The following is a 144,179-nucleotide window of genomic DNA, read 5'->3' as shown; positions in this document are numbered from 1 at the left end:
AAAGAACCTGCTAAATTGCGGATTACTGAATGGGAAACGTCAGGCTTCTGGAAGGTACAGGCTGAATTACTTTAAGGGTAGACTGGCACTGAAACCCATTATTTGGTCAGCTAATAAGTATGTGTCAAGGGCCTACTGTGTTCCCCGGCTCCGCTGGGGTCTGGGGGACTGGAACCCTAGGGCTGCCTCTTTGGCTCACTGGGAGCTGTGCTGATTGGAGGGACAGTGGCTCATTTGTTTTCTTAATCCTCTGGGACCTGGCAGTTAGTCGACCAGGCAGTCCACACTGAATCAATCCGCTTCCCCTTCTAACCATTCCAACGGTATCAGTGGAGACGACAGAAGTCACTCTCCGGTTGCAGCGCTGCGGTGCCTCCACGGCCTACAGCCACGTGGAGCTTTGAGTGCGATGTGAGCCCGGGAATGAGTTTCAGAAGTATCGTCACTCCCTCGGGTTTGAAGCTAACAATGCAAAGCATTAAATAAATATATTTCCAAGACAGGGTACATGCTGACGGCATGAGTTCCACCAGAACTCAGTGTTTTTTTGGGGGGGAGTGTGGGGTGGGGGGCAGACTGTTCTCACAAGACACAGTGAGAAACGTAGAGGACAAGCAACCCACTCTCAAGCCTGGTGGTAGAGGATAAAAAACAGCCCCTTTCTAATAAGGAATAGCTCCGGGGAACAGCCAGGTTTCAGTTCAAGAACAAAAGTGAGGGGATGTTCACCAAAGAGGTCGCCAATACAGAGCATTTTGGGGCTGACCAGTGTTTCCCAGGTTGCAGTGGGAGGGTCTGGAGCCATAAAGTAACATGCGAGATTGAGTTAGATTAGGGGATGTTCTGATGTGTACATCAGGGGTGAGAGTCAGGATGCCATGGGAGGACCTGGGGTCATAAACAAGTATGTAAGGGCACTACGGCTGGCTTAGCCTTAGGGCCTCAGAGGCACCCATCTGAGGTGGGTGGGAAGGCCGAGAGTGAGTAGGTCCTTGCAGGGAACGTGTCATCAGCCTGCCAAGGGTAGGCATTTTCTCGGAGCATTTGTGGCTTTGTGGGAGCCCCTGACCCCCCGGTTCAGGCTGCATAGGAACGATGACATCGTGGCAGCAGTGAAGAGACCACTAAAAAGTTTAAAACAGCGAGGTATTATGGTTTTACTTAAATCAAATGTCTTTTCTTGTGGGTGGCTGTTCAGCCTGGCCACCTGCTCAGTGTACCTCTTATATAAAGTATTCTTAAGATAATATTCTTTTTCGCTCCCCCTTTATACATGCATATGTGTTTGTTTTATAAAACTGGATGTGCATAAAAAATAAAAGAAGAAAATTAAAACCACTGGCAATTCTATTACTAAAAAAAAAAAATAGATCAAACTCATCAGTGTGGTTATGATCACACACGTTCGGTCCACTTTTTTTCAGGCTAGAAGATACCACCTCACACATCCAATTTCATTTTCCTAAACTGAAATTAGACTGTAGGCAATTTACGTTTTAAAAACCTGACATCAGGGCAGCCTGGGTGGCTCAGCGGTTTAGCTTCGCCTTCAGCCCAGGGTGTGATCCTGGGGACCCGGGATCGAGTCCCAAATCGGGCCTCCTACATGGAGCCTGCTTCTCCATCTGCCTGTGTCTCTGCCTCTCCCTCTCTCTCTCTTTCTCTCTGTCTCTCATGAATAAAGAAAATCTTTAAAAATAATAAAAAATAATAAATAAATAAAAACCTGACATCGCAGTGGATTTGATACATGACTGCACATCCTTTGAAACTGCAGAATATTCTACTGGGGCAGGTATCACATAATTTACGGTTGGATCTTTTGGTAAAAGACCTGCAACAGTAAACAGTAAACATAAAGAGTTATGTGCATATCTCTGATTATTCCCCTAGGGATACATCCCTAAAAGTAGAATTATTAGATCAAACGGTACAAATAATTTTAAATTTCTTCACTAAGATTATAAACATTTTTATTTATTTATTTATTTATTTATTTATTTATTTATTTATTTATTTATTTAAAACAAGAAATAACTAGTAACCATATCCAGGGACAGCACATGGCATACTTTGACAGACTTCTCATGTATGACTTTTAAAAAGTCACTCATGAGAGGGGAAAGTCCTGGCACCAAAGTCAAGAAATCTAAGTGTTAGTTCTCACTCTGGCACCAACCAGCTAGCTTCTCTTGGGCTCCATGCTATTTTTACAAACTGATTTGTGTAAACTCTTGCAAAATACCCGTGTCTTCTCTGAAAAGAGTATGTTGAACTGGTAACGCCATCTTCCATCTGTCAAATTCTATGATCTTATTGTTTGTAATTCTGTGAAAAGTTTGCTTCAGGAGAAATAGACTATTCACATGTCTCTAGCATACAGTAGGGAACCAATAAATACTTGTTGATTGGGGGGGAAAACTGAAAATGGCAGAATTCAGTATATAAAGTAGAGTTAAATCTTTTTTAAAAAATAATTAAACAACTTTATTTTCACTCAAAGACTGACTTCCTGTGCGTCTCCTCCGGGCAATAATCTCTGTGACATTTTACAAAAGACAGAAATAGAGACAGAAAAGCTTTGCAAAACTCTTACATAAAGAATCATATATGAATTTTGATGGGGAAATAATTTACAAGTAGATAGGAATCACGACAATTACTCTTAGGGTAATATATTGTCATAAACAGAGATGGAGTTTGTGGGTCCTAGTGAAGCACATCAAATAAAATGGTAATAAAATGCTGAAGACGTAAATGGTACGACTAAGAAATTTTGTAGGAAATGTTATGTTTATCCTGAGTGTGACACTGTCAAATTTCTTGAAGGAAAATAACAAAATATTATTCTATTTTTAGGAAAGCCATCCTCATTTGATTAAGGCGAGAATTCAGGGGACTACTAAGAGAACCAGCTGAGTTTGGCACCATTGCCGAGTTGCTGAGACTGAAGATACGCCTGCAAATCCACCACCATATTAAGGTGGCAAAATGCCTATACTTCTTGGAAATGGTTTCTGAGAAAGCCATGCAAAAACAGATACACATTTGCATGGTGTCCTGATTGTGACTTTCATATCTTGGCCAGGCTCCAAAGACCTCTTGGCCCACATTTAGTGAGGCCCACATGATATTCATCAAATTATTTTCCTGGTTATTTGGGGTAGGGGAGCTCTTGTGGTTTATTATTATTATTATTAATTTTTAATTTGCTGGGCCACCTTGTACTCTCTGCCACCGGTTAACATAACTTAATTTTCTCAAGGAACAGCTGAATAAAAAATCATTTGCTTAAGACAACCTTAATGCCCATGACTTAGGAGGTTCACTCAGAAGCCAAAAAAGCAGAACTAATACACAAAGCTCAGTGTATCTGGTTGCCTGGGCAAGTCGACTCGCCTTGCATATGTGAAGATATTAAATTCCTATCCAGTTAATTAAAAGAACTTCTTCATGTGTCAATGCAAGACCTGCTCCATAAATGGGGCATTAGGGGTTTACTCATGTTTCAGGACACTGCACACTCTCCAAGTTTCTCACACTTTTAAAATTTGTTTTTGGTTTTTTTTTTTTTTTTTTTTTTTTTTTTTTTTTTTGAAGTGTTTGCTGGTCACCTGTGCATTTCTTGGCAGTAGACTACACATTTTTATTAAAAAAATACATTTCATGTAGTTCTATAATGATTGTTTTTGGGAGAGATAACTGACTGTTCAATTTTTATTCAGATGATATGGTTTTTCCTTTGTTTTGATTTTCCAGGTGCAAATGTACCAGTTCAGTTTCAAACAGGGCAATGATAATGTTTGGTGGAGAGACTGTGGAGTATTAAGTAAGAGACAAGGTGCTGCGTTCAACAGACACAAATATAAGTTCTAGCTCCATTGCTTAGCATCTGTTGATCTTGACCTTGGGAGAGTTACCTAATTTCTCCTAACCTCAATGTGCCAACCATAAACTGAGAATGATAATTGCACCTTCCTCTCAAGTTTGTGTTCCAGATTAACTCCTAGGATTCATACAAAGTGTCCAATACCGTCAGTGTCTGGATCATGAAAAAGGCTCCAACAGCTATTATTCTTACTGCTTTGGGCCATGAGACAGGAGAATACCTGATAATGTTTTAAGCACTTTTGTGAATACTACTGCATTTATCCTCAAATGAGAAAAATGTGGAGTCACTCACAATGAAACTTTGACAAAAAGACTACGTTGCAATCAAATTCCCTGCCCTTCCATGCCAAAGACAAATTCTACTCTACCTTCGAGGATAGTTAAAAACAAAACAAAATAAAAAACAACAACCTTTATGAAAACCAAACACCTGAAATATAAAGTTGTCTTATATATAACAAACTAGGACAACAAATTGTGAGAGAGTAGATCTTGCTATAATCCAATTCCAGTTCAGTGTCTTTGTATTAGTTGTGAGATCTGAGACGTGACAAAATACTGGATGACAGACTCTAAAACAGAATCAACAAATACAGTTACGCTGCAGGGTTCAAATTCTCATTTATGTCTTTCTGTTTCTGGAGCCTTTAACCTATTCAGCTGGCTTATGATTTATCTTAATCATTATGACTTTTTAATAAATCTTGATGTCTGTAAGATGAGGACACCATCTTGTTGCACTTTTAAAAACTTTTATTTAAATTCTAGTATAGTTAACGTTCAGTATAATAATACTTTCAGGTGTATGATATCATGATTTGACACTTCCACACAACCATCTTGTCTCTTGAAATCGTTTGGCCATTTGATCTCTCATGTAAATTTTAGGACAGCTCATAGGGTTCGTATTGAAGTTATGTCAAATTGACAGGTTAATTTGAGGATACTTGATATGTTTGTAATGTTGAATCTTCCCATCCATGAATATAGTATAACTTTCCTTTTATTTTAACCACATTTTGTGCCTCTGAAAAAAGTTTTATAGTGTTTTTTCTCCATTAAAATCTTGCATATCTTTACTTATGCTTGTTCCGTATCATGCAGGTTTTGAAGCTATTATCAAAGGTAACTTTCTGATCTTTCAGGATGGGGCAGGATTCAGAAAAGCTTTTCTAATGTCACAAAACTCCTTGATTGTTTTTGTTGATTTTTGGAAATGTAAAATTTTTGTACATGGATCTTATATTCAGAACATTTAAAATCCTTATTAGTTCTAATAGTTTGTATCATCTCTTGGACCATAATGTCTAAACAATAACTTCTTAAAATAATTTTTATTTAGTATATTTTTTGCCTTTAAACTTTTGTACTTGTTTGAGTCCTGGTATAATGTTGAACAGAAATGGATAATGGGACGTCTCTGACTTGTTCATGACTTCAAATTGAATGCTTTATCATGAAACATACATTTTCTGTAGGTTTTTAATATGTGACATATTTCTTGTCATTCTGATCACATTTTAATCTACATTATGGTTATCTACATTATCAGAGCACCCATCTATTACATAATATAATATCTCCCTCAAACTCTTATTTAGTCTTAGAGCTCTATTCCTTTAGGTTGTTTGAAACTTATTCTGTAGTAAATTTCTCAGGAAAGGTTCTTTGGGATAGTATTCCATTACTTCTTGTATGTTGGCAACAGTTCATCTGTGTCTGGTATTCTTTAAAGTCAGTTTTAATAAATATGAAAATCGTTGCTCATACCTTAAATATCTTAGTGATGTTATCTATTTTCTTTAGGAATAAGATATTGCTGTTAAAAGTCTGGTATAAATCTAATATATTTCCTTTATAAGTTACATGATCTCTTTTTATTCGATGCCTAAAGGATTTCTTTCCCCTTCTTGTTTAAAGTTTATTGACTTTGCTAGGATTTTTCTTGGTATTGGTCATTTTAAGTCAATAATGTCAGACAATATGATTTTCAATGTGTGGTTTCAATTTTTTTAATTTCAGGGGAGATTTTTTAAAAATTAAAAAAGTTTGTACTTGTTCTATTCTTTAGCTCTGGTTTTATTCTTCAGGGATTTCTAGTATCTGTATGTTATATCTTCTATGTCCATCTTTGTATTTGTCACTTTCTCTTGAACCCTTTTTAATATCTTTATTTCCTCTGATTTAAGAAAAATCCTTTTAATCTCCTATTTCCTTTAATTCATTTGCTGTGTGTTTTTTTCCACACAGTATTCTTCTATTTTAGTCTTAATTTCTTAAACCATATTTTATTTTATTTTTTATTTTTTCCTGAGTTCTATCATTTAGGTCTCAGCTTGAAAAATTCTGATTTATGTTATTTTTTTCATATCCTGTATACTTTTCTTAATGTCTTTGAACCAATTTTGAAATGGTAAGTTCCACGTTGATCTGTTTGTGGACCATACTTTTCTGGCATGCTTTCATCATCTCTAGAAATGTTACATTCCTCATTACCTCATTTCTTATAATTTTGTATGGGATTTAACCTTGATGCTTCTCTGTTGCTCATACTTATGTGAAATTACTTATCCTGACCTTTTAGAATGAGGCAGGATTCAGGAAAAGTTTTTTAATGTCACAAAGCTCCCTCTTCTGTTATTTTTATGTAATGTTAAAAAATATGGCTGCCTGCTCCCTAAGACTTTCTAATTGTCTTCCTCACTCCACTTGGGTCTAATTTTCTCTTTTTTAATCTTAATTTTCTTTAAGTTACTCAGTTTCATTCTACTTCTAGGAGTTTCTCCACAGTGTGGTTTCTTTATTGAAAAAAAGCCCATTTCAGGGTTGAGGGTTCATAAAGATTAAACTACTCCAACCCTTTCAGTCACTTGGCATTAGAGACAGATAAACCCATTCTTAGTTGCATCTGGGGGTCTCAAATTGGCCCACTGTGCTTCTTAGTACATAACAGTTATTTCAGGGTTCTGGTCAACATTAGACACAATCCTAATTGCTTCCCTGTACTTTGTCCTATGCAGATATTAATACATGTGTTCCATGTGTATCTAGTGGCTGTTGGTGGTTTATCTCCATTTGTTTGCATCAGAGGATACATTGCTGCCTGATTTTGCTATAATTTTGTACATGGATCTTTGGTTTTGCTATTTAATTGCTGTGTCTGCTTTAATGTGGGGATTCAAACAAGATAAAAAAAACTACATTGGCACTGTCACTACCATCTTCCCAGAATCTCTAGACTGGACTTCAAAAGAAAAAAAACTACAAATATAATAACCCATTCAGTTATTTTTTTTTAATAAGAAATGTATCTAAGACCTTGAGATGCAGAAAATTTTAATATAAAGGGATAGAAAAAGATATACCATACATTTATAAATCAAAATATAACTGTTATAACAACATTAATTTAAATTAAATAGACTTTCAGACAAAAAAAAAAAACTAGGTATCATTACATGGAAAACAATTCACGGGGAATATATAAATCATGAATCTGTATTTCCCCAAGAAAATAACCCTTAAAACCATATAGAGCAATAATTGAATGAATTGCAAAGAGAAATTGACAAATCAGTAACTTACATGGGCAATTTTAATATATCAATTCCATGTATAATACAATGATCAAAGTTGATCTAATGAATACATAGAGAAAATCCTGCATAAAACAGTTATAGAATATATTTTTTAAGATATATGGAAATTTACAAGAGTCTGTAGAAGGTCACAAATGCAAATTTAATAAATATCAAAATTAATATTACACAGGCCACGTTCTTCAACCACAAAACAAAAGAATTGGACAGAAAGATTATCCACATACTTGGAACTTAAAAAAACCCACAATATATTATGAAACAAAGAAGGAATATAATGAAAATGTAAAATATTTAAAATTTGAGAAGGAAAACACTTATTGTGAAACTTAAGGGATTCAGCTAAAGTTGTAGCCTTAAATGTAAACTCCCCAAAGGATGATAAAAAACCAATGAGACATGTGTTACATTAAAGAAGTTAAAAAAAAAAAAAAAAAGAACAACCACAGAATGAACTTAAGGAGGGAAAATAAAGCAACATTTGGGGAAGGGGACAACTAATAAAACAGAAAAAAAGAAATTTTTAAAAAGATAAAAGATGATCCTAGAGAATTATCAAGTAGCCAAAATCCTAGTAAGACTCATTCTTGTAGCATTCACACAACCTTGTTGTATCTTTTAAAGATTTTTTTTTTTAAACCTAGTTTGTTCACAGCAATGTGGAAAAATTCGTGACACTTCTTTAAGACTGTTTGATACTTAACTTCCCTCAAGGCTGCATTTTCTTGCATGTAAGAAAACACAAGAAACTCCTTACATGATTTTACTTCTTCTGCTATCAGGGAAACAAATATCACATGCATAATACATGGCAATTTTTAAAAGGAAAGCGTAACCAAAAATGACAAAGGAAAATTCAGTTGCTGGCAAATAATAAGTTACTTTCCAATGGATTCTTGGTTCTACAAGTGCACTCATCAGTTAATTCCTTTAACTAGCAAGTTCCCTTACTGTATTTAAGCTATTTTTTCCTTTAACAACTTTTGAGGAATGCAACTTACCTAAACAATGAATAACTCCCATGTGAGCTGTATACCCACCAATAATTCAAATATTGAAATCCTGGTTGTCCAGCTCTTCTCTCTAAAGCGGTGACAGGCACTTGCATGATCCTGAGCATGAACTCTTCCTTCAGTTTTGAGCTCTATGCATCTCATCTCTTGTGCCCAGTCCTGATTCTGGATGCACCTTTTTTTTTTTTTTTAAAGCTGCTCTTAAACTGTGATAGAGCAAGCCAGGGAACAGAGAGGACAGTCACATTAAGCCCAGTCTCAGAGGTGGTAACTTTCGATCATTTTTCATCTGTGAGTCTGATGAATGTCAGGCCTGTGTTGTGGGGATAGGCAGGGCAAAGCATGAAAGCCGCATCGGACTGTAGGAGATGATGGGATATCGGTGTCAGGCTGCCAGGGTTGGAATGATACTTGCTAAGACAAATTAAATGTATTTAATCTTTATAAGATTGCTGACATGATGCTATTATGATCCCATCTCATGACTTACTGAAGGTCACAAAAGCTACTAAGTGGCAGAGCCAGCATTGGCATGTAGGCAATCTGGGCTCTCAATCCCACTGGCCAAAAATGAGTCTTTTCAATGCCCCGGTAATGGAAGATGCAGGTCCCACACCCAAGCTAGCTACCTGGATGTTCAAACCTGGCTACACTGCAACCCTTAATGAGAAACATAATCTCCACCTCATAGCTCCACAGTCTAGACCTCTTCTCCATGTTTCTTACCATCCATTGCCATCATATTTCTCAGTGGGAAGTTGTGCTTTACTCATTCATCTGTGTATGTCCCCACTCTATCAGGTCGATCCAGGGGCATCATTGTTCTGTTTTCTCAGTGATGGGAGAAGTCAACTCATGCCAGTGCACTTTGCCATGCTCTGTATCACCAGAGGTCTTTGATACATGGCCTGTAAGTTATTTTCTACTCCCTTCATTCTCTATGTATTCATTTGTAGAATCGGTATCATAACGTGACCTACCTCATAGCTGTGTCATGAGAATTACATGAGAGAAGGCTTGGTAGTCCTTAGGACAGTGCCTAGTATGTAGTAAGCACCCAACCTGGGTAACTTCTGTTGTCCATTATAGGTGTTTTATTTCCTCAAGGATCTAGGTTTATATAATCGGGGATGGTGGACATATAAGACACTTGCTGAGCTGTCTCCACAAGCCAAAGAGAATTCCCATGGGTCTCCTATGGATTTCTCAGCAATGAATACAGCCAGAAGCAGCTCCCCTTGGGAACACAGCACTTCATGTATCCCTATAAGCTGAAGTTTCTCTGTGTCTCCCCTCCAGGCATTCCTATGACCTATTTCTTTCCAAGGGTCTCTCCTCTGGAAATATTTCTAAGATACTCAGATACCTTCCTTTCCTGTCTCCTGACATCAGTGAAACTTACACCACTCTGTAGCTTGCGAGCAGGGAGGAGAAGGTCAATGATTGTTGTCAATCCCCTAGACTACTTTAGAGGAAGCTCATCTGAGGAATGCACAAGACTATCCTATCCTTGTTCTTGGCTCTGCTTTGACACTGGGTTCAGGTTTGCTAACTCTTCCTTGGCTCAGGCGAGTTCTCCCCATCCTAAGGGGTCACCGGTGGTCTAACCAAAAGAGGGTATGTGGAGTCAAGTATGTCTGGGATGGAGTATAAGCCTATGACCTCAGGTCTATTGTAGAAGCTTAAGTCAGACAAACTTGTATCCAACTCTAGGAACTTTCGTTGCTCCTCTTTTTATCCTCAATTTACCTGTCTGTGTGTAAATAATAAAGCAGCTAAGAAGTCCCTGTTCCTTGTGATACAAATAAAATAAACTCAAACATAAAAATTCCAGGACTCTTCCCTGGCTTTCTGAGAATTCCTTAAAGTGCTTATCTCTCATGGTCACATCAATGAGGTTTTCCTGGACACCCTTTCTGCATGTAAGCTCCACCCCACTGTGCTCCTTTTTTCCCATTTCCTTGACCATCTTTATTTTCCTGGGGTTCCTGCTAACACCCACACATTCAGTATTCCAACTTCTATTCCAAACTGTTTATCAAGATATGTGTTCCCCCCACAGAGTTTTTGCTCTAAAATGCATTTTGGTGGCCAGTATTAAGAAAATGTATATTTATTTTTATTTCGTTACATGTGAAAACTTGGTTTCATTACATTGTGAAGATCAAACAGACTAACAGAGGTACAAAGGTCTGGCACTGTGCTATGTACACAGTAAGGAGTGATACGCACACGTTAGTGGCAGTTGTGAAGATTAATCGATATAAGGTAAAACATTCAAAAAACTACAACACGCTGTGAATGTAAAGGATGCTCATTATCAGTGTTAGTACTTAAGTCCTAGCAGATGTTATACTATGTGGGCCATGTTCAAAATTAGTTGAGATAATGACAGTATATGGTCAAGTTCCTATTTCTTTGCTTGAGAAACCTTCTTTAATGGAGGAGATATGTAAAGCAAACTAGGAAAATCCTTGTGTACAGGCTAACACAAGGACTACATAGAATAGGGAAGAAAATGCAGGTTTCATGCAAGACATCACTATGAAAATTTTAAAGGAAAAAAATGTAGACATGAATTCACCGAATCCCTTCCTCAAATGACAGCTGATGGCAGAGGAGAGTATATGACTGAACCCTCAACACCAGGATTCCAGGTCGGAATGAAAAGGCGTGATGAGCACCTAAATGGATTCTTGGTAAGATCTCCTATGAGATCAGTGACAGAACAAGGTTTCTACAGATGATCAGGGATGTAACTATGCACAATGAAAGAATTTCTTGATATACTGAATAATGTTTTCAAGAAGTATCAACGCCAGAACTGCAGGGCAGTTGAAGACCAAAAGAAGGAATTTGTAAAGTAGTCCACAAGTTTCACGGACACTCTGAAAACCTCTTTAAAAGAGGGCAAGGCAATAAATGTGTTTCTAAGTGTCAACCGACCAATCCATCAAACCAGCTTGCTACTTCATATCTTCCCAACTGTGACCTTCAAGTTGAATATTTTAAGAGATGCACATCTCAGTGGCAATACTGAATGGCCCTACCTGTAAATTTTCAAGTTTGACTCTATAAATGACCAGTCTCTCCTGAAGGGATCAAATCCAGAATGGGATTATTGCCATCTTACACCATGTTTTTGTAAAATGTAGCTTACTCATAATCTAACTCTGAGGATCTTGCATCACTTTTGCTAGTATCATTGTTTAAGAATTATAAGCCAAAATAATTTATGCTTTGAGGTATCACTATGTAGCATTCCTTAAGAGTTGTAAATATTAGTGCCTGTGTCAAAGTTTTAACTTGAGAGCAATTTATTGCCAGATAATATATTTAACAGTATTTGGTGGCAAATGTTCAATAAATAGTTTACATCCGTTAAAAAAAAAAACAGAACAGTCTACGAATTATAAGGGTTAAGGAATGTGTTGTAGGCATGAAGTTAATACGACACGGAAAGAGCTGGGCCTTAAAGGTCAGTAAAGGGGAATTAGAAGACATTCCAATGGGTCAGAGAAGAGGTCACCATCACCCATCATGAGGCACAGGTACCAATGGGCCAAATGGAGCTTGCAGAAAGCCCCAGAAGCTTAGTCCTCTCAGCTCCTGGAGTAAGGGTGTGAAGGGGTCTGATGTAGACATGTAGAAGTCTGTTGCTCTTTGTGGATGCTGTTTGGTGAGTTTGAGGCCAAGGTCCATGGTGATGGGCTTAGGTTTGCTTTTGGTCTGCAAATCAAGCAGTGGCAACAAAACCAATTTGATGATACCTGTGCAACTGAATTTTGCCACCTCTAGCCACAATAACCTTCAAGAGTATAGTGGCTACTGCCTCACTTCTGCCTTCTAAGCCTCCCACAAGTTTCTTTTTGACTAACTCTAAACTGAGACCATATAGAAAGGGGATTCTGAGAAGTGTAATTCCAGCTTAGCTAATTTGAGGCAATATAAAACCCCCATAGCACATAGTGGAGATATGGTCTTATCTAATGTGAAGTTCTTCAATAATGCTATTTTAGTTCAGTGGAGGAAATGGTAGGAAGACATCTTTCATTTACTCATTCATTTATTCATTTTGCATTTAATGATAATCTGCCATATTCTAAGGGCCCCTTTTATGGCCAGGAAATAGTAAAAATCTATGACCCATGATCTTGTATATCATGTCCTATTATCATGTCCCTTGTATTTAATGTCCTATTTCTAGTAAAGTGAGTTGGGTTCATGCAAGGGGTCTTAGAGGTCAAAAGCAAGAAGGGAAGAATGAATTGTGAAGATGACTTCAGGGGTTAGGAGGAACATATGAGAGAGCAGATCAAATTCAAGGAGTCTGAAGTTCAGTGAAGCTAGAGCTAACATGCAGAGAGAAATAAAGATCAATAATTTAGCGAACTGTGAGGGAAGAGAAGAGGCAAGAGTTGAGGCTCCCAGTTTGAGAGATTATATGATTGCTGGTTTCATTAGTTGTGACACTGTGGGATGCCTGGGTGGCTCAGGGGGTTAAGTGTCTGCCATCTGCTCAGGTCATGATCCCGGGGTCCTGGGATCGAACCCCACCTTAGGCTCCCTGCTCAGTGGGAACCCTGCTTCTCCCTCTCCTTCTGCCCCTGCCCCACTGCTCATGCATGCTTTCTCTCTCAACAAATAAATAAGATCTTAAGAAAAATAAATATGATACTGAATATAGAACATGATTTTGGGGAGAGGATGGTGAAATCACATTTGCAGTTTTGAAGACTGCAGAATGCTGAATGGAGGCATCCAGCAAGCAGTTCACGGTGTGGGTCCTCAGATCACCAGTCCATCTTGTTCTTCTCTTTTCACTGAATTAATTACATTTTTGAGGACTCAGTGCCTACCTTCCATGCCAGAATGAGTACTCTCTGAGGTCAGGAACCACCTCCTGCTTTTGCTTTGTTGTTACCCTAGCATATCAAATAATGAATGGTACATCGCAGGTTCTTAATAAACACTAGTTGAGTTGAATTTAAGAGCCCAAGAAAGGAGTGTTCTTTGGGAACACCAAAGAGGGAATATGAATTTGAGATATGGATATGAGCAGTGCTTGAAGCTAAGGAAGTGGATGGATTTATGCAGGGATGTCTGCATAATGATAAAAGGATATCCAGGGCAGGTCTTGAAAGTACACTCACACTCAAGGGAATACCAGAGAAGAAAAATCTGGTGAAGGATTCTGAGAAGAAGTGATTAGAGAAAGTGACATTTGTGAAAACAAGAAAAATATCATTTTAAAATAAAGCTTGCTATTGAAGTAGTGTGACTGTCAGCTACAATTTAGCCTCTACAGGGATAGGGACACTCATTCTCACCTAACATCCCCTTGAAGACCAGCTTGATTTTCTTTTATTCTCTTTCTTTTCCCCTTTGAAGAGTCCTTGAACCATGTTTCACCAACACTCCATATTCATTTTTTCCTCCTCCCTCCCTAGGTTATCAACATACTGCATTCCTGCAATGGGCCATTCACTGTGGCCATAATGATTGTCTTCTTTCAGGGTGAGCACAGTGCAGAGCTATACCAATATATACCTTTCCTACTGAATGTGAGGGTGAGAGGTATGAGGTTTGGGGCTGCCTAAGCCATCTTACAGCAATGATAGGAGAAGGGAGCCAATATGGAAGAGAGAAGATCTAAGGGACAGTAAAACTGGGACCTGGTGACATCACTGGAACCTCCAGTCAAGCCATGCCTACAACAAGCCCTATCTCTATTGTAGGAACTGATAAACCTCTTTGCATTTTTTTTAAGATTTCATTTATTTATTCATGAGAGAAAGAGAGAGAGAGAGACAGAGAGAGAGGCAGAGACACAGGCAGCGGGAGAAGCAGGCCCCATGCAGGGAGCCTGATGTGGGACTCGATCCCAGGACTCTAGGATCATGCCCTGGCTTGAAGGCAGGTGCTTAACTGATAAGCCACCTAGGCATCCCACCTCTTTGCATTTTTATCTCAGAGTCTCAACTGACATTTAAGAAATAAAATATATTAGAGTCCTTTATGAAATTAAACACACAGAGAGATTTAATTTTTGTAAAAATGGGAAATTTCTTTTTGTTTACCTCAACCCAGATAGTGACTTTAATTATGCAGAGACTGATGTTCTATAGGAAATATTGTCATAAATTGAACAAAAACCTTAGTGAGTGGAACTAGGCTTTCTTTCTCAATAGCAACCAGCCCTGCTGAGTCAATGTTGATATATATAATTCTTTCCTGGAAGGCAAGAAAATCTAAGGGTTGACTGGTTTGTTCACTCACCCTGGCTTTTGTTTCCTAACAAATGGGTAATATTAGTCTTTCAGTATGATAACATAAAGCTGACTGATTTGCATCACTTGGTATTGTCCGCCCTGTGTGTTTGAGTTTGTTCTCTTATTTAATATGAGCTATACTGAAACTAGGTAGTCTCTGTTTATTCAGTGGCCTCTTGTGAGTGCCTGCTTTCTCTCCTGGTTGAGTTGGACCAGGGAAAAGAGATGTGGGATGACGTGAGGAGGTTTTCTTAGCTGATAACTTTTCACTACTCCAAGCACTTCTAATAAGGCCTTTGGTGTCTCTCCACTCACTCCAGCCTGGAAGAGGGTTGATGTCTGTCTCTTGCTTCACTTACGTTGAGATTCTGGCCCAGCTACTTGGTTTTAGTCAATGACCTTCTTTTGACATGTCTTTGAATCATGGTATCCTATTATTGCCACCCCAACTTAGTCTCTGATAGTCATACTTGTGAACACAGGGAAGCACTCTCCAGGCCCTGCTATTTCATCATCTGGAGAGTGGGAAGGGTTAGATGTAGCTTACAGGTTTGTTGTGAGGTTTACAGGTCAAATGAACTGAAGAAAGTCCCTTTAAGTCTGGGTGTGTTCCGAAGCTTAGACCACCCTCCACAGACCCATCCTCTCCAAGACCCCCAACTCTGATCTGGGTCATCACCCCAGTCAGTTCTCACCTCTGTGCAGCATGGGTTTTGTTGTGTTTTGTTCGCTGGTCTTCTGATCATTCTTATTAAACTGCAGACTATTTTGGAGGTTCAATTCTGTCTTCAATGTCTGTATTCAATGTCATGGTTCATGGGAATGAACCATGAGTAGAACACTAGTAGGGATTCAATAAATGTATGTAAAATGTTAAAAGAAAGAGGAAAGAAACTAAGTTTATAAAAAAGTAGATCAAGTACCAAAAATTGTTAAAGGCACTTTCACGAACGTCATTACACTTAATTCTTTCAATAAACCAGTTTTTACAGGTGGAGAAATTAAGAGACAAAGGACTTAAGTGGTTTGTGCAAGGTCCCACAGCTAGAGGGCGCCAGACCAGAATCTCACTTCATTTCTTTTTCTTCTTTTAAAATTTTTTCTTATTTAATTTTTTTTTAAATTTATTTATGATAGTTACACACAGAGAGAGAGAGAGAGAGAGAGAGGCGCAGAGACACAGGCAGAGGGAGAAGCAGGCTCCATGCACCGGGAGCCCGACGTGGGATTCGATCCCGGGTCTCCAGGATCGCGCCCTGGGCCAAAGGCAGGCGCCAAACCGCTGCGCCACCCAGGGATCCCAAAATTTTTTCTTATTTAAATTCAATTAGCCAACGTATAATACATCATTAGTTTCAGAGGTAGTTTTCAATAATTCATCAGTTGCATATAACATCCAGTGCTCATCACATGATGTGCCCTTTTCAATGCCATTTCTATTTGGCTCCAAAGAGATTGCCTCAAGACAATAGAAAATCCATGTCCATGATTTCCTTAATCTTTGGTATTTTCAAGGTCGTTTGTACATCCTTATGTTTCTCAAAAAATGAGAAAATCCTTTTTATATATTATATAATATATATGAGCATATAATTACATATACATATGTTTACCTATGTGTGTGCATGTATATATATGTGTGTGTGTGTGTGTGTGTGTGTGTGTGTATATATATATACTTTAAAAATATCTGGTAGAAGGACAACTGAATTTTCAATTAAAACTGCTTTGTTTACATGGAACCCTTAAATGAATAACTGCCTTGTTCTTGACTTGAATTATCATTTAGCTATGAAGACTGTGCCAGAGATAGTTTAAATCAAATTATTTCTAGTACTTTATTGTTGGCTTACTGTAATGTCAGGTCATGATGTTTAATGAATGAGTGTTAAACATCATCATCATGTTGATTTCCATAGTCAAAAGTGAATAAAGGTAGTATATGCTCTAAAAATTCATTGTATGATGGCTAAACATTTGATAAGAAAAACCAATTTATTGTTTTAAAAGAGACAATGAAGTTGTTTTCTTTTTAAATGCTTCTTATAAATTTTGAATTTACATTTCAAAGGAGTTTTAGGTCGGTCTTGAACATTGAATAAAATCCTAAGGAAAGGTGGTTAAGAGAAAAGATTCTGAAGTCAGGAAGACTTGGGTTGAAGTGCTCTTTCACTGCAAATGACTTTTAGCATGACTTTAGGCAGATTTCTTTTCTCAAGCCCTCACCTGTAGGATGGGAACAATAATGTTGCATACCAGTTAGGAGGTTGGAATGATAATACATACAACAGGACCGAGCAAAGCCTGGCACCCAATGAACACTCAAGAGCTATTAGCTATTTTTCCTTTTATGGCTAGGTCTTCAGTAGCTCATTATGGCTAAACGGTCATTTTAATACAAGCTTTGCATTCCCAATCGGTATAGCCAAGTCCAACCACTAGAGATAAATACAGAGTAGTGAAGAAGCTTGCCCACCCAGACTAGGGCAATCAGGCAGGGTCCCAGAGAGAAGGTGTTGGGTTATGTTAATCTTAAAAGGGGAAGAACTCATGAGAAAAGAGGAAATAATTGGGATGTGTGTAGGGAAGGCAAACTGGTCTAGGGGTGCTCATGGGAAATGGAGGTTCAGAACTTCACTTCTGCTTTTTCATTGCAACTTCACAGCATTTCAACACTTTATCACTGAATGGAATAATAAATAGCTACTTTTTGGAATCGTGTAAGAAATATTGATTTCATAAATGATATGCTCATAACATAAAAATTTCTTTGAGGGGCACCTGGGTGGCTCAGTCGGTTAAGTGTCCAATTCTTGGTTTCAGCTCAGGTCATGATCTCAGGGTCGCAAGACTGAGCCCTGAGTAGGGCTCCTCGCTCAGGGGGGGAGTCTGCTCAAGATTCTCTCTTTCTGTCCTTCCTCCCTGCTTTCTCTCTTTCTCTTAAAAAAAATAAATCTTAAAAAAACTCTTTGACATAAAATGAATAGCATGTTAGATAGATTTCTTCACCAGGACTCCAAATTCTATTTTATGACGTCAAGGAACAAATGAAATCTTTGTTTTTGTTCTGTTTTTCAAGCAAAACTGCAGAAACTGCAAGGCACTTAAGCTGTCTTACATTGCATTATGTGTACATTGCTGATACATTTTCTCCATATCATTTGATTAGATTTTAACTCAAAATACTAACACGTTGAGACCTACTGATAATAATTTTTCTATTTTTGAGAAAATGGCACATGTTCCAGTGAGAAAGAGGCCTTAATTTGACCAAGTTAGGAATTCCCAGGCTTGAAACTTCTTCTCAAATACTGCTTTTTATAATTGGTTCTTTTTTTAAACATCAGAAAACCTTTTTGTTTCTTGCAAAGCATAAGATTATCAAAATAAGTATTAAAAGAATAGAAATAAATTATTGAAAGCAGAGAAAACAGAAGATGATAATTTTACTTAATTTAGTTTTCATAGAATTAACTGTGCATATTTAAACCAAGCATTCCTACTTATGAATAAATAATACAGACTTAGAAATTTCAGATCCAAAGGACTTTCATGTTTCCTTATACCTGTAATGATAAGCCTGCAGGCTCACACTGAGTAGGGAAGAAGGTTTTGTAAAACATAGTTTGAATGGTCATTTTAAGCTCTGCATTTTTATTCTTCTCTGCTTTCTTCTTCCCGGATTCAAAGCCTCCATCTGTTGGGCCCAAAAGTGGGTTGTTTACTTTGACCATATGAACAGATGATCCCTTTCTCTCAGGTCTATGTCTTTAAAAAGATATTAAATCTTTGCACGGTTGAACTACTTTTATGACTTCATTTCCAATATTTGGAATGTTTAGGTTCTAAGGGTTATATCCACACTGTAGGCAAACAATGATATCTTTTAAAAAAAATCAGTTTAATTAAGTTTGATCACATATGGTGCAGAGTCATATGGCATAAGATCATTTGAATATATTCTGGTATTCTTCCAAATCCTCTAAACCCTGCCTTCTTAAAATAGAATTAATTGCTAAAGAGGTAGATTAATGTATGGCAAATGTTCATCCAATGAAATTTCCTAATAAAAGTCACTTTGCTTTCCAGTTATATTCTCTTAAAAGACACTGACAAACCACTTTCATTTAGCACACAGGGAGTTAATATCCTCAGTCGCATGGCATCTTTCTGCCTCAATGTTCTCAAAAGGTCTTTCTTACACTTCGAGAGAATGCTTCTATGTCTTCGCTTTTAAAATATTAGTTTATTTTGCATTTGCTTTGACTGAGTCTGTAACCTGGAATCAAATCAACAATTTTAGAATGACATACAAAAGTTGGTTAGCAATTGAATTTCTGCTGATCACTTCTGTTCTGTCAAAAATATGATCAAATTAAGTAAGCTCTACCCATTATTTTAGCTGCTTTATTGATTAGTTCACATTTGTCCTACCTGGATGTCCTTTTGGCCCAACCAACTCCTTTAAGGATCAACTGAAAGGCCAGTTCTTCCTTCTAGAATCTAAATTGCTCTAGCTAGAAACTTCTCTTTTTCTATTGTCCTAAAGCACTTGATCTGAGCAGGCACTGGCACTTAGTTGCCAACATACTGCTTAATCCAATAGTTATTTGTATAAGTGTCATATGTCTGCTCTAAATTATTACTAATTGAGGGCAAAGTAATGTATTCATTTTTTTTTCTCCATGGTGACTTCTATGCATCAAGGCTCAATATATATTTATGGAACAAATTAAGAATTTTTGGCCGTTTTTGGCTCTTAAAATTGCTAATCTTTCCAGTAGCTTCCAACTTTAGGAGACATAATATTATTAATTATAAAGTGCTTAGACTACTCACAGCATTTAAATAGGCACTTTATATATGCTATCTTATTAATCTGTTGAATAATTGTCTACATTAAGGGGTTATTTCACTTTTTTTTCACTTGAAAAATGTGAAGCTCAGAAAGGTTAATTAACATGCCTGTAATTCCTCATCCAGTATTTAACAGAAGTGGAATTCAATGACCTATCTTTCTGACTCCACAGCCATGCTCTTCTGTGAAGCAGTTGTGTCCCTCAAGAACTACAGCATTGTACAGGTAAAAAACCCTGGAGCGAAGAAGGCTTAATAATTTTGCTTAAGGTTTTATAGCAAATAACCACTAGTAATTTCTTCACTAGGTGAGTTTTCTAATGTCTATTTCCAATGAATTTTTTTTTATCTCAAGATAATAGTGTTAGATGCTTTTTATACTTTTGGGGTGAGGCTCAAATTTTGAAAAACACACTTTTTTTGTTGTTCCTTATATTTTATTTTATTTTTTTAAATAATAAATTTATTTTTTATTGGTGTTCAATTTGCCAACATAGAGAATAACACCCAGTGCTCATCCCATCAAGTGCCCCCCTCAGTGCCCGTCACCCATTCACCCCCACCCCCCGCCCTCCTCTCCTTCCACCACCCCTAGTTCATTTCCCAGAGTTAGGAGTCTTCATGTTCTGTCTCCTTTTCTGATATTTCCTACCCATTTCTTCTCCCTTCCCTTCTATTCCCTTTCACTATTATTTATATTCCCCAAATGAATGAGACCATATAATGTTTGTCCTTCTCCGATTGACTTATTTCACTCAGCATAATACCCTCCAGTTCCATCCATGTTGAAGCAAATGGTGGGTATTTGTCATTTCTAATGGCTGAGTAATATTCCATTGTATACATAGACCACAGCTTCTTTGTCCCTTCATCTTTCGATGGACACCAAGGCTCCTTCCACAGTTTGGTTATTGTGGACATTGCTGCTATGAACATCGGGGTGCAGGTGTCCCGGCATTTCATTGCATCTGTATCTTTGGAGTAAATCCCCAACAGTGCAGTTGCTGGGGCGTAGTGCAGGTCTATTTTTAACTCAAAAAACACACTCTTCATAGAAATCCTCTGAGATTACTTAAATTCTATTCATTTCAGACAGTTATTGATTACATTTGCCTCTGATACTTGATGGAAATAGGATAATACAAATAATAGTCTTTTTTTTCTTTGCTTCTGTTTACTGCTTACCATGAAATATGTTCTTTGAAGAGATGAAATAACACTTGCTTTTGAAATCAGCTCAGATAAAGACCTACAAAGATGTTTATGTATTTGGGAATGATCATTGGTTATTTAGCAGGAATATTAGTTTGAAGATGGTGTATCCTGACACATGGGTAAATCTCTAGAAGTAAATGGAGAACATTAATGGTGTTAAAGGGTGTTGGGAGTGAAGTGGGAAAAGAAAGTGAAAAGTACATATGTCCAAGTAAAAACTAAGCTATATACGTGACCTTGGAGCCAAGACAAGAAAGGACATTTTGGTACAGTTATTTATTTATAGTATGGTATTATATATCTACAGTAGCATTTTTTATCCGAATTCTATCTTGATATTAACTCAGGTATTTTTCACCTATGTTTTCTTCTTCACGAATACCAGCATTGCTTAGGAAAAGAGATAAACTTGGAAATGATAGGCCCTTGTCAGAACAGGTCTTCCAGAGCTAAGAGTGAACACATGGGAAGACTCCTGTAGTACATGGAGTGATACTATCACTGTTCTTGTCTAAGCATCCGTACACGAGCCAAGCTACGTGTACACAAGCCAAGCATCCATGCACGAGCCAAGCTACACCAGGCCACATGAAGCAGATGACCTCAAAAGGGAGGCTGTTCTGCTGGTGGAGGGACTTGGAACAAATAGCCTCCATCTTCTTGAGGGCACAGCTCCTCCCTGGAAGAACTCTTCTCAGCCTTACATCAGCCCAAGATCCCAGAAGGCCACGGATTGGGACCCTTGCCTGTTATGGGACTAAGACTTTTAAGAGCAAAAAGGTCCAGGTGACTGAATGTTTTCTTTGGTCACCTCAGAAATGTGGTCTACCAGGAATGAGAGATATGAAGGCAGTCAGAGGTCAGATCCTTTCTTGCTCTTGCGTGCCCTATAGCCCCAAGTTCTCAACTGGGTTGCACATTAGAATCCACTCAGAACTTTATTGAGTACTGGTGCCTGGGCCACACCTCCCAGAGATTCTGATTTAATTGGAATAAGTGTAACCTCTGGAATGAGACTTTTTAAAGTTTCTCAGGTAATGTAACTAATGTAACTAACGTATAACTAATATTGAAAGCCACTTCCCTCTAGAACAACTTTCCTGCTGATATAACACATTTAACTTCTGGTCTTTCTCTGCTGGCATTGCCATAAAAAACAACCATTTTTCTAACAAAACATAAATGACTTTACTTTGTTTTCTACAGGTGGGAAAAGGGGACAAACCTAAGAATTTTCATAGAATTAAATCTAGTAACTAAGAATAATTGTCAGTATATTGTTAAGCTTATTGTGGATAAAGTTTTGGTAACAAAAAGAAACATTTTCTACTTGTAAGGGCATGATAGATCACCAAGTGTATAATTATAATGTTAATATGACTTTCAGGCAGATTTTTAAATGAAAATGGTAGGACACTGAATAAAGCTAGGCATTATTTCTGAATATCTAATTGAAATTATTTTAATGATTATAAAAATGTTATTGTGAACAGTTTTGCAGAGATTGCAGCATGTACAGCATGGGGACATTTGCCAACTACTTGTCTTTTTCAAAATTTTGTTTTCCCATCTTAATTTCAAAATCATTATATAGTATAGTTTTCTATAACATTCAGATATTCAGTGGTTTCCCACAGAAATCCAGAGAGATAATAATGATTAAATGACAGTAAATTACAAGTAGTAAAATAAGAGTATTATAATATAATAATACTGGAGATCATAATTACCACAATAGATAAGTGCCACTAAAATTGGATTTAAGTAAAATCTATATTAATAAACTTCCTTTCAATGTATTAGGAAAATTTAATATTCAGTATAATTTTATTGTGAATCTTTTTGGAGAGTGAATCATCACAAATATAGTTTTTGTATACATGTGGATTTCCATATATTTTTTTCCCTAAGTAGCTACTAAAATATTGTTTTTTATTTCATAAAAAAGATGTTTAACCACCTAACCCAAATTGATTGCCATATATTTCTATTCCAAAAGTTAGGGTGGAAATATCTTGTGAGTACACATCTGATACTTATTTTACTATAGATGGTTAGTGGGCTAAAATGACTTCTCGGAAATTAGAATTTTGGTGTTGAGTGATATTTTAAGAATTTTTAGCAGTAAAAAAGAAATAATTTTGAAACTGTCATAAACAACATTTATTAGACAGACTGAAATACGGCAGTATATTAAGAATATATCACAGAATGAACTTTTCTATGCAAACTATTACTATAAAAAAAGATATTGCCATGGTTATATCAGTGTAGAAAACACAACTTAGCTATTAATCCCAGAGTTTCTGTTTTAAAAATTAAAACTGAAAGGAAGTCTGGGGAAATGCTTCTGGAAGCATCTGGAAGAAAATAAATTTAGGTGAAGCACAAATGCAATCTCCAGTGTTCTCACATTTTTCCATGTCAGAACAGGTAGGTCTCAGAGCCGGGTTCCAGTGCTGACTTTGGAAAGTTCACGAGGAAGTTAACAATTAGTTCCTTTGTTGGTTTATTGGAGGCAAGAGGTTAGAGAATCCTGTAATTCATGTTCCAAGACTCAAAATAGTGGTTAAATTCCAAGAGCCAAATGAAGGAGAAGAAAGAGAAAAAGATGTATCCATCGTGGGAAATGTTTCTCTCACTTATGGCTTATTGTCCTTAGAGGAGCTTTCTAGATAACTTAGGCTCAGCAAGTGTTTAATTAAATGGGTGGATAGGTATAAATTCATAGGATTAATAATGAAGACCATTCTTTGAAAATTTATAATGTAGACTAAATAGATAGCCTTAAATGAGTTTAATACACATTCAAGCTTGTTTTTGATCCTATGTCTGTGCTCCTGTTAGTCTCAACCCTGAGAGGGCAGAAGCCATGTTGACTGCAATTCCATACGCCCAGCAAGTCCTTGCAGAGTGCTTTACTCAGGGTGGGTCTTGAGTGAATACTTATTGAATGAATGAATATATGAATTTTAAGACTGGAAAGACTTTTTAGAGGGAATTTGGTCCAATCTTCCATTTAAAGACCAAGAAGACAAGACCCAGAGAGGAAAATGACCAGTCAACAGTCACACCACTCTTAAGATCAAAGCTCTGGCTGTGACCCAGATTTCCTAATTCCTGTTCCAGTGCTCTTTCTACTCCACCTTCAGAAGGTAAATACAGAAATTTGCCAGGTATTTTTCAAATTGCCCATGGAAAGTGGTCTGAATGGCAGGTGCAGCCACCAGACGTCATTACTTGATCTGTTCAGTTGTATTTACTTTTCAATATGTTTGCTTTCCGTATGAGAGAGACCAGCTCCATTAGGTAAATGACTAATCCACTAAAATGGAATCTAAATAAATGAAGTGGCATCTTAGTGCTGCGTGATGTTATGGGGTGGGGAAAGGGAATGTCAGGGACAGAGGAAGGAGGAAGCAACATCTCATAAAAAATATTTTAAAACAAAACAGCTATGTTTTCCACAGAAGGTTTCAAAACAATGTCATGGTATATTTTGAGATCAATGATTTTTATCATCATCTTTGTCAATAACTTTGATCATTTTTTCCTAAAGGTGTAATAGAATTTAATAACAATCCATAAATCATAAATAAATGTAATGGAAATTTTACTAGACATTTGCGTTTCTTCTAGTGACATTATCTTTCACAATGATTGAATGATATAAAAAACAGAGCTTCCTCCATGAGAAATGTGTTATGTCAGCCATTTATTCATTCTTTTATCCAATTCAGCAACATGTGTAGGGAATCTACTATGTCCTAAATGTTATATTAATACTTGGAACACAGAGTTAAAAGAGCCACAGCCCTTGACATCTAGGAGCTCACTTATTGGGGAACTCATGTATATATAAGTTCAGTGCAATGCAAGAAAAGCTTTGATAGAGTTATGGACAAAGTATTGCTTATATTAATGAAGATTAATATTAATTAATATTAATATTAATACCTCTAATTCTGTATATGGATCAGAGGACACTCAGGAAAGGCTGCAAGGATTGGACTAAAGTACAGTGTTTGGACTGATCTTGAAGTAGGAATTGGTTAGCATTCCTGTTATCCTGGGACATGAAAACAGTGGTCCTTGCATTAAATAAAAACTCCAGCTATAGGCCTATGCATAATCCAACTAATATTGTGGCTGGAGGGTACCCTTGCTTTAATTCTGGGTAATTCAGGAATAAGTGTGACTCTTCAGAGCTCCAAGTTTTGGAGGTAAGGATGCGTAACTCTGAAATTACATGCCTAAGCTTCAAACAGCACTATGAATGGCCAGCATGTGTCTTTCCTTCTGTGTCTTCGTTTGTCACGCAAGAGCAAGAAAGGATCTGACCTCTGACTGCCTTCTAGAGTTGATGTTAAATCCTTGTCTCCTGTAGGGTCTTATCAATTGTGGCTAGCTGGCATCTGCTCAGACTTCTTGATGTCTGGGCCCTATAGGCTATGTGGCATTTTTAGGGTCTCCCTGTCTGACCCAGATTTGTTGTGAGGTCTAAATAAGAAATGTATGTTAAGGTCTTATCTTACTACTTGGCATATGCTAACAACAAGTTAATGTTTATTTTTATAATAATAATACTAGTATTATGCTATACTAATATACTAATATAATTATTTTATAATTTTATAATAATAATACTATAATAATACTTATCTATTATTATAAGTAATATGCTACATCGTACATGCTCAACGGTATTTGATAACTCTGAATATGATGTTCTCAGTAAGGGTCTGTGTACATGATGGAAGATCCCTAACTGTGGGTTGAATGCTAGTTTTCAGAGTTGTATTTATGGGTAATATTGCCTCTTCCTTATTTATCCTGATTTCTTTCCACAGTTCTTCCAAGCTAGACCCTTACTTAACCAGCCTCCAGCTGGAAGTTCAGGCACACTTTCTCTCTAGCTTCTACCTTCATCTTGACACTAAAGCATTAGCTTCTGCCATTTCCTTCCCCATCCCCTAGACCAGCATAGTTTGGAAGCCTCAGTTTCTCTTTCCTGACACCCTTTCCAAAGGAAACCACCTACCCTCACCCAAACATAGCTGATGGCACCAAGGGTGGACCTCTGACCCAAGGGGAGTCAATCACAGGCTGACCAACCACTCAGCGTTAGTGTAGAACAAGCTGGACCAATCCAACTCTCTCATGACAGGAAACTTAAAGAGGTTTTTCTAGTGGGCAGGGAAGCTACAGGTGAGTTTAGCATGGCAAGCCAAGGATATTTGTAATTCAAATTTGTGAGAGTCTGGAAAACACAAGGGGCAGCAGGGGAGGAAGCTGACGTGTAGAGAGAGAAAGGCAACCTGCCAGTGGTCTGCAGAGAGGACACGGGTGAGAGATGGGAGGAAGGTGAGATGCAATCAAGGGCTGAAGCTGGAGCAGCTGCCTGAAACCCTGATGACTTTTAGGTTCTTGTCTTGTTGAGGAGGAGGAAGAGGGGGAAGAGGAGGAGGAGAGAAGGAGGAGGATTATTATAGCAATAGACAGCATTTCTTGAGTATATTTTGTATACATGCTTGAGTATGTTTTGTATATTTTAGGCAATACTTTAAGATTTAATGTGAATTAGTCCAATACTGCCAAGAAATCCACAAGGAAGCTTGTTTTATGCCGGTTTTATGGAGTGCCTATTTATAGCCTCATAGAAATCCCTCATGTGCACTTATTGTCATTCCTATATTTTTGAGAATTAAAAAACTAAAATCTCAAGGAGACAACCGAAGCAGGGACTCCCCACCACTGGCAAGTGCAAGCACAGTGGCCCAGCCTCAGTTGCTTCTTGGGTCTCAGCTGACACCCTCAGTTTGGGGGAAGTAAATCCCTGGAGTGGACTTCTTCCATAACAAACCAGAGAGCCAGTATCATGGACTTTGCAGCTACGGCATCTGCGTTGCTACTACTTATCTGTGCTATGGTGTGAAAGAAGCCATAGACGGTATGTCAACAAATGGGTGTGGCTGTGTTCCCATAGAATTTTATTTACAAAAACAAGTAGTGCCTTACTCTACTCCAGGGAGCAGGTTTGTCTCTCTAGCCATACTATACTATAGTATATGTTTTACATTGACCTCAATAAATAGCGTCCCTGTATCTGTGCCCTCTGCAATATGGTTTCACAGATCGTTTCCTTAAGAAACATAATTTATTTCCTTTTTCCTTGAATTTAGGCCTTCCTTATGACTTGCTTTGGCCAATAGAACCTGACAGAAGTAACACTGGCCAATTAAAGCTCAGTTCTCAAAAGGCTCTCTGCACTTCTGGTCTCTTTGATCTCGGCCTCCACCAAAGGAGCAAGTGTGCACTAACTAACGCAGGGTAAGAAAGCACAGGGAGGCAGCCTGAATGTGGCAGCTGAGCTGTTGACAGTGCATGCAGGTAGCCAGCCAGCACCAGAGCAGCCCGGATGAGCCCTGTCTAAATTGCCATGTTTCAGAACAACAAGCTAAATAAATAATTTTTAATTTATGTCACAGTGTTTGGGTTGGTTTGTTATGCAGCAAAAACTGATACACCTACTATGGGATAAACTATGTACATGATCGAGAGTCCTTCCAACTACCACCTGGTTAAGTATGATACCCACTTTACACATAAGGAACAAAGTTTCAGCTAGTGACCTTGCCCAAGGTAGCACTGCAAGTAAGTGACAAAGCTGGGATTTGAACTAACCCCAGGGCTAGGCCCTTGGTAGTGTGTCAGCATTGTTTCTCATCTCAGTTTGGTTTGCTGTCCCCCTCTCATCTCCACCACAACCATAACATGTCTCTACACACACAGACAGACCATTGCAGAGGGCTGGACACTGGACGTTCAAGCCCACCAGGAAACAACAGCTCACTCAGCTGCTAAGGGGCCCCTTTATAACAACTCTACAGCCTGCGTGCATGCTCCCGACACAGGTTGCATGTGTTACATTTCGGAGAAGACAAGCTTTAACTTCAAATATATCCAAACCCACGAGTCAATGACGATTTAGGTAATATGGACGTCAGTGTACCTGTGTAAAACGTAAAATAAAAAATTGAACAGTATTTCCTTAAAAGCAATGTTAATGTACATTATGCAGAGTGTGGGCATTGGTTGAGGAGTGGTGCTCCCCCAGACACTCCATATTTGACACAATGCTGGGTTGGCCAGGTCTATAGTCCTTTTGGTAAGAAGCACAATTTCTGGTCTCACAGATTTAATGAAAGATTGATTTTCCTCCTTCCCAGACAAAGATAAACCTCATGAAATGGTGATTTAATTCACAACACAAAAGCATGAAAGCCTTCCTTAAAACTAAAGGAAGTCTTCACACACACACAAAAAGCAGGTTCATTCACAGTAATAGACCACTTTATTATTTTTTAGGGCAATAGAACTTTGCTAATTCTCACTAATGACAGAGGATCCCCATTGTAGAAGAACCAATTTTACTGATTACTGAATTGTATAAAATAATCTGAGAAAGAAATGAAATCTTGGTCATTCAAGATCCTGTTGTGGGTCCATGTGTCTTGCTGAGAAACAGGCAACTACTGCTGTTTTAATCGAGAGAATAATCAGGCTTACAGTTTAGTGAACTGAGATAATCATAAATACCATCCAAATGCAAACCTATGTTTCAGCCATTATTAAAGAAGACATTTTCAGGTGATAAAAAACAGTAAATCTCATGGGGCAAATGAACAACTCACTGAGTTCAAGGTAAGTGTTTTTAGAAGTGTGCTTAATTTTTCAAGCCCTTTGGTGAATAAGGTTTCAAGTTACAATTGAAAGAGTTTAATCATCTGGCCAAAACTGACCGTGTAACCGTATAACGTATTATCTCGATGTATACTTAGAATACCAGTATTAACAAAGCATTTGACACAAAAGGTCAAAACCAGATATGGAGTTGGAATACACACCCAACTCACAATAGATGACTAAGATGTTGAAAAATGTGGTTAATTAAAATGTTTAAATCAAACGAATTTGTTCATAAAATTAAAAAGAAGCAATAAAACACTTGGAAAATCCAGGATTTCCTAAAATCTCAGAGCATTTCAACAATAGCAACTGGGAGGTGGATACTACAAGATAAATTGTCTCTCACTTGACTGAGAATAAATAATTTCTTAACTCTATTTCTAGGGCCATCAGGAACATTTCCAAACTACTTTGTCAACATCAGACACCACCAGAATTTGCAAGAATCTTAAACAAGTTACTTCAAAGTTATTGCATGTATATACCCTAAGTTTGAACTTTCATTGTTTGAGAAAGACATGATTTTTTTTTTATTTGAGAAAGACATGGATTCATCATTTAAATGAAGATGTAGTTGGATCTCCAAGTACAATACTAACATGATAGGAAATTAACACCTACCATCTGAGAAAGGCATTCTTCTATAAGGTTTACATATATGAACTCTCTTAATGCTCATGTCAACACTATTAGATAAGTGCTGTAATTAAATCCACATACAGATGAGGAAATTGAGGTACAGAGAAGTTTTATAACTTGCTATGATCTCTTGCTAGCCAAAAAAAAAAAAAAAAATTCTCATGCTAGCTAAGTGCTGGAGTTAGAATTTGAATTCAGACCCAGGCAGTGTGGCTTACTCTGTACTCAGACCTCCACTGCCTTGAAACCATTACAAGACACATCTGTCCATCTAGACTTCTAAAGAAAAGAGAAACCTCTTTTGAAAATCATTTCAGGGATGCCTGAGTGGCTCAGCAGTTGAGCATCTGTCTTTGGCTCAGGGCATGATGCCAGGGTCCTGGGACCTAGTCCCACATCGGGCCCCCACAAGGAGACTGCTTCTTCCTCTCTTTATGTCTCTGCCTCTCTTTCTCTGTGTGTCTCTCAGGAACAAATAAATAAAAATGAAATCTTTAAAAAAATAAAATCATCACAAACATAATTTTGTCTAAAATAAGGTCATCTTTATTAATAATTCCATGAAAAGTTAAAATTTAAATGAAACTTAGATAATGATCGGTATAAAATTATCTTCTTGACCTTCACATTGAGCCAGTCGTTTTGTTTTGTTTTGTTTTGTTTGTTTGTTTTGTTTTTATTTATTTATTTTTTTGAGCCTGTCTTGATAGCTCTACTTTTAGCCAGTTCATGTCGGAGAAAATAAGGACAAATCCAGCCAGAGACAAAATGTGATTTGACTTGTCACAAAACCTGCCATAGGTGTGAACTGAGCCAAATTGATTCAGGTTGTTTTAGTACAACAAATCTGGAACATCTGGGTCTTGAATTACACAATTAATGTAAAAATGTCAGTAGTATTTATGGAAGTTTATTCATATGCTATAATTAGTTTGCTCTAACTCAGAACATTTATGATGTTCAGGCAGACAGATTCTTTCAAAGTGATTTTCAATTAGTGAAGTTACACCATGAATGTTTCTGCATTTAAACATGGAAATGTGCATATTCTTTTAGCATTTATATATTGGGTCCAAAATGAACAAGATTAAGTTCCAGACTTCAAGGTCCTTAATATTACAGTAGGAAAAATAGTATGTGTTCACAAAAAAATATCATGCAAGGCAAAATAGGACAATTCATACCTGAGAAATAGAGTAAGTATTGAGAGGGTTCATAAGGCACACACAAGGTTTTTATATGTGTATGTGGGTTGGAGAAGTTCATCCTAAGAGGAGGGAACAACAGGAGAAAAGGCAACTCATGACAGGGAAATAAACCAAGGTAAGTGGCCCAATGTGTTAGCAATAGAGAATGTGCAAGGGATTTGGGGGAAAAGTTTAAGAAAGTAAATTAAATGTGAAGTTGTATAAAGACCTGTGATCTTCCAGCACACCAATCAGTAGGTGGAATGTGCTGAGCACCAACTATGCATGGGCAGGTGAGAGTACATCCAGTGTTGCTCTTATCCAGGCAGATTTTTTTTTAGAAGACATAGCACCATCATAGCCTCAAGTACTCTTTAGCCCTAAGCCCCACTTCCTCAGCAGCTACCATCCACAAAACATTACCATGACAAACTGACCTAGAACAAGAATCAAACAAAAGTTTATGAGATTCAAAACTTGAAGAATAAAATTAATGATTATTCTAATAGACAAACATGTAATAGTGCCTAAGCACAGGAGAAACAGTTACAGAGATCAACAACATTATACATTGTAAAAGATACACCAACAAATAAAAAAAAATAAGTATAAAGACCACAATTAATGGTTGATATAAAAAAGGAATCATTGTTTAAAACCCCATGTACTTGGAAATGTAAAATATACTTCTAAATAATCTGTGGGTTATAGAAGAACCGTACTGGAACTACGAAAAAAGGTATTATGAAATGTGTAGGATGCAGCTATAAGAGGAACCTTTATACCCTTGAATGCTTATATCTAGAAAAAGAAAGGGCAAAAGTTAATAAACCAACTCTCTACCATTAGTTGTAAAAAGAACAGCATAATAAGTCCAAAAAATTAAAAAGAAAATATATTTAAAATGAGAACAAAAATAAATGAAAAATCAAATAAAATAGAACTGAGAAAATCAACAAAGCTGAAAGTTGATCCTTCTAAAAGACCAATATTCTTGCCTCTGGTAGGGTCAGTGGAGAAAGAGAAGGAAAAACTTAAAATATTAGGAATGAAAAAAAGGAACATAATTATAAATGCAACAGCAATTAATAAGATAACAAGAGTAAGCTACAAATATCTTTGCACCAAAAAGTTTGAAAACAAATTCCTAGAAAATTACTGCAAATACCTGAAGCAGACTAAAAATTAAATAGAAAATATGTGTGGTCTAATGACCATTAGAGAAATTGGGTTTGTAGTTTAAGACCTTCCCATAAAGAAAATATAAGGCCCAGGTTATTTTTATGGGCTCTAGATAACATTCAACAAATAGCTAACTCCAACTTTGAACTTAAAAAAAAAAGTTTTACTTTCCAGCTTATTTTATAACCTAATGTAAGATTGATACCAGCAGACAAGAAAATTAAAACAGAGGGAAATTAAGTTAATTAAATTAATAACTCAACTCATAAATGTAGATGAAATATTAAAAAAGCATTAGCAAGGCAAATTCAGAAATGAATTATATAATTTGAACTCATTCAAGAAATGATATTTGGATTAACATTAGAAAATCTATTAATACAATTTATCATGTAAACAGATATAGAAAAATCAATAAAATTAAAACATAATTATAAAAAAACGCTTCTTAGTAAGCTAAAACTAGAATATGCTTCACCTGGTAAAAGGTATCTAATAAAGGTTTACTGACAGCACTGAAAGTATTCTCTTTAAACTGTGCAATAAGACAAAGGTACTCACTGTAAATTCTTCTAATCAATCCTATATTAGACTCTAGACAGAGCAATAGGACAAGAAAAAGAATGAAGAATTATAAAAATAAAAAAGGAAGAAACATGTCACTCCTAGATATTATTCAAATAAAATATAAAAGAATTTATAATTTACAAATGAATGAATGAATTGAGCATATTTATAGACTGAATAGAAGCTGATGGAGAGGGGAGCCTGGAGGTATAGAAAATGAGGGAAATGTTGGAGAAGATTCCTAAGAGAGAATCAGAAAAGATAACACTTCTGGGCTTGATGGAACCCCCTTCTTGTACCCTACACAGGGTAAGTTCACTGTTGTGTAGATGAGACATCCAAGTAGGGACAAGAAGTAGATCCACAGAGATGGTAAAAGTTGTCCTCTTAGGCAAAATATACTCATTATGAGGGAAATGTGTAATTTATATTTCCATAGCTAATTAAAAATTCCATAGCCAATATTTCAAGATCTACCAAGGCAGCATCTTTCTCTTCACCCCCAGTCCCATCTCCTATACATTCTTACCTGGAAGTTCCTCATGAGATTTTCTGCATCTATCCGCAAGCCTTATGGACACTGGTGACTATTGGTTGTCCTAAAAATAACCATATATAATCTTGGGTCTGATCAAGACTTAAGCCTATCCCCATTGCTTTCTTCTCTGCTTCATAGACTCTCAACATAAATTTCAGGTGTGTAGATCTTTACCACAGACACTGTATCCCTGGGAATTCAATGAGAGAAATAAGCTCTGCCTTAAAGGTTTTTAAAATTGAATAAAGATCCCTAACCCTGCTATTTAGTATGCTTGTCTGAGGTCAAGGAATTATAGACATTGGCACTGGAAGGGATAATGGAAGGTGGCTTTCCTCATATTATAAATGCAGAAAGTCAAGGAGCCACTGATTAAGGGGTTTGTCCATGACCATGAAATTAGAGACAGAGTCAGAACCTCTGAATACCCATTAGTGCTTTTCCCTATACCGTGAGCAGCTAGCATTTGGAAGATTAGTGTAAAGTGCAGTAAGGGATGGTACAGGATGAAGGCATATTCCTTGATCATTAAAGTTACATGAACAGCATAGGCAAAGTCCCAGGTAATTACCTTGTTGGAGGCTTTTTTAAAAAAATGATTAAATGCTAAAATGAGTATACGAGTGAGTGCAATAGAAGACTTTTGAAAACTGGGACTGGATTTTATTCATTTATATTCCAGCACAGTACTTAGCGCATAGTAGGTTTTCAGTAAATGAATGTGGATATTGAACCACAAAATATGTAATGTGATTGGAGTAAACATTTCCTAGAGTCTGGACTTAAAGTAGATGTCGTACAGATTTTTCTCTGAGATGTTGTTGGCTGTGATATAACATTTTTCAAAATGATGGCTGCATAAAAACACAACAGAAATACAAATGTTGTTAGAGTTCTCAGTCTGTCCATGTTAAATTCTACCTCTCTGGGATGTTCTAGAATCCTCTCTATGTGGTATTTTCTCCCAATTTATTGCAGACATTCGTATGACTTCTGTCAAAATAAGACCAGTATTTCCCGAATCATTTGACATTCAGCTGTTGCTGAAGATGTTAAAACTACAAGCAAACCTGCTAATCATTGGCAACAAAGCAGCTTAATCCTGGCTGACCAGCGATTTGTTTTGGAGCCTTTAGAGCAACAGAGAGATCAAGTTTATAAAAAGAGGTAAATAGTCGGTTAGAGATTAGAAGTGAAAAAAGGAAAAGACTCCTTTCCCCCAGACCACACACTGATAGGGAATCTTCCTTGAGCAATTGTTTGAGAATGTTTCATGTTTTGTACCCCTCCCCTCCTCTCAGTCTCACTGCCCATTCCTCCCCCTTCCTCAGCCACAGAAGGTTTGGTTGACACTTGTCACCACTGATAGAGAGAGATAGATGCTTGGGGAGGGGAGGGAGGAGGTGGGGGTAGCAGCCTCTTCAAAAGCAGCCGTAGTCAAAAGATGATTCCTTCTTTCTGCATGTGTTTTGTCTCTCTAAATTATTCAAATCTGGGTGGCATCTAGGATAACTGGCATTTTGACACAGCTTAAGGGATTGTCTCCTTAACACTATTGAATGGAAGCTACCACCCTTTAAAAAAGAAGGACACCTACAGCCTGAAAATAAAAGGTTGGAGAACCATTTACCATTCAAATGGTCCTCAAAAGAAAGCAGGGGTAGCCATCCTTATATCAGATAAACTAAAATTTACCCCGAAGACTGTAGTGAGAGATGAAGAGGGACACTATATCATACTTAAAGGATCTATCCAACAAGAGGACTTAACAATCCTCAATATATATGCCCCGAATGTGGGAGCTGCCAAATAATCAATTAATAACCAAAGTTAAGACATACTTAGATAATAATACACTTATACTTGGTGACTTCAATCTAGCGCTTTCTACACTCGATAGGTCTTCTAAACACAACATCTCCAAAGAAACAAGAGCTTTAAATGATACACTGGACCAGATGGATTTCACAGATATCTACAGAACTTTACATCCAAACTCAACTGAATACACATTCTTCTCAAGTGCACATGGAACTTTTTCCAGAATAGACCACATACTGGGTCACAAATCGGGTCTGAACCGATACCAAAAGATTGGGATCGTCCCCTGCATATTCTCAGACCATAATGCCTTGAAATTAGAACTAAATCACAACATGAAGTTTGGAAGGACTTCAAACACGTGGAGGTTAGGGACCATCCTGCTAAAAGATGAAAGGGTCAACCAGGAAATTAAGGAAGAATTAAAAAGATTCACGGAAACTAATGAGAATGAAGATACAACCGTTCAAAATCTTTGGGATGCAGCAAAAGCAGTCCTGAGGGGGAAATACATCGCAATACAAGCATCCAAAAACTGGAAAGAACTCAAATACAAAAGCTAACCTTACACCTAAAGGAGCTAGAGAAAAAACAGCAAATAGATCTTACACCCAGCAGAAGAAGAGAGTTAATAAAGATTTGAGCAGAACTCAACGAAATCGAGACCAGAAGAACTGTGGAACAGATCAAGAAAACCAGGAGGTGGTTCTTTGAAAGAATTAATAAGATAGATAAACCATTAGCCAGCCTTATTAAAAAGAAGAGAGAGAAGACTCAAATTACTAAAATCATGAATGAGAAAGGAGAGATCACTACCAACACCAAGGAATTACAAACGATTTAAAAAACATATTATGAACAGCTATACGCCAATAAATTAGGCAATCTAGAAGAAATGGACGTATTTCTGGAAAGCCACAAACTACCAAAACTGGAACAGGAAGAAATAGAAAACCTGAACAGGCCAATAACCAGGGAGAAAATTGAAGCAGTCATCAAAAACCTCCCAAGACACAAAAGTCCAGGGCCAGATGGCTTCCCAGGGGAATTCTATCAAACGTTTAAAGAAGAAACCATACCTATTCTCCTAAAGCTGTTTGGAAAGATAGAAAGAGATGGAGTACTTCCAAATTCATTCTATGAGGCCAGCATCACTTTAATTCCAAAACCAGACAAAGATCCCACCAAAAAGGAAAATTATAGACCAATATCCCTGATGAACATGGATGCAAAAATTCTCAACAAGATACTGGCCAATAGGATCCAACAATACATTAAGAAAATTATTCACCATGACCAAGTAGGATTTATTCCCAGGACATAAGGCTGGTTCAACACTCGTAAAAAATGTATAAAGAGATCTTTGGTATAATCTGATATGTCTACAAATTAAAGGTAGTTTCATGAAGAAGGTCTTAAATATTTTTTATTTGTTATTTTGTTTCATCCATCTTAAGAGTAATCTTTACTAGCCTGAAAAAGGGAAAAGCTCTGACATGGATTTCTTTAAAGAATATGCATAATAGCTTGGTGGATGTTTATTGGTGACGCAGCTGAGGCAGCTGGTTGAGAATGTAGGTGTGGAATTTCAAAGCCAAAAAAGTTTTGCCTTTGTTAGAAATATCTTTAGTGTAGGATGTGGAAGGAGGACTGAGGAGTTGGGGTGATCTGGTTATGCCCCAGATATGCCACTGCCAATTGTAAGGTCTTAGACAAGTCATAGAAGGACCCTAGGCCATATTTCCCCCACTGGGGAATGAGGCAGTAGATAGGTGGTCCCTAACTCCTTCCAGGTTTAGGGGTATGTAATTATTGACTCATTCTGTTATTCATTCATTTTAGTAGCATTTTTCTTTCCATGGCCCTTTGTGGATGGAGATACTTAGTGAAATTTTAGTCCAGGTCAACAACTGATATTGATACCTCTGGGTCATGCACTGTGCTGAGCACCACAGTGTGTGTGTGTGTGTGTGTGTGTGTGAGAGAGAGAGAGAGAGAGAGAGAGAAAGAGAGAGAATGAGAATGGGTGGGGCAGATACTATGGTAAGTCTCCTGATTCCTAGTCTCAAGGAGTCTGCCATTTTCATTTTCAACTCTTTTGCTGGCTTACTTTTCAAATTTCCTATTAATAAGATCCTCTGAATAATAGGGTCCTTAGGTTTAGTAATTAAAAATACAGGATGCCCAGTTAAATGTAAAATTTAGGGCATCCTGAGTGGCTCAGTGATTTAGCGCCGCCTTGAGCCCAGGGCCTGATCCTGGAGACCCAAGATTGAGTCCCATGTCAGGCTCCCTGCATAGAGCCTGCTTCTCCCTCTGCCTGTCTCTGCCTCTCTCTCTCTCTGTCTCTCTCTGTGTGTCTCTCATGAATAAATAAATAAAATCTTTAAAGAAACATAAAATTTAGATAAGTGACAAGTAATAATTATGCAATATTTAGGACAAACTTAGGCTAAAACATTATTTGTTGCTTACTTGAGATTCCCATTTGTCTGGGCATCCCATGTATGTATTACCTGGCTGCCCTAAATGAAGTCATCCCAGAGCTCTTCCCTCAGATGTCATGGAAATTCTGCTCTTACCAGAATTTTTGAGCCTTGAGTAAATGAGTCTGAGAGAAAATTAGAGATGTATACCTTTTACCTGATAGGATTGGTTTGTTCATGCATTTAATGAATGTCTTGAGGACCTACTATGTGCTAGGAATTAGGCAAGGTCTTGGGGATACAAGTGGAAGAAGAAACTGTATCGTATGATGTTATGAAGGTTATGGTCTTCTGGGAGGGAAACAGACATTTAAAAATTCATTACACTTAATAAGTACTTAATTCCAATTGTCATAATACTCATAAAGGAAAATATAAGGTACATGAGATGTTTAACAGAGGTGCCTAACCTCATCTTGGAGGTTGGAGCAGGAATTTTCAAGGGAGTAATATTTAACCCAAGACAACTGGGTTCTGGAGAAGAGTGTTCTAGACAGAGGAGCCACTAAGGACTTTTTGTTGTACCCATTGTGGGAGGTAAGTTCAACTCCAAGGAAAAATGAAATAACAGTGGGTAGTTTGTTGTTGTTGTTTTGTTTAGTATAAGTGCAAGAGCAGCTATTACCTCAGAAAAAAATCATGTTTCTAGAATCAAATATCAGTGTTGCCAAAGCCGAGGTAGCAAATGCTCAGATCGGAAGGAAGGAGAGAAAATAGAGAAAATTGTTTTAGTTTCTTTGTCACGATGCCAGTGCATCTATGCTTGTCACCAAGAACCCATGATCTATGAACTTAAACCCACCTGGGAGAAGTCTCTCATCAAGAGGGCAATTCAACACGATTTTTATCACTTTGGTACGGTGGGTGGTATAGTTGTTTGCTAGGGCTGCCATAACCAGACTAAGTGATTTAATCAAACAGCAGAAATTTATTTCAGTTTTAGAGGCTGGAAGTCCAAGATAAAGATGTTGGCAGGGTTGGTTTCTCCTCAGGTCTCTCTCTTGGCTGGTAATTGGCTGTCTTTTTCTGTATTTTACATGACCCTTCCTCAAAGTGTATGCGTGTCTGTGTCTAAATTTCCTCTTCTTATAAGACACCAATCAGATTAGGTTAGGGGCCTCCCTAAGGACACCATTTAACTTAATCATCTCTTTAAAGACCTTATCTACAAATATAGTTACATTCTGAGATCCTGGAGGTTAGGACTTCAACATAATTTTGGAATGGGACACAATTCATTCCATAACAGGTGGCCTGGAAAAGCAATCTTTGCCATGACTTGCCTCAGGGAGCCAGAGGGGGCACTCAGCTAGGCCAATGGACTAGCTTGCTCTCTGTGCCATCAGCTCTCAAAATCCAAGCCTTTGGGCATGACCTGAAGGGCACTGAGTCCTATAGACACTCTTATCCAGGATTATTGCTTTTTGTGGGCAGTGCTTGGACAGAGAGAGATGAAAAGAGGATGGATCCTCAGGGATTACAGCCTTTGAATTAATCAGTGGCTGTCACTCATCCATTAAGCTACTCATTTCTTCTCCATGGAGAAGAAAAGGTAAGAAAGGGGGTAAGAGGCCAGGAGTGTTACTCTTGTGGAGGTCCATCCATGCAGGAAAAAACCTGAGAAATGGTTGGTTAATACCAGTACCAGTATCTTTGGTATTGGAACTGGTAGATAGTATCAGTATCTGTATTAGTATTTGTACTAGTATTAGTATCAATATTATTATCAGTCTTGGTGTCAGTATTCATTAGCATTAAAATTGGTATTGGTGTTAGTATTAATATAATAAAACATCTAGAACAATGTTTTGGCACAAATAGAGGCTCAAGAAAGGTTTATTTTTTTCCACTTCATGCTTCCCTTCACTGAAATTTCTCCTTTTGTTCTAGGGAAAGATGGATTCTTTCTCTTCTTCACAATAAATATTTATTGAGAATCATTTTACTGAGTCAAATGAACTTCCAGGACAGAATATTGATCTTGGGGTGTAGAAAAGACTTCTGGTTGAAAAGAACTTTGAACTTTGTTCCCCAAGTCATTCTTGGGGAACATGGGGGAGCCCCCATTGGAGAAGGAACAGAACTCCTCCCCAGGGTCCAGCCTTGCAGAGACACAATAGGAAGAGTGAACAAACATTTCAGGGGAGTCAGTGAGAGCGAGGGCCTTGGGAGTTTCAGGGGTGTCCCTTAATGATGACAGGTGTTCCTACACAACAAACAAAGGTAGGGGGGATGTTTCATCTTAAGATGTCTTTCCTGAGGACAAGAGGACAATCTGCTCTCCTGGAGGTTTGATTCTGATGTTTTTACATCAGCAATCTTATTACTCAAAATACATTTTTTGAGTAACAGCTTGTTGGCCTACTTTGTTAAATATAGAACACCGCATGCTAGATAAACTGGACCTATGTGTGTAAAGGATGAGTTGAACTGTTAGTGCTGAAATGGAGCAGGACATAGTAGAAGCAGCATTTGTCAGTATTTTGGAGAGGGAGATGTTTAGATCATTGTTACAGGCATGGTTTCTTCCCTGCAAAGTCAGGTGTCATTCAACAAGTCTTCAGGAAGCACCTAAAATATCCCCTAAGTCATCACTACAAAAAAAAAAAAAAAAAAAAGGAAACCAAAGAGTTATACCAATAGACTATATAATGTGTTTCTTTTATTTATATTCTATGATCTCAAGGAGAACTAATATTCTAAAATCTAAGCATCTAGTCATAGCAACTCAGGTTCAATTATTCAGAGTAAAATAGTCCCCCCTTATCTGTGGGGGCGTATGTTCCAAGACCCCCCAATGGATGATGGATGTCAGATGCCTGAAACTATGGATAGTGCTAAACTTAACCTATCTATCTATCTATATATTTATATATATATTTATTTATTTAATTTTATTTATTGATGAGAGACACACAGGAAGAGGCAGAGATGGAGGCAGAGGGAGAAGCAGGCTCCCTGCAGGGAACCCGATGCAGGACTCAATTCCAGGATCCTGGGATCATGTCGTGAGCCCAAGGAGGACGCTCAACCATTGAGTCACCCAGGTGCGCCATATATTGTTTTTTCCTATACATACATACATACCTATAATAAAATTTAATTTATAAATTAAGCATAGTAAGAGATTAATAATTAATAATAAAATAAATAATAATAGTTGGTAATTAATAATGGATAATAAAATAGAACAATTATAACAAAATACTGTAATGAAAGTTACATGAATGTGCTCTCTCTCTCTCTCTCAAAATATCTTATTGTACTGTATTCATCACTCCTGTGATGGTGTGAGCTGACAAAATGTCTACGTAAGGAGATGAAGCGAGGTGAATGCTGCAAAAGGTCTCTCTCTCGGCACTGAGGCACCAAGAAAGGGGCGTGTTTACACACAGCCACAGGGCAGCCATCTGCAAGTCAGGATGAAAAACCCTCGCCAGACTGACCATGCTGGCACCTTAATCTCAGGCTTCCAGCCTGTAGAACTTTGGGGAAGTAAACTTCTGTTGTTTAAGTCACTCCATCTATGGTGTTTTGTCACGACAGCCACGGATGACTATGGCACATACCACCACCTCTGCCATGCGCTATTGCTTTCACAGACCAACCTTGACTCGATATAGTAATTAGTTGGTAATCAAGCAATTACACAAGGAAGCTGGGAATACTGGAAGCTGACTTGGAGGCTGACTGCCATAGCTTATCTCCAAAATATAAAAATAACTGTTTAAAACAAGTAAGATGAATGCCCCAATAAAAAATGGGCAAAAATTTTAAACATTCACAAAAGAAGATATATGGGTGTGCCAATGGGCACACGAGAACATGCTCAGTCATCAGGAAAACATGAAATTAAAACTACAATAAGAGATGCCATATACTCATTAGAATGTTTGGAGTAAGGAGATAGACCATACTAAGTATTGATGTAAAACCACACTGTCATGTATTGCCGGTAAGGATACATCATGCTATAGGTGTTTTTGAAGGAGTTTACCAATTTTCTAATACAGTTAAATGTGTTCTTTCCACATAATCTGACACTCTTGTTCTTTAATATTATCGAAGAGAAATGAAGGCCTATGTCCATACAAAGACTGTATGCAAATATTCATAGCATTACTCATAGAAGCAAAACCCTGCAAACAAGCAAATGTGTCCAGTAACTGGTAAAAGAATAAATAAACTCTGGTATATTCATACTATGAAGCACTTTCCAGTAGAAAACACTACACTGCTAATGCACCCAACTGCATGGATGAATCTCAGAATAGCATGTGAAAATAAAAATAAAAAAATAAAAAAAAGAAAGAAAAAAGAAAAAATCAAACATGAAAGACTATCTATTGCATGACACCACTGACACACAATTCTAGAAAAGGCAAAACTATAAACTATAGTTACAGAAAGCAGATTTCTTGGGCGAAAAGCTGAAGGAGTGGATTGCCCACAAAGAATGTGAAGGATTCTTTGAGGGTGATGGAAACGTTCTTTATTGTAATTATGGTAGAGTTTACGCGAATGTGTGTAACTATCAAAATGCAACCAGCTGAATACCAAAAGTGGATGAATTTTATCCTATAGAAATTATGCCTCAATGGAGCTATTAACAAAGAGTGAAAAAGAGGAAAGAGTGAAAGGTAAGAAGTATTCATTTTACACATTCACACTACTCGCATTCCACCTGCAAGAGAGGCTAGGAATCATAGCCTGAGTGTGGAGGGCATCTTAGTTTGCTAGATATGTTCAGATGGACAAAACCTACCCCCTACTCATATAGCTTTTTGTGTACCTTTCTTTATGACTAGAGGGGTGAGTCACTGCATTATGGGTACGTAAGCAGTGGTAGAGGAAGCATGGAATTCATGAAATGGACAGGGCACAGCAAAGAGGGACAGGGACTTCTCAGACCATGGCGATCAGAAATCTCAGGATGGTGATTCTGCAGGTTATAAGGGGAAGCAGTTTTGTTGAGAAGTGGATGTGGGAGAAAATCTAAGTATCTGATTGTGCAGAAAGGAATATTGGGAAGGCATCTGTAGTTTAGGTGGTGAGTTTGAGAAGCATCACAGATTCAGAAATACAGAAAATTGTAAAAATGGAAAATGAGGTTGTTGACTCAAAGTAGAAGTTGGGCAAGGGAAGAAAGATAATTAAAGTTCATGCCTTAACTCAGCAAAGAACAGTATTCGCCTAGACATAATGATGTGAACATTTGATATTGGCTTAACCAAAAATTGTAGTATAACTATAATTTGGAATAACAGGAGAGGAGAGACAGGTGGTGAAAGTGAGCCATTGGGGATCCCTGGGTGGCTCAGCGGTTTGGCGCCTGCCTTCGGCCCAGGGCGTGGCCCTGGGGTCCCTGGATTGAGTCCCGCATCGGGCTCCCTTCGTGGAGTCTGCTTCTCCCTCTGCCTGTGTCTCTGCCTCCCCCCCCTCCCCGTGTGTGTGGTGTGTGTGTGTGTCTCATGAATAAATAAATAAAATCTTAAAAAAAAAAACAGAAAGTGAGTGATGGTCATCTTTTGAATTAGGAAGACAATAGATGATGTCTAAAATTAGAGGCATGTCGCTTGGAAGAAATTGCTGAGAGGGATCCCTGGGTGGCGCAGCGGTTTGGCGCCTGCCTTTGGCCCAGGGCGCGATCCTGGAGACCCGGGATCGAATCCCACGTCAGGCTCCCGGTGCATGGAGCCTGCTTCTCCCTCTGCCTGTGTCTCTGCCTCATTCTCTCTCTCTCTCTCTCTGTGACTATCACAAATAAATAAAAAAAAATTAAAAAAAAATTGCTGAGAGACCAGGAAGGGGTGGCTTTTACAGAGTGGGGCAGGATTCTGCTGGGGTTTTGAAGCACACCTGTTCAATTTTTCTCATTAAACGTGGGTAGGTATGTATGCTGTGCTTGATGAAAGCAAAATTTCATCTCTTTGGGAAAGAAATTTTTTGGAGGACTAACACCAAAAATCAAAAACAGAGAAAACACTTCTTTCCATCTGCATCTGGGAGTGTGACTACCGAATGGGTGAAACCCAGCCCTGTCTTGCCTGGCCAGGCAAGACAAGGCGGAGCCACGGAGCCATGCCAAGGGATCATCGGGGACCAGGAAAAGGCGGAGCCTCTTTAATCTGCTGGAGTGTGATTTTAGGAATGAGAGTTTTTCTTAAGATTGCCCTCTGAGACCTCTGCTTTGAAAAATGGTCCCAATTCTGTGACTCATGACTGGCTGCTCTGTGGGTATGAGTCAGATAGGGGGGCATTTTAAGAATGGATGACATTAGTAGAATTTTATTGGCTTGCAAATCATCTTTTATTAACTCCTTGTCCTAAGGACTGCATGACATAAGCTGACGCATGGAGTTCAGAGAAAGACACCTTACTGGAGAGGCGAGGACACACATGACTTTCTAAAATGAATTATATATACTCTGACTAACAAAGCAGGAGTCTGTTTTGTCCTCTGCTAAGTCTCCTAGACCAGGTTACAATGAAGACACATAATGGATATGTGTCATTCCACCCAGTGGAACCAATAATTTGCCAACTATTGACATTTTAAGGAATTTTTGTATTTCTGAGTGAGGTAAATAAACTGCCTAGTAAATAGGTCTTGCGACAGGTAGCTGAAGATGCATCGTTCCATAAAATAGTTGTATTGAGTACTTTTTGAAGAAAGTTCCTTTTTGAACATTTCGACATTCCGTCAAGTTGCATTAATGATCCTCAGATGTCATCATTTTATTCTTTTTACTCTGCCTTTTACCAAACTTGAGGGTGGAAAAAAGTGCTGTGGGAAGGAAATGGGAAGGAACAGCAGATGGAATTAGTTGGAACCATGAACAGGCAACTAGGACTCAGATAAAAAAGAATTTCACTTTGTTTCTATGAGAATGAGGAGATTAGAAAAAAGGGACAAACTCTGTCCATGAGGCTACCCTCACTCCAAGGGCTGAGGGCTTTTCTAATGTGGAGCCAGTGCTAAGCCCGTTTTACATCGCCCAGAACCCAGCATTGCCACCTGCTTCAGGGGAGAGCACACTGAGTACAAACAAACTCGGATGTGGGTTATTACCTTGTGAAGGCCCCACTCACAGCTTCACGTGAGAAACTGAACACGGGTTTTCTTTTGCAAAAACATGGGTGAAGAATGCCATTACTGTTGCTCTGAATGTGTCCCTAAGTCAAGTCTGACTGGAGTCCAATAGAAATATGCCTAAGATAAGGCCAGAAAGTTACTTTTCTTTGGTAAAAATTGTGTTAATTCCCTTCATCCTAATTTAATATCTTCCTCTGACCCTTACATGCTTCTCTAGTCAACAATGTAAAAACACACTTATTGTGGGATCTGGAAATGGTTTTTTTCGTGGGGCATAAAAACGCTTCATGGTTTATATAAATATAATAATTCTCGAGATTACCATTTCACGGTACACTGCACACCAAAGAAAGCAACCTGTGTCTTTCTCGAAAATGTGCGGGTGGGTGTGGGGAGCCCCCAGCCCCAGAATGTAATCAGATAAAGCTGGTGGCGTGGTATTAGTGTGTCAGCTTTGCCTAAGTCCCAGCATCTTCAATGGGCCAGCCCTCTCCTCATTTGTCACCCCAGCGCACCTTTTGTGCAGATAATTTCCCATTGGTATTACCGAGAGCTTGGAGTCGATAGCCAACTAGCCTCTTTGCTTGTACCATTATTTCCAGCAAGCTTGCTGCATCTGCAATAAATCCTGGAGGATTTGTGGGTGGACTGAGAAGGATGAGTGACAGAAGGAGGTGATAAGGCCTGGATGCAGTGGAAACAAAAGCCTTTCCAAGCTGGCCTGATGTGACCGAGCTGCAGCCTCACAAGGTTCTGTGTGATCAAGTTTTGCCAGCTGTCTCGCAGAGTCCAAGCAAGCTAAAAATGGAACCCGTGAGCATTTCTTTCAACCTCTATTAAGCTTGCCCGACAGGACCAGGGATGAAAATCTCTCTTTTCTTAGCCGTTTCATGTTGTGGTACTGCGGTGAACGCTGGATACTCAGGAAGATGTGTCAGCTGGGCCCAGCAACTGCTTTAAGTGACAGACCCAGATGGAAAGGCAGCTGTGGCTCTGTGTGGCAGTCACAGACCATTTTCAGGTGTGGGAGCAAAAAAGGCAGGTTAATGGAAATCTCTCAGCTGGCTTGCAGAGGGGCTATGACAAGCTCTTCAAAGCAAGGTCGTTTTTAAGTAAGATCAAATTGCGGCTGCCATTTTATATAAATTTTTTTCTTGGGTTTTATTCTTCTTATTTTTATCTGGGAAATCTCACCTTAGAAGCAGTGTCTGTTTATCAGCAATGGCACATTAAGTCTTCGTATGTGTGTGCATTTCAACATGTACATGAAGGGAGGGACTGCATATTGCATGAGAATCTGCACCATTGCTGAGGTCCTCTTATGTGGTGCTTGAGATTTTTGGGTCCCTTGCTAGTTCTGTGTATCGGTCAGAATAATCTGAGTTATGTCTCGATAACAAATACCCCTAAAATTGCAATGGTTTACAGTGAGTTGTTGTCCATGCCAAGCGTTTGCAATGGACTGAATAGTCCCTGCCCTCCAGTCCATACATTGACATCCTAATCCCCACAGTGATGGTATGTGGAAGTGGGCCTTGGGAGGGTAATTACATTTAAGTGAAGTTGTGAGGGTTGAACAGTCATGATGGAATTGATGACCTTAGAAGGGATTGAAGACACCAGGGCTCATTGTCTCAGTGTCTCTCTCTCTCTCTGTCTCTCTCTGTCATGCAAGGATATAATCAGAAGGCAGCCGTCTGCAGATAGGGAAAAGCACTTTCACTAGACACTGAATATGTCAGCACCCTGGTCTTGGACTTCCCAGCCTGCGGAACTGTGAGAAATAAATGTTCGTTGTTTCCTCCACACAGCCTATCATGTGGGGAACTTGCTGTGACAGCTCAAGCTGGTGAAGACAGTGTCCACTGTGGTTCAGCTGTGGCCTGTGCTGGGACTGGGTGGATGGAGCAGCCTGTGTCTGGGACATTGCTCGTGTCAGAGCAGAAGGAAGGGGGAGAATGATGAGTCATGAGATGACACTTAAAACCTCTGCTTACAGGAGACATATGTCACTCGTACTCGCATTTCCTAGCTGGGCTTGCAGGGCAAAGAGTAGCATTCCACATGAAGGGAACAGACCCACTCAGAGGCACATTAGTACAGTCATTAGCAGCCCTCAGAGTTCCCCTATGTAATGTAAGGGAAGTGGAGGTCTCTGACTCCATTCAGTGGCACTGTGAGGCCGTACTTCTGGCTACAGAAACCTGTTGGAAAGAAGCTCCAGAACCATCATAACATGGCTGATGAATGTGAAGTTCCAAGTTGGTTGACTGAAAGATATATATGTGTCACAGCCAAAGAATAGTTGTGGAAAGGAGGAAGCACCTAAAGAGAAACTGTTTTCAAACATTACACTTGTATTAGAAATAATTTTGTTCCTCTATCCATGAGGAATAAAAGTGTTTTTAATCCGTTTTTGTGTGTGTGTGAAATAGGGTGATTGTAAAAAAGATCTGAAAAGATGGAAGTGTAGCTTAATGACTTTTTATAGACAGAGCATATATATGCAATTACCACCTGGTTCTAATAAGAGAACATTGCCTGTATTCTGGAAGCCCCAGAGTGTCCCTTTCCAGTAATGGCTCCCTTCACTTGCTTTTTCTCAAATAAAATTGGTAAAGACTCTTTCAGAATTTCCTGAAAAAAAGCTCTAAGATAGAAAGTTCCAAGCAGAAGTTTTACTGGGGAAGTTCTTGGGACACGCACCTGTAAGAAAATCAGGAAGGTAAGGTGAGCAAAGGGAGAAGGAAGTTGGTTCACAGTCTGGTCATCAGTCCTGCAGGAGTCTCCGAGTTGTCCTAAACAGAGGCAAGTGGGCTGGGCTTTCTTATTCCCACATGAGCCAGTCATTACACATAAGTCAACCCCAAAGGAGGGAGGGCGTGTGACCTTGGGTGTACAGTCTCCTGTGACCCAATGAGAGGGACTTCGCTGTGAATCATCAAGAGAGAACATTCTTAGCTGCTCAAGTGGGTGCAGGGCTCCTGAAGAGGGGATCCCGTGGAGCAATACATCTGCAGCTCTAGCTCTTAGGGCAACCTCTTCCTTACATACTTATCAATTTTAACATTTAAGCATGCCACATGCATCTTTTAATATCTGGTTTGTTTTACCCAACATTACATTTTTAAGATTCACCATTGTTCTCTGTGAGCGTAATTTGTTCATTTCCATGAAAATATTGTATTCTGTTTTATTAAATCCCATTTTGTTCATCCATTCTGCTGCGGAGGGACACTTGGGCGGTCTTCCATCTTTGGCTATATATACACCATACCACAGGAATATCATGTATAAATGGCTCCTGGTGCATATTTTTACGTGTATGTCTAGACTGGGGAACTAGGAGTCACACCACTGGAATGTGAGCTATACAGACTTTCACCTTTCTAGGGAATGCCAAACAGCTTACTTTCCCAACAACTGCATCTGTATTTCCATGGTTCCACATCCTCCTCAGAACTTTATATTTTTATTTTTGTGGTTGATGTTGTTTGTTTTGAATGCAGCCACCTGCATGTATCAAGTCATGTGTCATCACTGTTTTATTTTCCATTTCTTTGATGACTAATCAATTTGAGCAACTTTTCACTCTTTTTTTTTTTTTTTTTTTTTTTTTATCTGTGCTGGTTTTCTTCTTTTGTGAGGAGAGTCTGGTTATGTCCATTTTTTTAGTTCTCTTTTTCTTAGCAAGTTAAAAAAGATCTTTACATATTTTGGCTGTATAAAATATTACAAACTAGATAAATATTGCAAATGCCTTGTCACTCTACAGTTTCCTTTCTTAATGAAGTCTCAGAAGTTCTTAATTTTAAAATAACCAAAATTTATCAATTTTTTATCCTTTCAGTTAGTGCTTTTTTCATGTCTTATGAAGTATGTTTACCTTACACTTGGAAAAATCATTTAGATGCAGATACCTTGTGAAATATGCTGTTTCATTTAGTTCTGAGATGAGAATGTATCCTGTACTGTTCTTTCCTTTAAAAAGGCATTTTGAGTACCTGGAAAGAGAAACCATTTTCTTTTCAAAGAGATCAATTTGCCTTGATTTTAGCCTCAAGTTCTTTTAGCTCTGGCCATTGAATCCATAAGGAAATGATACTAGTTATTTAAACAGAGAAAAAGAAATCCCCTTGCAAAAAACCTACAAATACCATTCCAATTCAGCTGACTTTTTAAAGTTGAAATCTCTTTTCAGGAGACATGATCATTGGGATAGTTAAAAGGAAAAAAAAAAATTAACTCTTAGCAGGAGGTGGCAAAGAAAATCTGTCAGATGTAGTCTGGAAAAATGAACAGATCCAATAGTGTGTAGATAAGTTCATGGACTGATGGTTTTATAATGGGATTATTTAAGGAAGCTGAGAGTTTTAAGGTCTATCTATAGCCTTTTAAAAAAGAGCTATGTCACTCAGGGCAGTGACTCCCAGCAGTGCTGTAGAGCCATCTCATTGGACATTAGTAAGATCGTTGACCCTGACATATTCCAAAGTGCTAATTCCCCTCTCCCCTATGCATTTCTCAGGCACAAGAATGTAGGCGTGAATTTATGATGGCAGAGGCTAATGCTGTGCCTTCAAGTTGGAGCTGGACCTGTGCATCTAATTGGTTTTACCAGCTGAAGGAGTGACTTCACTGTCATTGTTGTAGTTTACTGGCAGAAGGTGAGCTGATCCTGAGAGGGGGCATTCCCCCAGCTATGCCCTTCCTACCAAAAACAAGTTCCTGCTCTTGCCCACCACCTCTTTGCCCTTCTCTGCCCTGAAAGGTTGGGTGCCCATCTTTCCTAGAGACACATCTCACTTTTCTGTAGACAGTAGTTACACTTACCTATGCTGTACCCCCAAGATTGAGAGTCACTGACATCAGGCAACTGTGCCCTTCCTCTTGCAACTATCTCATACACTTCAGCATGGGAGTTTCCATGCTCTTATGTTTGGAAAATTTATCATTGTGTTGCTGTGTTGCCATTGGTGATTTCTCATTTATGTGCCCTTGCCCCAGGAAGGGGTTCCATCTGAAAAGACAAACTTCCATTTCAGTTTCAAGAAAGGATGTGAGCAAATCATGGCTTCCAATCAATCCAACTGGACAGAAGTTCTTCAAAAAGTAGTTATGAGCTTTAACTGCCCACATTTCCACAAGTTTTGGTTAAGATGAATCTGCTTAGCCTCAATCACAACTAAAAGTCAACATTTCCTTAGTAGCCTTTTCAGGGGCCCAATAAATATTCTTTTCACTGTCTAGGTTCTGAACCACCATGAGAAATTAAAGAAATTGAGAACTAAAGGACCTATAATAAAAATCCTGTTATAACATACCTTGTGATCATGCAGGATTAGAGATTGGGGTCAGTTCTCCATCCAGCTCTCTTTCTCAAGTTTCAAGGGGAGGGGGAATATGGAAAGGAAGTCAAACACAAGTAAGGTAACTTCGGGTAACCCCATCTAGAAAAATGGGGAGGTGAGGGAGGGGTGGGTCTCCATATCTCCAGGATTCTCCTGGTCCCATACACTTGAATCAGTATGTAAAAGCAAGTGTCAAATAGCTGGGAGAGTCTGGAGCTGCTGCCACCATCCAAACTGGTGACAGACTTTTGAATCAATCATTCTCAATACAGTGGTGTCAGGATAGATTTTGGTCACAAATTGGAACACCAGAACTGTCAGCCAGCTAGCTACTCAAGTTCACCAATTAATTCCTCAGTTTCCTAATTGGCTATCCTATCACTGAATTCTTTAGTTTCCACTTACTACAACTAAGGCAAGGATTTTACCTTCTGTCTTTTATTACAAATGAAGGCTAAGTTGAAGGAAATAGTTTAGTTTGTGATAAATAAACCTGCTTTTTGAACCCCAGGAGTCTACAGGTTTATCCACCAGATATAAGCAATGCTACCCAAATTAGAGTTACAGATGAGTAATCTGAATAAGACTGATAGCATAGTAAGGCAAAGAACTTTCTGTGAGCAGCCCTCTCTGAGGAGGAAAAATGGAAAAGCTGAGTGAATCATATGCAGTTCATTCTTTCCAGATTTTCCAGTTAGATTCTACTGCTAAAACCTAAGGGTCTTCTTTAGACCAGACATGTGCTAAATACCCTCTAGGTATTTTCAGGATGCATGATCTCAAATCCTTTGTCCCTATATGCTTAAAAATTATGGAAAGATCAATATTTGTAGGGACCTATCTAAATAATTTTTCCAGGTCACTAGTTCTTAAAAGAATTTTGTTCATTTGTTCAAAGTCTCTCTGCTTAAAATCTCTCTCTTTTTAAGTGAGGCATGTAAACAGATCTAAGCAAAGACTAGTTAAAGATTGGCTGGGGGACACACAGATCCTTTTTCACTTATCTCTGATTCTTGGGAGCTTCCGAGAAGGCTCCAGGCATCATTGGGACTGCCCCAGGCTCTACAGGAAATCAAGACTCCAGAGAATTAGAAACATTTTCCTGGATTAATTCAGGACTACAGAAAGCTAGATTTTAAACCCTGGTAGAGTTATTTTTACTAAATAATATTTGGTTGTGATGTCTTCAGCATACATTAAGGGATGTTATAAAAATGCAAGCAGGCACACAAAACTAATTTTATTTATTATAAGGATATTATTGAAGATATTGTTTACCCTGTTAAATTATGTTCTCTTTATGAGGACCCAGGGGAGAGATTTTTCTTAGTATGTTGTTTCTAAGAATAGTTGTTCTTTTTCTAAGCATCTGGCTTGTTTTAATTTATAGACTCTATGAAACCTGAAAGCAACTCTCTTACTTCATTCAGGTGGCTATAACAAAATATTGTAGAGCGGATGGCTTATAAACAACAAACATATTTCTCACAGTTTTAAAAGCTGGGATGTCTAATATCAAGGCACCAGTAGGTTTGGTATCTGGTGAGGGCCTGTGTCCCGGTTCACAGTGTCTGTCTTCTTGCTGTGTCTTCACAGGTGGAAGAGTAAAGAGAGCTGTCCAGGATATCTTTTAATTTTTATAAGGGCACAAATCCCACTCATGAGGTCTCTGCCTTCATGACCTAATTACTTCCCAAGGGCCATACCTCCAAATAGTATCACATTAGGGATAGGACTTCAACATATGAATATGAGGGGAGCACATTCAGTATACAGCAATAGCTGTTCATATTTCTACTTTTGCATTGACTGCTAAAAAGGTCAGACCAAAACTGGTAACCTACCTGAAGCAAGTGGATGCATTTCATGTATTAACTCCAACCTTGCCTTTATCTTACATTTCTTACTCTGTCCTTTGATCTATGTATTAATTAGGAGTCTTCCTGGCAACTGGCAGCAAATCCAACTCAACCTATTTGAACATGAAGATGAGAGTGATTCCATCCAAGACATATTTATGTATGCAAGAGATGGATTTCCAAAGGAAGTTCAGGATAATCTTACAGAAGGAGAAAAATGGAGAGAGACTATGGCAGCAAGATGGCTGCTGTGGCTCTAAATCTCACATCAAATCACTCCCAAGATCCCTGGGTGGCGCAGCGGTTTGGCGCCTGCCTTTGGCCCAGGGCGCGATCCGGGAGACCCTGGATCGAATCCCACATCGGGCTCCCGGTGCATGGAGCCTGCTTCTCCCTCTGCCTGTGTCTCTGCCTCTCTCTCTCTCTCTGTGACTATCATAAATAAATAAAAATTAAAAAAAAAAAAATCACTCCCAAGTCAAGTGAAAGGAAGATTTGTCCTTCCCCCAAAACTTTGGGGGAAATGTCTATTTTTTTCTCACTGGATGAGTTGGGGTTAAGTGTCTATCCTTGAACCGATTCAGTGGAAACACTGTGTGGCTTAAGAAACCCTCAGCCAATATACCTAATGCTATCACATGGGTAGGAAATGGGTAAAGTATGGTCCTCTTGGCCTATTAGCATTCCTGATTTGCCCCTTCCCCATGCCATTTTCTTTGGAATTTATCTATTTCATACCTGTTCCTTTGCAGTTTTGCCTTAAGCTAGAATGGGTTGATCATACAACTAATCCCTGCTCAGCTGGTAATGTCCAGATAACATAATACCTTCACCTCATTTACGAGTCCCTGAAAGAGCCATAAGTATAGGGGCCCTGGTTTATTTTTTTATTTAAGAACATAAAGTGGAAATAAGAACAAGGTTAAAAAAAACACACCTAATAATTAAGTCTTTTCTTGCTACTAGTGGTGAGTAATTCTGATTTTGCTTTTTTAGCAGCCCAAATGGAAGGGGAGGATGGTAAGGGCAAGGGCACAAGAGATGGTGGGTTATCTTCAGTGAAGAATAGATACATGGATTGATTATATGTCTTTCAGGCAATCTCTATAAATACTTTTACTTTGATGAGTTTTTGATAGATATTATACAATTCCAGAGCTTGTGCTGTACTTAGTATAGAGTGGAATTTGCTAGGTGAATGAGGAACGTCATGCCGGCACATTCGGGTTTATGTAGAACTAATCTTGCAGGGCCACCCATGAAGACCAATATCTGTTAATGGATTCACTCCTCCTTTCCAATTTACACAGGCCCCTGATGTTTCAAGCTGGAACAACTACAGCAACTTTGCCAGAACTTCTTCGATCTCTGTCTTTCCTCTTTCATAAAGAGTGATGGGTTGCCCACTCTAAGGTTTGGCAAATGAGATCCAGGCTCCCAAATTCCACTTATAGGATTCTGGTGCTTTTACACTCTTTCTCTTCCTTTCAATTTCGTACCACCATTAGGATATTATTGCCTCTGAATCCTGGCTTGGATCCCTGAATTTTTTCATTGGTTATGGCAGGGAGTAAGAAGCCATTAGTTGGTTTATTTAAAATGCAGATTCCTGGGCTCTACTCACAAGGAATTCTGAATCCATATCCTAGGAGGTGGGAAGTCCTAGAATCTGCATTTCAACAAACAAACCAGATTCACATTTCAGCCATTGAAAGCAGCTCTCTATCAGCTTTTAGCAGCCTACAATAAAACCATAGTTTAAGTTAGCCTTTCTCAACCTTTGGCTCATTATTGTCCTCCTAAGGAGCTTGTATTTTATCTTTTTATTTTTATTTTTATTTTTATTTTTATTTTTTTACTCACCACCTACCTTCTCAGCCCCCACTACAAAATTTTAATACCAAGATATATAAATATGTTTAGGTACCGCGGTCCTTTGAGGAGATACAAACTGTGGTAATATTTAAGTGTTTTTGCCACCCTGCCCCCGACCATGAATAAATTTTCACCCCTTTGAGGAAACATTGGTTTTATTGGGAATACATGGTTTAAATCAAAGGCTTTGGAAGCTTGCTGTGCCCATGTCTGACTGCCCTCTGCCCACTGTGCCAGTGGGACCAGAACTTACCATACTTCTTAATCACTTCATCTCTCCTCCTCCACCTTCATACTATCCTTTCTGAGGGTCTTCTGTTGGTCAATAGCACTGTCCAGCTGGAAATGTTGGAATTATCCTAGCTTCTCCTTTTCCCCTGATCCTGTTAATTTTATCTGCTACACACTTTAGAAACATTAATCTTCTTCTATAATCCAACCACCAAATATCTCATTCTGAATGTCATCCTTTCTTCCCTGAATGGTTGCAATAGTCTTGCTAACCTCCTTCTCATCTCTGGTGCTCAAGTCCAAAGATATGACCAAAGATTTACATAAAGATCTGACTCAGTTCAGGTCTGATCCCCTTGATACCCTTGCTGTAACATTTCAGGGGCTCCCTGATGCCCTTGAGATTAAGCACAGTTGCTTTAAAAATGGTGGCTAGACCATCTAAAGTTTGGTCACTTATCCTGTTTCTTCAACTCATCCCCTAAGTTTCTGTCTTCACATTTTATGCTCTCATTTACTGAACTGTGATTCTCGCTATATTATACTCCTTTGTCTTTTCTTATATGATTCCTTCTTCCTGGGGTTCCTTTCTCATTCTTTCTAACTGGCTTATCACTCCATATCCTTTAAAACTCAGCCCAGTTGTTGGCTCCCTGAAGAGCCATTCCCAAGAGCCCAGGCTGTCCTAAAGTCTCCTCCACAGAATCCCAGCCCACTCCGAGTTTCTTTTGTGGCACTGCTTTGAAATCTCTTCTGTCTCTCATTAAATCCTAAACTTGTTGATGGCAGCAACCACCTCTTTTTATTTTTCTATCTCCAGAAGCTAGCAGAGTGCTTGGCACATGACGAATGTTCAATAAAATGTTTGTTGAAGTGAACCGAACTACCCTTCCCAAGGTTGGGGGTACTAATTAGTATTAAAATGGACCAAAAAAGCAGGTGCCCAGGAAGGAAATAGAAAGGCCTTGAGAATCCCCCAATGGGATAATTACTTCTAAATAATTCTGATTGAACCAGAGTTGTTCCTGAAAGATGCCAAAACAACTGGTCAGTTCATTGGAAAAGTCAGCCAGTTGGCATTAGAGAGACCAAAACATTCAACCAGTCATTTCACGAGACTTGTGACTTTTCAGCAGGTGTCCCTGAAGCCTGGGATGGAAGAAGTTACTGATCACTCTTTGTTTCTACTTTCTCCTCCTTCCTACCCTCCCACCCACCCCACAACCTATGCTGGTGTTTTAGCACCCGTGTGAATATATGAACATTTTCAAAACTTATATACTGGAGGAAATCCCCTAAACTGGCCAGGAAATACCCAGAACTGTCCCCCAGGAAAGCCTACATATGAAAAGGCAAGTTTAACCAAGTTGCTCCAAAGCACTAGCCCCTTTCAGGTTTTGGACACGTGGCCTCTCTGGCTGAATGGACAGAAAGTCTGAATGTGTAAGAGCAGCTAAAAACAACAACCCAAACAAGACAGCCATTCTCAATCCCCTCAGACCACCGCTCTGAGAGGCTTGCTTGCCGACGGGTTCTACATGTTAAATAACTCCCTATTCTTAGTTCACGTTGACTTGGTGGCCCGAGCCAGGTGAAAAGACAATTGACCCAAACAGCCAAATTGAGCTCAAAACTTCGCTAACGAGGTGAATATTTTCTAATCCCGGTTGGCATTGTTCGGCACCAAGTGCCACTTTCTAAAAATATGTCCTTTGCGTCAAAGGAAAATTGTTAAAAGACGGTGGGGGTGGGGCAGAAAAGGAGTCTCTTAATGAACTGTTTTATAGTTTTGTTGTGTGCTTTCTTGCAGGCGACTTTTTGGCAAATACTGCATCTTCAGCCAGGAGAAGTTGGCTGAGTACAAAAGAGCTTTTGAAGCGGTGAGTGTAAATTCAGACTCCTTTTCTTTCTTCCTTCCTTCCTTTCTTCGCCCTCTCTCTTCTCCTGTGTCTGGAGACCGCTAAGCAGAAATAATAAGCGCTGTTGCTTGCAGGACACGTCCCATGAATCACTCAAATAGCAAATGTAACTTTAGGATGGAGACATGCTTTATTCTTTTCTGCAGAAGTTTCCCTATCCATTCTTTATTTACTTATCGTGGTAAGGCTAAACGATGTACAGCCAGTCAGAACACACACACACACACACACACACACACATGCACTCACACACACGCTCGCTCACACACACAGAGGAGGCCATTAAACAAATTAAAAGGGATGGGGATGACTAATACAGTACTCTTGGAATCTCCAATTTGATTAGTCTGACTTTAATACACAAAAGCAGCGCCGGAGAAAGAGAGGAGGCGAACTGCTCTTTCATAACCTGTACAATTAAATTATGGTGATGAATTAAACTATCCTGTGCTTCTTAAAGGAGTCTTATTATCTGATTGCTTGTAAAGAAAGTCAGTTCTTCCTCAGGGTTTCGGAGTGTTTCCCCGAAGTCTCAGAGTGGCAGTTCTCTGCCTTAAAAGATGTTTCTTTTCGCCTTTTGGATCTCCTTTCCTGTTTCTGAAGATTTGTCTTCAAAAATTATTGATATAGTTTCAGCTTCTTGTGAGTCCTTACATTTCTTTGGCTCTCTGGAAATCCAGAGTCAGAAAAGATCATATAGGGTAAGAAGACTGATTTTCCTTTTGGTAGCTGTAGCTGGGTGTGTTGGGATGAGTTTTGGTCAAAGGCCCGATATGCTTTTATATTGTGGAGAGCCTCCTGCTTCTTTCTTTGTGGAGGCCCATTTTACCTTAGGAACAGAGGCACCTCACCAAACATCAGTGGGCATATTGTGTCAGAAGCTGAGCTTGATTTTCTAGGAACCAGGCTGCCATATTTGTTTCCTTCTTGGGAGTCATTGTGCCGTTACAAAGCAGGGTGTGAATCTCCATCCAACAGTTCTTTATTGAAATGTGGCTTCCATTGCCTTTATTTGAAATGTATAGTTCAGGCAGGGGCTAACCCAATAGGCTGTTACTTTATACAGTTTGGGGTACATTCCCATAAACTGTTCAATGGTGAACTAAAACAGAACAAGCAAGGGGCAAAGGGAGAGAGAATTCTTGTACTGCTAGCTTCTATCATAGCTTCTGCTGGACCTTCGGTGCTTAGACCTGTTTCCACCTCAAGTGTAAGTGATAAACTAGAATTACCCACAGTGGCATCATTTTCCAATGTGAATGGTAGCAATTTCTTACTAGCACCTGAGTCCTGAGAGAGTTACATGTAGTATTCCACTGTGGTTACCCGATTAGGCTTTGTTTTGTGGTACAAAAACATGGGTGAAAAGCACAGATTCTGGAGCCTGAAAGCCTTAACTTCAAATCCTGGTTCTGCCACTACTCACTTTGGGATCTTAGGTATGCTGTACACATGCCTTAGTTTCCTCATTGCAAAATGTGTATGATGATGATACTACAAAAACTTGTGGGTGAGAGTTAAAGGACACGTGTAAAGCCAGCAGACAGGGCCAGACACATGAATTGGGACCTTATTAATTATGGAGCAGTTACCATATGCCAGGCACTCTGCTAACCCCTTGCAGGCCTTCTTATCTCATTTACACAACAAACCTAAAATGTAGTTGTTAACTTCTCTATTGGAGACATGGGAAACTGAGGTTTATTGAAACTAAGCAACTCGCCCGACATCACAGAATAGAAATTGGTGAATCACAGGGTTACATCTATGAATGTGGGTAGTCTGACTCCAAAGTGTGTGTGCTCAGCCACTTCCTATACAATGTGTAATCAAAAATATTTACCTGGTTCCTAAAAAATTATTATCCAATAGGGGAGAAAAAAGTGAAAACATTTGGAAATGCAGATGGAATGCTTCCCTTTACTTGGATTCATCATCTCTTCCTTTGCTCCCCAAAACTGTGAATATCTACATTAGGCACAGTAAGAGTGGGTGTTCGGGAATTCCTGCAGTAAAACGATCAGGTAAGACATGATGCGAGAATGTGGAGCATGAGACCAGAGTGGTGAGGGAGACATGACAGTGATCAGGAAGCAGAAAAAAAATGAGGAGCAAGTGTGAACCACCTCTCTTGCCTTCTTTTGGCACAGAAGAGAATCACAGGAAATGGGCTTTAAAGAGGGAAGGAGCACTTTAATGGAAGCAATTGACCTGAGAAAAGAATTAAGGGATGCAAATATTAACGAAAGTTACAAAGACTTCTGTGTTGCTTTCCCTTAAAGTCTCGGATGCTGGGGAGGAGGTAAGATTCATCTTCTCCTGGCTTGAGGTACTCAGATCAGCATGAGAATATGGTAATGTCAGAACCTTCTGAGAAAATGGTTAATGTCAGGACTCAGAAGGTTCTCAGGCAGAGGCTGTATGTTTCCTGAGTGACTACCAGAAATCATGATCCAATTAGTCCAGAGTGAGAAGCAGATTTCCTTTAACACTGGAAGGTATCTGTGGAGTGTATTTAGAGAAGGACTCTCCTATGCAATATCTCCAGAGAGCGAATGAGGAAGTCTGGATTTCGGCTTCACTCACTCCCCACTGTGAAATCAGGGTTGGCAGAGGACTGTGTGGATCTGCTACATGACACTGCAGTGAAATTTCTCACTCTTAGCTGCTCTGTACCTCTGTCTCCCACCTTATAAAATGAGGGTGTTAAACTCATAATCCCTGATCAATTGTATTTCATGATTTTAAATATTGAGCAGCTAAAAGGCAATAAAAATGCAAAACTACAAATGTGTGGATTTAATAAAATGCTCCATCAGTCCTGGAACCTTGAGAATATCACTAAAATCTTTGGTAACCTTAGGTGCTGTCTGTAATTCGAGGAACCTGGACTGGACTATCTCTAACAGCCATTGTGGTGCTAATTTTCGCAAAAGACCATTTTGTTCCTGGAGAGAAGAGGTCACACTTCAAAGCCTTGTTTGGGGGAAGCTCTGTCCCTGGACATCAATTATTGGGCAATCCAAACAAAACACCCATGGAAATTATGTGATAGGAACTTTAATTATTAACATAGGGTGTGAGTTCAAGAGATACATTTGATGAAAGTCAGATTCTAGGCACAAAGGAGGCTGATGTTAGCTTTAGAATTGGGCTATTACGCCATGTTCCTTTTTTGGATAAAATTCCAGGAAAAAAAGAAAACACTAAAACCATTGGAAAGATTTTGTAAGGCTATCCTTGAAACAGGCCAATAAAATCTGAGTATGGTTTATTAGGAAATACAGTGGGGCTGGCAGAGGACTGTGTGGATCTGCTACATGACACTGCAGTGAAATTTCTCACTCTCAGCTTACAATTGGCTTGAGGACTGGGCACCTTTAGACAAATCCTTTGCTTCTCTGAGCCTCTGTTTACTTATCCATAAATAAAGGGGAAATATTATCTCTCACTTATAATGTGAAGAATGAATGAGACATGTGGGCAGGCAGAAAAGTAAGCAGACAAAAGGGAACTGAGGGTTCTGTAAAATACGATTGTTATCGTTATCATTGTCCTTACAACTCTGGGTTGCTTATCTCGCTCATTCTGTCAGCTTCCTCACACCATCTTGTCACTTAACTACTTCACCACTTACTCATGAGCTTCATTACCTTAACTTCATTACTTTTATCCACCCAGCTCCCCAAACTGCCCTACTTCCCTTCATTCATAGTACTTTCTTTTGTTTTTCCTGCGATCACAGACTGGGACATCCTTGAAGGCAGGAGATCAATTTTATGTATGAATTTTAATAGCACCTCTCCCTGCCTAAAATTTGGGAAATGAATGAATGATACCCATTCCTAGAAATAGACTGGACCTGATCTTCACCTCTGGGCTCTCCATTCTGTCCTATCTTATGCCCTACCTGATAATTGGTTCTGGTGGCCCAAACTGGCCCTTTCCTTATGTCATGGCCCTGTTGTATTCAACACAGAGACACTGGCTTTTCACATTTCTTCCCCCAGTATTTCCTATCACTTTGGCCTTTCTGTGTCCCTCTCACTGGGTTCTCTTGCTCATCCCTGGCCCATCAGCTCCCCTGTAGTTAGGGACACCCTCTAGTCCCTAGATACCAACTACAGAGAAGAAGAAAGGAAGGTCTGCCTCTTCTTCCCAACCTTAGGCATGGTGGGCCCCAAGGATTAATCTTTGACTTGTGTTCTTCTCTCCTTTTGTATTCTCGGTCTGAAATCGTAGCAAAACCCAGGCTTCAATACCACTGCCTCTCAAATAACTTCTGAACTGCCCTCTCTGTCATTTATTCTATCTCCCAAATCCTCAGCCTTTCTTTTTTTTAAAGATTTTGTATTTATTTATTCATGAGAGACACAGAGAGAGGCAGAGACACAGGCAGAGGGAGAAGCAGGCTCCCTGGGAGAGCCCAATGCGGTGGGGCTTGATCCCAGGACCCGAGGATCATGACCTGCACCAAAGGCAGACACTTGACCACTGAGCCACCCAGGTGCCCCCAAATCCTCAGCTTTTTAAAAGTACTCTTCTCCCAGTGTCGGAGACTCAAAATCTCTTTGACTGCTCCTTCACCTTTGACCTCTTAGATCCTCTCAGAAGGGATTATAAAGTATCCCTTGATGACATTCCCCACTCTGGTTCACCCTTTCTTTAAACTTATACCTATCCATCTGTTCTTCTATTGGCGTTTCCAGTTTTTCATTCAACAAATATGGTGAACGAGGCAGACAATTTCTCTGTCCTCATAGAACTCACTCTCTAGGAAAGGAAGATGGACAAAAGGCAAATTAATAAACATATACTTAGGTGTATCCATAATGCCAAGTAGTTATGAATTATATGAAATAAGACAGAGCAAGGTAAGTAGATAGATGGTATTGGAGGGCTGCTATTTTAGTGGCCCTTCTGAGTAGGTGATATTCAAGCAGAAATCTCATTGAAGTGAGAGTGAGCAGGTGGTTATATGAGGTAATAGTCATCTTGAAGAAAAATGAGCCATCACAGAAGCCCCAGGAGAGAAGGCACTTGGTATATTCTAGGAAGAATACAGAGATCTGTGTGGCAGGAATTACGGCAGAGAGAGGAAAAATAGCATGGCAGGAAGAGTACTGAGTAAAAAGATCAGATGTGTAACCTGATGTGCAACCTCAAAAGAGTCATTTCACCTGTCTGCACTGAAAGAGTTAAACTGGATGATCTCTAAAATATGGTTAGGCTCTGAAATATCTGATCATCTCAATGAGACTGTCAATGATCTGAAGGCAGAGAGCCAATTCATATTTATACCCTCCATAGTTGACAAAGCAGTAGCATATCCTGCATTAAGTTGAGTACATTAGTATAAGTTGTGTGATAAAAAAAGAAAGAGGTGGATATGAGGACAGAGAGATAGCAGCGGACAGTTCATGTGGGACCTTGTTGAGGACTATGAGAAATCTCAGATTCTACTAAGATAGGCAATCATTGGGGGGTTTTGAGCAATGCAATGGCATGACTTGACTTCCTTTAAAAAAATTATCACTCTGACTACTATGGAGAGAACAGACATATGTATAAGGGGAGAGGAGAACTGGAGAGCTGAGTGGGGAGGTGGGAGGCTGATGGGAGCTTGCACTAAGGCACGAGGGAAGGAAAGTGGTCAAACTTTGAAAGAAGAGCCAGTTTGTTGGTAAAGACTGAAAAAGAAGAATCAAGACTGACCCTGAGCCACTGAGGAATACCAAGTTTTGGAGGAATACCAAAGTGTCAGTTTTTCATCTGGCTACATGTAAGTCTAGACATCCAAGTGAAAATGCTGAGTATGTAGGTAGGGCATTGAAAGCCATGAAATAAGGACATAAGTATAAAGAGAGAAGAAAAAAGATTCAAATCTGGGGCACTCCAAAACTGAAGGGTCAAGAAGATGCAGGGTCCCCAGCAGGGGTACTCAAAGATAGAGCCTGTGAGTTGGAAGAAAACCAGAGTGTTTGCCACCCAAGCTTGGATTACTGCACTGGTGTCTTGCGTTTCAGCCTCTTGACTTTCCTATTTTTTCTGATGTGTTGCTATTGGTTTCATCCCTCTACCAAATTGAAAATATTTTTTCAATTACTTATGTTTGAAGACCTCCGTTGTGGAGAATAAAAGCATAAAGTATCCACAATAGTAATCATTTCCTGGTTCTCCTCATTGTCTCTTCCCCACTCCCAAGTAAAGACATATACACACATGTGGACATAGACACAGTTTAAAACATAGAAATTATCTAGAAGTCAATGTAAGAGAGAGCTCTTTGTAAACATTTACATATTCTCACACACACACATATGCACATACCCCTCAGGGAGAGTTTGTTAAATACTTCTTTCTGTTTCTAGCTTATTTTTCTTCATACCTCCATCTATAATATGTTTCTTTAAATTTTACTGTTGGTTTGTCCTGTGACTCTGAAAGTTATTTGAGAATAAGTTTAATTTATATTTTTGTACTGTTCAGTGTTGGAGCCCAGAAATGATGTTCACTAAATGATGACTGAGATGATGTTTTAAAATCTCATCCAGTAAATGGAAGAAATGCAACAAGAGAGTTTGATCAGCGGGTCAAGGATAGCATATTTCTTCCAAGAGAATCCATTGGATTAACTCAAGAAACCAGCCAATGGCTAGCGAGATGCAAGAGGCAAAAATTTATCAGGGCTTCAGTGGGTTCAAGATAGGACATGGCTTCCAGAGGTGACTAGTGTACACATCGGGGACTTGAGATTTGTGGTCTGAGCCCACATAGAGGAGACTAGCGGAAGAAGTCTCAATTTGGGGAAACACAAAGTTTTCCAGTGATTCTCCAGGTACCTCGTGGTCCAGGCTTAAGGAAGTAAAGCTAAATATATGCATGATTTACTGTTGGAGATCACGCTTTTAATTTCTTGCCAGATGTAATTCTCTTTGGAAAGGGGCCTTAGTGATGCTTACTTGAGCCTGAATGAAGGTCCTTGGTATCTGGAGTTGGGCCAAGTTGGAGCAGGTCAAGATATACACCTGGAAAGATCTTCATGTGAAAAAGACCATGATTACACAATCAATGAAGCTATCAGGGTCAGAGAGACCTGCCAAACCAAAGATGTAATGTGATATGGGACCATATATACTGAGGAGTATAGCAATTCACTTCAAAAGCATGAATATTTGGAAAGCAGCAAAAAGAAAAATATTGTAGGACTATAAATACCAAAATGGCTTTTAGGTAGATGTTTTTAGAGTCAGGAAAGACAAAGAGTAATAATGATAATAACAACAACCAATCTCCTGAAGCCATTAATAGGTACCAAGCTCTGTCCTAAGCTTTTCATCTGCAGAGCAATTTAAACAAGAGAGTCAATGTATGAAACTTTGCCCCCAGAAATTAATTAGCATGTTGCAAAGGAAAAATTTGACCATCATAGATATAAAACCAAATTAAATGAAGAGAGAGAGAGTGTGAAGAGAGACAGTGGAGACAGTACAAGAAAAAGGAAAAGGATAAATATGAAATGAAACATCGCTATGCATCTCAGGTAAGAATTTAAAAATAAGAAAAGAGCTTATTGCCTTTGAATGGAAGGATTTATTCAGTAATATTGATAGTTGAAAGAGCATGACCTTAGGGAACAAATAGACTTCACTTCAGATCTTGAGTTCATTTATTATGAGATCATAATTAAATTATTTAAAATTGCTGGAATATTTATATTCTCATCTATAAAATGGGAATGATATTACCTACTTCATTGGGTTGTAGTGACAGTCAAGTGGAATGAGATAAAATGCCAAAATGTTTACTAGAGTATCTGATTCTAATTTAATTTTATTAAATTATATATGTTATATATGCTCTATTTGTTGTATTTTATATATTATAACAATAATAGCTAATCTTTCTTTCTTTCTTTCTTTCTTTCTTTCTTTCTTTCTTTCTTTCTTTCTCTCAGAGACTGAGAGCAGGGGTGAGGAGGTGCAGAGGGAGAGGGAGAGAGAGAATCTTGAGCAGGCTCCATGCCCCAGTGCAGAGCCTGGCCCAGGGTTCAATCTCAAAACCCTGAGATCATGATGTGAGCTGAAATCAACTGTCAGATGCTTAACTAACTGAGTCACCCAGGTGCCCCAACATCCAGCCTTTACTAAGCATTTATCTTAAGGAATATCACTAAGTTCTTCCTACACAGTATCTCATTAGATATTCAGAATAACCACCTCTGACACCCATCCTATGTTCTCACCACTGCATGGGTGAGGAAACTGAGGCACAGAGCCATTCACATTTCTTGCACAAGGACTGAGACTCCATTTGCTGTGAAGCAAGGGTTCAAAGCTAGGAAGGCAGACTGCAGGGCCCATGCTTCTAGCCAAAATGCCATGTGGTTTCTTTAGATTATGAGCTCCTAAGCACAGTGATCTTGTTTGGCCTCATCGTGCTCTGTAATACCAGGCCCATTGGAGGTTGAAAGACTAACCTGTGTGGTTTTCTCATGGTTTTTGTTAAAGAGAAACAAAAGGGAAATCATCCCTAGTTGGCTACGTTACCTGAGTTTGAAGGCCTACCTACTATTGTTGCCGTACATCTAGACCTGTTATTATCTTTGATGTATACCTGCAACCCTCTCCCTCACCAAAGAGGCAGATTTCAGCACAAAGGAAACGCACTGGATTGCATGCCTCTTGTGGTAAACCTTCCTGGCTTTGTCTGACAATACTTGTCCTGAGTGCCATGAGTCCCATTATCCCAGATCCCCTTAACTGTGCATATTTCATCCTAATAGCCTAATATTCCACACTTGAGAATATATTAATCGGCCCATGTAACCTGCCAATTTATCTCTTGTTTCTTTTCTTGTTTGTTTGTTTGTTTGTTTATTTATTTATTTATTTATTTATTTATTTAATCAATCTTGTTTCTTCTACTAAGCCAGTAATTCAATTCAACAGGACATAATGGAATCCTATTCCTGTGCAGGATGCTGTCTGGAGTACATAAATGGTTCCCTCTCCACTGAGGGGTCACTTGATGGGATGAGCACTAGGTGTTATGCTATATGTTGGCAAATTGAAATCCAATAAAAAGAAATTAAAAAAAAAAAGGTTCCCTCTCTCCAAGAGCTTAGAATCTGGATGGGGAAGGAGGCTTACAAAACTAACACAAACAACAGTGCCAGGATGGAAATGCTCATGTGACTGTGAGTGTGGAAAATAATGTGATATGTAAATTTCTTGAGGACAATGTCTGGTATACTGGCAGACCTCTTGGGCCTACCCAGGAATCATGTAGGCAGTCAGTCCTTCTGTGGAAGGCAAAGAAATGCACTCTTTCATTCATTCACGCATTCATTCATTTGTGTCTTATCTAACATCTGTTTGGTCAGAGCCTAGCACGTTTTAGGCACTGTGCCAGGTTCAAGAAACTCAAATATGATCTGGTAATACCGTGTTTTCAAGGAGTTGCTGCCCAGACAAGGAAAGACTACATATAGATAATTTCCATGAAATGGGAGATTCTAGAGGTAGATATACATAGCTGTACTATCAGAGAGCAAAACGTGACTATTAATGTCCCCAAGACTTGAGGCTGATGGCAGGAGATCATATGGAGATAGGAATAGCATTGTCACAGACTCTCATTGGGGAGTCTTAATCTGCTTATGGTAAGCACTCAATGTAAGTGCTCATATCTGGGCTGCTTTTGAGACAAAAAAAAATGATACATTAGATTTCTTTTGTCTTTCTTTATAGAGCTTAGCATGGAGCATATAGCAGAGGACATATCACCATCACTTTTCCTCATGGCCACCTGTCACTGGGAAAGTTGTTTAGACTTCGGGGACCAATAAATCCAATTGGATTCCCTAATTCTGTGACTTATCAGCAATGGGATCAGAGACAAGTCATTTTCTCTGAGTTTCTTCCACTATCTATAAATGGAAATGAAACAATCACATCTGCAGGAAGTGCTTTTTGAGGATTATCACTTTGAATCCTTCATTATCACTATCCCAATTCTACAGAGAAAACTGAGGTTCAGGATGTGTATGTCACTTTCTCCAAACCCACAGTTAATTCTTAGAAGCTGGTTGTCACCCCCAGCTTCTCCTTTATACTCCACAGCTGATTTTTCACATCTATGATATGAAAAATAATTTGGTAAACCATCGAGCCAGGGCCAGAAATGTAGCGGGTCCTCTCTGGTATCACTGTTGAAATAATTGGTGGTAGAGGGTCAAATGTAGACTTGCAAAGCTGTGGACACCACAAAGGACACACGTCTAGATCATATTTCTCTGGTTCTTTCCTTCTGAGCCTACTGCCTTCTATCCCTCCACTCAGAAGAAATGGCAGTACTAGAGCCATGATTCAGCAGCCCCTATTTTTTTCAGGGGTAACAAAACCAACACAAAATGAAGGTATTTTTGCTCCTTGAAGTCTGACTCCCAACCTGGAAATAGTGGCCTGCCTGATTCCTTTTCCTGATCGCACATCACACCTCAATCTGTCATTGATTGGATCTAGATGAAGCACTCTTTCTACGGAGCAGGATCAATTTAGCCCATTTGTCTGATTTAGGTGCTGCTGAGATCAGTTCCTTGAAGCCCAGGGTTGGCAAAGGGCAAACTCCTTTATGTGAATTTGTATTTAATGAAACTTCTCCCCGTTGCATCAGTAAAATTCTCCCCTAGTTGCCAGACACTAGTGTGAGCAAAAAGTAACCTCCGAAGTTGAACGACTGATGTTAAGTGTTGCCATCATGCAAACAGAGTGGCCCCCAGAGAAGAGAAGAATTTTTTTCCCCCTTCGATAGAAATGGTTTTCAAATATAATTTACTGTTTCTACCTGGTGAAAGGGCATCTCTCCCCATGAATCCATGGGATGCTGAGATGAGTGCCATTTCTTTCCAGAAGGCCATGTTTCCAAATTAACTTGTTCAGATGCTAAGCAGAGAAGCAGTCATTCTGCTAAGAACAATTACCTTCCCTGGGTTGCCTACATGCTGGTTCGTTCAGCTCTCTTTATGTTCCAAACCTTGGCTGGCTCTGGAATGGTGGTTCAATACTGTGGAGACTCTGAGTTTTTATTTCAGCCAAATCAGTGAAAGAAAAAAGAGAGCCCGGCAAGAATCTTATAATGTGCTAGGTTTGTGCAACCTGTCTTTGGGGTGACTCAGGCAGACATTGTTTGCACACATGTGCAGACACTGCATGTATTGAGTGCACGTGTATGTGCATGCATGCTCACACTCACGTGCACACACACTGACACAACATCCTGTTCAACGTCACTGTAGCTTCAGATGTATAATTGATGGTGCCTTTGAAAGGCCATTTCAGCTGTGGTTATAGCTTCCCTCTGGCCAGCCTTGCAAAGCAGGCCCTGCAGGGGGTTTGGACTTGGTTGCTCTGTCCATTGCATTGTCTGGTGAGGCAGCAGCATGCCCTGGTGGAGCCTGCCCTCAAGGTAGAGGCTGATCAGGATGATGGGTGGTGATGTGGCCTCTGTGCGCCTGCTCCATACTGTTGCTGTCACCGCTCTGGGCCCTAAAGGTGCCGCCTCTTTACCGAGTACTGCTGATGCCAATTCACTCTCGGGGGAAACAGGACAAAGGCGCATGCTGGATCTTCACGTTTTAGAATGAAGATAATCAATCTTACTCCATGTATAGAACGAAGCCAATGTCAGAGAAGAGCAATAAACCCTACCAGCTGCTCAGGGGCATTGGAAGGCAAAGGAGAGGGGGGTTGGAGGGCTGGAGGCTTTTTTTTTCTTCCCCAAACCTGTGGGAACAGATTCTATAGGAGATTACTACACAAAGAAAGAGTGAGAGGCAAAAACATATTGGTGTAGAAGGGAGCTGAATGATCTATTTTCTAAGGAAGACAACTTTCTTTTGAAAAAAAAAAACAGTCAAAATCAAGCTATTTGTCCTTAATAAGTACATAAAACTTTTCACAGACAAACAGGTAGGTCATCTGTGTGGTTGGGGCTCCTGTCACTGTCCCTGAGTCTGTAAGACCTCAGTTTGAGATAATTTGTACAAAAGGACAACTTAACTGTGGCCAGTACTAACTACAGAGCATTTTTGAAAATGTTTTCTGAGAATTTGGGAAAATTGAATGATGGACATTTCCAGTATGTTTCTTGTTTTGTTTTGTGTTTATTTGGACATCGGTCTGCATTTCCAATGTATTTTCCTAAGAATACAACTTCCAGGATATTAATGAGAAGGTCTGTAGTAAATAAATGGCAGAGATACCGTGTGAGATGAAGTCATATAGGTTTCCTTCCTGAATGATCTTTTTGAACCTTTCATATGTTGATGAGTCTGAGGATCTCCAAGACAGAGAAATGGTAGCACTGTTCTTAAAAGGTATTTGACCAGAGCAGCCTTTACTTGATGAGGACTTCATAGAACCAAAGCCAGGAAGAACCCACATGGGAACATGAAAAAATGAAAGCTGTTCCCACCACTATCCCAAAGTACTTTGAAAGGATGCATCCTCATGTCCACCTCTACAATGTTGAGCTCTTCAGAGGTCATAAGATCTCTGCTTTAGTTTGGGATTTGGGATAAGAAGTGGAGACACGGGGAACTTTGGGAGGAACGCTGTGAGTTAGAAGCCCTGCAATGATGAGGACAGGAAGCCTTCTCCCGCTTGAGAGGGGGTGGTGTTCATTACACATTTTGGTCTGAGATCCAGTGGAGTGGGACAAATAAAAATTGAGCCCGCAGGTATAGGGGACATTATGCTCAGCATTTCCCTGGGTCATTCAGTCTCCCAAATAGTTCAGTGAGGGTTGTTGTTACCACGCTACTTCTGAGGAAAGTGAAGTTAAACAAATTGCCCCACGGTGTAATTGTTTAACGGGCGGTAGAGCCAGTATTTAAACCCAGACACAGTGTCCGGAACAAAATGAGGCAATCTGACTTTTAGCCACTGGGTTATGTTGACCTATCTGTATATCTTACCTTGTCCAAGTCACAGTTTACTTGAGTCCCAGAACTTTATTATCTCGTGGAGATGGAAACCCTCTGGGATATTAGGCTTGGTAGGAGACAAAATGCCTTTGGGAAGATAAGACCTGGGACTCAGCAGGATCAGGGGTGTCCATCTGTTTATGGCTATCCAGCAAGGGACCTTATGAGCAAACGTGAAGAGTTGTGTTTGCAATAGGCCTGAGAGCTTTATTTTGAGGGATCCAGCCCATAGCCTGCAAAGGGTGACCTCAAGTCCCACTACTGATTATTTTTTGCTTCATCTGGAGACAACATGTATTTAAGAACTCTAAGTCTATGCCACAGGGTAACCCCCTATAAGCTTTTTTCACTAACCTCTGGGATACCTGGACACCTTTATGGGGAAAAGAGGGATGAGGATGGACCAGTACTGGGCAACTATGCTCAAAGAAATTCTACCCACTGTTATAGGGATTATTAGACTCTCCTTTGTTGTAGAACCTTGATATCAGGCCAGATTCTGGGAAGGACCAAAGATTGCATTTTTATTTAATGCTATCTAGATACTTTTTCTCACTGAATTAACCTTAATAAGGAAATTATAGTGCTCATTATCAGTCACCTTTGGCCAACTCTCAGCATCTGATAACACATCAAACACCATGAGGTGAACACCTCATTGGCTAGTGCCCTGTTGCTTCATCTCTGGTGACCTCATCCCAGAGAAGCACTTCTAGACTAGCCAACCTGGTTTGTTATGGAGGATAGGTGGTCTCAGAGTCATTCAGCCAATTAGTCACCAATTAGTCAGTTGATCAACAGTACTTCTTTTTTTTAAATATAGCTAAGTGCAACCTAATTCCTGATAATTCCTGAGGTTTGCCTCAACATATCCTTTTTTTTTTTAAATTTATTTATTTATGATAGAGAGAGAGAGAGAGAGAGGCAGAGACACAGGCAGAGGGAGAAGCAGGCTCTATGCACCGGGAGCCCGATATGAGATTCGATCCCGGGTCTCCAGGATCGCGCCCTGGGCCAAAGGCAGGCGCCAAACCGCTGCGCCACCCAGGGATCCCGATCAACAGTACTTCTTAAGCTAAGTCAAGCAAACAAGGCATTCTAAGCATGCACAAACTAAAACATGGAGTCCTTGCCTCCAAAGAGTTGGGGAGATCTTGTTGGGGAGATGAACCCGGCGGACATGTATATGTGCGCACATGTACAAGCAGGCATACATACCTACACACCTAGGCTGCAACTGGAGGGAACTGTGAACACAGCGTATGAAGAAATGAGATAGTGAAAGAGAAAGTGTGACCATGACAATGGAGGGGAGTTTAAATGGATGACAAATAGTATTTGTTGCAGAAGGCAAATGCCTTGGTCAGTAAAAGGTTGGGGGTGTCTCAGTTGGATTGATCGGAGCAAAACCAGTAGTTCTGGGAGTAACCCACAGATGCAGCCAGCTCTGAGGTGCTAATGAGGCTATTGGATCTCAAACCCATTAGTAACAATATTAGAAGCTCTCTGAGGACGGGAAAAAGGTCTGACTCACTACTGTATCCTCAGCATCTAATACATAACACATCTGGTACAAGGCAGGCTCTCAATGAAATTTTGATTAAGAACACAGTGAATCCCCATGTCATACCCAGCATTAGGCCAGGGGCTCCCACATGAACCTTGGAGCTCAAGCAAAAATAGTGTGACTTTGATGGAGCAGAGGTAAGGGGAGATGGGTCTGTCCATAAAGCAATCATCTTACCTTAATCTGGGTCTTTAGGTACATTTTATTCTTTTTTTTTTTTTTTTAAGGCAGATCCTCAACCATTGAGCCACCCAGGTGTCCCTGTACATTTTTTTTCTTAAAATCCAGATATGAGTAACTTGACTACATCATCTCTCCTGCAAAGAGACAGATAAAACATCTGAAATTGTCATGTGTGACAGACAGCATGGGTGGACCTAGAGGGTATAGCACTAAGTGAAGTAAGCCAGATAGAGAAAGACAAACACCATACAATTTCACCTATACGTTGATTCTAAAAAAAATAATAATAAAGTAAAACAGAAATAGAAAATAGACTGGTGGTTGCAACAGGAGAAGTGGCTGAAGGGATGGGTGAAATAGGTGGAGGGTATTAAAAAAAGACAAAGAGCTGAAATGGAAACACTGATACATATCACAGAGCTTATTTAGATCTCTAAGCAGCCTCTATATAAGACTACCCCCTGATTTAGGAAGATTAAGGTGAAAAGTGCATAGACTAAGGATCCACTGGGGAAGGGAAATGAGGGCACAGGAACTGTCTGTCTCTAGAACTGCAGTGCTGAGTGTCAGCTGCTACTATGTCTCCAGGGCTTATTTCAACAAATTGGCATTGCCCTGAAACATAGACACATGCATGATGTTGTAAGGTGCGAAAGGAACAGGTTTAGGAATGAAACACACATGAGTTTAAAAAAAATCTGCATGGCTCGGGTGAATTATTTTATGTCTCTGAGCCTCAGTTACCCCATCGACAAAATGAGATACTCATCTCACCAGATGTTGGATAATTAGAGTCACACGTGCTTACGACATGTATTGGACATTCAAGAACATGTCCTATTATGGTTGACATCTTTGTCACCGGAATGAAGAGACTTTTCCTTATGTCTTAATCACCTTTTTGGAATATAACAGAGTGGAAATTAAAAAAAAAAAAACCACATAATTAAGCAACTATTCCTTAGTACAAATGATACATCGATGGGTAAGGAAAATGTTATAGCATAAGGAAAACACAATTTTATAGAATTAAAATCTGTAAATGTCCATACCATTTGCGTATAGTAATTTTTACGTAAATCATTTATTGACAACGATTTGAACAAATTACATTTTTACTTTACTTTTTATTGAAGTGTAATGTCTGTGCAGAGAAGGACAAATAGAGGCACACGGCTCAGTGTACTTTCACAATAGGTACCCACGCTGAGAAGAACACTACAGTACCCCAGAGGCCCTTCATGGCCTCTTCTTAATCTCTACCACCCCCAAAATGTGACTGCCATTCTGACTTGTGCACATTGTAGATTAGTTTGGCCTATTTTTGTACTTACATAAATAGATTCACATACTAGGTGCGATTTTGTGGCTGAGCCAAACAAGTCACATTTTTAAATGTCAAGAGGAACTGTGCACCTTTGGGATTGAAGCACTGGAAATGATCTGGAAGTTATGATTTTTCAGCTCTGACCTGCCCCAAATGCAATGGGCACTAGTCTGTGAACAAATCGTAGGAATTATGATTATAATGATGATTAATACAATTAGTGCTATTATAATACTTATACATAATAATATGAAATATTATTCTGTATTCATAGGTATTCAGAACACATTAGCAAATTTCTATATTATATTAATGAAAAAGTAAATGCCAGATGTAGGAGACTGCAAAAGGCGACTTTCTTCAAAGGGAGCGTACGTATAATTATGACCCACTAGCAGATAGTCTTAATAATATCTTTAGAAATAATATACATGAGCCCTGTGAGCATCCTCCTGGCTCTCTGGTAGAGGGATGGGCTGGCAGCTCCAGTGTGCCCTGGTCCTTCCATGGCCATGCAACCCACCTGTCCTTGCTCACAAAATTGGCTCACTGTTTCTGTTTAACTGTGAGTAATTTGAACAGCTTTTTGTTATCAGTGCCTTTGTGGTTTACCAGGAAGAGACAGCTAAGAGCCAGAATCAACCTTTGTGACCAGGTTTTACTGTGGTGTTCCTGCAGCTTGAGGCCCCCTGCCTGTTGGATATGCTTCCCACCTACCTTCAGTCCCACTCAAACGTGGTTTGGTCACAGGTCTGGAGGAAGACAAAACTAAGACCCCCCAAAATAATTCAGGACGATCTTGTCCAAGCATGATTTCAAAGAGCTTGAACTAGGGTAGTAGCAGTGACCACAAAGAGAAACCGATACGTTCAGATTAATTCTGGTAAAATGTTTATGGTAGGATATAAAGGGTGCATATGATTTAGGGCTAAGAGAGAGAGGAGGATGGAGGTTTTCAGTTTTGAGCACCAACTCACTGATGGAACACAGGGCCAGGCATTTGGTCAGAGAGGTAAGCGGCCACTGGCAGGTTCATGCTAGACTTGTGAAATCGAAAGTACAGCATGGATGGACCTAGAGGGTATGATGCTAAGTGAACTAAGTCAGACAGAGAAAGACAAATACCATAGGATTTCATCCATTGGTGGAATTTAAGAAACAAAACAAATGAACAAAGAAAAAAAGAAACAAATAAACAAAAAAACCCAGACTCAAATAGAAAGCCAATTGGAGGTTGGTTGCCAGAGGGGAGGTGGGAGGGGAGGGATGAATTGGGTGAAAGGGATGGAGAGTACAGCGTCGTGCTGAGTCCTGAGTAATGTATAGAAATATCCAATCGTTCTATTATACACCTGAAACTGATGTAATACTGTACGTTAATTAGACCTAAATTTTAAAAAATTAAAAAATTAAAATTAAAAAAATGAAGCACAGCTGAAAGCCAATAGACCAGTGCAAATATATAATCATAAATTCAACTCATTTTTAAATGGAAAGTTATTTCTAGCTAAGCAAATAGCATGACAAACATCATTTTCTGGCTTTGTGTTGTCTGAGTATATGATTGTCTGCTGGGAAAAAACAACCTCAATTTTCCTCTTTTTTCCCTTATGAAAGTAATTTGTCCTCAGTAAAGAAAATCTGGAAGATATAAATAAACCGAAGAGGAAGAAAGCAAGTATTCATCATCCTATCGCCAAATAAATTATTATTATTTTAGTCTATTTCTTCCTATTCAACACATTAACTTAAGGCTTTTCCATGTTATTGCAACACCCTACATAATATTGAATGATTGCCTAATGTCTAATTGAATCGATGACAGTGTCAGGATCTACTTATAATTACTTTTTGTCACATATCTGAATGTCTTCTCTCTTTCACCATTATAAATACCGCTTTAATATTCAACGTTAGTCATAGGCTTTCTCTGTAACTCATATTATTTCCTTGGTTTACATTGACAGAAGAAGAATTATGAGATGAAAGAATAAAAAAAAAACTTTTTAGATTCTGGTTATGTATCACCAAAATGCTTTCCAAGAGTGGTTAAATCAATTTGTTTCCCCACCCAAAAATCTATCAGCATTCCTTCACAGCACAGGCATGGGCATTTGCTTCCCAATTTGACGGGTAAAAATAATATTTCTCCATGTAATATGCATTTTTCAACTACTAATTAGGCTGACACATGTTTTTATATGTTTTGCACTTCTGCAAATAATTTTTGATAGAATTTAAAGCTAGGACAGGTCCCATCACCCAGTGTTAATGAACTGCCTCCTCTTGCCAGGAACATCCCTCTAGGCTGATCGTGATGCTGATAGATGACTGACCAATCTGCAAAACATGGGGATTTGGTTTGCTTGTTTTTAATTTCACGTTTTATGGAGGTGAAATATTCCTACAGGAAAAAAGTGCACATTTAATTATACAGCTTGATGAATTTTCACCGACTAAATCCAACCTGCATCTCAATTAGGAAATAGAGTATTGCCAGCACTCCAGAAGCCCATCGTCCAAATTCAGAGCCCATTTCAGCCACTTCCCTACAAAAGGGTCGCCACCATATTGATATCTGCCAGTAGCAATTAGTTTTGTCTATTTTGTACTTTTTAGACAAATGAGATTGCATCTCAGCACTTCATGGGTCTGGCTTCATTTGTCAACATTACTTTTCTGAGACTCATCCCCATTCTTGTACATCCTTATAAAGTGTTCATACCCACTGTAGTATTCCATTGTGTGATTTCACCACAATTTACTTACTAGTATTGAAGGGGATTTTGGTAATTTCCTGGTTTTTACTATTAGGAATAGTGAGGCTATCAAATATTGTAGCATATGTTTTTGGTGAACATAGGTTTTAATATCTATTAGGCATGCACTTAGAAGTGGAAATGCTGGACCACAGAAAATGCATATGTTAGGATATTAGAGATACTCGGTTTTCCACAATGGTTGTACCAATTTATACTTCTGCTGTTTGTACATGAGAGTTTTCATGCTCCATATTTTTGTCAATACTTGGTCTTTTTGTCTTTTTCATTTTAATCCTTCTAGTTAAGGATTGGGTGTGACATTTTAATTTCCCTGATGACAAATGAATTTGAGTGCTTTTCTATAAGCTCATTGGCCATTGGAATATCTACTTTCATGAGGCATTCCCTTAAAGTTTTTGATCATTTTTCTGTTGGGAAGTCTGCCTTTTTCTTCTTCTTCAATTGTTGATGTTCTTTATATATTTAGGATATGAATTCTTTGCTGAAAAATGCATTGAAAATACCTTATCCCACCTTATAGATTTACTTTTAACTCTCTTATTTGTATATTTTGGGGAACACATAATTTTAATTATGTATAATTCGATTTAACAGATGGTTTTCTTTTATAGTTTTGCCTTTTATGTGTGTTTTTTTAAAAAAAGACTTTGCTACCTCCAAATCAGGAAGATGCTCTCCTGCAATTTCTCTCTAAATGATATATGTTTTATTTTTCATAATTAAATTTGTAATCCACTAGAATTTAATTTTGTATGAAACATATGGTAGGAATTAAGATATTTTTTCTATAATGATATTCAATTGATACAGTACTATTTATTGAAAAAATAATTCTCTCTCTCCTTAACTGATGTGCCACAATAACCTTAGCTCTTTTAGACCTTTGCATACTAGCATAAAACCAGGCACATGGATGAATGGAACAGAATCGAAAGCCCAGAAATAAGCCCACATGTATGTAGTGAACTAGTCTTCAGCAAGGCCTCCATGAACATACAGTAGGGAAAGAATAGTCTCTTCAATAAGTGGTGTTGGGAAAACTGTTGTCAGTTTTAATTTTTCTAAAATTAGACCCTATCTTACACAGTTCATAATAATGAACTCAAAATGGATTAAAGACTTAATTATATAACACCTAAAATCCCTAGAAGAAAATGTAGGGAAAAAGCTCCTTGACCTTAGTCTTGGCAATGATTCTTTGGATGTGACACCAAAATCACTGGCAATATAAGAAAATTAAACAATTGGGATTAGAACATGTTAATTTTATCCAAAAAAAAATTAAAACTGCTCCTTTAGGTGACGTTAGTCTGCTATAACAAATTACTATAGGCTGGGTGGCATAAAGCACAGAAATTTATTTCTCATAGTTCTGGAGGCTGGGAAGTCCATAATAAAGGGGTTGGCAAATCTGGTGTCTAATGAAGGCCCACTTCTAGGTCTGCAGGCAGGTTATTCTTGTTACTTTCTCATATGGCAGAGAGAAAGAGAGAGGGAGAGGGAGGGAGGGAGGGAGGAGCAGAGGCAGATAGGGAAAGAGAGCTTTTATATATTTCTTCTTATAAGGGCACTAACCTCATCCATGAGGGCTCCACTTACATGACCTAATTACCTCCCAAGGCCTCATGTTTTAATATCATTACAGTGGGGGTTAGGATTTCAACATATAAATTTTAGGGGGACACATTCAGTCTGGAATTTATATTGGAACTGCAATAGGTAAATAGATTAATTTGTGGGGGCTTGATCACTTCATAATTCATGAACATGGTATATATCTCTATTTAAATCTTTAATTTCTCTTAGTAATGTTCTTTTAGTTTTTAGTATAAAAGTCTTGTATATATTTAATTATATTTCTCAAATGTGTTTGATTATTTCGGTGCTATCATAAATGGTATTTTTAAAATGTTATTTTCCACTTTTGCTGCTTACTGGGGACAAATACAATCACTGTATTTTACAAAAATAAAATTATTGTCATATATTGACTTCCTTGTGCTGACCAACCTTGGTACATTTATTGTCAATTTTAAAAGTTTATAGATTCTTTGGATATTTTAGGCCCACAACCATGTAAACAACATCAATTCTATCCATTTTAATCCTCAATGCCTTTTCTTTCTTTTCATGTGTGTTGTATTTGTTAGGATAGCCAGTACCATCTTGAACAGAAATAATGGAAGTGAGCATTTCTGATCTCAAAGGAGAGTTTCCAATATTTGTTATTTAGTTTGACATTTCTTGTGGATTTTTAAAATACAGATTTGAGTTGCTTTTCTATTGCTGCCTAACAAATTGCTACAAATTCAGCAACTTAAAATGACACAAATTTATTATCTCACAATTTTGCAGGCCAGAAGTCTGGGCAGAGTTCAACAGGATTCTCTGTTTAGAGTCTCATAAGGCTGAAATCATGGTGTCAGTTGCAACTGGGTTTTTGTCTGGAGATTAGGGTCCTCTTCTAAGACCAAACATCGATTCAGTGCAGTTCCTTGTGATTACAAGACTGAGGTTCCTATTTTGTTTTCTGTTGTTTTCCCTGCCTTGGGTTTCTTTAAGCTCCTAGTGGCCATATTTAAGTCCTTGCCATTTGTCCTCTTCCTTCTTCAAATATAGCAATGGGAAATCCTCTTTACAGCAAATCTGTCTGACTTCAGAGAGGTCTCAGGTCCTTTTAATGGCTAGCCTGAGGGGTACCTGGGTAGCTCAGAGGTTGAGCATCTGCCTTTGGCTCAGGTCATGATCCTGGGGTCCTGGGATCGAGTCCTGAATCGGGCTCCCTATAGGGAGTCTGCTTCTCCTTCTGCCTGTGTCTCTGCTTCTCTCTGTATGTCTCTCATGAATAAATAAATAAAATCTTTATAAAAATTATTTAATGGCTGACCTGATTAGGTCAGGCCACTTGGATAATCTGCCCTTTAATTAACTTGACATCACTAATTAGTAACTTAATTGTGAAGTGATATCCTATCATATTTACAGGTTCTGCCCACACTAAGGAGAGGGAGCTGTACAGAGAATTATTTATAATTAATACATCTATAGTTTGCCAAGAGTCATTATCATAAATGTGGATTAAATCTTATCAAATGTTTGCATCTCTTGAGATGAGTAGTAATTTTTTCTTTTTTTATATGTGAATGATATGATTGATTTTTTAAAAAGTTCATTTGAATGTGATGCTACTCTTCTTAAAGAATGTGCTAATGTTAGTTTAAATCATATGAAGTGGCTGCCATTTGACCATGTTTCACTTACAAGTGGTAACTTAATATGGTTAAATCTAAGATTTGTATAGATTTTATATATATTTTTATGGGAAATTGATCTGTAATTTTTCTTTCTTGAAAATATTTTTGTTGGGAAAAAAAGTAAATATTTTTGTTGGGTTATAGAATTGAGGTTATTCTGGCCTCCTAGGAAGGAGAAAGTATTAGGAAGTATTCTATCTTTTTCTTTTTTTTTTTAATTTTTTTTTTATTTATTTATGATAGTCACAGAGAGAGGGAGAGAAAGAGAGACAGACAGAGGGAGAAGCAGGCTCCATGCACCGGGAGCCCGATGTGGGACTCGATCCCGGGTCTCCAGGATCGCGCCCTGGGTCAAAGGCAGGCGCCAAACCGCTGCGCCACCCAGGGATCCTTCTATCTTTTTCTATTCTCTGAAAGAATTTGTGCAAAATTGGTATTATTTCATTCCTAAATGTTCAAATTAATTCACTGGTGAAGCCATTTGAGTATCTGCCAGTATTAAGCACTTTGGAAGATACTCTCCCTTCAGAAGATTTATAGGTCAGAAAGGGAGACAGAACGTAAAGACTGCTAACTCTGGGAAATGAACTAGGGGTGGTAGAAGGGGAGGAGGGCGGGGGGTGGGAGTGAATGGGTGACGGGCACTGGGGGTTATTCTGTATGTTAGTAAATTGAACACCAATAAAAAATAAATTTAAAAAAAAAAGAAGATTTATAGGTTAGGAAAGCTAGGCTGTAATCTATGATGGTTTTCTGGAGCAAAGTGGTGTTGATGGAATAAAAGAATGAGTCTGTCCAGTAGAGAAAAACTCTGATAAAAGCAGTTACTATTCCAACAATATTCAGCTATTTCAGTATTTTGTTTTAGAAATAGGTGCTCTGTTATTGGTGATCCCTTAAGGAATCTACTGTGAACAGATAAAAACTATGAATCACCTTGACTCAATCCCATATCCCAATTCTTTTGATTCATAGCAGGCATCAGTTGGGCCAGCTTTCCAAAGAGGTGTGAGCTTAGGCATGTGATTCTGTCTTGCTGTGCCTCACTTTTGTCACCTGCAAAAAGGAAATAATAAAACAATGTATGTCATAGAATTATGAGGATTTACTTAGATTATGGATTAACCTAAATTAGCACAAAGGCTGGGCCACAATAGGCTTTCATAAAAAGCTAGCTTCAAAGATATTTATCTACTCATTGTTTTAGAAGCACTTTGGTTTTTTTGGAACATGTATTCTTAGCAGAAGTAACACATATGTGGATGATATTCTGGGGGTATTTTAGCAACAAGGACACTTTTTTGCACTTAACTTACAGGGTTTCTTTTTTTGTTTGTTTGTTTGTTTTTGTTTTTGCCAATTTGACCATGAGATTCTTGAAGAAAGGGACATCACTTCCTTCCTTCATCTTTATATTCCCAGTGCCTAATATATTCCCAGTGCTCAATAATCTCTACTAAGTGACCAAGTTAAAAAAAAAAAAGTATCAGTGACAGAGATTTATTAAATTATGTCATTATCTTAAGTTTTAGGAGTATATACATTCCTAAAAACTTTGGTTTGACAAATTCATCCCCCAAGTCTTACTTTTATAAATTCCTGAAATTTAGGATAACTTGGCATTTTTAGTGTTGGTGCACAAATAAGCTATTTCATTAAAAAAGCAACTTTATAAAAGTAAAGAGCAATATTTCATTGATATATTATGAAAGAATAGACACTTCCAGATTAATTACAACCTTACATATCCTCTTCACTAAAGAAACTTAGAACACAAGGCGTAAATTAAAAATGAAATCTCAATTTCTTGACTAGATTTGTTCTTAAATATTATCAGAAGGCAGAGAAATATATTTCTGTTTACTAGAAAATATGCATTGTTTATCTGAAATTCACACTTAACTGGGTGTCCTGCATTTTCGTTTGCTAAACTGGCAACACTAAATATGTCATTTTTAATGATGGAACCAAATCTTTTTTTTAATAATAAATTTATTTTTATTGGTGTTCGATTTACCAACATACAGAATAACACCCAGTGCTCATCCTGTCAAGTGCCCCCCTCAGTGCCCGTCACCCATTCACCCCCACCCCCTGCCCTCCTCCCCTTCCATCACCCCTAGTTCGTTTCCCAGAGTTAGGAGTCTTTATGTTCTGTCTCCCTCTCTGATATTTCCCACACATTTCTTCTCCCTTCCCTTATATTCCCTTTCACTATTATTTATATTCCCCAAATGAATGAGAACATACAATGTTTGTCCTTCTCCGATTGACTTACTTCACTCAGCAGATGGAACCAAATCTTGAGCCAGTCTACGTCATACAGTGTCCTGTGGGGACACAGCTTAAGAACTGCTTATTTTGGTCCTGAAATCAGAATGAAAACTTCAGCTGTTCTACTGACAGAAAACTGACTATAAGCAAGAGTTTCATTTTAAAAATTAATGAAAAGAGAATACAATCTAAGCTCAACTTTTGAAAACAGTTTTGCTTCAGTTGCACCTCAAAATGGATTTTTGAAGTATATGTTTAGGTAACTAGTAAAGTATCAGGGCTCCCTGACTACAAAGGAAATTTGCCTTTCAGAATAAATGAGAACAAAGAATTGTACACTAACTATGTTCAGTGCCCTATTTATGGTCTTAATATAAATCTGAATAAGGAAATGCCATGTTATACAAATTCCTTCTTGAGTGATGAAGGGACCTGTACATAGCTTGCTGCATAAGCATCTCAGGAAGCTTCTTCTGACGTTTCCCTAGTCCTGGTTTTTAATGTGCAAGCTAGAGCATGATTTTTTAAAAGATTTTATTTATTTATCCATGAAAGACACAGAGACATAGGCAGAGGGAGAAACAGGCTCCATGCAGGGAGCCCGATGTGGGACTCAATTCCAGGACCCCAGGGTCATGACCTGAGCCGAAGGCAGATGCTCAACCACTGAGCCCCTCAAGGTGCCTCTAGAGCATGATTTTCAGGATGCTTAACCAATCTATGTTTAGTTTCCCACACGGGAAGTGGAACTACAATCTACGTCCATGTACATTACAGAGATAATTAAGGAAATACTGATCTTGTAGGAAACGGATACCAATTTATTTCTCAGTTATTCCAAGACACCTCACTTTATTAAAATGGACACTATTATTTATATCTGCTAGCTAATCCCAGTAGCTGGGAGGAGTCTCGTATAGCACCTGCTGTCCCGGGGCCGGGAGAAGAAGGAAGATATGGAAAACAAGGCCTTCCTGAACTAAATCTAACCATCGAAAAGAAAGGATCCCTCTTTATTCATACTCGTCCAAAATGCTCTAGTATTTCAAACAAGGATGGTAAATGAAGAACTAATTTGGGGACCAAAAAGCACTGAACTGTAAATAAAGTGGGATTTGCAGAGGATTTCTAGCTAGGTGTTCCTATTCGTACAGTAAGGGCCAAACAAGACCATAGCAAATCAAGGTTGCAAACTAGACTTTTAAAAACAGAATTTGAACCATGGGAGTGCCTTGTATTAAAGCAAAATGTGCTTTGGTCTGAAACCGGTCACACTGAAGTCATAATCAAGGACTTGACTCTTGATACAGGCATATGGTGCTAGCTACAACAACAACCATTATTAATTAGCAAAGCCCTTGAAGTGCAAGAACCTAAAATAACCTGACATAATTGCATTTCTGGCAGACTCATACATAAACCTGATCATGTCTCTGGTATATGGTAGTGAGGATTTGCTTCCACAAACCTACCTTGTTTGCTTTTTTTTGAATGAAGCAAATTTATTTTTCCATCTGTCTGCATCACTGTCACCCATCAATAATACACAGAGAGGTACGATTTTATACCACACATGCGAGTCCTTTTAAAATTAAATGGCCCTCTTTTGCAGGCCATTTAATAAAAACTAATAAAAAGAGGAGGGGATGCTCCTAATATTTACGTCTCCCATTGTTCCCCAGGGGCTTTGTCCTGTGGTCGCTACTTACGGAAAGTTAAACCACAAAGTTGTTCAGGCTATTTGGGTTTCTGGTCCATGCGCCCTGGGTAAACAGACTTTCTCTGCAATCTCGTCTGCCGTTTTTGCTGGGCATTTTGTTCTCTCTTGCAACGGCTGAACAAGGTTTTTCAAAGCAAGACAGAAATGGGGGCCAGGGACCTAAACAAGATGACATGTACTGTACCAACACTCCAAGTGAGCACCGGCCTCACACAATCGCAGCTTTACAGAGTACACTGTGTATAGCAGTCAGTGTTGTGCAGTGCAGAAAAGGGAGGGAACCAGAGGCGAAGCCCGGTGGGTTGCATTCAATTCTGAGACACAAAGACAACTGGCTGGAAAAAAGAGAGAGAGAGAGAGAGAGAGAGAGAGAGAGAGAGAGAGAGTTTCATTAGGAAGAACAAAACAAAACAAAACCAAAAAAAAAAAAAATCCCACCAAAAAATAAATAAATAAAATTAACCTCTGCATTGCCCGTGGGTCCTAGCCATGGATTTCTATGTAGAAAATGCTTCATTCACTGCAAAGAGTCAAACTTTAATTTGGCATAATGCTAGTTCTTCATTTTACACAGTGTCTTTCATCATAATGACCTGAAGGTTCTTATTAAGCATCTCAATTAGAAAATAATTGTCTAGAAAAATGAAAGCTAGAAGCCAGATAAAGGGGAAAGAAGTAGGCTACGTTGTTTTCAACCTTTGGGACCTCATTTTGACCACAGCACATGGATACTTTAATGCTGGTTTTCCTGCCTCTTTTACAGGCCTCTCTTATTTGCAGAAACCACGATTAAGGCTTAAGTTAAATAAAAAGTATATGAACTCATCCTGGGCTGCACTCGATGAGCACATCATCATCTTAGCACCCTCTGAAATATGATCTATGAGCCAACACTGTCCTTCCAGAAATAAGGGAACAAGGACATTTTGCTTGCTACTTTATCTGTTGATCTTGCATCTGGCCATCCATGAACCGCACTTCTGGTTACCTTACTGGGCCTTCTGGTTATTTGGCAAAATGCAGTTTTCTACTTTTCTGCCCATGCGCACAGGAAGTGCTGCTTCTCCCAGTGTCCCACGGTTTATGCAAACCACACTAGTAGATGATTTTTTAAAAAATGCCTCAGCCTCATGATGTGAACGTTATGAAAGTAGAAAGGACGTTATGATCTGTCTTATAAACATGTAAGGATGCTTTCAAGATGTTTTCAACTTGTGCAAAGAGGCGGGTTTTTCCCTGAAAGAGCACAGTTTACATAAAGCACGTTCTGAAACAGTATGTGTGACATCGGTTTTGCCTCTGCATGCTCATTTCTGTTCGCTTATGTATTCTTAACCTTAAAAAGCCTTATTAAAGATTTTTACTATATATCAATTATGTTTGTAGTACATAAAGACCAAAAAATCAAACCAAAAAACACAAAGAAAAACGTAAAAATCACCCATAACCCCATCCCCTGCAGTTATCATTATTATCTTTTTGGGGTGGCTTTCCAAACATTTTTCCTCTTTCTACATTTTTACGTACTGTATTTCTATTATTTTAAATAAAGAGTTCACCGTACTTCACATACTCCTTTGTAACTTTTTTTACTTCACCAGCATATCATAAATATGTCAAAATCTTGGTAAAAAATTCCACATCTTTTATTTATTTATTTTTTCCACAACATCTTTTAATGACAGTATTTCATTCTATGATTATACCACAGTTTAATCAAAGAATCTATCTTTCATGGGATATTTCTGTGGTTTCTAATTTTTCACAATTGTACATAATGTTGCAATAAACATCTTTGTGCTTACATTAATTTTTCCTTTTGGATAAAGTCCTAGAAATGGAATTATTTGGTCAAGGGGATGTGGACATTTTTTTAAAGGTTTAATTTTTTATTTTGATGGAGGAGGAGCAGAGCCAGAGAATTGCAGGCAGACTCCCTGCTGAGTGCAGAGCAAGGGGGGCTCCATCCACAACCCCTGAGGTCATGACCTGAGTCAAAATCAAGAGTAGGTGGCTGAGCTGACCGAGCCACCAGGTGCCCCAGGTTGGGGACATTTTTAAGATTCTTGGTACATAATGCCAAACTGTTGTTCAAATGGGGTGCACAAATTAGTCTCTCACCAGCCATATATGAGTGTCTGTTCACTCTAGCCTCATCACTGCTGGCTATGACTCCATTTTTATGTTGGTCAGTTTCATACACACAAAAAATAATAAATTTAGCTCATCCTTGTCAAAGCAACAGAGGTGAGCCTGGACTCTGTCATCTTTGTTAACGACCATGATTCCTCTTACCTTTTCTCACAAGACCTCTTTGAGATTGATGAAGATTCATATCTTTCTGATTTGGAACTAGAAAACTCAGAACTCCAAGAATTACCTATTTTGAATAAGGACAGGAATTTTTTTTAAATGCATGAAAGATAATAATCATGATTAAAAGTAACAGTTTGAGCATCTGCCTTCAGCTCAGGACATGATCCCAGGTCCAGAGATTGAGTCCTACATTGGGTTCCTGCAAGAAGCCTGCTTCTCCTTCTGCCTGTGTCTCTGCCTCTCCGTGCGTGTCTCATGAATAAATAAAATAAAAATAAGTTTAATTGTAACTTTTTTGGAATGTTTAGAAAAAGTACAGCATAAAAGCACCTTTTCTGGCTGCCCAACATTCAATATGAGGTCCCATAACATTCTGATTGCTTTTCTGGATAATCCTTCATCGCCTGTAGCCCTGGGAGGAGGCAGTGCCCACTCGTGGCCATGGAGGTGAGGAGAATGCCGCCCCAACAGCTCCACAAGATGGTCAGGGTGGGTCACATGACTGGCCCCTGCCAATAGAAGATGTTCTCCAAGGATTCAGCCTCTTGACAGGAGGCCACGATGTGAAGATGCCAACAGGGCTCTTAGGCAGTGGGGTGCGCCTCTTACAGCTTGGCCCCTCATAGTCCCCATGGTTCTTGCTCATTGTAGGGCTGGTCTTCCAAACAGTCTCCATATCACTCCCAAATAATCCCTTCTGCTTGAGTTGTCTGAGTCAGTGTCTGTTGGCTGTACCAAGAACACCGACTACATACAGATGGATAATATGATAGATATTTTAACGACGTGAATGTGAAAAGTGTTTCCTCCACCCCTCAGAATTATGTCACCCTCTGTGATAATGAGGAATGTGTGTTGAAGCTCACCCTCAGATGTAATAGATCTGTGTGGAAGACTCATTTAATCGCCTTGCAGTGATGAAAGCTGACACCAGCATCCACTTTGCCTAGCATGTTGCAAAAATCACAAAATTGTACTCTCTGCCTCTTTGGTATCTCATTTTTCATAAGGGACTTACCTAATTACTTCAAATATGGCTTAAGAATGGAAAAATACCATGGGACTTTCCTCAGCTTTGCTAAGGTGACTGCAAATAGCCCCAGTCTCTGGAGCGATAAATGGTTTGTGTTTAGGGCTAAAATTGCCTAGAGTGCACTTTTTTAGCTTTTTCTTCCCCGCTTTTTTCTCTGACTTTTTTACTTGGAAGAGAACAAAGCGAAAGAAATGCCAAAAAGCATTTCAACCCAAGCTCCCAAAGCACGTGTCCAAGAATCTTTAACCAGGAATCCCCCAATAAATGTATTTTATTGGAGTTTATATTTTTCTTTCTACTCCAAAGATAATAATAACAATGATAAACATGGCAGTGATTGATTTACCAACCTGTTATTAACACTTGAATGTGAAGCACTGTGGTAAATGCTGTATTTCAATTAGAAACTTTGATCCCATAATAACCTTGTGATGATGATAATGATGAAAATGGTTAGGATTGTATTGGTCTTCTTCTTACGGTTATTACCATCTTACAGATGGAAAAGCCGAGACCAGAGACAGAAAAACCAAGCACACTCTATGCATGTAGGAAATGGCAGAGAGGCATTTTGTCCTCAGACTCTTATTTATCTGTTTATTTGTTTACTTACTTATGTATTTATTTATTTATTTTTTATTTTTAGAGTGTGCAAGAGCAGAGGGGAGCAGCAGAGGAGAGAGAGGGGGGAGATAGGAATGGAAAGAAGCTCAAGCAGACTTCACGCTGAGCACAACCCCAATGAGGGGCTTGATCTCACCACCCTGAGACCATGACCTCAACCAAAACCAAGAGTCCAGAGCCAAACCGACTGAGCTACCTAGGCCTGGTCATCAGACTCTCAATTGGTGTTTGGTTTGTCTGTGCTTCAGAGGCGACAATCATAAAAATTTTCCCCAATGTTTCTGTTATCTCATCTGATAAATTCTTCAAAGGCCTTTTCTACCCATGAGAGAAAGACTGTAGACACCACTTGGAATTCCATTTGGAATCGTAAGCCTTAGGAGATGCTTGTTGTACAATAGGAGGTGAATGCTTACTCTTCTCAAATAAACCAGGTAGTCTACCATACTGAGCACACAGAAACAGGCAACAGGGCATGGGTTTCTGCCACTCATTGGAGAGGAGTTTGCCCAGGTTCTTGGTGTTAAAGGCTGTACCCCACTGGCTTCTCAGGCCTGGGATAAGACCCCAGCGAGGAGAATGAAGCAAGAGAGGCCAGGAATGGCATTGAAGTTTGGAACAAACAGTCAGCCTGGCCTTTTCCAGATCCTCTGCCTTATTTTACTCTTAGATATTGCATCTTCTTCTACCCAGTGATTTTCCAATACTGAATTCCAACCCTGCCATTTGGTGGGCATGAGCTATCAAGGTCTCCTTTCATGGGTCAGGGCATTGAACATGCCACTGCTGGCTTAGAATAGAGGACACCCCACAGTGTCTACTATCTGCTCAAATACATTTACATTTCTCCCACCTCTCTTTTTTTAATCCCCTAGGGTGAAAACTTGCGGACAATAAACTTGTTGCCTGTCACATTCCAGTGTAAAATGTGCTGCTTGCAAACAGATATTCTTGCACCAACCAAAGCCTCTCATCTTGCCCCCTTTTTGAGGTTTCAGATTCTAAGCTGAGAGGTTACCCCACAACATGATTCTGTATACTAAATGGAACTGCATTATGTTTTCATTTGAAATTTCAATGTCGAGTGCTTAAAAATTTGACTTAAACACACTAAGTGGAGTGGGTCAAAATATATATATTTATATTTTTGCTATTAGTTCTTATGGAAAAAAGATGGTTTGCTACCCTGTTGAGTTAGACATAAAATGCCCTGAACATGGAAATTAAGTCCTTTCTGAGACACACGCAGACAAATAAATGCACATGAGGTTTTGCTATCCTTTGAATTCCCTCTTCCTCTTTGATTTCTCCCATCACTGAATCAAACCCTCCATTTCATAGTTTAGTTCAAAGACATAAACAAAATGAAATCTTTGGAAATAAAAGTTCTCTCTTTGTCCCTCTGTCTTTGATACACAAGAGTCTTAAATTTGGGGCCAGTCCCTCAATAAAAAAATACATCTAACAAGTTTAGTTACTTAGAGCCATTGAAGGTTTACAAGAAGAACAGATCAGATACAATTATCTTCATTGGAGTGAAATTTGCCAAGAGCATTCCAAACTCCAAAAGCACTCTGAGATATCTGATGTTTTAGATTGGTTTGGGGATTTGTTTGTTGTGTTTTTTGTTGTTGCGTTGTTTTGTTTCTATGTGACTGCCAGGACAAGGGACTGGTGAGGAGGAAATAAGAATTTGTACTGTTCATTTCAATAGAGAGTCCATTTGTGAGAAAGGGACGATGAGAAAATCTACTCCATCTTATACCAAATTATGACTTTCTCCAATCTCATCAATTTTCATTTACTGGGGGATCCCTGGGTGGCCCAGCGGTTTAGCGTCTGCCTTTGGCCCGGGGCGCGATCCTGGAGTCCCGAGGTGGAGTCCCACGTCGGGCTCCCGGCGTGGAGCCTGCTTCTCCCTCCTCCTGTGTCTCTGCCTCTCTCTCTCTCTCTCTGTGTCTATCATGAATAAATAAATAAATCTTTAAAAAATTTTCATTTACTGAAAACAACAACAAAATAACAACACTGGAATAAGCCCAGTTGTAGAGCTGGTCACCCCAACTCCGCAGTCACATACTTTACTCCATTTCTTTCATCTCTACTTCAAGCAACATTTTTGGAAACAATGCCCTTCCAAGAAAAATTGAAATTAAAGAGATGAGTAACTGAACATTTTTAAATATCTAGGATTTTAGGTTCACTGTTCATTCCATTTTAATTTTTGGAATCACAAGTTCACTTATTTTGTCTCAAACATTTTGTTGTGGCCATTTTCACAATCAGACAAGGATTGATTGCACAGTGCATATCCATATAGCCCACCACCTAGATGGCATGATTAGCATTTCTCTGTATCTGCTTTATGACAAAGTGATCCATTCGTCCATCCTTCCATCAATCCATTGTATTTTGGGATGCATTTCAAGTAAGATGGGGATATTGGTAGGGTCCCCCACCTCCGCCCCAGAAACACTTCAACCTGCACATCATTAACTAGAGTTCAATTTTTGTAGCCAGCTAGTTGGTTTTTAACATACTTTATTTTTTGTCCTATATTTTGGGAGCTTTCTACTGACATTATGCCCTTTCCAGATCTTCTTTTGTCCCTTTTGCTATTTTTCTTTCTCTGATTGTCCTCATCTATGGTTTTCCTTACTCTTTGTGACTTTATTTCATTCCTTTCCTTTAGAAACAGTACTTCTCAGGTGGAATGCTACAGGTGAGGGCAGGGGAACTGACCTGTGCCTCGTGAAGATTCCAGAATTTCCAGGCAGCTTCCCCCAGGATGACTTAAGAGTAGTCCTGATCAAATGTGAGGCTCTGGATTTGTTGAAATAGTCAGAGTGGGTCCTGTCTCCTTTCTTACCCCATAAAAACTAAGATGGTTTGCTTGGAAGGTGGTGAAGGCCAAGTGCCTTTCCCAGGCCTGTAGGCTTTTGAAATTCAAGTGTAAGCTTATATTTAGTGTTTGAATTCAACAGCAAGATCACAGTGGTTTCTCTCATATGTCACCGGTGCATGCGCGTCTGTGTGCCAGCGCATACATTGTGCATTGCTTGTGTGTGCGTGTCTCCCTGTTGCATTTGGGGCCCCTGTGACCTACAATTCAACATGGGGTTTGTCACCAAGACTCTTTAGACTGTCAGTTTTATTGGTGCCATTTTTTTAAAGTTTGTTTTGTTCCCTATGCTAATAAAGCTTGTCTCTGCTTCCATCAAAGCATATTATCTCTCCCGTTTTTTCCTGTAAGTAAGGCAGCAATCTGTTCTGTTTAAATGCCTCATCATCTTCGCTCTCCCCATCCCTGTTTCCCTAGATTTTTGAGATTGTTGACTATTATGTAACAGATGGCCCGACAGACCTCCGACTCTTTGCGATGTTGGCCAGCTTGGCTCAGAAAAATCGCAGCACTGGAGTAAATTTTCCCAGGCATGGGGCGCTCATGAATTTTAACTCCTCTGCAACAAAGGAATTCAAAGGGGGTAAGAGCCAATCTATCAGGAGCCGAGGCAATTAAAAGATGTAGGTTGGCATTCTGCTGCACAAGGATTCCCTTCTAGAGTTCTGAATATTTAGACTAGATTAGGTCAGGCTGGCTTCCATTCATCGCTGCCCTGCCACAAGGCATCAAAACAATGAAATGATTCAAAAACAGAAGCCAGTAGGTTTTTAGCTTTTAATGATAGAATGTTTGCATTGTTGTATAAGAATACCAGCGGGAAGGGGACGCAGGGGCCACAGACAAGAGCCCACCTGATCTTCCCAAGGACAACTCCATCGACAACTGAAAAGCCCACCATTTCTGGCTTAGATTCACCTCCCACAGCCTTGGTTTTTAGTATGTTGATCTCACAGAGGTTGGGCTTAGAGCTCGGGTTGCTGGTACTTTGGCAAGTATTTCAGGGTATGAAGGGAGACATGCAGAGTAGTGAGATAAGGAGATGGACGGGTAGTTTTTGTCTGTGTTTTAACTCTAAAACTATAGAAACAGACAAAGAAGAAAATAGTTGTTTTTCACAGTCCCATCATTGTAAAACATCTTGGGCATGTTTGCTTCCTGACCTTTTTTTACTCTATATTTGCATTGTTTTCTTTAATTACACATAATATAGGTCTCTTAAAAAAAATAGACTATTGTAGATAAAACTTTACAGATTCAGCACCTGGCCTCTGCAGCATGGCCCTCTCTCTCTGCACCTCAAAATCAGCCCAGATTAATTTCTGAGCTTTCCGTATCTCACTTTTCTTTTCTTTTCTTTTCTTTTCTTTTCTTTTCTTTTCTTTTCTTTTCTTTTCTTTTCTTTTCTTTTCTTTTCTTTTCTTTTCTTTCTTTCTTTTCTTTTCTTTTCTTTCTTTTCTTTCTTTCTTTTCTTTTCTTTTCTTTCTTTTCTTTTCTTTTCTTTCTTCTTTTCTTTTCTTTTTTTCCATTCTTTTCTTCTTTCTTCCTTTCTCTCATTTTTCCTTCTTTCTTAACAAACATGTACATCATAATTTTTTTGGTCACTGGAAATCTCTTTTTTTGCTCTTGCTTTGGAGCTTAGCTGTATGTATATTAATATTTTTAAATACTGTCTTCTATTTTTTTAAAAGATTTTATTTATTTATTCAGGAGAAACACAGAGTCAGAGGTAGAGGCATAGGCAGAGGGAGAAGCAGGCTCCCTGCAGGAAGCCTGATGTAGGACTTGGTCTCAGGACCCCAGGATCACACGAGCCAAAGGCAGATGCTCAACCACCCAGGCGTCCCTGTCCTCTATTATTTCTATGAGTGTAGAAGCAGAACAGGGATGATCTCTGTGTGTTTAAGCCACCATCTAGAACATCAGGAATAAGAGCTCTAAAGTTATTTTTTTAATATTTCATTTGTTTCAGAGAGATGTAGAGAGAGAGTGGGGGTGGATGGGGGGATGGGTAGAGGGAGAGGGAGAATCTCAAGCAAACTCTGGGCACACCGAGCATAGTCTGACATGGGGCTCAATCTTATGACTCTGAGATCATGACCTGAGCCAAAATCAAGAGTTGGATAGTTAACCTACTGAGCCACCCAGGCTTCCCTCTGGTTATTTTTTAACCTATAATAATGGTGAGTTCAAAAGTTATACTTGCAATGCATTGATTAATACTGTCTGAACATATGAAAGAAATTTATATATCATCCACATGCCTGAAAAACAGTGATAAATATTATCATTATTATTATTAATCTGATTCAATAATGTACTTTATTGATGAAGAAACAGGACCAGAAAAGTGAAGTAAAGACTTAAGGTTATGTAATGGATTAAGGACAGAGCCAGGGATAGGGTCCTTGTTTCCACTTTGATGTTCTTTCTTTGTGCTTTATAGTGAAGTATGATGTTTAATTAAGTACCTACTGAGTGCTGGATCCTCTGGGGCATTAAGGAAAGTACAAGACTAGGGCATTGTCCTTGGAGACCTGAAAATCTATCTGGGGAGGCCAGATGAACTCACATGGCATCATTTAGGAACAACACAAATACATAATTGTGCTAAACTGTGCAGTATTGATGGTAGGGGGAATAAGAATTCTACAAAGGTGGAGGATTAAGCCCATAAGGAGTTGAAGTTTGAGCTAAATCTTCAAGGATAGTGTTGACAAAAGTATGGCAGGGGATGGGTTGATGCAAGAGAAAGGCAAGAGGTGAGTAAAGGCAAAGTGAAGAGTGACGTGACTCATCAGGGTCAGTAGAGGGAGAAAGTCTGGTTGGCACAACAAATGTGCTGTGGCATCAGTAAAAAGTGAAATTGAGGTGATAGGGAGAAAGATCACTTTCTCAGGAGGTGCAGGAAATTTTATTCTCTGACTTGTTTTCTTCTAGGGAATATATAGTTTCCTGGGAAAGAATGCTGAGTGAGCATCTCAGAAAAGTGTTTTATCCAGTACTATTCACCCCTATTTGGGCTCAACTCTTGGAAGCCTGAGACAGGAAATAAACGTGTCAAATTCATATTTGACTCCTTTTCAATAGACAGTCTAAATCGTGACTTTCTCAGTATGCAAACTCCTTACCACCATCACCACCATCACCACCAACACCACCACGATTCTTTTTTCACCACAACCAATAAGAATGTCACCCACCACCACCACCACCATCACCCTCTTACCACCGCCACCATCACCCGCCAATACCCCACCCCCAACATCAACACTAAAACCAGTATTACCACCAACAACAACAGCCCCCATCAAAACTCTCCCTCAAGTGACTACAACTGTCCAATTATCTGAGATAAATCTTAAGATGAACCTTTCTGAGTTGGATTTCTCCAATTTCTTCTGAGAAAACAAGATAAGAATGAGCTAAAATAGTACAAATAATTCAAAGGATCTTGAAAATTCGAAGTAATATGAGGCCCGAACTAAACCATAGAGGATTTGATCAAAATTATCAAGGAAAAGTTCTGACAAGCTATACTATGTGAAAGTATATGAAAATGGATACTTCCCTGATTATGACTTTTGAACTGGAATGCAGTTTGGGGCTGAATAAGAAAGTGTTTTAAAGCAACTTGGATTAGAGGAAATAGTGAAGATATAACTTTTAATAAGTTAAAAGTCAGGACTGATCATATGCATGCAATGGATTTAGTTATGTATTCCAAAGAATTAAAAATTCTTCCCTCTCTATATGAATTCTCAAGGACCCCAAGTCATTCACAAGTTTAGTGATTTCTAATTCAGGGAGTTTATCGTCGTTTTGTAATAGGTGGAATGTGATGACTAGGTTCCACTTTTATCAGCTTTGTTATGCTGTAGGGGTCCCCATAAATCCCCTAACACGCTCACCAACATCCCCTTTTGGTACCCACCTAGGCAGCTTATAAGTATCACGATGGCCAATAGAAATGATTGGATTCTGACTTGGCTTCAAAATCAACGAAGAGTTGTCAGTGCCAGGAAGGCAATGGCAATGTGACAGCCCAGCTAGGGAAGTGCAAGAGTGTCCATGTGGGTGTCTAAGGACCAGACACTAGGACCAGACACTACTCCCAGAGACTGATCATGCTTAGATAATTAGTCTCAGTGCCCTCAACCTTACTCAAGGTTGTTTTATCTCCAGAGCTCCCCAACCTTGGCCTGGGATGCCATTGAGTCTGCACTGAGCTTGACTTTTGCCTCTGCCCAACCCACTTCCTTTTCCACTTTCCTTGAGTGCTGATCTGCAATCTTTTCCCTAAGAAATGACCTACCCACTAAGACCCACCTCTGAGTCTGCTCCCTGGAAGACCCAGCCTGGGAGAGTCACCTTGGTCCTCTTTCTCAGCCTCACTGCCTTCTTCCAACCCATTGGGCTCTTGTGAGGATCAAATGAGGTGTTTTAATAAAATCTCTTTGTAAAACACAAGTGATAAATTGTGTTTTATTTTTTTTAATTTTTAAAAAATATTATTTATTTATTCATGAAAGACACAGAGAGAAAGAGAGAGAAGCAGAGACACAGGCAGAGGAAGAAGCAGGCTCCATGTAGGGAGCCCAATGTGGGACTTGATCTAGGGACTCTAGGATCACGCCCCGGGCAGAAGGCAGATGCTAAACCGCTGAGCCACCCAAGGATTCCCTATGTTTTTTATTAATTAGAATGATGGATAGAGACAAATCCTCAGTAGAGCCACCCAATGTGGAATTCGGGGATACCTACTGAAGGCAGACACACTTGGCTCAAAATTGCTTCTTCACCACCTGTAGCTACACGACCTTGGGGAAGTGCCTTGACCTCATTCCATCTCAGCTCTCCAGTCTGCAAACCGAAGACCATAATAATTACCAAAGGGTTTTGTTAATCAGATGAGATATAACATGGAAAGGGCTAGGTGCCAAGGTTGACTTGGAAAAGTGTAATTGTGTTGTCTGTATCTGGGGGAAGAAGTTTAAAAATGGGAAGTATTTCCCTGTTTTCCAGGAATGAATGATACAAATCCCTGTGGAATAGGCACTTCTCCCAAGGGAAAGAGATGGGGACAAAACTCGGGAATCTGGCTAGTTAGCATCCTCAGCATTTGTCTGGGGTGTTTGTGTGGGCACTGAGATGACAGGTGGACAAGATGGGTAAGTCCACACATAACACAGAAGACAGAAGCTAAGCCGAGGCAGCAATAAGTGGTAGCTGGTGTCCTGTGGATTTGGGCCAAGAAGACATTTGGGGCAAAGTGGGTTGGAAAGGGTCAGAGGATTCAGGATTAAGAAAAAAACCTCATTCAGCTTTCTGGAATATGGTGGCCAATGAAGACTGGGCTGGAATGCCCTCCAGTGTTATTTAGGAAGGAGTGAATAGAGAGGAAACACACCATAATAGATAAGAAAGGAGATTTTAGAAGGAGGCAGGGGAACTTGGACTCAGAGACATCATCAAAAGGCAGCAAAACTAATAATCACTTAGGACAGGTCTGATATGTAGTACTTGATAAAGAAATACTTTAGTTGATTGATTTATTGATTGGGAAAAAGTGGGAGAGGCAAATGAAATAAACCAATGAAACATGTTCAAAGAAACCTCACCCCATTCAGTTGATTTCTCCTATTAACCTTATCATCTTTCATCCCATCTGACTCAGCTCTGGTCAAGGTCCAGCGTCAACATGCCCTGATGCCACTCCATTCCATGAATCGTAACATACTGGAATCATGTGCAAAGTTGGAGAAATCAATACTTTTCCTTCCCATATCCATCCATGGTCTCGTTACCTGCCTCAAGCATTTTTCTGGGCCCTAGATCCATGTTTCCTCTCTCCCCGTGTTCCTGCCCTCCAGTCCATGATTATGATGTTGGTCTTTAAGTATAGCTTCCAAGAATACAGCACACAGTCCCTGTGCCTATCAAGGGTCTCAGAGGGGTTGCAGCCGATTGTAAGAACACTGTGTGGGAAAGCCACCCCACTGTCCAGTGGGTCCTCCACACCTCTCCCTGCATATCACCCCCCAGACTCTGCCATTAGCCAGCCAGTGGGATATTCCAGGAGGAAGCTGACATTTCTTCCTTCAAGACTGTGTGCACTCTGTGCTACCTTCTAGCAAGCTAGTAATTCATTTGTAGAAATAGTTTCAAGATATATTTTAAATCTCAATAGTCCATTAGATGCATTAATAACTAATCATCTACAAAGACTTCATTGGATGATCAAGGATGATAAAGAAACAGTGGGGACCATGATGATGGCATTCAGTGTTTGCTGAGCATGTATTGCAGCCTGTCCATAGCGCTGGACATACACTATCACGTTCACCCGTCACAGCAGTGTGTGAGGCATTGTTGTTCCCATTTTACAGATGAAGGATCTGGGCACTGAAATATTAACATGTCTATGACATGTTAACTGTGAGGTGACACAGTTAGTGAATGTTTGCAAAAGGTTTAGAACAGTGCTTGGCAAATGGAAAGCACTGTGTGTTTGCTAAAACCAAACCAACCAAACAACCCCAAACAATAAGCAAAAAAAAAAAACAAAAAAAAAACAAACCCAAAACAAAAACAAACAAACCAACAAAAACCAAAATCACCCAAAAATAATTGAGTTGCAGAATCAAAATTTGAGCCCACCCCTCTAAGCCCCAAGCCGGTGCTCCTTCTGCTGCCCACACTGCTCCCACTCTGTGCCATGCAGCAGGCTTCATTGGCTGCCATGTGCCAGATGCTGGGGCCAGACTACAAGGCAAAGTATGAAGGTTTATACAGTGAGCAACCTTTTCTGCTTTATCCCTCCCTCCCTCCCTCTCTCCCTCCCTTCCTTTTTCTCTTCCCTCTCCGTTCTCTCTTGCTTTCACAAGCAGGTACCAAGAGCTTCTCACATGTCATGTTTGGGGACAGACACCTAGGAAACACAATCCGCCTCTGAGCATTGTTCGTGGTTCCAGATCTCTAAGGGTCCGCAATTTAGTTGGGTCACTGAGACAAACAGACAGGAAACTGCCGGAATTAAACCAATGGGGCTGTAACTACCCTAGGTGATGTGACACCACCAGAAGTATTGCTGTAGTTCAGGGGAGGGGAGGAAGGAGAGCAAAGGATACGAGGCTAGCAGAAAGTGACATCGCAAGGGCATCTCCCTCTTCCCCAAATTAGGTAATATTTTATGATTTTTTTTGACTTTAAAAATAGTCGAGCATCTTGGCCAAACACATTTAAACCATGGAAGAATATAATGAAGAAAATACCAAAAACCAGAGCCCAAACAAATAATATTCCCAAAAGTCCTGTACACAAAATACATACGTATACATCAGAGCCTCTTTGGCACTGTTGGCATGTGGCTCGGATGATGCTTTACCAGGGTGAGGGCTGACTGTATCCTAGGGTACTTCGCCACCATCCTGATCCAACCCGGTAGATGTTAGTGTGTTTCCCCCTTCCAGTTGTGGGAGGCACAAAGGATCTTCAGTGACTAAATGGTTCCTGGCAAAGAGGCAAGACTTCTCCTAAGAGATCTCTATCTTCCTCTCTCTCTCTACACACACACACACACACACACGTGCACACACTTAATTCCCAGGATTTCTGCATGTAAATAATATACTTCTGCACATCAAAAATATCAAAAATTAGATTATGTTATGCACATTGTTTTGTGATTATTTTTTGTGTAGGTAAGAATATCGACATTACAATATCCTAGATATTCTGCAATAGTATTGTACTTTATGCCTAGTATTGCAGAATCCTGCATTTTGTCCCTATATGATATTTGCCTACCTTTTACCCTACATTTGTCCATTAAGGTGTTTGTTTTCCCAGCATGAGAAACACTGCAGTGAATAGTGCTATGTGTAAAAATTAGTAAGGAAGTTTTTTTTTTTTTTTTTTCTGATAAACTCCTAGAAGTGGAGTTTCTAGGCTGATGACCTTTGTAGATTTTGTTAATTTTTCTCCAGAAAGTAATCAAGTCATTAAGTAATGCTCCTCTCTAGGTTCGCCTGGGTGGCTCAGTGGTTGAGCATCTGCCTTTGGCTCAACCTGGGTGATCCCAGGGTCCTGGGATCCCAGGGTCCTGGGATCCAGTCCCACATCGAGCTCCCTGCAGGGGCCTGCTTCTCCCTCTGCCTGTGTTTCTGCCTCTCTTTGTGTATCTTATGAATAAATAAATAATTTTTTTAAAAAAGTAATGCTCCTGTCAGCATTGTATGAGAGTGCGTATTTCTCACATCATCATCCACAGTTGGTATTAGCAATATTTTAAATTTCTGCCAATGTGACAGGTAAAATGAAGAGCATCCTATGGCTAATTTGAATTTTTTGATTATTAGTGAGATGGAACATCTGTTTGCATATTTTAGCTATTTGCATTTCTTGTTTTTGGAACTGTATTCTCTGTCCTATGTCTATTTTTATCTGGGTGTTTTATTTTTGAAGACTTCATTTTTATAAGAATTCTTTATATGGTATATATAATAGCCCTTAATATTCTTTTATGTAAGAAATAATTTCCAAGTTTGTTGTCTCTTAACTTTAGTTATGATTTTTGTAATTGTAGAAGCCTTTTAAAAAATTCTTAAAATCATTGAAAAAAATTCTTTAACATTATTCATAAAATTCATAAGTAATCTCTTGGAGGAATTTTATTGGACTTATAGTCTTCTTTAGGTTAAAAAATGATAAAATACTGATGACTTTATGTGTTTCAAGCTAACACTTTGAATTTAATATTAATTTTGGAAAGATTGATATTTTTATTACTTTTAGACAAGGACAATTGTATGCCCTCCCATGTATTCATGTCTCCTTTTATGTCCTGCAGTAATTTTAACACTACATTTATACAAAGAATTCTTGTCATTTTACTTTTAGCTACTTCATATTTTGTAGTTCTTGTGAATAGAATCTTCTTTCAGAAAAAAGAAATTAACTGTATGTGGGAAACTAATAGGGGATGGTATTTGTGAACGCCCTTCATGGCCCTTCCTCTGTTTATTTTTTCAGACAGTGCCATGAAGCTTCCTATCATGTCTACAAGTGGTGATAAGTCTATATCTCCCTTTCTAATATTTAACTTCTCTTCCATTCTTGAACCATGACACCGATTGTGGCTTCCAAAACAATGTGGATCATTGCCCTCATAATGGGCATCTTATTCCTAATATTAACAGACTGAAACTAACATGTGTCCACTAGGTATGATTCTGGTGACTTATCATATAGATAACTCTACTCCTTCCTCTTTACAATGGAGTGTTTCTCAATTGTTTTAGAATCAAGAGTGAGTATAGAACTTTTTCAGGTGTCTCTAGAGGGAACATGGAAGAGGCCAGAGCTGCGGTCCTGCCCAGTAGCAGTCTGTATTGGCATCATTTCCTTTCTGCTTTCAATACATCAAGCATTTCTACAAAGTTTGTCCTAACAGCACCTGCTTTTTTTTTTTTTTTAAATCCCGTTTCCTGGGGTAGATAGGAACAGGCAAGCATCTACCTGATGCTGTTAGCCAACTGAAAAACAGCTCCTGACATCCTATAGTCACTGTCTCTGCCTCCATCATGCATAAAGTCGGAGGGTGGCCCAGAGTTACAAGCAGCATCCGCGTGTGCTCATGGCGCACACTGTGTGCTCTCCATTCCCTGTTCATTCTCAGGATGCAGCACTGGAAGTTGATAGCGCCTCAGTTGGATGTAGTCTCTCCTACACCATTTCTAGGAGAAATCTGATGATGTTTCCGCCACAGAAATGACATTTTTCTTTAGTTGCAGGTGATGTTGCAAGTCTTTACCACCTTTTTTTCCATATCGTGAAGGTGGTTTTAATGGGAATTGGGAAAGATAGAAATAATCGCTTGTGAACACATTGCCATTCGAACCAGAGGTCCTCATCAATGCTCCATTGATGATAATGGTTAATTGGCCAATCACTCACTTCCAGAACAAACATTATACTTCTGGATACACAATGCAGAACCAAGTGAAAGAGATAGTCCACTTTCTTTGCCATTTGTTAGCCTTCTACCAAGTAATGGGTCCATCTCTTTCCTTTTTCTCCTTAACCTCTTACATAGTTTTCTTTTTATTTTTTAATCTATAATTTCTTTCTAGTGTTCTTGATGTTGGGGGATCTCTGCACTTATAGATAGGGGACACTGTTGTGTGGTCTTCAAGTAAACACCTGAAGGGGTGGGACACCTGGGATGGTCTGAGCTCCTGGCAAGTCCCCTGCACAGACTTGCTGGTGACATGTATATATTCCTCTCGTCTTCCTGGGTTGAGGTTGTAGGTGATTTTAGTGTCAGCCTCTTAGGATTTTTCAGGGTACCCTATGGGTCTTGAATTATTTTCTAAATTGGAATTTCTGGCTTTGGGGTCATAGCTATGTTTTCTCGGAGTGAATAAATTCAGTCTATAACCTTTTCTTCCAATTTTTTAAGGACTAAAAGACAGAATATGAAAGAATGGCAGAGTTCAAATCACCATGAAATTTGTATGAACAAAGCCTTTAGGAGAGGAGAGGATTATTTTCATGAGCCTTATAGATAAAACCCCATTGCTCTGATCTGAAATATCTACATCTGTGTCAATATCCCAAATATTTGAAGATAATGCTATATAATATTGACTTAGGATGTATATGTACAAAGGCCAATAAAAAAACAACAGTGTATTCTTATGCTAGATACAACCATAAATAACTATTCTTATGTTGGGTACAACCCTTTGAGTCTGAGGTAACTGCCACTGTTTACCTCTTGATTTTCCAAATACTGTAATGCCAAAAACAGTTTTCAAGAGATCTGAAAGCAGGGCCAGTTTATAGCTATGAATGTATAGTGGTAACATTACCCCGGCACCTACAGGGGCTTTGGAGGCTGCCTAGGCTCAGAGACTGTGTGATACCAAGGACTCCATTTTATTCTTCCCAACCTCCTTTAGATATTGGGGACTTACCCATCCATATCCAGACAGCTTGCTACCACCACAAACCGACCTTCTATCAATAACTTACAGCCTCAGCATGGAAACCCAGTAAAAGTTACTTTTTCTCCCCTCATTTACACCCTATAACAAGGCCCTAAGGAGAGCAAAACCAGCTTATCACCTAGAAGAGTATTTTTTGGAGTCTTACAGAATCATGTACAAACTATCTAGCATCTTGGAGTCATCATGAATGGGAACCCTATGGCCAAAGGAGCAGACACAGCTCACTTATGAGCAGATCCACCATCAAGAGAGGCTTCACCTAAAGAAGCTTTGATGCCCTAGCCAAGGTGCTCTAGCCATGGTTCTGTGGACTATGGTGCTCCTAAATATATAGATAATGAGGGACACCAAATGTGTCCCAGATGGATACAGGAGATGGAATAAACTTTTAAAGACTGAAAAGTTACACCAGGGAGAAGAAACACTGTCTTGATCCAAACCTTATCTTTGTAAAAAAGCCATGGTTAAGTTAAAGAAAATATAAGGCATTCAAACTAGCAGAGATTTTGAAAATCCATTAATTTGCTTTGCTTCCATTCTTAATACATAGTCTTCCTCTCATGACTGAAAGAATGAGTGTTTCAACCACTGGCTCAGTATCCTTTGGCAAGGATTCTCAGAACCTTGACTTCTTAAAGGAAAGTAGAGACAGATTGTCACTTACCTTGAAGTGTTGCATGAAAGTTTTTTTATACAGCACAATAGAAATGTAATGAGGGCCACAAATGAGAGCCGTAGTATAGTTTTACCTCATTTAATTTTTGATTTTTTTTTTTTGAGAGAGAGAGTGTGCAAAAGCGCAAGAGGGTGGGGGCAGAGGGAGAGGGAGAGAGAGAATCTTAAGCAAGCCCCACACCCAGCATGAAGCCCAAAACAGGACTCAATCTTATAACCTTGAGATCATGACCTGAGCGGAAACCAAGAGTTTGACGCTAAGCCCACTGAACCACCTAGGAACCCTCTATATTCTTTTCTTTAACTGAAGTATATAGTTGACATACAATATTGTATTCATTTCAGTGATTTGATAGTTATATATACTGCAAAATGCTCACTGTAGTTACTGTCGCCAAACAAAATTACCACATTATTGACTATATCTTCTAGGCTATCCTTTCCATCCCAATGACTTATTTATTTTATATTTGGAAGTTTGTACCTCTTAATCCTCTTTACCTAGTTCTGCCCATTTGGAACCTATTTCTGGTTCCTCTCTGGAACCACCAGTCTGTTCCCTGTAGTTATGAGTCTGTCTCATTAGTATAATTTTAAGTTTTCTAATAGTCATATATTTTAAAAAGAAGGAAGTAAAATTAATTTTAATGTTTTGATATATGTATTTAAAGTTTATCCAATATTATTTCAGCATGTAATCAGTATAAAATCTATTAAAGTGATATTTACCTTCCTGCTGTCCCATACTAAATTTTTGAAATCCATAGGTAGTTTATACTTTGAGCACATCTTGAGTTAGTGAGGTATTTTTCAAGTGCTCAACTGCCACATATTACTAATGGTGACCGTATCATGAAATGGTTCTAAAGCATTAAACATAGGCATCCTATTATTATTATTTTGGTTTTGGTTAGGTACTAATTCTTCCTTACCCAGTTCCTTAATGAGTCCTTTGGGTTGCACAGTGAAAATCTAATTCCCCAGGTTCATATATCTTTCTGATTCCTTCAAATCAGGTGTCTTCTCTGATCCAGCGCTGAGACAACCCTGCTCAGCGTCATCCCAGGGTATCCTGGAAATTGACTTCCTGCCACCTGCTAAAGCTGGCAGCCTGCTTTCTGACCCAGTCAGTGGGAGCTTCTAAGCAACACTGCAGCCTTCTGCACTCCCTGCTTGCAATTACTTGACTGCAAACATTTGCCAACTGGCTGGACTTTTCCTCGGGTATCCTCCTCAGTCGAGGATGGTTATGGCTCTCTAGCAACACAGGGCAGGTGCTAGCCCATCCAGACTATGGAAAAGTCTCTGAAAATTCCCCAATTTGAAGCCACTAGCTTCCCCCTAACATGCATCAGTCTCTATAGAAGGCCCATGAACATTTCCAATAAAATATACACAGAATTTCACCACTTCCCACCAGTTCACTGCTAACAGCTTGATTCAAGCCCCCATCTTCCATCACCTGGGCTATCACAGTAGCTTCTTAATTGATCTTCCTGCATCCTCCCTTGCCTCTCTGCAGCATATTCCCCACACAGCAACCAGACAGAGCCTGTTAACATGCAAGGCAGCTTATATCGCTCCTCTAGTCGCACCCTCCAATGGCTTCCCGTCTCATCACAGTAAAAAGCCAAAGTCCTCATACTGGCCTACGAGGCCCTTTGCAATAACTCTCTTGGCACCCATCCCCCCACCCCGCCCTGCTTTCTGACTCTGATCTAGACCTTGCAGTTCCCTCTCCTTAGGAGGCAGGCTCCTTATGTAGACCCTTGTGTTTCCCCTGCCTAGAGCATGTATCCCCCAAGAGAGCCACATGGCTTGCTCCGCTATGTCCTTCAGGTCATTAGTCAAATGTTACCTTATCAATGAGGGTATGCTTCATAGTCTTGTTCAAAATTGCAACCCTCTGTCAATACTCAACCAGTTTAGTTCTTCTCATAGAACGTATCACTATCTAACATAACATACATGTTGCTTACATATTTATATATACTTTTTCTTGCTTATCAGGACTTTTCCTATATTCCCAGAGATCATATATGTCTGGTTTACCCTTGAATTTCCAGAAGTTGCCTAGTGCTGGGCACATAGTAGGTGCTTGATAGATATTTGTTGAATGGTTAAATGGATAAAAATAATGGCTGAGACCTTGCACCAAATTACCCTCCCAAGTCACAGAAGAAAACAAAAATGCCCTAATGCTTGCAGAAAGTCCAGCAACCTGTGCATTAGGAATGCTGGTTCTACTCCATCAAGAACTCTGAAATGCATTTCCTGTAAATCCCTGCCCAAACCCATGCTGGCTCCTTCCTAACGCAGAGGGGAGTAGTGCTCACAAATGCAAACAGTCAGAGGGAAAACAGGAAGAATGGGAGAACCAAATCCTTTGTTGCCCCCTTGGTTTACCTCCTTGAGAGTTCAAAGCATTTCAAGCTGTGGCCATAATTCTTCCTCCAACTGGATCCATACTTTGCTCCTTTCGCATAATTTCACAGGAAAAAATTATGCCCTAGCCACCTTGAACAGACATGTATGCATACAGATGAAGTAAAAGGTTAAAGCAAATTTTCAGATAACAAAAAGACCAGAATCCATCAACTAGATGGTTTGTTCAGCCTGAATAATTACTAAAATTTCCTTACTTCTCCACTTTCTTTGAAATGACAGGACACCTTTAATCCCCAGTTCACACATTTGTTCAAAAATATCATCTGTTAGGCAAGGTAATTTCCATCTGAATTTCCCTATAGAGACATTAAAGTACTTGCATTATTCGTTTCCTGCTGGGTTAAAATACCCATGACAGTAGTCACCTAGATATTAGAGCCACAAAATCTAGCAGAGGCTAATCTTTGTATTCAGTATAAGTGAAATCTAGAACCCTTGGGTATAGCAATTCTTGGACACCAGGGTCATTTGGATCAGACCCTTTTTTTTTTAAAGATTTTATCTGTTTATTTGATAGAGAGTGAGCACAAGCAGGAGGCAGAGTAGAAGAGGGAGAAGGACAAGCAGACCCCCTACTGAGCAGGGCTGGATCCCAGGAACCTGGGGTTATAACCTGAGCCCATGGCAGACACCCAACCAACTGAGCCTCCTAGGCACCCCTGAATCACCCCTGAATCAGACTTTATATGTGAGAAATATCTGAGGATTGAAGTTCTGTGGGATCCACGGGACAATGGTGGACAATGACAGTGTGGTCGCTGGAGCCCACGCGCCAGCGTTGGCCCACTGAGTCAGATCCCAGAGCCTGCCTTCTCTCCTCCCACATGCTGGCCTGGTCTGTCTGTCCCTCCCAGACACCTGGTACAGAAGTTCTGCAAACTAAGGACATTCTATATTTGATGCAGCTCCACATTCTTAGATTTCACGGAAACTCCACTGGTACAACATTCCTCTGCCCACGGGCCTCCCCAGTACACTATGCGGCATTCCAAAGCCACATGGGAAGGTTTTCCTGATGCCTGCAGACCACAGCCCTACCCACTCTGTCCTTCTTGTTGATTAAACTGTCTTCCCTTTTTGGTAAAGAACTTCTTCAGCCGTTCTTGAAATGAAAATTTAGCTTTTATTTGTGTAATGAAGTTCAAGGAGAGGTTATTCTCACTTATTTGAAGATTCATTGATTGTGATAGTAGAAGACAGCCTCCAGATAGTAGAAGACAGCATATTCCACTTGTATTATTTTGATGGACTTTCACTCTGTTTTTAAACGTCCACTCTATTACAGAGAGAGCATCTTGGAAATTATTTATTTTATTTTATTTATTTATTCATGAGACACACACACAGAGAGAGAGGGAGTGAGAGAGAGAGGCAGAGACATAGGCAGAGGGAGAAGCAGGTTCCTCACAGGGACCCCCATGCGGAACTCGATCCCAGGACCTGGAATCACGACCTGAGCTGAAGGCAGACTTCCAACCGCTGAGCCACCCAGGTGTCCCACTGGAAATTATTTAAAAACAGGATTTAAATCAGTCTGAGACTCTACCGCCTTGAACTGACTCAAGTCTTTTGCCAGGTTGGGTGTCCCCAGAAGGTCATAATTTTGACCAGTCTGCAAAATATTTAATCCCCTAAATTCTGGAGGGTTTATGTTAGCTGAGTCTTTTGATAGAAAACATTTGTGCAAATGAAGAAAGCTTCACCCATTTTCTCTGTCAATCCATGAATATCTACTGTCACCTTACTTAAATCTAGGCTTCTGCTAAGAAGCAACTGAAAGATAATAATTATTATTATTATAACAATAATTATAGCAATACTATTGTTAATAATATAGTAATTAATTATAATAATATAATTATAATAAGAACATAATTATTATAGTGATGACATTATGTTACTAATAGAATTATTAGAGTAGGACTCATTATAATTATTATAATAGCATGATAATATAGGAATAATCACTATTTACCTTATTTAATTTTTAAAAATGACCCATGATATTGATACTTTTATTACCCACATTTTATTGATGAAAAAACTGAGGCATGGAAAGATGAAATTGTGGTCTGAAGTCAAAAACTATATTAAGGTGTTGGGATCCCACTCCTGCCTCTGCTGATTCAAATATTCTTACCTCCAGAATGTGCTGGATCACTTTCCACACTGTTAAAGCATTGCTCATCACAGCCTTCTGGAAATGATGGACTTTTTACCCATGTATATGTTTTTTCTGCTTTCTCATCCCACAAATTCACTCTTCAATACCTGACTCAAGTGTCCCCTCTTCCATGAGGCCTTCCCAAGAGCTCACATGCAGATTTAATCCCTTCTTCTCAGTGTTCTCATTACTGGACTTACTTGACTATCCCAGAAATGTGCTTCTGGTCTTGAATGCAACTTTCTCGCAAGGAGCTTGTCTTATATCTGTGTCTCTACTCTGTATAGTGCTCAATGCATAGCAGGTGCTACACAAAGAATTATTTTATAAATTAAATACGTGTTCTCCAAGTACACAGGAAATGGTTCTTCTGTGTCTTTCCCTGTCATTCCTTCTCCCTACTCTGCTCATGCTGAAGGGACTTCTCACTCAATAATTGAGTGAGATGGCCCATCGCCTATTTTCCCCAAAGCAGAAATAAATCAGGGTTGTACCACATTAAGGATCTTCAGCTAACAATAAGGCCAAAAGCCAAGTTGGGATTGAGCTATCAAAATCTATGGCCTCCTTCTTCATATCATGAAGGGTCGGGCTTGGCCGGGGCGTGGGGGGGGGGGGGGCAGGGAGGACATGTTGGAGGTGTTGACTCCATGTTTTTGCACATACATGTGTACAGTATTACTCTCTTCAGCTCAATTCATTTATCTTTCCAACTAATATTTATTAAATGGTTTCTGTATCCCGTGTGTCGGGCCATGTGCTGAGAATACAATTTTTACAAATAGTAGAAAGATCGGATATAGCCCCTACCGTCATGGAGCATATCGCTGACTTGGGGAAAGACAGGCATTGAACAATCACTTCATACTCTGAAAAGTTATCTGGATCTGTCAGATCCGGCAAGTCTTCATTAATTGTCTGCTGGTTATCACCACTTTCCTTTGCTGCTGCAGTGTTTGTCATAAGATCTTCCCTGAGGCTTAGGGCAGATTCCCTCCCCCTGCACGCCCCCCCACTACATTTAGTGACTGTGCTGCACCTCAGTAGGATACAAATGGGAGGGAAAACTACATTCGTAGCTGATAAGCAATATTTATGGAATGATTATTACGTAGCAGGCCTTATACTTCTCGTGTATTATATCATTTGATTATCATAAAACTGTCAAGGTTCACGTTATTAGCAATTCTGGGGTTTTGTTCCAAGTTTTTATTTATTTATTAAGTAATCTTTACCCCCAACATGAGGCTCAACCTCATGACCTTGAGATCAAGAGTCACATGTACTTCTGACTGAGCCAGCCAGGCGCCACAGCGATTTTGTTTTAATAACAGTAATTACTAATGACATTTAGAGAGGTTATGTAACTTGCCCAGGATTAAACAATTAGTAAATTAAGGGGATGGAATTAAGATCTGGTTGGTAGATCCCATATGTTCTAACTATATAACTATACTGCTTCCCTCCGTTCTAGCGGCAACAAAGAAATCCAGCAAGTTACATCCATGCCAGTTTTTCTTAATTATCCAAAACAGAATGCTTTGGAGAATGAAAGAACTATTAATAATTAACCCCCCTTCAGAAGAGCAGATGTAAGCCAGGACTTTTTTAGACAAATTGGGCCATGGGGCCATCCATTTTGTATTTACTTTTATAGGCAATCTCAGGCTGAATTTTCAGGAATGTGTAAATTTAAATCACAGAAATGTAAAGTATTAAATACTTTGGTTTCCATAAATTCATAAATCTAAGTAAGGCATAGCTTATGATTGTATAAAAAGCTAGTGTTTTCATAGTTCCAGGTACATAATGAAAACTAATGCTTAAAAGAAGGAGTAAATGAAACATATACAAAAGGTCCATGTATAATCAATCTTGGGCCAACTCTCATTTCCACTGGCACTCAACCTTTGGGTTAGCAGGGGGGCCTGATGATGAACTACAGGGCTTTATTTTCCCTTTACGACCTCACCTCCCGCTAAATAGTTGGATTCACTCATTCCTCAAAATATTTATTAAATGCTCAAGTGTTTTTGTGTGTGCACATGACAGGCACTAGAGATAAAGAAGCTGAATAAGTCATGGTGCCCGCCTTCCATATTTGCAGTCAAGGAAGGGAGGCAAACACACAAATGATAAACTCAGAGGCACAGTTTCTACCGTGGTATGTATGAGTTCTATCTAAGCCTCCCAAGTTATGAAAATACTAGCCTTCTACTATCATGAGCTTATGCTCCAAAGTTAAAATTTTAAGGACACCAAAGTATTTAATGCTTCAATTTCCTCTGTGACTTATAATTTCTAGATCATTTTTCCTTACATTAACAATAGAAAGAACATATTCTAGATTCATTTGGTAGATTAGGAAGCTGAACCTTGAGTTTTCCAAGGCCATAGGGTGAATAATAAGCTGGGGGGAGGGCAGGTGTCAGGATGTGAAAATTCAAGTTTTCTGTTTACAAATCAGAGCTGTACTCAGATTGCATGCATACAATACACCTGAAGGGAATAAACAAAATTTAAATCTTTCAACAAACAGACTCTTACAGAATTAAATTTGACCCTTAGAACTATTGCAACTTCTCTTCCATCCTTTTGGAGATTATTCTCAAAATATTGAAATAGTCATTATCAACCACACATATAAAGATATATTTTAAAGACCAAATGAGCTCTACATCAACATAAATTGCTAATCTCAAGATTAGTCAGAAACATCCATTTGTTAAAAGGAGAGAAATCATCTTAATGAGAGAAGTGAGGCGATTTGTCTGATACTCATGAACCATTCATGGCCAAAATTTTGCATCCTTGCTGGGGCGCCATACCACTGCTCCCAGGACCACTGAGGAGTCATGAAGGAGGGCATGAGGTGTGATGAGCATTGGGTGTTACATGCAACTGATGAATCACTGAACTCTACATCTGAAAGTAATGATGCACTATATGTTGGCTAATTGGACTCAAATTTATTTATTTTTTAAAAGATTTTATTTATTTATTCATGAGAGACACAGAGAGAAGCAGAGACACAGGCAGAGGGAAAGGCAGGCTCCCTTGCGGTAAGCCCGATGTGGGACTCCATCTCAGGACCCCAGGATCACGCCCTGAGCTGAAGGCAGACACTCAACCATTAAGCCACCCAGGCATCCCTTGAATTTAAATTTAAAAAGAAAGAAAGGAAGCAACTCCGGTGCACGAAGTCGGAGAACTGGTTTTGAGTGCTAACTTTTCCACTTACTTAACTCTGGGATCTCAATTTCCTTCTCCGCGTGTGGCCATGATAACAGGGACAGGTACTCACCTCCTTGTGTTCAAGGTCATACAAAAAATGTAAGCAAACAATCAATGTAAGTAATAAACAATCTGTTTGGGTGGCAGTCATTGCTTAAACTTTGAAACTTGCTTTAAACACAGTGCAGGGCAAAGAGCTGTTCAGAATACAATTTTTGTGACAAAAAGGGCTAAATATCAAATATAGTTGGAAATCATCAGGCATTTTGAAAGTAAAATCAGAATAAGAATTAGGGAAACCTGGGCTTGAACCCAGGCTTTGAGTACTTAAACTCTCTGAGCCTCATATCTGTCATCGGTGAAATGGGAATAAAAATATCATTCGTTAATGAGGACTATTATAATAAGTACATAAAGAACCCGAGGGAGAACCCAGTTGAGGACAGTGGCCAGTTTTGTCACATGGACTGTTCAATTCACAGCTGGTCACCCAGTGTCTCTACACAGCAAAGACTCACTCACAAATCAGAGACATAACCTTGCTGGCTCAGGGGGAGTAGTCAATGAGTTATCATTATCACAATTCTTATAAACCACACTTGCTGGTATTTGTGGCTGAGGGAGTGAAGGGGTGCATGGCAGTGCTCACAAGGTGATGGAACAATGGGGCTTGGCTGAAAGTCACTGTGACATATTCCACAAGGTAGGCCCACACTGAAATGTCATAGGAGGCAGAGGATACCTTCATTGGACCCCATTTTGGTGGTAAGAATTTGACTCTCCTCATCAGTAGGGGTGATAGTATGTTCACATATTGATCCATTGTTTCACTAATGTTCTCTTACGACCCAAATCCAACTTCAGAGCATCTCATGACTGAAATCTGTTCCACTCACTACGTATGTGGATAGCTAGGCCAAAAAAAAACCCAAAACAAAACCTATAGTTTTTGTGACTCATCACTGTCTTCACAATTTCCACAAATGAATCTGGCCATATTTACCAAGAAAATTCAAATGCTGGGGGCAGAATTGGGAGAGGTCCTTATGTGTGCACAACAAGTCCGAACCTATGAATTGAGTTTCAGAGATAGATATATATGATCCTAGATGAGCCCTTAGTACATGCCAACCACTGCACAAGTACTAAACATCCTGTTATCTCGTGAAAGTTCTCAAACAGCTCTGTTAAGTGAGCGATATGATCCTACTTTACAGGTGGCTGCCAACACCAGAGCCTGCTGCGAATAGATGCCTCATGGCTTTATACACCCGAACTGAAAACACCATCCACAGTGATTCGACCTTGTGGCCCACACAATTCTCTAAGATCCTCTTTTGACTTTAGTAGATAAAGGAAACAGAACAGCTGAGAACTTTTAACTTCCAGTAAATAGGGCCTTTGCTGGGTTGTGAGGGTGGAAGGTGGGGGCAAATACCCTTGCAATATCACTCTGGAAGCTCACCTAAGACACTCAGGATCTCCTGATTAGTCTATAGTCATAATAAAAAAATAATCCAGTGAGCGGGCGCCTGGATGGCTCGTTTGGTTGAGCATCTGATTCTTGATTTCGGTTCAAGTCATGATCTCAGGGTTGTGAGATCGAGACCCGAGTGGGGCTTTGCGCTGAGCAGGGAGTCTGCTTGGAATTCTCTTTCTCTCTCTGTCTCTCTCTCTGTCTGTCTCTCTCTCCCTCTCTCTCAAGTAAATAGATAAATCTTTTAAAAAATAATTCATTGACTATTTAGGGATCCAGCTGAGACTACACAACTTGTGTTATTCCGAGAACATTTGCTGCTATGGTAGCTTAGCAACGAAGAAAACAAAAGCATGAGAGATTAATTTAGAAATGATCAATTTAGAGATTAATATGAAGACATCATTCCTTTTTTGGGAGGCTATGGGTGACCAAGCATACAAAATGCCATTCCCACAGTATGTTTTTAGTTCTCAGACTTTACCAGGGAGACTGAAGTTCAGTGTACAAATGTGTTATCAACAAGGACCAAGTACATCGGGATACACTTATGCCAGGATGAAAGCAACCGTTAAGTGTTTTGGGGTACCTTTTCTGCATGGCTTGCAAGTTTTCTTGTTTACCCTGGCAAACACTGAGTTATTCCTGTGAACCCTCGTATCTGATTGATATGCGGCCTGAGCCACTTGTCCCAGGGGTGGACATCTCTGCTTTGGGGATAATGAATAGGAAAAGTCAAGGACACATTTGTAAGGGAGGTTCCAGGTCTTCCACCCTCAGCAGCATGGATTCGGATTCTGGTACCTCACAAACTACTAATACTAGGGTTAGGTCATGCAGTTTGCAAAGCTCCTTCACAGCAATGTCTCCTTTAGTTTCCATCCAGGGAGGCAAGTACACAAAGAAGTTGAGGGTCACGAAGGGTCACGGACTTGCTTGAGTGATATCAGTAGGAAGGGCAAGAGTTTTAGACCTGTGGCTCTCACACTTGAGCATCCTTTGGGGTTGTGTGGAAGGCTTGTCTGCCTGCCCTAGCTGCTGATGTGCGAGTCAACAGGTGCAGGTGGGGCCTGAGAGCCTGCATCTCTCACTAATTCCTGGGGGATGTTGATGTTGCTACTGCGCCACAGACCCCACTTTGAGGACCACCAGGTAAACGACAGGTTTCTGATTCCTAGCCACATCTCCCCTTCCCACACCCCACTGCCAGTGCATAACAAATGGCAGCAGCTCCCCTGGCTTTCTCCCAGCAGCCACTTTACATGAATCTTTCTTTAAAATGCACACCACAAAGTCTCACTTGAACAATCTGAACATTTACAATTATCTTCTATCTTATTAAAACATTTTAACAAAAATAGAAAGTGTCTTCCCCTGCCGCCCACTGGTAGGGGAAAAAACAATGACAAATAATGCTATTAAAGAGTCTTTTTTTAAAAACCTATGATTTGACAAGAAAATTTAAACTTTGTATTGTGGCATTCATATAAACGAACTCATTTGCTGAAAAGGGACAGACACAACATAAAGTGTGGCCTGGTTAGAATCGATATTCTTGTACCCCAAGCCCAATGTCCCTGTTCACAAAACAAAGAAGCTGAAACACGTACTTGAAGGACTCCATAGTATCTAGGAGGAACTAACATTTTAATTTAAAAAGCAATTGGCCTCTTTTAAATCTCCAAGATGAAATGTCAATTCTGAGCTGGGGTCTCTCCAACTTGAAGCTATTGGCATCTGGGCTGTGTACCTGTCAGGGCAGTCGAGGGGGCTGTTCTGTGCATCATAGGATCTTTAGCAACATCCCCAAGCTCTGCCCACTAGATGCCAGGGGCACCTCCTTAGTTGTGACAACCCCTGGCACGACCAACTGTTGAGAACAAAGGCTTTGTGAGGCGTGAACTCTGACTGCCTGCTGGCTCCATGACCCAGGCCCGATGGGGCATTGCGCCCTCAAGATAACTGAGTTGGTTGAGTTTAATGTGGATCTAGAGATGCTGACAGGCCCCAACCCCACAACATCTTTTCTCATTCTTCACTGTTCTTGAAACCCTACTAAATATTTGTTTTCCTTTGGACTAAATGTTGGCCAGTTATTCCCATGGAATTCTTTTTTTTTTGTATTTCTTTTATTGGAGTTCAATTTGCCAACATATAGCATAACACCCAGTGCTCATGGAATTCTTTAAAGGTACAGGACTCAGAAAGTACTAACCCACTATCACTCCCACGTCTGTATGACTTGGGTTTAGGGACACTGACTAAAGCTAGAGAGGCTGGGACAGAAGCCGGGTCTATGTTTTAAATTCACACATTTTAAGCCTATTTTTCTGAACAAATGATTTCTCCACATTTTAGTTATTTGCCAACCTCTTGTTTGCGTTTTCTATTGCTGTTGGTATTGGTGTAAGAGAAAGGACAATAAGACTGGTGAAAGGATGATGGAAGGTGAAACACTTTTTACATATAAAGGGTGGAATCAATAAATAAGACTCAAAACGAAATTAAATCGGCAGCTGTACCTGTAATTCAGTGAGCTCTGACTTTCCCGGAGGCCAAAGCACATAGAATTTTGGAAAAAAAGCAAGAGCAGCTCAGTGTTGTCCACCCCTTCAGCCATCACTGGTGGTGAGAGAACCTGGATCGTGACATTTAATAATGACCAAATGACCCATCTGGTGTTATCAGCTTGAAACCTATCTGCATATTTGCTATCAATGAAGAAAAATTAGTGCTTCTAGGATATAGCATGGTTTTCACATAAAACCCTTGCTGAATCTCTCCTCCCAAACCCACAAACTAAGCTCAAAATGTAGCAAGTTATTTATTTTATACTGGACTCCAGAAGAGTCTCGAAAACAGATAGTAAGGAAGTGGGTATTTGCATTTATTTATACTCTGACTTGTAGAGATTTCTGGTCATTGTATTTCATTTTTCGCATTAGCCAGAAATCTTGTATGACTTTCTAAAACTTTAATATTGATATATTTCAGACATGAAAAAAAATCCCATAGAGCAGGGTTATCAGGCTCTTTTGTACTTACCACTTAGATTCAACAAAACACTTTGCTATAATTACTCCAGGGCTTTTTTAAAAAGATTTTATTTATTTATTCATGAGAGACACAGAGAGAGCGAGAAGTACAGACACAGGCAGAGGGAGAAGCAGGCCCCATGCAGGAACCTGACGTGGGACTCGATCCCGGGACTCCAGAATCACGCAGGGCTTTTGTTTTAAATAAAAAGGATAGGAAGACAACATTCCCTAACCAGCACTCCTCTTCCAGCCCCAGAGATAACCCTTATCCCGAGGCTGCTGTGTGCCCTTCCTGTGCTGAAGTTACATGCATTTCCATCAACAACAGACGATCTTACTTTGTGTGTCCTGAGAGTTCACAGAAATGGTATCATACTCAAGGTCCACTTTTGATCCCTGCTTTGTTTACTCAACACAATTTTTCAGTTTGAACCATGATGGTACTTGTGAATCTCGTTCCCTGATGTCTCTGCCCAGCAGTAGTTCATGATGCAGTAAATATATTTGTATGCCCTCTCTTGAAGGACACACAGAGTTTCATTCTCCAAAGAAGTGGTGGTCGATTGTGGGGGGCCTGGCCCAGCATGAGAACCCTCTACTGCACACCGTCAGGTATCTGACATCTTCACACTTCCTTTTCTTACACAGTGTGAAGAGCCAACTTCACACTTCCTTTTCTTACACAGTGTGAAGAGCCAACATTCTCTCACTGTTTTCTTATGGATTTTTTTTTCTGGTTACTGTTGATGTTATTGGGGTTTTTTACTTCCTCTCTGAGTTTTTTTAAAGATTTATTTATTTGTTTGACACAGAGAGAGAACATGAGCAGGAGGAGCAGAGGGAGAGGGGGAGGGAATCTCAAGCAGACGCCGTGCGGAGCACAGAGCCCGACGTGGGGCTTCCTCTCATGACCTAGATATCAAGACTTGGGCTGAAACCAAGCATGACACTCAACTGACCGGGCCAACCAAGAGCCCCCCTCTCTGTGAATTTCTTACTCGTAATCCTTTCTCATTGCAGGGGTCTGTAGATGGACGAGGGATTGTTTGCTGCTTACATAACATTGATTGAAATTGTTTATATATTTTGGATGCTAATAAATTGTCTTTAACCCCTCAGTGTGCATTTAAAAAAAATCTGTAGCTTCTCTTCTTTAGTTGTTCATGGTGCCCACTTTTATTTAGGTATTTACATTTTAGGGTAGGTTCATGTACAAGAAGACTTCATTCATGATGGATGCTTTTTGTGTATTGTTTATGAGACCACTGCTCATCCAGATACGATAATGATATTTTCTTATTGTTTTTTTCTTCTAAGCACGTTAAAGTTTTGTATTTCACATCGAGAACTTTAACTTAGCTGGAATTGCTTTTAGTGAAAGGCTTAAGATGGGGATCTGATTTTCTTTTTGTTCTGTAATGCAAGCTACTTGTCCCAGAATCATTAGACTGTAAGCGTTTCTTTATCCCTCACTGATCCATAATGGCACCCATCTCATAGACTAGCTTTACAATACATGTGCACACATGTACACACGCTCACACACACATGCACACACGCACACATGCACACAAGTATACACATCCACGTATGCGTGTATATGGGCTCATTTTTGAGTTGTCTATTCTGTCTCAATGGTCTGTTTCTCTACAGCTACAGCAATATCACCTGCTTTTATTAATCTGGCTCTATAATGACTCTATCTGATGAGGCGAATTTCCCCTCCTAATTCTTCAAAATCATCTTGATTATTCTTGGTCCCTCTATGCTTCCATATAAATTTTGGGATTAGCTTTCTGCCAAGGCCATGAAAAACTGTCGGTTGTGACGTGTTGCATTAAATTTAAAGGTTTATTAGATGACAACTGACACCCCTATGATACTAAATCTTCCTGCAATGACATAAACATCTCTCCAAAGATCAGTATCTTCCCTTATGTACTTCAACAAATGTTTATAATTCTCTCCATCAGGTCTTCCATATTTTAGGTCTGTTCGTAGGTAACTTATAGTTACTTATGTATTCCAGAAACATTCTTTTTACATTCCGAATATAAGGCCTTTATCAAATACACGTTTTACAAATATTTTACCTCAGTGTGTGGCTAATCCACAGTGTTTGGATGGCAACTGGTTAAGATCCTCTATACAGTGTTAACTTGAAATTGATAACTGGTGTCATTGACTTGTTGCTAATTTTGAAGGGAGTGCTCCTATCAGTAATTATGTTTTCAGGTTGAGGTAGATTCTCTTTATCAGACTGAGAAAGTCTTTCAATTATGATTTGGCTAAAAGTTTTAAAATAATGATTGCATTGCATGTTTACCTTTTGTCAAATTACTGTGTGTTTTCCCCCCTTTCATCTGTTCATATGACAAACGACATTCACAAATATTTTAATATTACACCATATTCAACTCTTATGATAAACTCTGCAGACAGACACACACACATTCTCTCTGTCTCACACACACACACGCAGTTAGATTTAATTTACTGGTATTTATGATTTTTCATATATAAATGAGTGGCTGTGCCTTTTAAGTTTTCTTCCCAATACTGGTTTCTCTGCTTCTGCAGTGGAGATTTTATTAGCCTCATGAGATGATTTAGGGAGCTTTCCTTCCTTTGTTGCTTTTGGAAACAGTTGATATAGCACAGCAGTGTCTGTTCCTGGAAGATCTGATAGGTCTCTCCAGAAAGATTCTGTTGGCCAGTTCTTTTTATAACAAGGAAATTTTGGATGCAGATCAAATTTATATAATGATCATAACAAATCTGCTCACATCTTCTAGTTTTGCATTAGTCAATTATAATAATTAATATTTATCTGGATTGTTCATTTTAATAATCTCAAAAAATAATTGGCATTAGGATGGTTTTTACTTTATATTTTTAAATATGTTCTGTGTCTCTATTTGTCCTTTTAAGCCTCCTCATTTTATTTGTTTATTTCTTCTGTCTCTTTATTTTTTTTTTAAGATTTTATTTATTTATTCATGAGAGATACAGAGAGAGAGAGAGAGAGAGAGAGAGAGAGAGAGAGAGAGGCAGAGACACAGGCAGAGGAAGAAGCAGGCTCCATGCAGGGAGCCTGACGTGGGACTCGATCCCTGGTCTCCAGGATCATGCCCTGGGCCAAAGGCAGCACTAAACTGCTGAGCCACCTGGGTTGTCCTCTTTTTTTTTTTTTTTAAATCAGTCATTCTAAGGAATGATTTTGTTGTCTTTGCAGAAGGAGAGCTTTTGGCTTACTTGTTCTTTCATTTATTTCTTTTCATTAACACATTCTCTTTGTTATTTCCTACCTTCTACTTAAAGTTTACAATGTTGCTCTTTTCTAACTTCTTTTTATTTTTAAGATTTTATTTATTTATTTATTTGAGAGAGAGAGAGAGGGAGAGAGAGAACACACACACACACACACACACACACACACACACACACACACGAATGGGAGAGGGGCAAAGGGAGAAGCAGGCTCCCCGCTGAGCAGGAAGCAAGATGCAGGGCTCTATTCCAGGACCCTGAGATCATGACCTGAGCCCAAGGCAGATGCTTAACCGACTGAGCCATCCAAGTGCACCAATTTCTTAACTTCTTGACTTAAATGTTTAACTTATTCATTTGTAATGTCTCTTTCTAATTTATGTGTTAAAGATTATAAACTTTCTCCATGTACCAGCTCCATCTTATAACCTTAAAAATGCAGCGCTTTCATTGTCAACTAATTTCAAATATTGTTACTTCTGTAACACATTTTTAACCAGTAAACTGTTTAAAAATGTATTTTGTTAATTTCCAAACATAGGAGAGGTTTATGACTATAATTTTATTATTGCTTTTTATATTTACTTATATCAAGGAGAAAAAAATCAGATAGGTACTTTGATTCTTTAGTGCTCTTGGGCAATTGCTTTGTGGCTCTGCACATTGTTAATTTTGTAAATGTCCACTGAATGCTTGAAAATAATACTGCTCTCTACTTTTAGGATTGAGAATACTATCCTCTGATTTTAGGATTCCAAGTTTTAATATGCAAGATACATATTCAAGATTTTTTATTTTGTTTTTCAAAATGTTTTATGACTTTGCTAATTTTACCTGCTAAACTGATCTATCAGTTTCTCACAGACGTGTGTTAACCTATGAGTTTGTCATTATCTTATTGCTCCTTTAGATAGCGTGAATCTAGATGATGTGGTTCTTATAGGCCAGGATTACTATAGTTTTCTGATAAATTATTCCTTTTAGCATTATTCACAATAAAGCTTTTTCCCTTCGATAATGTTATAGCTGCTTTCTTCTTTTTTCCCCAAGTTTTTATTTAAATTCTAGTTAGTTTACATACAGTGCAGCATTAGTTTGAGGTGTAGAATCTTGTGATTCATCCCTTACATACGACACCTGGAGCTCATCACAGCAAGTGCCCTTCTTAATACCCACCACCCATCTAGCCCTCCCTCCACATCCCCTTCAGCAACCCTCACTTTGTTCTCCATCCTTAAGAGTCTGTTTTATGGTTTGCCTCTCTCTTTTTTCCCCTCATGTTCATCTATTTGTGTTCCTTAAATTCCACATATGAGTGAAATCATATGGTACTTGTCTTTCTCTGACTTTTTTCGCTTAGCATAATACCCTCTAGCTCCATCCATGTCATTGCAAGTGGCAAATTTCTTTTTTTTGATGGCTGAGTAATATTCCATTGTGTGTATATACCACTTCTTTATCCATCCATCACTCGATGGACATTTGGTATCTTTCCATAATTTTGCTATTATTGATAGTGCTGCTATAAATGTTGGGGTGCATGTATGTCTTTGAATTAATATTTTTGCATCCTTTGGGTAAATACCCAGTAGTGAACTTGCTGGGTCTTAGCGTAGCTCTATTTTTAACTTTTTGAGGAAATGCCATCCTGTTTTCCAGAGTGGCTGCATCAGTTTGCATTCTCACCTGCTTTCTTCTGGTTAATATTTTCCCGGTAAATGCTTTTCCTTCAAGTTCTTTTCAATCTTTCATTATCATTGCATTTCAATAATGTCTCTTAGAAACAGCCTTAGCAGGATTTTATAATTTTATTCAACCTGAGATAATCTGTCTTTTGACTATGGAGCTTACAAGTTCATGTTTATTGTGATTACTGATATATGTGATTTCTTTTTGTAGTGTGATTTTTTGTTTTTTATTTTCCCCTATGCCTTCTTTTTTTCTCCCTTCTCTTCTCCTGTCTTCTTGGGATTACTTGACTTTTCTTTATTCCATTTTTCCCCACTATCAATCTTTAGATGTCCTATATTCTATTTTCATACTTTTAGTGGATACCCACAACTTTTAGCTCTGAATTCACAAAGTCTAAAGTTTAATAATATTTCCACATTTCTTCTTAATGAACAAAATATTTTAGATCACTTATCCCACATTTCATATTACTATTGCAACGTCATAGTTCCATGTTGTTTTATTTTTATTTTAAAAATATTTTTTTTTTCGGGACAGCCGGGTGGCTCAGCGGTTTGGTGCCACCTTCCGCCCGGGCGGGGTATGATTCTGGAGACCCGGGATCAAGTCCCAAGTCGGGCTCCCTGCATGGAGCCTGCTTCTCCTTCTGCCTGTGTCTCTGCCTCTCTCTTTCTCTCTGTCTGTCTCTCATGAATAAGTAAATAAAATATTTTTAAAATTTTTTTAAAAAATAAAAATATATTTGTCTATTTAAATATACTTAAATTTATTTAAAATAAAAATAAAACAATATGGAATAAGGTTAAAAATTACTCTTTTTTTTAGAGAACAGTCCATGTTTGTGCATATTTTCCCTCATGTTTGGTATTCTATTTTTCCATCATCGCTAGTGCACCCCGTTTCCTTCAGGTTCAGCTTCCTTGTTACCTAGGTGCATACTTCAGTGATTTTATTTCAGTGAGGGTCTGCAAGCAATAAACTCAGTCGCTGTGTGTGACATACCTTTATTTTACTTTCTTGAATTTTAGGTAAGCTGGGCATTATTCCATCTTTTTCTGAATTCTATTTCTGTTGCTAGGGAGCCTTGTCAATTGAACTACCATCCCTCATAAGTTTTCTTTGCAATTGCATCATGACTTATCAGATATGGTTTTATTCTTTTTATCCTACTTGGTACTAATATGCTTCATCAGTCTATAGTTTCATGTTTCTAGTGAATTCTGGAAAGAACTTCTATCACTATACCTTTGAATATATTGTCTTCTCCATTCTCAAACCTCTTCCTAGATGCCTGTTTGCCTGTTGAAATGTCCTATGACTCTGTTCTATCCTTCCTGTCACTAACATCCCTTTCAAATTTCACATGTGAATAAAAATGATTGAGTGCACCTAAGGTGATGAGCACTGAGTAACGTATAGAACTGTTGAATCACTCTACTATACACCTGAAACTCATATAATACTGTGTGTGAAATGCACTTCACTAAAAAAGAAAAAAAACCAACAGATTTCACATGTTCTATCTTTTGATCCCTCGGTGTAGCATTCTGTGTAATTTCTTCATATTTAGCTCCAAATCTGTACTTTTTTCTTCTTGTATCTAGTCTGCTGTTGAGTTTTTCATTTAAATAGATATTAATTTAATTTAAATAACTCTTGAGTTTTTTAATTTAAAAATACATTTTAAATTATAGGCAGTTCCATTCAGTTTTTCTTCAAATCTAATTATGTTTTAGCGTCCAGTCTATTTTTTAAGTTAAAAGTTTTTTGTTTCCTATTTCATAAACTCCTCCAGCTATAATAACATCTGAAATTATGGAGATGATCATCCTCCTCTTCATTGTGTCTGCTGATTCTCCCTTTTAGTGGATCAGTTTTTCATATCGTTTGCAATTTTGGGCTGTGATTTCATCTTTGTCTGCACTTTCTTCCTGCCAGCTCCCACGTGCCAAGGTAGAAGTGTCTCTACAGAGCATACTCATTTGCCTCTGGTTTTTGTCTAAGACAAATCTTTACATGTGTCTCTTTGCTTGAAATACCAGCACAGTGTGGGAACATGCATTCCAAGCCACACCTGAAGACAGCTCAGGCTTGGGTTTTGACATTCATGGGGAAGGTGGGGGCTATTTTGTTCTATTAGAGCCTCAAGAAAAGACAAACATCCCTGCTACTTTCATGACCTTGTGGATAGAGATTTTCTCCCCACTCTTGTATGGCGAGGCACCCCCACCAAGGGTTAGAACCTTATGTCACATCTTCTGAGTCTTCTTTTCCTACATGAACATGAAAACCACAACTCCTGCCTATTTGGAAGACATTTCTATAGCCAGCATTCTCCTAGATTGCTGTAGTGTTCCTTTGTTCAGACTTTACTCTGGTTATGCAATTTGAGATCTGGGACTTTGGCTTTCTTTATTCTAAACTCATCTTTAACTAACTGTGTTATATATTATCCAGTGTGTTCTCTGTGTGTGTGTGTGTGTGTGTGTGTGTGTGTGTGTGTTTAAACTGGGAAGGGACTCTGCACTGGATCTGTCTATACCATGTTGCCAAGACTGAAAATATTCGCATATAACTTCATTTAGACATATATATTTGAATATCATTTTTTGTCACTTATTAACTGTGCTCTAACTTCTTACTGCCTCAGTTTCCCCCTACAAAAAATGGAGTTAATTATACCTACTGCATTTGACTGCCATAAAGATTAAATGAGATGGTGCATATAAGCCAGGCACAGCACCTAGCATGGAGTAGCCACATGATAAATGTGAACTATTAATTAGGTGGTTTTGAGTACAATTGATAAACTTCAATTATGCTATTGAATATCTATAACTCTACAGGTTTTAGACATTATTAAAATTAGTTTTTATTTATTTATTTTTAATAAGCACAAGCTTATGCTTGTATGCAGTGTATTTATTTTATTCTCCAGAGTCTTAAAGGGGGTAAAAAACCCATTTGGTCCACAACATTTTCTTTCCAATGATTTTTTAGTGTCTATAAGGCCCATGATTAAATATAACCCAAAAGATGAACAGATGAGATGTTGTTCTGAGACCAAGTCATTAAGATACGTGCCATGTGTCTTCTGGTCTAGCCATGCTTCTGATTTGATGAGCTTACTCCAAATTCAAAGCCTTTTCCTCATGTTCTGGCTTAAATGAGAAAGACTTTCAAGGAAAAGATTCAGTCTGTCAAAGAAGATGTTTATCTTATAAGTAATAGGAATCCATGAATGGATTAAAAGCCAAGGAATGGCATAATCCAATTTGCATTCTTATGAGATGGCTACTTTTGGAGGAAGATATAATAGACAGAATTCTAAATGGTCCCCAGGATTCTCACTGCCTGTGAGCAGGTGTGCATAACTTGTATAATCCTCTACCCTTGAGTGTGAGAGGAACTGTGAATGATGACAAGTCATTCCTGTGATTTAGTTATACTGTATATAAGATTCTGACTTAGTGTCTGGGGTGAGGAAAAGATGGAAGTCAGAGAGATGTGCTCCTACTGACCTGGAAAAAAGTAACTCTCATGTTTATGGAGCAGGATTTGTGAAAGGAACAACAGGTGGCTTCTAGTGCTGATGACCAACAAGAGAGTAGAGATCTCTATGCTACGACTGCAAGCAATTGAATTCTGCTAACATCCCCGTGACCTTGGTAAAGGGTTCTGAGCTCCAGAAAGGAAACATAACATAGCTGATATCCTGTAAGAGCCTCAGCAGAGAAACCAGCTAACCCATACCTGGACTTCTGATCTAGAGAAACTGGAAGATAATAAATGGGTGTTTTTTCAAGCTGCTAAATTTGTAGTAAATTGTGACATAGCAATAGAAAATTAATGTGGAAAGTAATAATCGGAGATGTTTCAGTTGGGTTATCAGAATAATACAGGCAAAAATGAGAATATATACTCACACCGAGTCTATTGGAATGGAGATGCTGAGAATATTGAATAAAGATCTATCAATCAAGTAGAGATAATAAAACTCAACCACCCACTGTCAGCATGACACTGACCCAGAATATTTTAAGGTTTTTGGGTAGGCCTTCATGGCTTTAACTAAACTGGAAGAATTGGGGGTGAGAAAAGTTTCATTGTGAACATAATGAGTTCAGTATAGGACAGTTTGGGATTATAAACAAATGGCCTTAATAATTTCCCTCCGTGTATTCACACTTCTTTGCAGTGAGACTTCGTAGCTCTTTCCACCAAGAAATGGAAGCTACCCAACCCTTGTCTCCCGCCCTTGACTTGTAGTGTGTATTGGCCAATAGAATGCAGATGAAGGAATGTGTTCCAGTTCCAAGTCTATACCTGAAGACGCTCTGGGCATTTCTGCTCTTTCTCTTGGAACCATGTAGCCCCTGCGTGAGCAAGCCTAGGCTGGCCAACTACAGAATGGAAGATCATGTGCAGCAGGAACAAGCCACTTGACTGAGGCCATTCTGGACCAGCCAACCCACCTTATCAAATAGCCGAGCATGGACACATGAGTGAGTCCAGCCTATACGGAAGAACCACCCTGCTGAGCCCAGCCCAAATGGCCAACCCACAGAATCATGAGCTAAATCAATAGTTACCATTTTGAACACTAATTTTTCAGAAGTTTATCATATAACAAAAGCTGACATCTATAGAAATATTACATTTGATATTCTCATGAAATATCCACTTAGATATGAAGGAAGCTTGGTTCTGATCTGGATCTCAGGAAGGCAGATGAAGTTCTACATAAATCTCTCTACTTAGAGATTTATTGCTTATTAGCATGGGGATGGCATTGGTGTCAGTCAAGGATGTATCTGAGAATATTTATTTTCTGAATAAGATAGTAGTTTTCTGATCATGAAATATTGTTCCTCATTCAGCTCTATGGCCATTATTTCTTAGGAGATGCTATCATGAGATGAACAATTAGGGAAAATACCTCTAAGAGAGTGATGATTTTTCTCTTGAGGCATTTTGGTGTGTCATGTAAATTGAATCATTCCCCTCAGAATGAAGTGTTTGAAAAATAAAGTTTAAATTTGTCCTTTCATTGGAATCGTCCTTATCTTTGGTTATCCTGCTAGACCCACCTACCTGCTGAATATGTCATATCTGTGCATATTGTAGTAGCTCAAAAGCTAGCTATAACTAGCAGCTGTGTGATTCAACATAACCTATGAGTTTCCTCCTCATGTGATCCTTGCAATAACCCTGTGAAGTTGGGGTAATGATTATCCCCATTTTACAGATGGAGAAAGGAAAATTCCTGAGTTTCAAAAGTTGCTCAGGATCACTCAACAAATAAATTTAAGAGCCAAAGTTCAAGCCTGATTTTCTAACTAAAGTCTTTTGCACCTCCTACTACACTAACCTCCTACTACACTATCACATCCCAGCTGAAGGACTTTTCATATATACAACTGAATTCAGTTCTTAGTACTATTTCTGCAGTATTATTAATCATTACAAAACCTCCTACATCCTATAAAGCTTTATTTTTGTCACTCCCCCCCACACACATACACTTTTCTACAGATTATCTTACTCTGTCTAAAATCCCATGGATGCCCCTCCACATGGCCCAAGAAATAGGGCAGGACCAGACTGGGTTATGCTCCCGAGTGAGTCACACTAACCTATCTTGTCATTATAAATGGCTCTGAGTCTTTATCTGCCCACAAACTCTAATTAATGATCATTTAACTGTACTGTCAACTCTGTTTAAATTTGAGTGATACCAGTTGTTTCTTCCTTGGGCCAACCAATAGTAACAGGGGAAGGCATTCATGCATGCCATTGTCCGGGTGGCTCTGGGCCTATGGCAGCCCAGTTTAATGGGCATTCAGAGCTCATTAGTGAGGAAACACATCGGGAGTGACCGCTCCGGTGCCACACGTTGCAACTAATAGCTCTGCCGAACAGAATCGTTTCTGTTTCTGCTCACTTGTTGTGAAATCCTTTCAATGTCAACAAGTGGTCTTGTCGGCAGGAGCCCGCCATCCTGCCCAGCAGTTTTATCCGTTGCTCTCCTGAGCCAGACTTGTGTCCTCCTCCATTGTCCAGTCCCACAAAGGAGCCTGAGCAATCACAAAGCCTTCACAGCCATTCATCATCAGTACACCGATTCTGTGGGCAAGATTGCCCGCCAAAGTTTGGGCCAGTCCTGTGGGCATAGCATGTGTGGCTCCAAAGGCAGGACACCAGTCCTATGCCCTCCTGCCTTGGGGATCTAAACAGCACAGACATCCAAGGTTTGATTTCCTTATCCAAGAGAAAAACAAAATTACATGCAATTTACAGAATTGGGCTAAGAATATACTATGAGTGTAGCAGAAATTGCAGATGTGGCAAGAGTGGGTAACTTGTTTTTGTTGATACAAAAATATTCCATAGTTTGGGAGAGAGAGAGAACTCTCTGGTCAAAGGGGAGACTGCACTAATTAGATAGGTTTATCTACTCAAAGGATGTATATATTCTGTTATTCCTGAATAATTCCATCTGTTTTCCCAGTACATAGAAATGAGATTGTCTACAAATTGTCATGTCCCGTTTATGCAATGTTCTGATAATCAGATGATTAAGAACTGGTCACATTTTCTTGAAATACAGAAGCACTAAAAATGATTCTCCAGATACAGCACTTCATACCACGGCAGAAAATGCCTTATACTTTAAAGCTAAAAGAATCAATACAAGAATACAATGTGCTTGGAGACAATATCTTTTCCATTCTTCCAAAGTTCTCCCGAAAAGAGCCTTTATTTTGTATTTGAAAAAGTAGGCAATGATCAATGCGATAAGGATCCAGAGTCCCTCAACTCATCCTTCAAGCCCCTGTATGCCTATTGCAGCCAGTTTCTGTATGCTCTTGGACATACCTCTTTCCTACCTACCAGATTGTCATTATACCTACCAGATTTCTAAGCTACTGGCTTGTGTGTCTGCATCTCTTGCTATACTCAAAGTTGCTAGAAAGCCTTTTCTACTTCTTGCTTATTTTGATTGACTCAGCACATATAAGGGTAGTAGATAAGTGACAATTATATATTGAGTTAAGAATGAATGTCACAAGTTCATCAACAAGTGAAACTATGCCTTTATATTTTCAATCTCCTGGTGCCACAAAAGTGATCAGCCTGTTAAACGTTTTTGGAATATTATACTCCATCAACAAACCTTGCAAATTTTGGACTTTAGGATATGGTAGATGAAAATCACAGAGGAAAGCTAACAAACTTGCTCAAGATTAGGGGAGCTAGAGGGCCATTGAACCAGTGTTTGAGCTTCTTTTTAGAGCTTGTGTCCTAGACTTGCTTCCATTGGTTCCCATTGTGAGGCCAGGGCTGAAGTTTGAATTTACTTCGCATCTTTGGGTTGTTGCAGATGGAAATTTCCTTAAATAAATCTCTCGTGATGTCAGAGCTACTTTGGGAACGTTGGCCCAGCGTCCCCAGCAGGGTGCCACGAAGGAGACTGTTTCCATGCAACTTGCCATCCTCTGTTCTCCAAGCCCTGCAAAAACATCCCTTTGCTGCCTGACCACCTCTAATATTTTACAACGGAATACATCGGAGTTTGTTTTGTTCTCATCTTGCAATCCCCACAGCATGTCGCAGAGGAAGTAATATAGAACTGTTATTAAGAGCAGCTTTTGTGTCCCTGTCTGCATGGGTGGGGAATGGAGAGCTTTGCAGCACATTTCTTTGGGGGACTTTTAAAAGGGTAATTGAATTGTTTAAATCAAATTTGGGGCCCCCTGTCACAAATCATTACCTTGTCTTTCCTCTATCTATCTCCTTGTTTTTCAAATTAATGGCACATACCACACACTGATCTCCATTAGCTTAATTTGGTTGAGACATTTTCCAGCCCATATCATCAAAATGAGAGAGAAAATTATGTTGGCCAGGGGACCATCTGTGGAGTGCAAGATGTTAAAGAAGCAGGCATTTTTCTGCATTTTCTTATTTTTCAGTTTTGAAACTATTCTATATACAACTCTAGATACTTAGTTATTAATTCAAGACTTTTCTTAGATTGCTGACTTGGATTTGGTAAGTAAGACTGGTGTTTCTGTGGTCAAGGATGAAATTCAAAATATTCTTGTCCTCAAACCCTAACACATGAGCTGCATAAAAAATGATTAAGGCTTTGACTTCTTAATCAAACTTTTCTAACTTTTCTCTTAACTAAGAGTGCTGGGTATAGCTAGAGCTATATTCTCTCTAACATTCACAAGACATTCTGTGAAATAAAGTCATGTCCAAGCACACCTGTTCAACACAGTCCATTTTTAAAGCATTGATGCATTCACCAGCAGTGATCCCTCCCTTCTGTGAACTAAGCAGTTTTACTAACTTCTCTATTGGGTTTATTATCATCAATGTACATCTGAGCTTAAGAAATATACTCTGTAGATGGAATGGTCACTATATAATTCAATTTAGCATGCCTTTTTTTTAATATGTTCCAAGATTACAGAATGCCCATAGGACAGGGCAAGGGGAGGAAAGCACACTTTTCACTAGAGCACAGGTAAAATGATCATATAACCATCAAAATCTAATGTACTCAAAAATCCCTCCATAGACTCCTTGCAGACATAGGGAGAAAGCCTGCTGAAGTACATTGTAAATGGGACAAGATGTAGATGATGACCCTGGTCTCAGCATACAGTTTGGGAGCCACAGAACTAGACAATTTTATCATAGTCAAGTGTTTGTTTTTACTAGACTTCTTTAAGATGATGGAAAGTGCTAAGAGATGCTATTATGACATTTGGAGACCCCTAAGTGAGGAGCTACAAGACCAGAGGATCTGTAGAGACCTTCCTTTGAAGGCCTAATATAGTACCCTTCTTTTACACCACCTACTGATGCAGCTATTAGATATTAGAAGCTGATCTAAGGTCTTAGGATACACCACTGAACACAACATAAAAATCTGCCTTTGTGGGACTTCCGTTCTAGTGAAGAAAGACAGGAAATAAAATAAGTGAATTATGTTGTATGTTGGGAGGTGATAAGTGTGGGGAATCGGGACTCCCTGAGCAACTATAATTTTAAACAAGGTTGTTGGGAACAGATAGATCTTTCTTATAAAGAAAGTGACATCTAATCAGAAACTGGAAGGAAATGAGATGTCAGTACAAATTGGGAGGGGATGTTCCAGACAGAGGGACAGTCAGGTACAGACTCTAAGGCACAAGAATATCTGGGCTGCTCAAGAACGGCAAGGACACCAGTGTGACTAGTGTGATTAGACCAGAGCCATCAGGAAATGCAGTGGTAAGAAAAGAGGTCCCAGGTAAGGCAGGACTGGAGGCAGAACAGGGAAGGCCTGGTAGACCACCATAAGAACGCAGTTTCTTCTGAGTGAAAGGGGATGCCACTGAGTCTTGAAAGGAGGTGTGACATGATCTGACTTACATTTTCACAGGATCACTTCAGCTGCTGTATTAAAATAAAATGTAGGGACAAGGGCCCAGTTAGGGAGCAATTATAGTAATCTAGGTGGTGGTGATTATAATATGATATAATACATATAATTATATATAATACATGGTATATATAAAATATATGATATGAAATACAGTTAATTTGTTATATATATTATATACATTATATCATGTTTCATATATTTTATATATCACATATACACACATAAATAGAGAGAGATATATGTATAGATATATGGTAGCATAATTGATGGCAGCTTAAACCAAAGTAAGTAGTAGAAGTGGTAAGAATGATCGGGATTCTGGATATATTGTGAAAGAATGTTCTGATGGATTCTGGAGTGTGAAAGAGTGGAGTCAAAAAGAATCAAAGATTTGGAGCACAAAGCAAAAATAAAAACGCTACCATTAAAAAAATTAAAACATTGATATGAATCCATTCATAAAATAGTAAAATTAACTTTACTGCTTAATTTTGAGAGTTTTTTACTTTTTTTCAACTTTTTGCACTGAATATTAAGCAATTTTACTAGGAAATTACTTCAGAACACATTAACAACACTTCAGTGCAACCAGATGCATAACAGAACCACAGATATTTAATAAAAAATTATTTTTCCTCTGACAAGTATGCATCTTGAATCTTATGCAGCAGGCAAGATTTTGAGCTCTCTGGAGATGATCATAATTTGCTCCTGTCCTCAAGAAATGTACATTCTAGGAGGTAAATAAAATGTGTACATATGGAATATTTAAAGAGAAAGGGACCAGAAAAGGTTCAGATAAAGTGCTGTGAAGAGTCAGAAGAGGAAGAGATGACTTCTAGCTTTTACTGTAGGAGGAAGATATTTGGGGAAAGGACTCATGAATTACATGGGCCTCTAGGAGTGAAAGGAACTTAAATCTGCTGAAATAAGGAGTAACCTCTGTGGCCTATGAATTCAAAGAGAGCCAGGAATGGATGGTTCCCTTTGAGGCTTATAGGAGGTGAGACTGATTTTTATACCTATGTATATAAGACCTAAGAGGAGTTTGAACTTGATTCAGTATGAAATAGAGCACCACTCATGGTATTTCAACAGGGAAGTAACTTGAAGGGACCCAACATGCAAGACAATGGGAGGAGGAAAGACCAATGACATCCAGCATAAGTAAGAAAGTAATAAAGACCTCATACAGGCTAGTGGTAGGCAAAGCAGAAATAAGGTCACAGATTTAAGAGATTGTAGGGTGGGCTGTTTCTCCCAGGACTGCCTTGAGTAAGAGGAAGACCTGAACTTTTCCTCTCACACCACATGGTCTCTGTAAAATGCAGAACAGAGCCCATTCTCCATCTCAAGGGATAGTTGGGAGGGAGAGGTTTACAAAGTCATTGACAGGAGGATGCCCACACACAGAAAGTTGGTAAGTCACAGTGAGTCTTTTAGGATTTCTATGTCCTAAGTCCCAAGTCATTTCGGCTGGTTATTATCCATAGATGAGCAGCAGATATCATCTCTAAGGACCACCTAATGGAGCCGCCCAGCATGGCCATGGACGCCGTACACTGAGATGAATCTCCACCATGAGCACTGGCCCAGTTCCCCAGGACTGCCAGGACTGGCTAAGGATGACATCCATGGAAGTGGAAGTTGTGAGCCCTGAATGTCATCAGTCCTGGCCTCCTTGTCCTAGAGCCCACAGACTTCTCTCCTTATTTATACCTCTGGTCCTCTCATTTTTCCCTTCAACCGAAGACATCCTCATCTAGCTGATGTGGATAGAGAAGCCGGAATTTACCAGAAATTTCTCCAAATTCAGTGTTTACACACTGAATTCTCTTGGAATCTTGGTTTTGAGCTTGAAGACCCAAGATTGTTTTCTCCTGGGACACTCCTTTACTGCCCAGTGAATGGTGGTTTTTGTAAGACAAAACGTACATGTGGAAGCATGGGTAGAGGAGGGGGTGGGGTGACACACTGTCTAGTTCATCAGAATATCCTGCTGTAAGATGCTAGAGGGTTTGAATATCGATGGCTAATGGGTGATTGATAGCAGAAGAGAACACTGCAGAAATGGGAGCGGGTTTAACAATTAACTCAGAAATGGTCAAGCTGAGCTGGGTAGTCCTGAGACATCCTTGAGGGAAGAGGACACTACACGTAGGGAATGAATGACTGCAGAAGTCTCTGCTTGAGGTTGAAATTTGGGGCTGTCTTTTCAGAGGAGATTACAAGGAATTGCAGGAGAAAATCAATTGCTAACAAGGAAAGTGTGAAAAGAAAAGAGAAGGGATGTGACCCAGGATGGTGACACATCACAAAGGTGTCAGGCCAGATGATTCTGGACAGAGAGGCAAGAGTTGTTCATGCTAGAACAAGGTCAGGGCACTTGGGGGTATGAACAGGACTTGACCACTAAGATATGCTGGTAATAATGTTGGCGGCATAGTAATCAATTATTTCAATATGTCATTATCCCATAATACAACCTTCTTTAGATATTGCGGCAAGAAAGGTGTGGAGCTGGCACTCCATGATAATCAATCCTGGGGACAAAGTAGGTTGCAGTGGGTGTTGGAGAGACAAGAATGACCAAGGTCATTCAATAAATAGCGTTTTTGAGAAAGAGTGTCTCAGATCAGTCGTGAGTTGCTGTGACAAAAATGCATCCTTTTGTTGTTACAGTAATAGAAACAGCAGCTCAGTATAATTAAGATTTCGGTTAGCAGCCCTAGCCGTGAATATTCTCAGGTTGTGATATTTAAAGTGATTGGCAACCCAAGGGCCTCTCAGCTGGAATAGTGTCACAGAATCCTAAATTTGAATTATATTTTTCTTCCTGCAACTTAAGAAAACAAGGTGTAAAAAGAATCTGAGTCTCTTTCTATTATTAGCTTCCTGCATCTGCAAAGTACCTCTAGGGGGAGGTTCTACCAAAAGGCAGATGATAAGAAAAACTCTTGACCCTCCTGCTCTCCTCCCCGGGGGGCTTGCACTTGTGGCTGGTAAGTAACAGAAATCCCTGCAGTTCAGTAGCTTTTGTAGGAAACCAGAATCCTTCATGATGCCCCCTACCCCCCAAGAAATGCTAGGAATCAGAGGAAGCTGTCATCTAACAAACAAAAGCAAACCAAACAAACAAAAATCTGCTTTTCTTGGTACATTGACTTTCCCCCTGTGCTCTGACCGGTGAGCGTTGTAGTATCTGTCCTAAGTCCTATTGATGACATCCAACCCCTCAGTGCTCTCTCCACCCCACATTATTTCCTATTATGGAATTTGACAAACCACTAGATGAAATACTTTTAAAGACACTTTTCCTCCCAGTAAGGGCAGAATTTAGTCTTGTAAGAAAAAAAACAAAAACAAAAACAATGCTGTGCATTCAATGATAGGGTTCATTTGGAGGAAAAAAGAGACTTCAAATGAAGCATGTGGGTTCTGTGGGTTTTTAAAGGCAAAAGGTAAGATGCTGGCCCAAAATATCTTTTAAATCAAGGACAACAAATCTCTAGGGTTGGCAAATGATGCATGAATGACAAGAATCTAAGCCTTAATCACAGTACTTATAACTGACAATTGATTAATCCCAGTTTACAGATTAATTACAGATTTACATTATTTTTTACTGACACTAGAATTTTTTGTTTGAATGAGAGTTTACATTTCTTTGGTTTCTTTCTCCTGTTTCTATCCCAAACCAAAGAGAGGACAGCTCTCCTATCATAGTGCCAGACCAGATACAAAAACAGAAAATGAGGAAAGGATATAATGGACTCTGAGAGTGTTCTGTGACCCCAAAGAGATGTTTGTTCTTGTATCTTTTTTTATTTAAAAAAGAGAGGAAAAAAAAACTTCACAGAGAAGTAAACCTGAGACACTGATTCAAGAGCCAGACAGTTCAATGAACAGGATAATCGGGGTAGTTTTTGACAGGTGCGGCTGCCTGCCTATAGCTGGCATATAATCATTACCATGTTAATAAGGCTCTAATAGGGGGGCTGATCATTCAATGGGGTGTGAGGATCCTAATTCAGCTCCCAATCCCACATGAATGTGCTAGAATTTGCAAGCTTTGTTTTCCTCTTTTGTACCTCTGAATGCCAATAATTACTGGCTATAGATTCAAAAATTCTTAGAACTGGAAGCTAAATTAGCTCTCCTAATACTGCACAAGAATGTCAATACTCATAAAAAAGGAAGCAAGTGGTTTTTTTGTATTCTTTTTTTTTTTTTTTATTACACTTGTAGGCATTGTGAAGACCGGCAGTTAAAGTGGGCTGGTTTACTGCATGAATAATGACATTACTGTCTCTCACAGGAAGCACCCTCCCCTTTCAGGAACAGAAGTTATCCATTGGTCCCAGTGAAATAAGACTTCCAAAAATCATACATTGCTTTTTAGCATTCTGCCCTGCTAGTTGTGAAAGACTTCTCTCTGGCCTGGTTTAGAGACAGAATTTTTTAAATGAATATTCTATAACTCCTAGTTGAAATGTAGGTATCTCCCCCCCTTCTACCCCCAAACCTTTTTTATATTCCCAGAGCACTGTCTTCAAACCCCTTGGGTCATGAGTGAAATTGTAATCATAATTATTATGATATTGGATATCATTTAGATGGCACAATATGCTAGGTGCTATACTTGATGCTTTATGTGAATTACCACATCCTTCAACACCTCCTTAAGATACACATTGTTTTTTTAGGTCCATTTACAAAGAACGACACTTAAAGTAATTAAATAATTTACCCAAAGGCATATGTCCATTAAGTGGTGCAGAAAGGATTCCAACTGCCTATCTTATAACACAAGTTCTTCCCATGTTTCTTATAGGTGGCATTCACACTGTCTGAAGTGCCCCATGACTTGACTTAATTTAATGGTGACTGCCTCTCCACCCCCCCCAATCCCACCTGATGTCACAAGGTGCCACAGCCATTCATTTCCCCAGTGTCCATGGAGCTAAGAAATCGAGCTGATGCCAGGAACACTTGAATTTCCCTCCCTCACACATCAGACCCTCCTCTCTCCAAACAAGCCATGGAAAATGAAAACTTCAGTTGTTGATAGGTAATCTCTGAAATGTACTTTGTCTGCACTGATGCCCTGTTACATTGCTGTCCTTTGGGAGTCATGCCAGCTGCTCTGCCAGCTTCTAATGCGACTTGTGGTGGCAACCACAGACCAGAGACCTTGTGGATAAATACTGCACGTGTGCTCACCTTAAAACAAAAATCTCTTTGGGTCAATCAGGCCAGGCTGAAGTGCCACATGCCTACATTTGAAGTCTTAGGAATACTGATTACCCTCCTCAGGCTTGGTTGTGTTTGATTAATCTACTGTATTCATGAAAGTTTTGCAATTTTATAATTTGGACAGCTAAATGTCTTGACCATTGTCACAGGGCAGACCTGCCACCTGAATCCAATTTCCATGATGTGTCAGAATTACTTTCATTATGAATCAAAATCACTGGAATCCTTTAACACACACACACACACACACACACACACACACAAATAAATAAAATCTCCATAAGTTGCACCCAGACCGTGTGAAACATCACTAGGAAAAGATACTGTTAGGCCTACTCCTTATATGGAAGACTGAAGTCTCATTAACAGGTTTCTGATGGACCAACATAAGTCGAAAAAGATAAGTAATGGAAAGAGGTACCAACTGATATTATTTATTTATTTATTTATTTATTTATTTATTTATTTATTTATTTTTTATGATAGTCACATAGAGGAGAGAGAGAGAGAGGCAGAGACATAGGCAGAGGGAGAAGCAGAGGGAGAAGCAGGCTCCATGCACCAGGAGCCCGACGTGGGATTCGATCCCGGGTCTCCAGGATCGCGCCCTGGGCCAAAGGCAGGCGCCAAACCGCTGCGCCACCCAGGGATCCCATATATTTATTTTCTTAAATGACACTGACTCTGTCACTGTCTATGACTCTTTATAGCTATTGCTGCAAAAGACCTTAAGCTCAAAATTTAGCAGCTGAGGGCAACAATAAACTTTTTATTGTCTCACAGTTTTTGTAGGTCAGGAGCTGAGGAACAAGTGAGATGAGTGGGTTCTGGCTCAGGGGTCTCTCATGGGGTTGCTGTTAAGATGTGAACCAACACTGCAGTGACCTGAAGCTCGCAAGGCTGGGACATGTGTTCTGAAGATGGCTCGCTCACACGGCTGTCCCACTGTCCCTTCACTGTCTTATCACATGGATCTCTCCATGGGGCTGCCTGAGTGTCTTCTTGCATGGCAACTGCTTCCCACAGTTCCGTAAGAGAGAACAGGGTGGAAGCCATAATGTCTCTCCTGATCCAGTCTTGGAAGTCGTATACTACTCTTTCTTCAATATTTTATTGGTTGCACGGGTCAGCCTTACTCAGCAGAGGAGGGGACTACACAGGGGCAAAAATGTGAAAGGAGAGAATCACCAAGGGCCATCTGGGAGGTAGGTACCACAAACTCCACCCCAGAACTCTTGCCTCTAGTGGTGCTTTGGGATAAGAGGAAAGACGTAGCTCCTGCTCAACAAACAGAATAAGCCAACTGGTTAAATTCTTCACATACAAGTTTATACTGAAGCAGAGACCATACGGACCCCGATCACAAGCTACCTCATATGTATTTTCTATTAATGTCCAATTCATGGCTAGGAAATACAAAGGCTTCTATTTCCTATGTAATCATATATTCACCCTTTCATTCAACAAAAACTTGCCAAGAATCTGCTACCTGCTATGCACTGTGCTATGTTGGATAACAACAATAAAAAATAGATCTAGAATGCGCTCTCTAGAATTCAACATCCACTTTCACAGAGGAGTAGCACTGAGGTACTAGTTCCTCATGGAAAATTCTCCTAACATTCTAAGCTTGGAACTCCTTATTAAGGAAAAATTGATGTGTTTGTGAGTCCCATTCCACTTTCCATGTTCCCTAAGTATCAAAGAACTACCAGACCCAGGGAAATGTTAGACAAGTAACACACATTTCCCAGTTAGGCAGGGAAGGACATTTTGGCAAGGTCAACTAGGCAAGCATAAAGCTACAAAAGGTACCTTGCAGTATTTAAGACTGTGGTAATAGATATAATATCTGGTTTTGGTTCATAACATCTAACTCATTACATTACCTAGAGTATTTATGTGCAAATTTTATGTTAAAGTTGAATATATTAATCATGTCCTGTCGGATAAAAATATTTCACTAATGTAAGAGATGACTGAAATCACCATCCTTGACCTGATAGTGTTTTTCCCCTTAAATTGTTCGACTTGGTTTTGTTCATCAGAAAAAAAAAATAAGTGTAAAAATAATAGTACCCATTTCACAGGACTATGTGAGAATTGAATACAGTAGTTCATATATAATAATTAGCACAGTGTCTGAACCATAAGTTCTCAGTAAATATTGTTATTACATATCAGTATGTTATAAACTACTCACAGATAACTGGCTTTGCTTTGATGTTTCTCATTTATTATCAATTTTTTAGAGAGTTTCAGTGATTGATCAAAAACTCAAATCTCAAACTCAGCTTTTCTCTTAAAGCCTTAAAATCCTCCATAGTTAATGGGCTCTCCTATGATCTAAAGACGATGTCTCTTCTACATATTTTTTCCTACATTATTTTTCATCAGTGTTATATGACCCAGGAACTGGTTATATGACTCAAGTATAGCTGGTGTTTTAAATGAATTACAATGTCATTTTAGACTAAAATCAGAATCACTGAAGTCTATGACATGCATTTCCCTGTGCAAAATGGGATGACTGTTTTTATTAGCCTTCTGTCACTGAATACACCACAATTAGTATCTTAGGAATGCAGGAATGCACATGTTGTTGAAATTATTAAGTGGAATAGTAGGTGAAACTAACTTCTGCTGCCCTCCTTCAGATAACATCCTTGAGTTTTTCACTTGCCAGGTTTTGCATCTGTCTGTTATCATACAGAGTAGAACAATATATTTTGCCAATATCCAAACTTCAGCTGATTTTGTGAGTATGACCTTTAGAGCGAAATTTAGGCCTCCCTGCTTCCAATTCTGCTGAACGCAAAGAAAATGTGATTTCCTGGAGCAAAATAAAAGGCTTAGAAAGAAGACTAAGAAGTCTCCCTAGATATCAAATCGCTCTTGCGAAACACGGTTTTGATGAAGCAGCAAAAACGAATCAGAAACATATGTATTAAATTTCCCTTGAGTTACTTGGGGTTTCAAAATCAAGGGATTAAGAAGGTGGTAAGGGCTGCCCTGTGGTTGCACAGTGCCCTATGAAACCCCCCAAAACATGTTTTGTGGGAGAGATTTAGTCAGTCCCTCAAAATTTCAGGATATTCTCCAGCTGACCAGGAAGTATCCAGAACTCATAAGATTGTCTCTTATTGCCAGATCTCCAGTCCCATTTCTAGATCAAAGAAGTGGAGTTAAGTACCCAGATGCTGGGAGGCTTATCTGTACTGAAGTAATGATCCTTTCCTTAGGTTTGTCATGCATTAGAAATAATCCTTTCTTTTTTCCGTCTTAAACCAGAAAAGAAATACTAGACACATTTTGCTTTACTGAACTCCAGTTCTGAAGATACTGCCCTCAGAAGAATTTGTTAAATTAGGAGGTGTGACTAGCTCATCTTTCATTTAGCTTAATTGAGTAAAGTAACCCTTTGGTGCCTTAAGCCCCAAGTCTCTGATTGTTTTGTTATTGGGGGATGTCAGTAGTTGTCTCCAGAGGATGTTGAAGAATGCTTAAAAATGCTCCAATTACATTATTAAATTATATTCTAAAAAAATAGATTCCTAACATCACTATTAAAGTAAAGGGAAGGTGGGAGAAAGAGTGAGGTGTCTGGAGGTCTAACAACAAAAGGTCTGCTCTGAGGTATTGGAGTTCCATGTGTTGAACAAATTCAGATTAAATTTAAATCCAGCAAGATTTGGAGACCATTCTCTTTGGAGCTTGGAGAAATTGGCAAATCAGCTATTAAAAATAGGACTGGAGTGTTTTATCTGTGTTGTCCTTTGTAATTAGGCTGCTGAATAACAGAAGTATTATCACACCAGGGTTAGTGCCAGAGGATTATCCAAAGTTTTACAAATGGGATGCTAAAGTGGCCTGAACAGGTGCACATACAAAGACTAAGGGAGGGGAGAAGCAAGAGAATGAAAGCTGAGGCCTACTACTTTCAGCCACATAGTAAAATTAATGGTTTCTGTAAATGAATGGCACGGTTAGATTACCATTGAACTTGTAAAATTAGAGGAAGGAGTCAGATTCTTCATTACACTCCTTTTTCTCTTTTTTAATTTGAACGGAGGAGGTCGACCTTAATTGTCGTTTTACCTCCAAAAAGAAAATCTTTTCATTCAAATAATTTTGCAGCAGGCACAGTGACTCCTCAAAGGAATTGTGCTTTCTGAAATCTTTTTCTTTTCTTTTCTTTTTTTTTTTTCTTTCTGGTCTTCTCATGTGACCTCTGTGCTGGAGAGAAAAGGGAGTTAGATTTAAACAAGTTCATATTTGTGAAATTGGTGAATTTAGAAAAAGGGAGAAAAATGGCTTCTACCTTAAAAACAATAGCAAAAATGGAAAGTCAAATGGGCTTCATGTAGGCAAATGATAGATTAATATATTAATAATATATTAATATGTTAATAAAATATTAATATACATATGTGTATGTATATCTATATTTTTTACTAAGGTCTTTGCCTAGAGGCAGCCCAGGTGGCGCAGCGGTTTAGCGCCGCCTGCAGCCTGAGGTGTGATCCTGGAGACCCGGAATCGAGTCCCACTTCGGGCTCCCTGCATGGAGCCTGCTTCTCCCTCTGTCTGTGTCTCTGTCTCTCTCTCTCTGAATAAATAAAAAATAATAATAAAATCTTAAAAAAATATTTGCTTAGAATTAAAAGCAATTATGTCAGAAGTCCTGGATTCTAAGCATCTTCATTTGAACTTTATATTAGTTTCCCCCAAATGTATCTATTTTCTAAGATAATGGCAGTTCCATTCATTTAACACTGTGTTACTTCTTTATTATAATTTACTTGCAGGAAAATAAAAAAGCTTTAGATTATTTAACTTAAGAAATTTAAGTGTTCTGAAGCTACTCTATGAAGACGATGCATTTCCATTTCTTCTCCTCCACTGTCTTACTCAATTCTTCCGGAGCTGAATGGAGCACGGTTTTTACTTGACTACCTGGGTAAGCCTGCAGCACTGACTTTGCTTGATTGGTGTTAGATTACAAGAACTTGACAGCATTACCAGGTTTCCAGGCCTTCCCAGGGCACCACGCGTATGTTTTGATTTTAGCCAACATGATGCATATGAAGTATGAAACTCAGTTCTCAACAAATGACAATATCTCAATATATATTTAGCTGTTACTGTTGTTATGTTGTTATTTCATCTTTCTGCCAACACATCCCCACACAACAACAGGATCTACTTGTAAACATAACCTATGGCCCTGAAACTACATCATTGACACCCCCTTCCAAGATGAAATATACAGTCTGAATTTCATCAGACACTAATCAAATGATCTTGTCAGCCATGTTGAGGTTATGAGTTCTGTAGCTATTTGAGAACAGTACCAAAACATTTTCATACATCAACAATTAAATCTTAAAACTGTGCTTACTTATTTGCATAAAAATTTGGGGATTAGAAACTGTGGGTATCACTGGCTAAGAACTTACTGTGTCAAGTACTGTGCTAAGGACACTATGCCCAATGCTATATTGAATTTTCCAACAAACCTTCTTTGGAAGTATTATATTTCCATTTTTTATAGTTGAGGATCCTGGAAGTTAGAAATGTTAATAACTTTACCAAAAGATGCAATAAATGGCAAAGTCAGAAAACTCACACCTCATTGTCTAGTAACTAAAGACCTACATTATGTACTGCATTGTTTTATATCCTATTTCAATATATTTATTGATTGAAATCAAAAGACAGTTCACATTTCCTAAGAGCCATAGAAGACCTGGTCTGTGGAGTAGAAGTTTCAAACTCAGCTCTTCATATGAAACCTACCGACTACAGTTGTGTTCATCTAAAGAATGGCAATGCTTTAAAATCCAAACCTGAGATGAAAAATAATTTCTGTTAAACAATTGGCAGCAACAGCTTGAGAATCTAACTAGCATTTCTATTAAATTGCCAGTAAAGAGCTGAACAAGTTTAACTTTAATCTTCAGATATTTCTCATAATATGAAGTTCTAATTTGTATGTTTAGATGATCAAAATAGAAACTATGCCTTGAAAAATCATCTTTGACAAGACCAAGGGAAAATTCTAACATGAACCATGAACTTTGGGTAATTATGATGTGTCCATGTAGGTCTGTCAATTGTACCAAATGTATCCACTGGTAAGGGATGTTGATAATGGGGGTGGGAGGGCCTAGGCGTGTGTTGGGACAAGGAGAATGTGGTAAATCCCTGTATCTTTCAAATTTTCTGTGAAGCTAAAATTGTTCTTAAAAAGTCTAAAAAAGTAACCCTGAGCCTGCAACTGGATGCTAGGACTTTGAAGTTACTGTTTTTGCTTTTGTGTCTACATTTGCATGTATTCTACATTGGGCCTCATTTCATTCTCCATCCTTGGTTGGCATGTCCCTTGAGCATACTATAAAGCTGCTCCTGAAATGTCCATAGAACTAGTATGCCAGTATCTTTACAGAAACCTGCTAAGCCCTCACGCTCTTTGCTGGCTATGTGTCTAATTCATACGAAGTGTCACTGAATAGTTCGTTTGTAGTATGTTACCAAATAATGTCACAGTTCACCTACCTACTTATCTCTTGATTAAAATATGGTAGTATCAGCTTCTATGGCGGTAGTGTTGTAATATTTTTACTGGCTTTATGCACATGGATTTATTAAACAGAGGGTAATACTAATCACTTAAAAGGATAGGAGTGTTTTTAAGGATCAGAGGTGATGGCAAATGTGCAATAAGTATTTATAGAATAAATGAAGGAATATATGAGCAAAATAAAATGATGTGAGAGAAGAAGCCACTAAACAGAGATTGGATGTAAGTCAGTTTAGCACAAAGTGGAGCAACAGAGGAGGAAAACACTGCAGATAAGCATTCTGGGACTGGTTATGCCATGATTACCGTAGGCTAATCATATGTCCTAGTTTGCCCAGAACAGACCTAGTTTGCCTGACTTACATCTGCCTTTCTGATATAATTATTAATATCATCCACTTCTACTCTTTCAGAGGTGCCCTGGTTTGAATGATAAATTCTATAGTCACTTGACATATTACCATGTAACTGAAAAAAAATCATTTAAAATTTTCCAGATTTTTTTCTTTACATAAAATAAAATAGTTGAACTAGGTAGACTATGTCCTACCTTCAGCTTCTTGGATATGTGAAGTCATTTCTTTCCCATCTCCCTGCCAACAGTTCCTACTTTCTACTGGGAACGTTAAAAAAAAAAATAGTGACAGAGCTTCTCCAGACACAAAATCATTTGGGGGAGGGGACAAATATAGAGCTGCATTAGCAATAAGAGTGAGGAGGATCATATTTGAACCATAATGTGAAACACAGCCAGGTTATTACAGAACTACAAGCCATAAATAAAAATCATAACTATGCACCAGCATACACTGTAAATTTAAAGAAATATCAAACTACATTAATAATTAAGAAAAGTATTTGATTGTTTTTGTAATGTCAGGCATTTACTAATTAGGATCAAGAATCAGAATGGAACTGAACTTCTCGAAAGCAACATGGAATGCTAAAAGACAATGGAGTAATGCCATTCTAGGCCCAGACAAGCTATCATTTGAGTGCATGCAGAATAAATGCATTTCCAAAAATGAAAAGTTTTAATAAATGATCTCTCGTGTACTCTTCCTCAGGAAGCTACTAGAGGAAGTGTCTTTAAAAAACAAATAAGGAACTAAGAAAATAGAAGATACAGGATTATAGAAATAGGAGATCTAACATAAGGGAGGGAAAGGAAGACTAATCATCTCCCTATGAGGAAAGATCCAAAACAACAGCTCTGGACCAGGCGTAGAGAATAATCTGCTCAGATTATTTTATTCTAAGAGCAATCTACAAAAAGGTCAAAATATTTAGAGCACCTAATATGTTTGAATGTATCCAAAGGGGGTTTTCACAAGTTGGAGAGATTCTGAAGTTAAATTAATGGCTCATTTATAAATATATTTAGATCTACCAATTACTAAATATTCCTACAGCCCCCAGAAGATGGGATATGGAAAATACGCTGGTGTGTGATGGGAGGAAGAGGTAGCCATCATGTGGGACGTTAACAGATAAATATTTAAAACTGAATAATCGGAATGCAAATATAGAAAGTATGCAGCAGTGTAATATAGCAGAGTAGTTACATGTGCAGACTCTTGAGTCAGACTCTCTGAGTTTAAATCCCACCACCACCAGGGGCACCTGGGGGGCTCAGCGGTTGAGCATTTGCCTTTGGTTCAGGGTGTGACCCCAGGACCCTGGGATCGAGTCCCTCATCAGGGTCCCCATAGAGAGCCTACTTCTCCCTCTGCCTGTGTCTCTGCCTCTCTCTGTGTGTCTCTCATGAATAAATAAATAAAATCTTAAAAAAAAAAAAATCCCACCACCACCAGTTAATAATCATATGACTTTGGTCATATTGTCTATTTATCTGTATCTCAGTTTTATCATCTGAAAACTGGGTTTATAGTCATCTACTTCACAAGATTGTTACATGGGCTATACTTTTCAAGTGCTTAGAACAGTACTTGCTTACTGCAAGTAATATGGGATTGGTTACTAAGAAAACATTGCTAGAGATGTGATAATAAATATGGAAAGAGTCAACTGAGGAAGTAGAACTTGGTTGTGGGGGAAGGAACTGAGGCTGTAGAGAGAAGATTCTTCCTTTTCATACTTTGTAGGCATTCTTTTTTTTTTTTTTTTTTTTTTTTTTTTTTTTTTAGTTTATGTTCATGAATAACTTCACACACAAAAAAAAATACAGCTAAGTTTAAAGTGATAAGAAGTATATTTTTCCCCTATAGCCTGGGCCTGGATAAAGCAGTTTTTGTTCAGGTTTTGCAAATATTATGATAAACAGGACAGGAAGAGTGCATGCTCTTTCAGACCATTTGTATTAACCTGATTCTTAGGTGTGGGCAAGAGGGATTTATTGAGGTAGTTTAAATACAAAGGTATTAATTTAAAAGATATTGGGGAGCTCACAAAACTGATTGGCATGCTACGGAACTAGGCCTTAAAACGGACAGGCAGGGATCCCTGGGTGGCAGCGGTTTGGCGCCTGCCTTTGGCCCAGGTCGCGATCCTGGAGACTCGGGATCGAATCCCACATCGGGCTCCCGGTGCATGGAGCCTGCTTCTCCCTCTGCCTGTGTCTCTGCCTCTCTCTCTCTCTCTCTCTGTGTGACTATCATAAATAAATAAAAATTAAAAAAAAAATTAAAACGGACAGGCATGACGGGAAGCCACAGCTATAACTACCCCTGGAATGTCCCTGCATACCTGAGGGAAGCATACCCTACTGCTCACCCTGGGACTCTGAATACCTCAGCTTGCACTTTCGATGCTGGAAGTTATCACTGGCACGATTGCCACGGCTGTCCCTGCAGATCGGATGCTGCTGCCACCAGAGCCTTGCCGGAAAGAAGTCTCCCTTTCTATGTTGCTTTATATCAATAACCCCAGTTTAAATCATACCCCAGGGCATATGTTTGGGGCAGGAAGCCTGGGAAGACAAATTATCAGGTATTTTTCATTTCTAAAGCACGACGCGGGCTCTACTTTCCCACAGGAGCCATCGGTCAGGTAATTTTCCAATTATACAACTGGACGAGGTAGACTGTTCATTGTTACTTATACTCACTGCTTCTCCAATGGGAGAAGCACGTTATTCACCCCCATTGATTCAGGCTCAGCAATGTGATTAGCTTTGGCCAATCAAATAGGAGTAATGGGAGTAATATCACTTCAAGACAGAAGCACCAAGGGCCCGCATATGGTTCCTCCAACTCACTTTTCCTTGCCTCTGAAAATATAGAAGCATGCTAAGATAACGCTTCTATCAGTCTAAGTCTCTGAATGAATATAGTGAGCAAAATTTTTTTTGCCAACCTGTGGTGGATACATGGAATGAGCAAGAAATCAACATACTTGCTTAAAACCACAACAATTTGGGGAATTGTTACTACAACTTAATCTTGCCTGTCCTGACTGTGGTGATTCAGCTGCTGGGCAGTCAAAAACATGGCAGATGCCCATCTGCCATGGGCAGTAGTAGTAGTACTTATCTGTACACCAAACATGCTAACACTTGTCCACATACACAAACTTCTTAATTATCCACTAATAACTGCAAGAGCAGCAGCTCTCACGTTATTTCAGAAAACTGTTGTTGGCTGCCCTTTGTTTGCCTTTGACCTACACTCTTTCCAACCCTACTTTCTGTCCTGTCCCTATGCCTTATCTCTCTTTTTGACTCTTGCCCTAGGCAATCGGCCCTATACCTGGTTTTCCCACACCTGGACTCTGACTGCTTTCAGAGATAGAGCAGTGAACGAAACCAAAATTCTTGCCCTTGGGAGCTGACATTCTCAAGGAGGGAAAATGGTAGAGGGGTTTATTTCCATACCCTAGAAATAAAGTTAAGCAAATTAAAGATAAGCTAGTGGGCAGTAGGAAAGGGTACTTTCAGTTTTAAAGTTGATCAGGGCTGATCAAGGTTGTCCTCATTGAGAAGGTGATACTTGAGCACAGACTTGAAGGATTAAGGAAGTGAGCCTTGTGGGCATCTGAAAGTTTTCTAAGGAGATGGAATGGGCAGTGCAAACTCTCTAAAACACAACTATAACTAGAATTTTTAGAGAACACCAAAGGGGTCTTTTAGAGGAACTCCTGACTTATTAATTTACATGGGCACCCACTTTCTTTGTTATAATATTTTTTTCTAATTTATGATTGCACAATCTGGGCTTCTGTTTATGCCTTTGATAATACCATCTATAAGTTTGTATCCTTGTATGAAAGAAAGTTCTCAGTTCTTTTTATCTTACTTTTACGTCAGTAAATTATTCGACCATAATTATCCCAGAGACTGGTGTGAGGCAACTTTTCCTCAATCAATTACAACTTTTTCTTTTCTTTTCTTTCCTTTTTTTTTTCTTTACAACTTTTTCTAATGATCCATTCTACTCATATTCTTTCCTGGAAGCCATCAAGAGTCCATATTTGGCCTTGTTACTAATACCCAAAACAACCACCACTGAGACAGTAATCTCTGGGTGTAATGGAAGATGTATAAATGCCTGGAGATCTGATGGCCATTTTATAAAAATTAAAGAAGAAAAGAGCAATGAAAGGATGTGTTCACAGATGTCTTCACCTCCTCTGAGAGCAACATGAGGAAGCACACTGGAGCTGACCTCAGTTTTCAAACCAGATATACATTCCTATAGCTGAGTTGTTTGAAGTTTGCCCCATGTGGTTTAGCATGTGGTATAAGATGTCAAATAAAGCATAGTATAAGATGTCAGTGTCCTTTTGGACAAAGCAACTTCTGAATTTTCAGCAGGACAAAATTACATTCATAAGAGTAGAAAACACCCACTGCCATGAACAAGTCCCTTCTTGTCTTTAGATCAAGTCTTTTCAAATATTTCAAGATTAAAATAGACCATGCAAACAATACCTATAATCAAATTTTCTTCCCTAATACCTGTCACTCATTAACCTCTTGAGGGAATGCATTCAAGGTTTTCACTTTATTGAGTTACCGTTGACCCACTGTATGAAGCACAGTATATGCAGCCATCATGCAGTTGACTAAATCTAAATTTTGGTTAGTAAGAATAAAAACTTTTCCATTGTATTTTACTATTAAATCAGAATCCAAAGAGAACTACCAAGAGATTGAGGTTAAAGGCAAGTTAACATAGTGGTCACCTAGGTAGTAGCACTAATTTATAGAATAAAAATGATACTATATCCTTTTGTGTACTTCTAAAATTCCGGAATTATAGATTTGCAGTAATAGAAAAGCGGGAAAGAAAGAAAGAAAGAAAGAAAGAAAGAAAGAAAGAAAGAAAGAAAGAAAGAAAGAAAGAAAGAAAGAAAGAAAGAAAATTTAAACCACGTAAACTTTGACACTGTGAATCCCACCAGCTGAATGACTTTAGGCAAATTCTTTTATTTTTTTAAACAATTTAAAAAATTATTTTATTTTGATTATTTAGTTTTAGTTTATTTTTATTTTATACAGTGCTATATTAGTTTCAGGTGTACAATATAGTGATTCAACAATTCAAACATCACCCAGTGCTCATCAAGACAACAAGTACACTCCTTAATCCCCATTCCCCATTTTACACATC

The 144,179-nt window shown here is 39.1% G+C and overlaps 1 long non-coding RNA gene across 4 annotated transcripts; it reads right to left on the bottom strand.

The window, feature by feature from the left end:
* Positions 1–71,237: 71,237 nt before the first annotated feature.
* LOC144281654 (uncharacterized) lies at positions 71,238–111,178 on the bottom strand. 4 transcript variants are annotated; one of them, XR_013350084.1, is made up of 6 exons: positions 110,939–111,178; positions 107,859–107,924; positions 81,628–81,778; positions 79,728–79,816; positions 78,386–78,505; positions 71,238–71,582 (listed from the first exon to the last, which is right to left on the bottom strand). It is a non-coding gene; the product is annotated as an uncharacterized LOC144281654 (long non-coding RNA). The 4 variants fall into 4 exon arrangements; XR_013350082.1 differs by lacking the exons at positions 71,238–71,582; positions 81,628–81,778 and adding exons at positions 73,603–73,752; positions 93,083–93,181; XR_013350081.1 differs by lacking the exon at positions 71,238–71,582 and adding an exon at positions 73,603–73,752.
* Between the last annotated feature and the right edge of the window lie 33,001 nt (positions 111,179–144,179).

Source organism: Canis aureus, chromosome 13 (genome assembly GCF_053574225.1).
Source record: "Canis aureus isolate CA01 chromosome 13, VMU_Caureus_v.1.0, whole genome shotgun sequence".
Taxonomy (NCBI): Eukaryota; Metazoa; Chordata; class Mammalia; order Carnivora; family Canidae; genus Canis; species Canis aureus.
This window is presented reverse-complemented; position numbering and strand designations above follow the sequence as displayed.